Here is a 139,468-nt window from a genome sequence, read left to right on the forward strand (position 1 = left end):
GCGACTGTGTATACATATTTATATGTATAATAATAGTTTGCGCCTGTGTATATATATATATGTATTATAGTGTGCGCCACTGTCCACTATGGGGGACCTTATTACCAATTGGGCCACTATGGGGTTCACTTTTACTTTACTGTCTTACAATTAGAATCGGCCCTTTGAAGCAAGCTATAAGGCTGATGTGGCCCTCTGTGAAAATGAGTTTGACACCCCTGCCCTAGGGAGACGGACCTTACCTCTCAATGACTTTATGACCGTATGGATACAAATGGTGTAAAAGATCTAACATCTGCCCGATGGAGAAGCTTCTCTTAAAAATGGTAAAAGAAATATGGCAAAAAATACCTTAAATTAAGGGCGCATTCAGACAGCTGTGTGCGAGTTAGATCCTATTCTTCTCACACGGACCATCAGTCTGCGTGACAACACCCATGTATGAGTAGCCTGATGGGCTATAATGTGTCCATGTGCGGACTGTGAAACACACGGACAACATATACACCTGTGTGAATGGGTCGTTAAGTAGGAAGCTCTCCCGATGATCAGGGTAAGGGCGGCTTCAGATGACCCAATACGCAGTAAGGCTCACCCAGGGCAATGTATTTCCACATGAACGAGGTCGGATGAGGTACATTTGCACGCGTGTCCACGCATAGTATTGTACTTTTTGCACAAGCAGGGCCTGTTGAAACACGCGCACGCAACACACCCTTTTTGTAGATTTTAAAGGCTATTTAGGTGAGTGATATCCAGATGTGTTCTGTTTTTCGTGGTTTTGCGCAGTGTTTTACGCATCACCTTGCGTATTTGTGCAGCTCCCATAGACTTTTGTATGGGCCTTTGCTGGGCAAAACGCAGAAAGATAGAGCAGGTCCTGCTTTTATTCACGCGGGGTGAAATGCACGCTCCAAACCAGTTCATGAGGACGAATACATTGAAACCAAGGGTTACATTCTCTGCGTTTGTCTGTGAAATACACGGACGTCGCAGCCTGATTATGATCAGGGCAGCAACGTGTCTGGTCATTAAGAGGTTAAGGCTTACAATGTAATATCACATCTTATAATACAGAGAGGATTCCGGCCAATCAAGGCTTACAATACACTGACGGGACAAGTGAGGTCCTGCTCCTAAGAGCTTACAGTCTAAAGGAACCCTCTCACTGCACACCTATAAGCTATACAGGTATACACTAATGTCTGAACCCCTTAATAAATGTGGCAGATGGTGTCCCACGAGGCCCCAGCGGTGATCATAGAAGACGTTCAGATCCTTCTCCATCTGATCCTAGAATATCTCCGGCATGGACATGTGTGACTCTATAGGAGACGGTGGTTGTGTAGCCGGAATACATATCTGACGTTCTTCCTCTATCCGTCCGCCATGTGGATCGTCTTCGTCAGCTTCCTCCATCCTCTTCATGTAGAACTGAGCGGCCCCGGTCGTGTATGGTCTCCTATACAAGAACATCACTGTAATGTCTTAGAATGTTCTCAGGTATTGTTGCCTTTTGACATCATGGAATGTTGCCCACAGCAACCAATCACAGTGCAGCTTACATTTTACCTCAGCAGCATAAAAGCTGCATTGTGATTGATTGCTATGGGCACCACACCATTATAAATGCTGCCTAAAAGAAAATTTGTCTTTGTCGCCCATAGCAACCAATCACAGCACAGCTTCTATTTTACCTCGGCAGCATAGTAACCAATCACAGCACAGCTTTCATTTCTTATACTGCTGAGTTAAAATGAAAGTTGCGCTGGGATTGGTTGCTATGGCAACAGAGACGGATTTTCTTGTAGACAGCTTCCATAGGAGTGTGGTGCCGGCCTACCTTTCCATGGCCGCCCTGTATTATCAGTCACACATATGTATGGAAATATGATTTTGTTTGTTACCTCACTACAGTGATCTTCTCCTCCTTCTGAAATGGCTGATAACAGGGAGCAATAGATAACATTTAAGAGGAGGAGATATTGGAGCACGTGATGAATCACTGGGATGATTGGGCCTCATGTTAGTGATGGGAATAGACGTTCTGCTGACTATGTTGCTGATATGTCCGACCGCACACTTATGGCGGTTTGTGTGAATTAGTAGAAGCCGGGCAAATATTTAGCTCAGCGTTCTGGACGATCGGAAAAAAAAGGGTTTAATTGTTTGTTTAGTAGATTATTTTTGCCGAATTTCAACCACATAAATGCGTTAGATATTGTTTTCCCGTACAGACTCTGACACCCTTTACACCCCCTCAGGCCGGGCTCACACGAGCGGGTCAGATTCTGCATGTGGGAGGCCGACTGCGGATTCCGGTTTTGAGCCCGGCCGGTGACTCTCTGTACGGCACTTTAAAACCTGCAAATCGCTTGCAGGTTTTTGATGCATCTTTTAATTGTATGTAAAGTGTGCAATCATATACAGGAGATACTGAGATACCCAGGTTATACTAGCATGCTCCATATCACTATATACAGGAGATACTGAGATACCCTGGTTATACCAGCATGCTCCATATCACTATATACAGGAGATACTGAGATACCCAGGTTATACCAGCATGGTCCGTATCACTATATACAGGAGATACTGAGATACCCTGGTTATACCAGCATGCTCCATATCACTATGTACAGGAGATACGGAGATACCCAGGTTATACCAGCATGGTCCGTATCACTATATACAGGAGATACTGAGATACCCTGGTTATACCAGCATGCTCCATATCACTATATACAGGAGATACTGAGATACCCAGGTTATACCAGCATGGTCCGTATCACTATATACAGGAGATACTGAGATACCCTGGTTATACCAGCATGCTCCATATCACTATGTACAGGAGATACGGAGATACCCAGGTTATACCAGCATGCTCCTTATCACTACGTACAGGAGATACTGAGATACCCAGGTTATACCAGCATACTCCATATCACTATGTACAGGAGTTACTGAGATACCCAGGTTATACCAGCATGCTCCATATCACTATGTACAGGAGTTTACTGAGATACCCAGGTTATACCAGCATGCTCCATATCACTATGTACAGGAGATACGGAGATACCCAGGTTATACCAGCATGCTCCTTATCACTATATACAGGAGATACTGAGATACCCAGGTTATAGCAGCATACTCCATATCACTATGTACAGGAGTTACTGAGATACCCAGGTTATACCAGCATGTTCCATATCACTATGTACAGGAGTTACTGAGATACCCAGGTTATACCAGCATGCTCCATGTCACTATATACAGAGAGATGTACATGCCCTGTATACAGTGATATTGACCATGCTGGCGTAAGTCCGGTTTCACCTCTGTGCTAGAACCTCACAGATCTGCCTTTAAATACGGGAAGACAAAGTGCTGCATGCAGCGCCTCTACTTCTGTCCAAAAGCCGGACAGCTAGGTGGAAAGCGGATGGACCCCATTATAGTCAATGAGTCCGTCTGATGCTGCTCGGTTCCGTCTAGAGACAAAGCTGTTCGGCTGCGGAAAGTCTTCTTTCATGCTCCCCGAATAGAGCAGAAAAGTAGAATCTCCAATTCCCTGTATATAGTGATATGGAGCATGCTGGTGTAACCTGGATAATCAAATATGTACAGCTGCTAGAAGTCTATATAATTATATATGCACAGCTGGTATAAGTTATACATCACCTGTATATAGTGATATGGAGAATGCCTGTGTAACCTGGATAATTATATATGTACAGCTGGTATGTCTATATAATTATATATGCACAGCTGGTATAAGATATACATCACCCGTATATAGTGATATTACCACATACAGGATGTATAGCTTATACCAGTAGCACATATATAATTATATACAGAACATATACAGGTTATACCAGCATGCTCCATATCACTATATACAGGAGATATACATCGATAGTGATATGGGGCATGCTGGTGTAACCTGGATAATTATATATGTACAGCTGCTAGAAGTCTATATAATTATATATGTACAGCTGGTATAAGGTATACATAACCTGTATATAGTGATATTACTACATACAGGATGTATAGCTTATACCAGTAGCACATACATAATTTTATACAGGGCATATACAGATTACCAGTATGAGGGTTAAAATTCTAAGTGCAACACCAATCGGGCCCACCCCACTTGCCCCGTTGCCGGCTGTAAGAAGAGACACCACACAGAGGTCTGGTATAGTTTCTCACACGGGACATGGCTCTCAGCTGTGCCCACGTCGACGCCGTGCTTTATTACAGATTACATGAGATCTTATACCCTTTGTCCCCTCACCACTAGGGGGTGATGGGCTCATAACCATATATGGGAAGTCCGGATTTGCGGACTGAGACAGTGAAAATCATATAACAGTCATTATCTTGATACTGGCGCCTCTGGCTTACGTACAGAAAATCACGTATTCAATTAACTCCAGTGCAAAGAATCACCCACTCAATTCTAAGAAGTCCGGATTTCGGGCCTAAGACAGTGAAAATTATGTACATTTGAACATCTTGATATCTTGTTCCAGCGCTTCTGGGAAATCGGCCAAGTACATGCGGCCTTGTGTCTGGTTCTTCTTTGCTGAACTTCTAGAACATCTCTCTCAGCCTTCTAAAGCCTTGGAAATATCTGATGTAAGGCGACATATAAGTTTTTTCTCATTTGGAATTGAATAAAACTTGCATATAGGTATAAAACATAAAAAACACATATGGCAATATATATATATACCCTCACACCAGCATGCTCCATATCACTATATACAGGAGATATACATCCATAGTGATATGGGGCATGCTGGTGTAACCTGGATATGTGCTCTATATAATTATATATGTACAGCTGTTATAAGTCTATGTAATTTTATATGTACATTTGGTATAAGTTATACATCACCTGTATATAGTGATATAACAGAATGGTCACTACATACAGGATGTATAGCTTATACCAGTAGTGTATATATAAATATATACAGAACATATGCAGGTTAGGTAGTAGTGTATCTTGACGCTGTAAGGGGTGGCCTTGCAAAGGAGACCAAAGTGCTGATGTCGCCTGGGTCCAAATTAGTATAAGCAATTAACGAGCTCGGAGAAGTCACACTGACCAAGCATAGTGCTATCAAAATGGCTTCTAGTTTATTGAAGCAAAAACATCAAATTAAATAGACCATAGACCACTGCCTAGACAGGAGGGGCTTGTGGTCAGCAAATAACTGTAAGGATACTTTTCTTTTTAATGAGAAAGCAAAAGAAGGAGTTTTGAGACAATACAGTTTGTTCTTGTTCATTAGATAACACACTCAGAGACCTTGAAGTCTTCAGGCACCTGTTTCCCTAACCAAAACACATTTTGTATTTCTTACCATTTATTCGTATTTTGATAGCCTAGCAACTAAATTAACCCTCTACATCTCCCCCATTTTGGACATGGAGTCAAGACAAGTATGACTCCTAGTCCATAAACACGTGATTCATATCGGCGAAAAGAAAGCTTTTTCAGTACATTTAGAAATACATGAAATTATAACCTTAATTGCTCTATAAATGCATAATAAAATCATCACAACTTGTAATATACTTTGTAGAATCCCCATAAACCAACCTCCTAAACCAGAAAACCAATTGGCAGGGTTCAAAGAACTAAATGTGTTACCCCACCAGCTATCTCTGGTTTCTGAGTTTTCATTTGTCCATGCAAACAGTTCTTTTGACGGAACAGGAACAGCCAGGAAAGGAAAACCAGTGGCACCAGGTGTGTGTACAAGTCCAACAGTACTTGGTGGTGTCTAACAAGGTGGTTTTGGGCATTGTCCCTTTGCACCCTCTCACAAGGGCGAAGCATGGAGTGAGGAGTCCAAAAGTCCATCAATAAACAAAATGTCCTTCATTTTCCTTCTCATGGGGGGGCAAAGGTAGGGCGTGAAAGTCCATTAGTCCTAAAACAAACAACAACTCCTTCAACCTTTACCACAGTAGGTGCAATCAGCAGGACTCGATAGGGCCCCTCGAGTCTGGGCTCTAGAGATTTCCGGACAAGCCTCTTTATGACCACCCAATTTCCAGGTAGTAGGGAATGAGATCCCTCTAGGTTGTCTGGGCCTGGAATGGGAGAAAAAGACTAGATTCTGGGTTACCATTAGTTGGTCACACAGGTGCTTTACATATCCGGCTACTATGTCATAGCCCTGCTGCAGGACCTGTGGATGATACAGCCCCAATCTTGGCATAAAGCCAAACAACACTTCTTTTAACTTAAGTGTACCATTTAGTCTTTTAACTTTGCCTAAACTCTGCAGGTGTGAAGTGTGTACCTTTGTTTGAGTCAATCACTTCCGGTGCCCCATATCTGCAGGTTACCTCATTCATCAGCTCCTGTGCGATTACCTGCTTATTTACTTTAGTAACGGGGTAGGTCTCCGACCTGGAAAGACATCAACAACAACAAGCACGTATTCATACTTCCCAACAAGTGGGAGCTGAGTGTAGTCAATTTGCAATCCCTGAAATGGGTAGAGTGGTCTAGGCAAGTGTTATGTGGCAAATTTACTTCTGCCCTGTTGCTTACGGCAAAGATCATGCAAAATTGGACAAATGATGATGCAGCAACTACAGGAAACCCAGGAGCCACCCGTCCTTGTTCAAGCGTCGACATCATTGCTGCTTTGAACGGGGTGCTGGATGAGGCAAGCATCGCCACCATGCTGAAGGAGGTGCTAGAAGGCCTGGAGTACCTGCATAAGAACGGCCAGATCCTCAGGGATGTTAAGGCTGGAAACATCCTCCTGGGTGAAGACGGTTCCGTGCAGATCGCAGATTTCGGCGTCAGTGCGTTTCTAGTCACAGGAGGCAACATTATCAGAAATAAAGTCAGAAAGACCCTTGTGGGCACGCCATGCCGGACTGCACCGGAGGCGACGGAGCAGACCAGAGGACACGACCTCAAGGCGGACTTCTGGACCCCCTGGTAGGTGTGTCTTTCCGTGCATTCGCTGGGCCATCATGGGACACAGGGACCGTGGTGGGCAAGTGCTGTTGACTGTTCGCCATACACCGTCCCATTTCTGCTGCTCCCATATTTAGTCCATTTGTCTTTTTCTTCCTTGCTGGCTTGTAACTGTAAAGTCTTGAGCATATCAAAGTCCAAAGTTTGTATCAAAGTCCAAGGTTTATATCAAAGTCCAAAGTTATTGTTAAATTCTTCTTTTCTTCTTTTCTTCCACGGCTTAAGGGCCGCTGCCTTTGCTGTGTGATCTGTGATGGCGTTGCCTCTTGTTTCTCTGCTGTAGGAATTGGTGTGAGCTTTCCACCTTGTCACCGCTGCACCATTCTTAACAAGCTGTCTGGCCTTCCATGTTAGGCCGTAGTCATGAGCTATGCCAAATGCATACCGGGAGTCAGTGTAAATGTTTGCCGTCTTACCTTCTACCACTCCACACGCCTCAGTTAGGGCCTGTAACTCCGCTTCCTGTCCTGGGACATGCGGAGGCATTCTGCTTTTTTTTTTAGGACATCTTGTTGCGTGACCACTGCATATCCAGCGTGGAGTCGTCAATTACCCTGGTACCATCTACAAAAACAACTCAGAATATGCATTATTAACAAGGGCTTTCAGTTAACATTTATTATGGCCACCTGTTCTGGCAACATGATGGCTTCCATTAGTAAACTTACAGCTTTTCTATTCTTGATGGAGAAAACACAAAAGGCTTAGTGATGCATTGAGGTAACTATTTGGGTCAGGAGTACATAAAAAAAAAGTAAATCATCAACATATTACAAGAGGGTGGTGCCCTCGGGAATTGACCAGGCGTCTAATACCAGCTTCATGCATCTGGTAAACTGGTTTTGGGCTATTCTGTGCCCCTTATGGCAGCACTGTCCAACAGTACTGCTTTCCTCTGAAAATAAATGCAAACAAATACTGACAGTCTGGCTGGCCCTTTAAACTCTTTCCCTTTAACGGGGAACAAAAGGGGTATTGGCTGGGAAGACACATTTCTTAAGGGCTTTAAGTTAACATAAAGAAGAGACAGTGTCTGCAATTGCATCTTCCTGGACATGTGCCAGGGGGTACTGACGGACCAAGGGGCTAAGAGCTTGTTCCTCTGCGTGCGTAAGAGTGAGGACAGGTAGAGGTGTCGCTTGGTCTGCTGCCATCCGACATAAGGTCGGGTGACTTTCAGACCCGGGGTGTATACGAGCCTCACCGGACAGGTGAAGTTTGATACAACCTCCCAAGGGTCCTATCACGTCAGTTCTCAATATGCTTTCAGGACCTTCCAGCATAAGGAAGCGAGTGAGGTATCGTAACCCTTTAAACATTACCTCAAGCGGTTCAGTTTCTGCCAGCTGAATTGGCACTTCTGAAACCCCTTGCACCGATTACCGCTAGACAATCAGGCTGGTATTCTATTTCAAATAGATCATAACCTTGTTGTAAGAAGGAAAAGAAAAAAAGTTTAAAAAAATTTAAAAATTTTAAAAATAGCTGACCTGCAATACCTAGATCACCTATATCTTCTCTCCCCCCCTTTGAACTAGGGTACTTAATTGGAAGGGTAACCGAGTTCAAGGTAGTAGAAGAATGACAAGAGCACATTGTAGCTGGATTTGACGGGCCAGAAATAAGTGCTTGGGTGGCACTTGCGTGTATATGCTCCGGGTGTCATGGGGGGGGTGAGGACCACTAGGGGGGGGGTTGGTTCAATACCAACTCCGAAGATTTATTAACCATTGCCTGTACTGCTGCCACCGCACAAACACATGAGGGAGCTCCTCGAGCCACTGGATTCTGCTTCATGATCCAGGTGGCCGTGGGTGTCCCCTGTGCTTTTGTGTCAACACTGTCACCTGGCCAGAAAATTCAGTACAGAAAAGAATAAAGGATAAAGTGTAAAAGGTTGAGAAATGAGCTTCAGGGGTGAGAGAGAGAAAAGAATGATTTGAAAGACGGTCATAGAGTAGTTACATAAGAGCGGAAACAGAGTGGACCCAGTATGAAACAAGGCCCAGAAGGTGCAGAGTTTGGCAGCAGGTGTAAGTACAGGTATGGCCGTCTGCACGTTTCTTCTATAGAGCATTCTCAGAAACAGTATAATTGTGACTTGTTGGCAAGCTTCCAAATTATCAGCACACAGCGCCTACATCACACATTAACTCTCATCCGTTCATGCAGTCAAGTCTCATTCAAATATTAGTAAGAGTTCACACAGGACGTAACGCGTATGATGCAACTGTCCTCATCTTGCAAAAAAAAAATGCATTCAATTCTGCTCAAGCAAGCAGGGCTACTTGTCCAGTGTTCTCCGCTCTAATCTTTGTCCTTGAGAAGCACGCATTCCTCTATCTCTTTTCTATGACTTTGAATTTTATCTCTCTCTCTCTCTGGAACAGAACTAAGATTTTTTTTTTTTGGGAAAACAGCCAGAATATCCAGGCTCCAAACCACACCAATCATTAGCAGCAACAAGAGAAAACTAATATTTCTCTGCACAGACTATCAAACCCAGACGGCAGAGGAATAGTTAAAGGGGTTGTCCCGCGCCGAAACGGGTTTTTTTTTTCAACCCCCCCCCCCCCCCGTTCGGCGCGAGACAACCCCGATGCAGGGGTGCTTACCTGAATCCCTGCGCTCCAGTGACTTCTTACTTACCGGTTGAAGATGGCCGCCGGGATCTTCTCCCTTGGTGGACCGCAGGGCTTCTGTGCGGTCCATTGCCGATTCCAGCCTCCTGATTGGCTGGAATCGGCACGTGACGGGGCGGAGCTACACGGAGCCGGCATCCTGCACGAGCGGCCCCATTGAGAAACGAAGAAGACCCGGACTGCACAAGCGCGTCTATTTTGGCCATTAGACGCCGAAAATTAGACGGGCTCCATGGAAACGAGGACGCTAGCAACGGAGCAGGTAAGTGAAAAACTTCTTATAACTTCTGTATGGCTCATAATTAATGCACAATGTACATTACAAAGTGCATTAATATGGCCATACAGAAGTGTATAGACCCACTTGCTGCCGTGGGACAACCCCTTTAAACACATAAAAGAAAGGGCAAAGAAGACTAAACGTATAGATTACATAACATGAAGACACACAATATTGGTTATTTGACACATAATTGTCTGCAGACTCTGTATGAACTTGCTTCATGTCATAGGGGGACACAGACTAGAGGATTCCCTTTCTCCTCCATTTTCCCCCTTGCAAAGTGGAAAAGATTTTTCCCGTAACAACTACATTAATGGGAAATTTTAAGCACAAACCTACTTGGGATGGGGGTGCTAAACACAGACTGCAGAACAGATAATCGGGAGAAGGCTATTTGCAGGCGGGATGAGGGGACTTGAATGTTTCTATGCAAAATTCAGAAAAGGCACTCTTCATTGCAGTTCAAGACTGGGGGCACTTTTACCTTACCTATAGCTCGCTTACCTGTAACCAAAAAACATACAAACACAACTTCTTGCTGAAAAACGTGGGTTGGCCACAGCTTTATTAAATAATACCAACATATATATTAACTTTACTGTTTAATTTTAACTTTACTAACTTTTATAACTCTAACCTCCCATGCCTAACTGAACTCTTGTCAAAACTGTAACGGCCCAGAGGACGTTCGTAAGCCCCTATACATGGGCCTGTAAACCTTCCTATTGCGCCGTAGCCCGCATGGGAAGCTCCCGGCCACGCGGCATGCGCCGTACGCCTATGGCGCATACCGCCCCCCCCCCCCCCCCCCCCCCGCCAACCCTCTCCAGTGCCATCTCCACCCCGTCCTGCAGTCCGGACAAAAAGGTGTCCAAACCCACCTCATTGAGGTGCACGCCGTCCATCCTCAGGGCCCCTTTTTCCTTGTCCTCCAGCTCCCAGTGGCGGACTGCCACTCCACCCAGCGATTGCACGAAACGAGACATGCGCAGGTTTATTACCTTCCTTACACGTTCGATGGCGTCCGTGTTCCTGGCCCCTCTCCAAACTCTCCGAGCCACTATGTCCGACCAGACCAAGGTGCAATCATTAAAACAGTCCCGGAAACGAAGCAAATCCTGCTTCATGAGTACCAACAAGTCATTCATCTTAGTGCAGCCTAAGTCGTTCCCCCCGGCATGAACGACCAGTATAACCTTCCGGGGGGTCCACTTGCTAATCCTTAGCACCAATTGTAGCAAACGGGGCCAAAGCAGCCCCCGCACTCCAACCCAATTTACCAGTGCTCCGCTCAGACCCAAGTTCCTGCCCATGGGTCGTGTTGCCGCTCTCTTCTCCGCCCAATATATGAACGAGTGTCCAATGATCCACACATGCCATGGCTCGTGCGCTGCAATAAAGAAATGATATAGCAAAAAACAAAACCCAAAAGTATCCCAAAATTATATAACCAAAATGCCATTGACCGAAGAAAAACCGCAGCTGAACTGCATCTCAATCTACACCTCCTTCAATCACCCGATCTGGTCTAACATACGACTTATAGGCCTGTGATTTCCATCTTCCTAACTTTTTTAAACCGTCTTCTGACATGCCGTGCGCTTCCGCAGTCGTAGCCGCCCCGATCCTGAAAGAGTGGGTTCCAAATTCCATCGGATTTAGTCCCAACTCCCTCAGCGCCGAACGCAACACCGCCGCGAACTGAAAACGGGTAAGCGGTGCCCCCGATGCATGGGCTAAAAAGGTGCCGACCGCCGGGCGCTTTGTGATAAAAAGCCTCAATATGCCCACCGGACACCATCTATCCTGCGAACTGTTAATGGTCAGCCAGTCGCCTCTACCATACAAGTCCGTTTTTGACTTTCTGACGCAAACTTTGACCGTTGACTCCGTGGCAATCACGTCCCTTTGCCCCAAACCACCTGGTTTTGCTTTGCTCGCTGGGACCAGCTCGCCGATGCGCAGCGCTGCGAAAAAAGCGAGCGAAAAAGCTGATCTAAACAGCAATACTTCGAATGCATCCGAGCACACTCTATCCAACGCCTGCAGCAACTTAACTAGCAATTTTTGCGTAATGGGTCGCCGTGTATCCGCGCCTGACTTCTCCTTTTTCCAACCCCGGATAATCTGCTGGAACACAAAATCCTTTGTCACGTCTGCCACCCCGTGTAACTTCAATAGGAAGGCCACACCTGCCAGCTGTTTTTTGGCCACACACACGGACGACCCATTATCCCGCCCTCTCGCCAACAAGTCCAACGTTGCCGCCCTTGCTCTAGCACCTCCTACCACCGTTCCTCCCACCAATCTCAACCACGTTGCCCAAACCGCATTATAGCTTTTCCATGTCGACACAGACACCGATGACTCCACCAGCCTCAGCAGCTCTCCTCGGCCAGGTTCCACAAGGAAGGCGGGCACCGTACCCCTTCGGCATCCGCCCCTGGGTGCCGCTCCCTGAACCGGTCCATCTGTGAACGAGAGAGTGCGTCAGCCGCTCCGTTGTCACAACCCGGGACGTGCTTCGCACGCAAATAAATGTTACTTTGCAAACACCGCAATACCACGTGTCTCAACAACGACAACACCGGCGGGGACGCCGAAGTTTGCTTATTTATGGTTTGCACCACCGCCGCATTGTCGGACCAAAAACAGATCTTCCGGTCCCGTAATTCTGGTTCCCATACCTCGATAGCCACCACCACCGGAAAGAATTCCAGCAACGTAATATTTTGTCCAACCTCTCTTTTTCCATAGCCTAGGCCAGGGTTCCCTGCACCAATGGGTGTTAAAAATTACGCCGAAACCGCCCGATCCCGCCGCATCGGCGAACAAACTGATCGCCGGGCCTTCCACATCCTCCTTGGGGCATACCACCTGCCCGTTGAAGGACTGGAGGAAGACCCTCCATATGTGCAGGTCTGCCTTCATTCCTGCTGTCACCCGTATGAAATGATGCGGCTCGCGAACACCCACCGTCGCCAAAGATAATCTCCTGGAAAAAACCCGCCCCATAGGAATAACCTTGCATGCGAAGTTCAATAAGCCCAAGAGACTCTGCATCTGGCGCAGTGTCGCTTTTTTGCAGTGGGCCACGTCCCCCACCGCTTGGCGCAGCTTTGCCACTTTTTCTGCCGGTAGCCGAAAAACCATGTTTTCCGAATCGATCTCGATGCCTAAGAAGGTCAGGCACGTGACCGGACCCGCCGTCTTTTCTGCCGACAGCAGGACCCCCGCTAAACGCATCAGCCTTTGAAAATTAGACAATAGGAAACCGCAGTCGCCTGATGTCTGTGAACCGACGAACAAAAAATCGTCCAGGTAATGTATCACCGATGCGATGCCCGTTTCATAACGTACCATCCATTCCAAAAATGAACTAAACAATTCAAAAAAATAACATGAAATGGAGCATCCCATCGGCAAACACATGTCCACGAAAAACCTGTCCTCGATCCTACAACCTAGCAAATGAAAACAGTCCGGGTGAACCGGCAGCAGCCGGAACGCCGATTCTATGTCGGTTTTTGCCAACTGGGCAAATCTGCCCGCTGACCTCACTAAGCGTACCGCGCAGTCGAACGACGTGTAAGCCACGGCTGCCTCTGCCTTTGAAATATCGTCATTTACCGATCCCCCGCTTGGGAACGATAAATGATGGATGAGCCGAAACTTGCCGGATTCCTTTTTTGGCACCAGACCCAACGGGGATACCCGTAAGTTTTCGAATGGAGGAACATCAAAGGGCCCGGCCATACGGCCCAGCTGCACTTCCTTCATCACCTTCTCAGTCACTAACTCAATGTCGTCTCTTGCCGACTTTAAGTTAGGGCATAGCGTCGTCATTTGCTGATCATAAAAAGGTATTCTAAAGCCCTCCAAAAATCCAGCTCTAAGGATTTTTGCTTCCTGTTTCCTGTGGTATCTGTCTAACCACGGGTCCAGGAAGCGGCTTCTCACCGGCGTTCGCATGGCCGCCGGCGCCACCCACCGCGGGCGTTGCTCTTTGCTTGCGGAAACAGCGCACTGCCGCGTGCTGGCCCCCGCAAACCGAGCACTCGTGTCTAAACTTGCAGGTAGCGTAAAACCTGCAGTGGCCCTCGTTGTATAACCAACAAGAGCCGTTTGGTCTAGAGGAGGCCGCGGGCTGCTGGGATGTGCTCCCCGCGGCTGCCCCTGGAAAGGACGCCTTAACCGGACGCTGCGCTAAAATTAGTTGTATCCACACATCAGTGGCCTTAGAGGCCCAACTGATGTGACTTTTTCCCGAAATACGACGCCTAAAGTCCTCGTCATAGCGCCACCAGGCCGCACCCCCGTGCAGCCGATAAGCGCTATAGATGGTGTTTAAGTACACCATCATCTCCGGACCTTTTGCAGGCTGGTGCTGGCACGTAACGTGTACCATCACCATATACGCCTGCAACCAGTTACCGAAAGTCTTCGCAATTTTAGGCTTCTTGTCAGATCCGCGCTCTGAACTACGCTCCTTATCGACCATTACGTGGTCCGCCGAAAGCAAGGACCATATATCTATATACAAACCACTCCTAATCTTTTCCAACAATTCATCCGTCAAACCTACCCCCAGTGGGGCGACACCACAATACATTGAATCACCAAACTGCAAACCCGCTGACGGGTCTATTTCCGAACCCGCTGCTGAGCTACCACCGGTACTACCCACAGGCGGGCCTGAACCCCCTGGAGCGCAGGACACTAAAAGCCCTCCTTTTTGTTCCATCCGGCTCAGCAGCAATCGCAACAAACCAACCACATCACTCCTCTCCGCACCCGCTGCGGGATCCATAACACACTTTAACACATTGTAAATTTCGGACTCACCAGCTGGACCGACCTCCGGCGTTGCCAAGGGTGCTGTCCCCGCTATACCGCTCCCGCGGCTCCTGACCGATTCGTATCCGGGCTGATGCACTGCCGTATACAGTGCCCCTCCTCCGCTGTGGGGTTGCGACGTGCCAGGCTGTTCCCGCCTTGAGCGACTGTGTTCGTGGTCGCGCCACCGTCGACGTTCCCGGTCCTCGCGATAGAGGGATAACTGCGGGTCCGACTGCCGAGGCTGTTCCACCAATCGCTGCGGTTCCTCTAGCCCACTGCTGGTACTTGACTCGCGGCCCCTCTCCCTGCCGACGCATGCCAAGCCTGACTGCTGCGCTCGCTCCCGCTCTAACCGTTCCTGCCTCTCCTGCCTGGCTCGCGCCTTCTGCCTCTGCCTTGCCCCCTGTCCCTGCCTCTTGGAGCTCCTACGCGGAGCCTGGGGTTGTGGATAGGTGTAATCAGAGTATTCGGCTGGTGGGGCAGTGTATCGGGGGTTAACATAGCACCGACGGTAGGAAACCGTTGGCTCGTAAGAGTCATGGAATGGCATCTGGCCCGGCTGCTGCTGCCTCACCACGGCCATATTCTGTGAAGGGGTTAATACGTGTCGGGGTGGCTGTTGCTGGATGCGACTACTAGGCCTGCTGGCGGGAATGTGCTGTCGCCTCCTTGCCCCTTTTCCCCTGACTATGTGGCCTTCCTCTTCTGAACTAGCTGGTTCCCCTATGGGCTCCCCTAAGCTGCTCCCCCCCTCCCTACTGCTGCTATACTCACTGCTAAAACTCTCCGGACTATGTGTAGGGGGGTTATATGCATGCCTGCCGGCTGCCTTTTCCTTTCCCTTCCCCTTGCCCCTACCTCCTATGTTCCTGCCTGGGCCAAAGCTGCTGCACACCTCCCGCGCTACCCTCCCCCCCCCCCCACGTGCTGGGCCGCCATCTTGGGAGGACGAGCGGCCTAACCGCGCGCTTCCCTGCCGCTCTTCGCTCAGCCTGAGCTCACCTGCTGCCGCCGCTGTGGTCCTGCGCCCGGATGCGCGCTCGTGGCGATGTCTGGAGCCAGTCCCAGTTGCAGTAACCAGTCCTCCGCCTTCAGTGTCCCCGAGGACTGCCGACCGTAGGGCCTGTGCTGCCGGTCTCTCTGTCGCGCGCCGAGGTACCGGCGCCCCTCCTCCGCCAGGGCTACCGGACCCTCTCGGGCAATCGCCGACTCGGCTGTCCCTCCGTCCTCCCCTCTTCCTTGCTGGGCTCGGGCTGAGCCTTACCGGCGGCTGCTTCCTTCTCCTCGGCCGACCTCGTGGAGCCTCTCCCTGGATGCCGCCATCTTCTCCCGATTCCTGGCGAAGCTCCTCTTGCCCGGTGGTCGTTGCCTGGACCGTGGGTGTCCGGCATGTTGCCAGCAGCTCCTCGAGCCACCGGGTGCCGTCTTTCTTCACCGCCTCCTTGATCATGCCTTGTAAGTCCTCCATACTTTTGTAAATCCACGGGTATCTTTTCCTCTGGGCTGGCGCTGACACGATCCTCTTCTTCCGCTGCACGCTCCTTCTCCCGATAAATCCGCACTCTCTTCGCCTCCCCGGCCTGTACTTCCACCCGATAATCCCGCTCTTTTTCTTTCGCCGGCCGACTTCTTCCACCCGCTAGTCCCGGTCCTCCTTTTCTTTTCCTCCGGCTTCCTCTTCCACCCGATACTCCTGGCTTTCTCCTATTACTTCTGGCCGCCTCTTCTCTCCGCTCCCTCCGTTCTTCTCGCAATCTTTTAAATTTACTCCCGTTGTCCTCTAGCGCTCCTTCTCTCTCGCTGTCTACCACTCTACTGCTTTTCCCGCTCCCCACTCTCGTCTCTTCCTGTCTGTAGCTCCTCCCCTTCCCTCTAACCGCTCACTATTCTCAAATCTCCCTCACCTTCACGCCCCGCCCCCAGTCCCACGCCGCCTCGTTAAACACTTTGCGGCATACAAGGAATTGGTATGCCAGGTAAAAACATACATAGATGGGAGATGAGAAGCCAGCTCATTTCTGCTGCAGAGCTAAGATGACATCTGAGGGGTAACTGAAGGTATTGTTGCAACAGATGCTAAAATGGCCGCTGGGCCATGGCTGGCACTGAAATGGCCACCGAAGGCGTGGCCTAACTGGGCGATGGTGACGGGAGGGTCCAGGAATACTACATACTAGACATGTATCAAGATATACCGACTGGTATTGGCCCCAATAACAACACGGCCATCTAGGGGCAGGACAAAGGGAGAAAAACATCATCCATGACACGGCCGGGGCGGTGCCCTCAGAAGAAGGGCTGCCTTCCTTTGTCTTCAACTCAAAGCATATGAATAATCGCCATCTTGAAACTGCAATTATCTTACTTCAACTTTACATTACTTATTGACTCTACATACTACCAACTGGGTATGCCTAGCCCTATGCTCAATGACTATACCAACAGTTTCACATAACTTCTTGACTTTCTTCACATACTCTTAACCTTTACTATCTCCAAATCTTGCTAGTAGAAGACTCCCAGAATTCTAAAACACCTGCTTTTCTCAACAATTCGCTACATTCTTTCCCTATGGCTAAATTGCTTTGTCTGACCTTTGCTATTTCTCTAGCTGTTCCCATATAGGCATACTCCTTGCCTTGGACGTTAACTGGCGTCTCTGATATCGTATAGGCGTACCTACCGATATCCTCCCCTTCCCTCACTTCTATTATCTCAATAGGGGTAAAATCTTCCAGCAATCCCACAGATTACTTCGGAGGGTAAGAGGAGATCACATTTACTGATATCTTCCCCTTCCCTCTCCCTAATTCCTGCCCCCATCTCAATATGCCCACTATTCTTCACTAAGTAAACAGGACACTATTTTCACACAGTACGTTATAGGAGGACACAAAGTCGTTCCTTGTCCCGGAATAGTATTACAGCGACTTCCAGTAATCACAGAGATTACCTCGGAGGGTTAAGGGGAGACCACACTTGCCTCTCAGGGAACCTTTGGTGATATTAAAACAAAGCCAACAAAAGCAGATAATTGCCAACGTGATACAAACAATCAGTACAGAAACTTCAAGAATTTCCTCAGGCGACATGGCATAAAACAGGGTATGAGTTCTTCCGTCTATTACAGTTTTATGAACACATACGTTAAAATATGGCGGAGTATTCTTATAAATACATGCAGCAACTAACCTTCTGTCAACGATGAGCCCACAAATCACAAAGCCCAGAATCAAAGTGGCAAGACAAGGGCCTACCATTCACCGGTGATTTTTGGATTCTGGGGTCCCGTGATCCTGGTCCCGTAGTGTTGGCAGTTGGCGTCGTCAGATATCGGCTGCAGGTAAAGAATAAATTCCGCCCCCCGTTTGGCGCCAAGTAACTGTAAGGGGTGGCCTTGCAAAGGAGACCAAAGTGCTGATGTCGCCTGGGTCCAAATTAGTATAAGCAATTAACGAGCACGGAGAAGTCACACTGACCAAGCATAGTGCTATCAAAATGGCTTCTAGTTTATTGAAGCAAAAACATCAAATTAAATAGACCATAGACCACTGCCTAGACAGGAGGGGCTTGTGGTCAGCAAATAACTGTAAGGATACATTTCTTTTTAATGAGAAAGCAAAAGAAGGAGTTTTGAGACAATACAGTTTGTTCTTGTTCATTAGATAACATAGTGAGAGACCTTGAAGTCTTCAGGCACCTGTTTCCCTAACCAAAACACATTTTGTATTTCTTACCATTTATTCATATTTTGATAGCCTAGCAATTAAATTAACCCTCTACAACGCCACCAGGAAACTAGGGGTTTGACACACCCCCAGCTCCTGATAGAGTCAAGAAGCAAAGGTCCTGTAATTGGCTAAATTGTATTAGGAAGCGCCGTACTCAGTGAGTGAGGAGTGCTCGGTGTGTGTAATGGGCCGCTCACCTGCTGCGCTGTTATATCAGCTAAGCGGCTGTCCCCCGTCCTCCCAGGTGTCCTACTGCTTCAAGTGTCTGCGGGCCGGCGTCTGTGTCCACCGCTGTGTCCTGCGTTATGGCGACCGGGGGTAAGGAAAGAGATGGGTGAGGGAGCGCCTTCATAGCTGCCGCAGGCTAATCCAGTTCAGGGCGCTGTGGGTTTCCTCATGGCCACCCCGGCTCAGCAGTGTAAGGCGGATCGTGCTGCGGATTGTCCTGCCCTAAATAGCAACACGTCCCCTTCTTCAAAGCGGGTGAAAGAGAAAAAGATGTTGCAGCCACAGCCTCTGCTTACTCGGCTGCCAGGACCTGCAGCACACCCACCTATTGCAGCCAATCAGGTGCGGGGGGGCGTGAAACCCCTTTCAATCTTGACTCCACCAGGACTTCCTGGTGGCATCAAGATACACTAATACCTGCAGGCTATACCAGCATGCTCCATATCACTATATACAGGAGATATACATCCATAGCAATATGGGGCATGCTGATAAAACCCGGATATGTGCTATATTTATATATGTACAGCTGTTATAAGTTATAGCAGCTATACACATAAGATTACATGTGGTACATACCTGGTTGTACCACATGATCAGCAGACAGCGCTGTCATTTTCACTTTCAGTGCATTGCCAGCCAGACAATCACATGACCGGCAGTGCACTGACATAGTGCAGTAATGACCAATCACAACTGCAGTCTCTCAGCTGAAGGGAGGGCCAAGCGACAGGGGAGTCTGCAGCTTATAACTGGCTGCCGGCTCCCCGGTAACAGTCCCTTCCCTCCCTGGGTGCCATCCACAGCAGGGCGCGGCCCTGCATATGGCAGGGGCCCACAGGCCCCCGTTTGCTAAAGGGTTGGGTCGCAATTGTGACCCCTGAGTGTGTTGTGCCACCAGTTTAGCACAGCGGAGGTTCCGTTATGGTCTGGGGATGTTTTACGCGGCATGGTCTCGGTCCGTTGGTTGTAGCCGCAAGAACCATGGATACGGAGATGTACCCGGACATTCTAGACAATAGTGTGCCGCTGACAATGTGGTAATACTCTGGGAATGGTTGGCCATACTTCCAACAAAACGACGCGTCTCATCACAGATCCAACGCTGTTTTACATTGTTTTGAGGATATGGACGCTCCATGATTGGACTGACCTCGATGTTCATATTTCCTGATGCAACGTTCTAGTTCGTTCCAAAGATGTTCATTGTCAGAGGTGAAGCAAAACACTCATGAAGTCAGGTGCAAAAGTTCAGCCTGCCCCCCCCGTGCTGTTCTGCTCTTCATGGCCGCTGGCCACATCTCATCCATCAGTTTTGACTGTATCGCTGGATCTCTTAAGGGACTCATCACACAGATGACGGGTGACGATCAAGTATTTTACAGTCCCATTCATAGGCGTAGCGTCAGGGGGTGCTGGGGTTACCACGGCGACCCGGCCCCTGCGCTCAGGGGGCCCCGTGGCCGCCCTCTGCCAAACCCACATGCACATTCAGTGCATTAATGGCTGGCCGTTCTTTCCCCCGCATGATGCGGTAGCCAGAACGGCCAGCCTGAGAGGAAAAGCAGGGAGGTACTCCCATGGGCCGGCAGGGGAGGAGGGAGGAAGTCACATGGCACGGCAGGGCACAATGATCATGTGATCATGTGCTGCCCCCTGCTTCCTGTTGCACGGAAGCCTCTGAGTTTACCTCTCCTGCTGCTGCTGTCACATGGAGGAGAAGTGGACCGAGCCCTGGGGTAAGTGTATATATGTGTGTGCATCTGTCTGTCTCCCTCCTTTATCTATCTATCTATCTATCTATCTATCTATCGCTCTCATATCTCTCTATCTATCTCATATCTATCTCTCTCATATCTATCTGTCAGAACCTGCAACTCTCGGGGCCGCCGTGCCCGCACCACCGGTCCTGCCACCCGGGCTACAGGAGTGCGGCGGAGGGGAGCCCCGGTTCTTGTGATCTCCCCGGGCCGCTGTAAGACTGGTCGCCGCCGGGTTGCTAGGGAGGCAGCTGGTGCTTCTAGTCACTTGACTACCAGGCTGGCTTCCCTAGTAACGGTCTGTGCTGCAAGACTGGGGGCGTGCCCCCAGCACCTCCATGATTAGCCCTGCTGCTGTCAGGCTCCCCGCCCCAATCAGCTTCTGGGGCGGGAGCACTGACAGCATTTAAATAGGTGTGTTTTCCTGTCAGGCCTTGCCAGTGTTAGTTTGGTTCTCCAGCTGCACCCGCGTTTATCCTGACTACTCTTGTGACCTCGGCTTTTCTGACACCTGCTTTTGGACTTGACTACGTTTTTGCCTGACCCCTCCGTACTGCGTACCCTCTTGTTGCCAACCCGGATTGTCTGACCATTCTACCGTTGTTTTGTCTCAGTGTCTGTTTGTCTTCTCGTGTCCCGCTTCCCTAGTGAGGGTAGGGACCGCCGCCCAGTTGTCGCCCTGGGGGTTAGCCCAGGGGGGCAAGTAGGCAGGGACAGGGGTTGCGGGATATCTCAGGGACCCCCATATCCCGGACACTGTCCTGACAGTAACACTGGCCGAACGAAGGTCAGACCCTTGCATCCGCCCGGCAACTTTGAGCCCCTCGATGGAGGCCGTGGCGGCGTTAGCGGACCAGGTCCAGGTCCTTACGACCCTTGCCCAGGACCTAACAGCCCGCTTGCCGCCACAGGAACAAGTGGCAGCTGCAGGTCCCATGCAGCCCTCGTCCGCTCCAGGAACAATGTCAGAACCTCGAGCCACGCTTCCGGATTGCTTCTCCGGAGAGAGAGATCAGTTTTTTGCATTTAGAGAGAGCTGCAAGCTCTACTTTGATCTCCGCCCCCACTCCTCTGGTACTGAATACCAGAAAGTGGGAATCGTAATTACCCGCCTGAGGGGAGAGCCCCAAAATTGGGCTTTTTCGTTACCGGCTGGCTCTCCCACCCGACTATCCCTTGACGCTTTTTTTTCCGCCTTGGGTCAGATTTATGACGAACCCGACCGGGCCGGCTACGCAGTCTCCAAGCTTCTGGCCCTGCGACAGGGTCGCAAGATGGCGGAGGACTACTGCGCTCTATTCCGCCAACATTGTACAGAATCCGGGTGGAATGATGCCGCCCTAAAAGACCTATTTTTGACCGGTCTGTCTGAGGGTCTTAAGGACCTACTCGTGGCCCACCCGGAGCCTAGAACCCTAGAGCAAGCCATGTCGCTGGCTATTCGAGCCGACCGACGTTTGAGGGCCAGACACGCCGCTCGGACCACCCCACTCCCCACGCCTACTTCTTCGACTGACCCGACCTTTTTACCTCCCACCACCGAGGCCATGGAGCTGGGAGCCATGAACCCCAAGCAACGACGGGAATACCGCCTGAAGAAGAACCTCTGCTTCTACTGTGGGGAGCCGGGTCACCGCATTGCTACCTGCGCTAAGAAGCCACGGCAGGAAAAACTTCCGCTCCTAGGCAGTTGTCGGGGGGACTGTCTAGGAGCCAAGGTACTCCCTGTGTTGTCCAAAATGTTATTGCCGTGCACCCTAGAATTTCATGCTTTCCACCGTACTGGGCAAGCCTTCGTTGATTCTGGGGCTGCGGCTAATTTCGTTAACTTTAATTTCGTTGCTCAACTGTCCGGGGTTTTGTTACGTTTAGAGACTCCGATTTTGGTTTCAGGAGTGGACTCCACTCCATTGCAAGCAGGGGTTGTTAATCTGGTTACCCCTGAAGTAAGGTTTACGATAGGAGCCTTACACGTGGAAACCTGCACCTTTCTAGTGATGAGAGATCTGTCTGTGGACGTCGTCCTAGGTCTCCCCTGGCTCCGGGAGCACAACCCGGTAGTAAATTGGGACACGCTGGAACTGGTAAAGTGGGGTCCCCGCTGTACCAACCACCTTTGTTCGGTGAAGGTGGGAATCTCCACCTGCGAGGGGAGCCCCCTACCAGATTACCTCTCCGAGTTTTCTGACGTGTTCTCCAAACAGTTGTCTGAAGCTCTGCCCCCTCACAGGGAATGGGACTGTAAAATCGACTTGATTCCTGGGGCCAAACTTCCTAAGGGCCGCATCTATAATGTTACGGTTCCAGAGAGAGAGTCCATGAGGGACTATATCCAGGACAGCCTGGCCAAGGGACACATCCGGCCCTCAGAATCCCCGGTGGGTGCCGGGTTTTTCTTCGTTGAGAAAAAGGATGGGGGTCTCCGGCCCTGTATTGACTATAGAGAGCTAAATAAAATCACAGTCCGAAACCAGTATGCTCTTCCACTCATTCCTGACCTCCTCAACCAGGTTGCTGGGGCCCGATGGTTTTCTAAACTTGATCTCAGGGGAGCATACAACCTCATCCGCATTCGGGAGGGGGATGAGTGGAAAACCGCTTTCAATACGCCCCTCGGTCATTTTGAATACCTGGTTATGCCTTTTGGACTGTGTAACGCCCCCGCCATTTTTCAGGGGTACATGAATTCAGTGTTTCAGGATATCATGGGGGTGTTCGTTGTTGTATATCTAGACGACATTCTGGTCTTTTCCTCCGACTTGTCGAGTCACCATACTCATGTTCAGACTGTGCTAGCGCGACTCAGACATAACAAGCTGTTTGCCAAACTCGAGAAATGTGTGTTCGGGGTACAGAAGATATCATTCTTAGGGTATATCATCACGCCATGCGACTTCCAGATGGATCCTGAGAAGGTGAAAGCCATCACGGAGTGGGCCCAGCCAGGTTCATTGAAAGCCCTTCAACGCTTCCTCGGCTTCGCCAACTACTATCGCAAGTTCATTAAAGACTTCTCCGTGGTGGCTAAACCTCTAACGGACCTCACCAGAAAGGGGGCAGATGTGAGGACCTGGTCTTCTGAGGCCATGAGGGCCTTCGATACCCTAAAGGCGGCGTTCTCGTCTGCACCCGTCCTAGTACAACCGGATCTGTCCTGCCCTTTTGTGGTGGAGGTAGATGCCTCTGAGTTTGGTGTGGGAGCGGTACTGTCCCAAGGTCCCTCCACTCTCACTAACCTTAGACCGTGTGCCTATTTTTCGAGAAAGTTCTCTTCCACTGAACGGAACTACGATATAGGCAACCGGGAATTGCTGGCGATTAAGTGGGCTTTCGAAGAGTGGAGGCACTTTTTGGAAGGAGCCCATCACCAGATCACGGTACTCACAGACCATAAAAACCTCACCTATCTAGATTCCGCTAAGAGGTTAAATGCTCGGCAAGCCCGCTGGGCCTTGTTTTTCTCTCGGTTCAATTTTGTTGTTACCTATAGACCCGGTTCTAAGAATGTCAAGGCCGATGCCCTGTCGAGGAGTTTTGGTTCTCCGGAACCTTCCGAGTCTGAGCCTGAGAGCATTCTCTCCCCTGGTGTGGTCCTCGCTGCTGTCTCCTCCGACCTTTCACCTCTCATACACGCCGCTCAACAATCTGCTCCTGAAGCCCTTCCGGAAGGCAAATTATTTGTCCCGTTGTCACTGAGATTGAAAGTGTTAGAGGAGACACATGCTTCAGTCCTAGCTGGACACCCCGGCATCAGGGGTACTCTGGAGTTAGTGGCCAGACTCTATTGGTGGCCGCACATGGCCAAGGATGTACGGGTGTTTGTGTCCGCGTGCCCGGTTTGCGCAAGGGGGAAGAATCTCAGGAGACGTCCTGAGGGTCCTCTTCTTCCCTTGCCCATTCCGTCCAGGCCATGGTCCCATTTGTCCATGGATTTTATTACTGATCTGCCATCCTCGCTGGGGAATACGGTCATTTGGGTAATAGTTGACCGTTTCTCTAAAATGTCTCATTTTGTTCCGCTTGGCAAGTTGCCTAACGCCAAACTTCTGTCTGAAATGTTCATCAAGGAGATTGTTCGGTTACATGGGATCCCCGAGGATATTGTGTCAGATAGAGGGGTTCAGTTCGTCGCTCGCTTCTGGCGAGCCTTCTGTAAAAATCTAAACGTTAATTTGTCCTTTTCCTCCGCTTTCCATCCCGAGAGTAACGGACAAACGGAACGGATGAATCAAGAACTTATCCAGTATCTGCGACTGTTTGTCTCTGATAACCAGTATCAGTGGGCCAACTACTTACCTCTCGCCGAATTTGCTATTAACAACCATGTTAACTCGTCGACCCAACTGTCACCTTTTTTTTGTAACTATGGGTTCCATCCCCGGTTCTCGCTTTCTACTCCTGTTGTCTCGAACAATCCGGCCGCTGACATATCCGCTGAAGAACTGTGCACAGTTTGGGCCCAGGTTCGTAAGAACCTTCTGGGTTCCCAAGAGAAACTGCGTAAATACGCAAATAAAAGACGTACTATCTCTGCACCTTTTGTGGTCGGGGAGCAAGTTTTATTATCGTCCAAGAATCTGAGACTTAAGGTTCCCTCCCTGAAACTTGCTCCTCGGTTCATTGGCCCATTTACTGTTTCTCAGGTTATCAACCCGGTGTCATATAAGTTGGCACTTCCTGACCCCTGGAAGGTCCACAAGGTTTTTCACAAAAACTTGCTTAAGAAGTATGTGACTCCAGTTCTACCCACCCAGAACCCGCCTCCGCCTTCTCTGGTACAGGGGGAACTGGAGTATGAAGTAGAAAGGCTTGTGGATGCCCGACGGGTTAGAGGTGTGCTGCAGTACCTGGTCCACTGGAGAGGATTTGGCCCTGAGGATAGGACGTGGGTCCCTGCCAGGGACGTTCATGCGCCACGCCTAGTCCAGTCATTCCACAGGGCTTTCCCGCTTAAGCCCGCACCGGGCCATGGGGGTCCGGTGTCCCCCCGTAGAAGGGGGGGTACTGTCAGAACCTGCAACTCTCGGGGCCGCCGTGCCCGCACCACCGGTCCTGCCACCCGGGCTACAGGAGTGCGGCGGAGGGGAGCCCCGGTTCTTGTGATCTCCCCGTGCCGCTGTAAGACTGGTCGCCGCCGGGTTGCTAGGGAGGCAGCTGGTGCTTCTAGTCACTTGACTACCAGGCTGGCTTCCCTAGTAACGGTCTGTGCTGCAAGACTGGGGGCGTGCCCCCAGCACCTCCATGATTAGCCCTGCTGCTGTCAGGCTCCCCGCCCCAATCAGCTTCTGGGGCGGGAGCACTGACAGCATTTAAATAGGTGTGTTTTCCTGTCAGGCCTTGCCAGTGTTAGTTTGGTTCTCCAGCTGCACCCGCGTTTATCCTGACTACTCTTGTGACCTCGGCTTTTCTGACACCTGCTTTTGGACTTGACTACGTTTTTGCCTGACCCCTCCGTACTGCGTACCCTCTTGTTGCCAACCCGGATTGTCTGACCATTCTACCGTTGTTTTGTCTCAGTGTCTGTTTGTCTTCTCGTGTCCCGCTTCCCTAGTGAGGGTAGGGACCGCCGCCCAGTTGTCGCCCTGGGGGTTAGCCCAGGGGGGCAAGTAGGCAGGGACAGGGGTTGCGGGATATCTCAGGGACCCCCATATCCCGGACACTGTCCTGACACTATCTCTCTCATATCTATCTATCTCATATCTATCTATCTATCTCATATCTATCTATCTATCTCATATCTATCTCATATCTATCTCTCTCATATCTATCTCTCTCATATCTATCTATCTATCTCATATCTATCTCATATCTATCTATCTATCTCATATCTATCTCATATCTATCTATCTATCTATCTATCTCATATTTATCTATCTATCTCATATCTATCTATCTATCTATTCCATATCTATTTATCTATCTCCTATCTGTCCATCTATCTATCACATATCTATCTATTTATCTATCTATCTCATATCTATCTATCTATCTATCTATCTATCTATCTCATATCTATCTATCTATCTATCTATCTATCTATCTATCTATCTATCTCCTATCTATCTATCTATCTATCTATCTATCCCATATCTATCTATCTATCACATATCTATCTATCTATTTCTCTCCTATCTCATATCTATCTATCTCCTATCTATCTCTCTATCTATCTCTCTATCTATCTCTATCTCTCTCTCTATCTCTCTCTCTATCTCTCTATCCATCCATCCATCTCTATCTCTCTATCCATCCATCCATCTCTATCTATCTCTCTATCTCTCTCTCTCTCTCTCTCTATCTCTCTCTCTCTCTATCTATCTTTCTATCTCTCTCTCTCTCTCTATCTCTCTATCTCTCTCTCTCTCTCTCATATCTATCTATATATCTCTCTCATATCTATCTATCTATCTATCACATATCTCTCTCTCTCTCTCTCTCTGGTATAAGTTATACATCTCCCTAGATTTACTGTATTTATTTGCACCCTTTACACACAATTAAAAAACGCATCAAAACCGCATGCGGTTATTAATAGTGTCTGCGGCTCCCTTAGGGCGCCCACCCACTGGCGTTTTTTTTCACTGCGAAATTCGCATGTTTTTTTTTTCTGGTGGGGGTCTATGGAACTTGTAATGTAAAAATCGCGATCGCGCAAAATCGCGATTTACCGTGATATCGCGATTTTGCGCGATCGCGATTTTAGCTTTGCATGTCCCATAGCCCAAAGACCCCTGCAGAAAAAAAAAAATGCTGCGACTTTCGCAGTAAAAAAACGCTAGTGGGTGGGCGCCCTTAGGGTGACTGCCCACTACAGGTTTTTTTCACGGCGAAATTCGCAGCGTTTTTTTTTTCTGTAGGGGTCTATGGGACTTGTAATGTTAAAATAGCGATCGTGCAAAATCGCAATTTACCGCGAAATCACAATTTTGCACGATCATGATTTTAACATTACAAGTCCCATAGACCCCTGCAGAAGAAAAAACGCTGCGAATTTCACTGTGAAAAAAACCTGTAGTGGGCAGTCACCCTAATACCGTACGCGGTCTTTAAATACTGCATGCAGGTTTTTATGTGCTTTTCTTTATTGTGGTTCAAAAGTGCAACAAACACATGACCCCCCTGAGGCCGCTCTCACACGTGTTCAGAAAACGCAGCTTGAAATCCTGGCATTTTCACCGGAATTTGAAGCAGCCTTTTCGAACACAGGTTACAGCGTGTGACAGCGCTTTTTAATGCACCCCATCATTGTGATGGGTGATGTGTAGGGATGAGCGAGTATACTCGCTAAGGCACTACTCGCTCGAGTAATGTGCCTTAGCCGAGTATCTCCCTGCTCGTCCCTGAAGATTCAGGGGCTGCCGCAGCTGACAGGTGAGTTGCGGCGGGGAGCAGGGCAGAGCGGGTGGGAGAGAGGGAGAGAGAGATCTCCCCTCCGTTCCTCCCCGCTCTCCCCTGCAGCTCCCCGTCCCGCGCCGGCCCCTGAATCTTTCGTGACGAGCGGGGAGATACTCGGCTAAGGCACATTACTCGAGCGAGCAGTGCCTTAGCGAGTATACTCGCTCATCCCTAGTGATGTGATGTGTTAAAAACCACAAACATGCAAAAATAGAACGAACAGCTCTCAAAAATCACAGCGTTAGGGACACCGTGTTCCAGCGCAGGTTTAAGTAAGCTCAATAAAATCTATGGGAGTGTTGTACCGCGGTTAGTATGGCGCTCGGGACACCGCGCTAATAGCGGTAAAAAGCGGTGTGTGTGAGAGTGGCCTGCGGGGCTACAAACAAATTTTCATGTTCAGGAAATGCGTCATGTTTGGAAAGATTACGCCAAGGGACAGATCATGTATGCAGCACGATATGGGTATGGGTACGGGGGAGTGTAGGATGGAGGCCCAAAGGGGGGCCCCGAGCTGAACTTTTGCACCCGGGCCCTTGAGCCTTTAGGTACGCCCCTGAAGTAAGGGCTTTTTTTTACCAGACTTTATTACACTCCAAAATGTGGCCACACTGCATGTGTGATAAGTTCAGGGAAACAAAACCTTGTTCCTTGCAAAGATGCAGCTTAGGACACAGTAGATGACTAAGCTGGTTTATAGTGTATAGAAGATTGAAGTTGATGCATGGAGGACAGAGGCCAGGGACCCATGAGCAGGGGACGCCCACTTATGGTGTGGTCCCAGGGGCTCTGTTTTCCACTGCCTGCTTCTCCAGTGGATGTTCAGACAGATGATGTTAAACCTTTAGTGGCCAAGCCTGTTTGCGCCTTAATGACCAGGCCAAATTTTGAAAATCAGACATGTGTCACTTTAACTCTGTAAAGGTTTTGCATATCCAAGTGATTCTGACATTGTTTTTTCGCCACATGTTGTACTTCATTAAGTTGCTGAATATAGTCTGATATAATTTGTGTATATATATGAAAAGTGCCAATATTGGGAAAAGTTTGAAAAAAAATATCGTTTTTTTTTCACATTTTCAATTGTAATATATCAAATATGTACAAACATACTGTACAAACTTTTGCTAAGATATATTTCCATCTGCTTACTTTATTCTGAATGTACATTTGAAAAACTTATATGTTTTGTTAACCATTTAGGAGACATACAAATTTAACATTACTTTTCAGCATTTTGAGGAACACTTTGTTTTCCTACACCAAGCCAAGATTGCAAAGGCTCATAGAATTATAGATACCTCCACAAATGACCCTATTTTAAAAACTATACCCATTAATGTATTCACTGAGGGGTGTCAGGAGTATTTTGACCCCACAGTTTTTTTTCAGGAATTAATGCAATTTAGAGGGAAAAAAAGTTAAATTTCATATTTTTGCAAATATGTCATTTTAAAGACATTTTTTTCCTATAGTGCACATGAAAATGAGGATTTACACCCCAAAATAGATACCCCTGTTTGTCCTGTGTTCAAAAACATACCCATTGTGGCCCTAATCTACTTACAGGACACATCGCAAGGCCTATAATGGAAGGAGCACCCGCTGGATTTCAGGGTACAACTGAAAAAAATTCCAGGCCCCATTGCCCTCTTATAGAGCCATTGAGCGGCCAAAACGATAAGGAACCCCCTCAAATGACCCTATTTTGAAAACTAGACCCCTTAACGAATTCATCTAGGGGTGTACTGCTGATTTTGACCCCACAGTATTTGAATGAATCTAAGCAAAGCAGAAGGAAAAAATTACGATTTTCATTTTTTTGGCAATTTTGGCAATTTAAAAACAGGTTTTTTTGTACAGTGTACATAGAAATGAAGACTGTCACCCCAAAATGGATACCCCCGTTTGTCCCGTGTTCAGAAACATACCCATTGTAGCCCTAACCTACTTACAGGACACATGGCTAGGCCTATAATGGAGAGAAAATATGTTGGATTGCAGGGCACAACTGAATAAATTCCAGGCCCCATTGCTCACTTGTACGGAATAAAAATTGACTCCCTAAAAATATCCCCCCCCTACCCACAAAGACCCAATGGGTAGAAGCTGTAAACACTCTGGCCAGATATAAGGAGATGAGGGCAGAGGAGGAGGTAACAGTGGAAAGGTTTTACGCAACGTGGCGACCTTGGCTGGACTTCAGATTGTCCCCAGGACTGGGCGAGTGGATCACCCGGTAGGCAAACAGACTCGAGGCTTCCTGCAGCGCCCCCTATGGACGCTGGAGAGCGCAGGCTTCCCCTGGGGGCTGAGGATGGCTGACTAACCTGCGATGGAATTCGACCGCCCTAGAGAAACACAATAGTTGGCTCGTAGATTAAGCAATCAAATGCACAAGACACTGACACATCTCCTTCCCGAAGTACCCACGTCATACCCCCAACCCTATTTCCCTACCTCCTATTGAGCTCGCTAGAGCTATTCCCTCTGTTAATTCGTTTTTTGTTTTTTTTTCTCCTTTCTGCTCTTTCTCTCTTTCTTTATCTTTTCCTATCTCCACCTCCGGAACCCCTACCCCGAGGTGGGGAAGGACTCTGTCTGTTAAAGAAAATCTGGAATGGAGGCGGATAAGCCACAGCCTCCACGATGGTGTGGGTGGGGAGCTGTTAGTGGGTGCTACATGAACATGTTCACGTCACAAAGGTATCATTGCCTGTATTGCACCTTGTTTGATTTATTGTTTGCCTACATACCCCAATAAAAACTTATTGAACTAAAATATCCCCTTCCCCCCACCCCCTCCGTGCCTTTTTCGGCATTCCCCAAATCTTAGATAAAAGTAATAATGTGAACTGCGTGGTATTTCCGAAGACGGGTAATTACGGGGGCCTGGTTGGGATGGGTACATGGGGCAATAAAACCGGGTATCCCCCCTCCTCTCATGCTTTTTGGGGGGTATTTTTTTACCTCAGTGGCAGGGATGGGGTGTAAAAAGTGGCGCTCTGTGAGGTTTCATAAGCTTGATGAGGTGCGGCGGTCTCACACAGAAGGCGCTCAACGAGCTGCTCCTGGAACTGCAGACAGGCGAGCGTTCCCGGGGCTTCTTGTAAATTACGTATTACAGGTAGCGGTCTAAATAACGCCGGGTTCACAGAGACTGATGTAGAATCTACTTGCGGATCCCATCTGTGAGCCCGGCTGTGACCCTGCATACGGCCACGTAATGTATCGGCGCATAACTGCATACTCACACAGGCAATCATGCGCAGTACACTTTTTTTTGTTTGCATTTCCAGCACCGTCACTTAGCGATGACGCGGGTACCCGCAGCCCGTACACAATGTAGTTACGTATGGGCTGCGGGTATATCCACGACCATAGAGCACAATGGGCTCTATGTTGAGGATATCCACAAGAAAATAGAATCTGCTGCGTTGTTTTCTGCGAGTGGATTACGCAATTCCGACCCACTAATGTGAGCGGAATTGTGTAATCCAATGCGATTGATCTGCGTATTACCGCGGATCAGACGCATGCGGAATCTGTAATTCCTATCCGGTTTTGTGAGACTGGCCTAAGGTAGATCGCTACCTTTTTTTCATGTGACTGGGGACCGCTCAATGAGGTCACTGTTCCAGGCTCTTGGCGACCGTTGGTCACCGGGAGCAAGAGGGTTTTAAGTTTCCTGGGCTCCCCGACTTCTGCGCATGTGTCCAGCAGTTTGCCGGCGGTCCCATGTGCAGAATCCGGGAAGGTTCACGAAGGGGGATCGCGTCGGGGTTCAAATACGGAGGATTCCTTTAAAAAGTTTCTTCCCCTCTTACCCATCGCATTGGTGAGGGGAGATGAAACTTCAATTTTTTAAAAAACTTTTATATAATCGCCATTATCCATTGGATAAAGTCGAACACGTGATCAGGAACCACTCACAGCGTCCCCCTGTGAAAGTTTTTAGCCAGGAGCAGGGAGAATTTAAATTATTCTGGCAATCCACGGCTTTTGCGCATGGGTACGCCAGTTTCGCAATGGCGCAGAAGCTGGTATAAGGTCCGCACTTTCATCCTCCCTCACGGGTATGATCTGTGAGGGCAGATGAAACGTAAGCTTTTTAAACTTTTTTTAACTTGTTTAAACTTTTTTTTTAAACTTAAAAAAAAAAAAAAGTTTAAATGATCACTATTATCCATTGAATAACAGTGATCATGTCCCCAGTGACATCTCTCTGCTCCTGGCTACACATGGTAGCCAGGAGCAGAGGGATTTTGAATTTCCCGGGGCCTGAGCCCCTCTGTGCAATTATCGGGCGTTCATGCGCAGAAGGGAACTTTAGGTCCTGAAATATCGGGACATCACGGAGGACCCGAGGTGAGTATTTTCACCTCCCCTCATGGATCCGATCCATGAGGGTAGGTAAAACTTGCACTTTTTTTTCACTTTTTAAAATTTTTTCGTGATCCCCGCTATCCAATGGATATCACGGGCCCAGGGACCGCTCACCGCAGTCCCTGGTAACATCTCCTGGTTCCCGGCTACCTTCAGGAGTCAAGAGCCAGGAGATTTTAAATTTTTGGCGGGGCTCCTGGCCTTCTGCGCATGCGCATGACGCCATCCGTCTGGCGCGCATGCGCAGAAGAGCGGCGGCGGGTCCGGTAGGTCCAGGTCAACGGGGGACAACGCGGAGGATGTGGGTGAATAATTTCAGCTGCCCCCATGGATCCGATCCATGAGGGCAGCTGAATCTTTAACTTTTTTGCACTTCAATGTGATAGCATTCCTGGGGCGGAGATGCTCGCAGCCCAGGATGACAGCTCCATGCTGTCGGCTACCTGCAGGCACCGACAGCATGGAGCTGTCACATCCATAGCCCACGTGGCTTTAATCCCTGCAGGACACATGTTTTTATGTCCTCAGGGAATAAAGCCTACTTGGGCAGGACGTAAAAACAGTATGGGCTGGTCACTAAGGGGTTAAGGAAGGCTTCTACAGATGGAAATAGGGACTTAATTGCTCAGAGTAGGATGTCAATTCATCCGCATTCTTTAGTTTTTTCCTTATGTTTTTGTATATTCTAGTGTCAGCCTTCTCTGAAACTATAATTTTATTCAGACAGGATAGTCAAAGTCAAACAGTAAAAAGATGTGAGATTAGCGCTCCAATAAGGGGTGGAGGAAATGGCAGAATGTGGAGGAAAAGAGGAGTAAGGTAGTGTTAAGGACCGTTACACATGACCGGTCACATTAACCTTTCAAGCCTTGGGTTCCAAATTAGTTCATACCTGGATGCATCAGAGAGGCCAAAAACTATCTGATTCATAGTAATTAGCTCTCACAGATATGTAGAGATGGGCCGCGGCAAGTATATACAGCCCACTCTGCTTAAGGCGCGTACACACACTGAATCTTTATTGACTGAGTATATTTCTTAATACAGGAAAGCAATACGTCATTAGTCACGAGGTTAATCTTATTGGGTTTGAAAAAACATCAAGAATTGTGCTTTGTTGAACAATCAGCGCAGTGAGAATAAATATGTGAAATGTCCTTCAAATGATTATTCTCTCTTGTGAGTTTGGATGATCATAGCGTCTTATCAGCACGAAATGTTCTTTTCCCAAAGCTCAGGACATGGGGGAGGTTTTTCTGATAGCGGCTGTACCAGGCAAATGTTCTCGGATGAATAGAAAGGAAAAAAACAAATCATTAGACAATGCACCAAATACCCTGCTGTAAAGTTATTTTTGCAAATTTATTGTTTCACTACACACAAGCTTATTTACATCTTATAATGCTCCATTTTGTATCTAGCGGCCATTTTGAGACAGATTCTTCCATTTTATGAGCCTGTACTTTCTCAATTCCCCCTAGAAACTGTCTCAAAATAAACAATACTTTATAACTTCTACTGGGCGGGGTAAGGTTTGCTTTCCCTATCTCTAGTTTATGATCTATGCCCTACCTATCATTGTTGGTCAGCTGTCCAAGGGCTAATCCCTTCCCCGACAACTAATCCTAGCTAACTAAACGCGAAGACCTGATGGACACAGAAGGGATCTACAACATACATACTACTCTATTCTAATGGCTGGGAGACTAGAGTGGTCACCCCTGCTTCTGCTGAGACAGATCCATAAGGGGACAAATCGCTCTGTTGTATTATAGGCATATAGCCATTGCCTGGGGTTTCCGCATCAACATATACGGGAGCAACAGGCACCATCTGGTCTGTAAGCTTAGCACAGGAGCGTCTTATGCAGGGCACAATACAGACAGAAAGTAGCAAGAGTATGATAAGAGTAACCAGAATCCCTATACCTATCTGCACCAAGAATTGTTTCCATTGTCCGGTCCATGCAAACCACTCATCCCAGGGGTTAGTTATCCCAGAATTACGCTTCAGCTCTTCTGACAATGTGGCCAATTTCTTTATTGCGATTGTCACTTTACCTGAGGGCCCTGTGTTATCTGGAATATATGTACAGCAAGTTTTCACCAATCATTTTACAAACACCACCTTTCTCGGCTAGCATCATATCCAGAGCCACTCGGTTCCGGAAAGCCATGGTGGCCGTGGGGCCCAACTGATCAGCAAGCCCCTAAAGTGCATCTCTTGTATAGCTCACGAACCTTTGTTGGTTGTAATATATATCAACATTCTTATTAATGGTTACTATTCCAAACAGGGACTCAAATCCGGCCTTAACTTGATCCCTGGCTTTAAACTCATCTGACACCCCCCCTTGGCACTCTGATTGCATCTATATATATATATACACATATGGATCAAACCTGCCACCTGGTTTCAGATTGTGACGCTCGTCTGTAGGACCTGAGAGAGAAACAGAGACCACAGAATGCATTATTAACAATTCCTTGGAGAGACCTATGACAATATTAACAAGAGAATCATTTCCCAAACTTGGCTACTGTGGCATGTATCGTCCGGAAAAAAAAAAAGAAAAACTAATGGAAGACACTCAATTCAAGATTTGCCCGTTTCCCACTACTCCGTGGACGGTAGGGTGTGTGAAAAGCCTGGAATATACCCAAAGCAGACATGATGTATTGCATTATTTCACCTGTGACATTTGTACCTTTGTTTGACTCAATCACTTCCGGTACCCCGTATCTGCAGATTACCTCATTCATGAGCTCCTGTGCGGTTACCTGCTTATTTACTTTGGTAACAGGGTAGGTCTCCAACCTGAAAAGAAATCAACAACAAGCACATATTCATACTTCCCAACAAGTGGGAGCTGAATGTAGCCAATTTGCAATCCCTGAAATGGGTAGAGTGGTCTAGGCAAGCGTTATGTGGCAAATTTACTTCTGCCCTGTTGCTAACGGCAAAGATCATGCAAAATTGGACAAGTGATGATGCAGCAGCTACAGAAAACCAAGGAGCCACCCGTCCTTGTTCAAGCGTCGACATCATTGCTGCTTTGAACGGGGTGCTGGATGAGGCAAGCATCGCCATCATGTTGAAGGAGGTGCTAGAAGGCCTGGAGTACCTGCATAAGAACGGCCAGATCTACAGGGATGTTAAGGCTGGAAACATCCCCCTGGGTGAAGACGGCTCAGTGCAGATCGCAGATTTTGGCGTCAGCGCGTTTCTAGCCACAGGAGGCGACATCACCAGGAATAAAGTCAGAAAGACCTTTGTGGGCACGCCATGTCGGACGGCATCCGGAGGCAACGGAGCAGGCCAGAGGACACGACCTCAAGGCGGACATCTAGACCCCCGGTAGGTGTGTCTTTCCGTGCATTCGCTGGGCCATCATGGGGCACAGGGACCGTGGTGGGCAAGTTCTGTTGACTGTTCGCCATTCACCGTCCCATTTCTGCTGCTCCCCTATTTAGTCCATTTGTCTTTTTCTTCATTGCTGGCTTGTAACTGTAAAGTTTTTAGCATATCAAAGTCCAAGTTCATATCAAAGTAATTCAAAGTCCAAGGTTTATATCAAAGTCCAAAGTTATTGTTAAATTCTTCTTTTCTTCTTTTCTTCCACGGCTTAAGGGCCGCTGCCTTTGCTGTGTGATCTGTGATGGCGTTGCCTCTTGTTTCTCTGCTGTAGGAATTGGTGTGAGCTTTCCACTTTGTCACCGCTGCACCATTCTTAATTGGCTGTCCTGCTGAGGTAACAAGCTATCTGGCCTTCCATGTTAGGCCGTAGTCATGAGCTATGCCAAATGCATACCGGGAGTCAGTGTAAATGTTTGCCGTCTTACCTTCTACCACTCCACACGCCTCAGTGAGAGCCTGTAACTCCGCTTCCTGTCCTGGGACATGCGGAGGCATTCTGCTTTTAGGACATCTTGTTGCGTGACCACTGCATATCCAGCGTGGAGTTGTCAATCACCCTGGTACCATCTACAAAAACAACTCAGAATTTGCATTATTAACAAGGGCTTTCAGTTAACATTTATTATGGCCACCTGTTCTGGCAACATGATGGCTTCCATTAGTAAACTTACAGCTTTTCTATTCTTGATGGAGGAAACACAAATGGCTTAGTGATACATTGAGGTAACTATTTGGGTCAGGAGTACATAAAAAAAAGTAAATCATCAACATATTACAAGAGGGTGGTGCCCTCGGGAATTGGCCAGGCGTCTAATATCAGCTTCATGCATCTGGTGAACTGGTTTTGGGCTATTCTGTGCCCCTTATGGCAGCACTGTCCAACAGTACTGCTTTCCTCTGAAAATAAATGCAAACAAATGCTGACAGTCTGGCTGGCCCTTTAAACTCTTTCCCTTTAACGGAGAACAAAAAGGGGTATTGGCTGGGAAGACACATTCCTTAAGGGCTTTAAGTTAACATAAAGAAGAGACAGTGTCTGCAATTGCATCTTCCTGGACATGTGCCAGGGGGTACTGACGGACCAAGGGGGCTAAGAGCTTGTTCCTCTGCGTACGTAAGAGTGAGGACGGGGAGAGGTGTCGCTTGGTCTGCTGCCATCCGACAGAAGGTCGGGTGACTTTCAGACCCGGGGTGTATACGAGCCTCACCGGACAGGTGAAGTTTGATACAACATCCCAAGGGTCCCATCACGCAATTCTCAATACGCTTTCAGGACCTTCCAGCACATGGAAGCGCGTGAGGTATCGTGACCCTTTAAACATTACCTCAAACGGTTCAGTTTCTGCCAGCTGAATTGGCACTTCTGAACCCCTTGCACCGATTACCGCTAGACAATCAGGCTGGTATTCTATTTCAAATAGATCATTCATAACCTTATTGTAAAAAGGAAAAAGAAAAAATTAAAAATTTAAAAATAGCTGACCTGCAACACCTAGATCACCTATATCTTCTCTCCCCCCCCCCTTTGAACTAGGGTACTTAATTGGGAGAGTAACCGAGTTTAAGGTAGTAGCAACATTGAGAAGAATGACAAGAGCACATTGTAGCTGGATTTGACGGGCCAGAAATAAGTGCTTGGGTTGCACTTGCGTGTATACGCTCCGGATGTCATGGGGGGGTGAGGACCACTAGGGGGAGTTAGTTCAATACCAACTCCGAAGATTTGTTAACCATTGCCTGTACTGCTGCCACCGCACAAACACACGAGGGAGCTGCTTCAGAGGTGAGAGAGAAAAGAATAATTGAAAGACAGTCATAGAGTGGTTGCATAAGTAGGGAAACCGAGTGCATTCATGGTCGGCAGTATGAAACAAGGCCCAGAAAGGTGCGGGGTTTGGCAACGCATATAGGTACAGGTATGGCCGGGACAGCAGCCTTTTGTTCCTATGTCAGATGTCCAGTTCCTTGGCCTAAACAGTGACCCAGGAGAACAACCTTAGTTTTGCAGAACTGGAGTTTGTCTTTAGAGGTTTTACAGACATTTTCTGCAAGAAAAATTAACAGTGAAATTGTGGCCTGTTGGCAGGCTTCCAGATCATCAGCACGCAGCACCTACATCACACAGCGCCGACAGCACACAGCGCCTACATGTGGTAGGTGGCTGACTGACCCTTCAGCGTCTTTTCTGGACTGGAAAAAGAGGGGTGTTTGTTGGAGCAGTTAGTTTACAAAACTCTTCTGAACCGGCACCTGAGGTCTCAACCCGTACTGATCCATCTGGTGAGAATTTGATGGATGCAGATAAGGCCTGTAAGATATCAGTGCCAATAATAGAGACATGAATATTCTACAAACATCTATCCACATTGAAAATTTACAGTCTGCATATGCAGAAGGGGGGGAAGAAAAACTTGTATCCCCAGTCAATATCTGCATCACACATCTTACATTCATCATAGTCTGAACACGGGTCATTAACTCTCATCCATCCATGCGGTCAAGTCTGTCTCTCTCTCATTCAAATGTTAGTAAGAGTTCACACAGGACGTAACGCGTATGATGCAACTGTCCTCATCTTGCAAACAAATGCATTCAATCACTCCCACCTCTCCTGTCTGTAATACCAGAGAAGTATACCACATTCCACAGCACTAATATTTCCCATAAAAGGAACACACATTTAGCAATTATGCACACGTCCGACCAGTCACAGAACTGACATTTACACAAAGAACAGCAAAAACAGTAAGATTCACTTATCACATATTGACCCTCTCCTTCGTTCTGTAAGCTTTCCTACTGCCGTCTGCGATCCTAGCACCTATAGTGACCTTTCTTCTCAGCAGTATCTGACTTATGAGGAATGGACAACACGTACAGCAATGACACAATGTTATGACATTAAAACATACAGGACAAACAGCACGGTGGTTAATTGTCACATAATTGTCTACAGATTCTGCATGAACTCGCTTCATGTCATAGGGGGACACAGACTAGAGGATTCCCTTTCTCCTCCATTTTTCCCCCTTGCAAAGTGGAAAAGATTTTTCCAGCAACAACTACATTCATGGGAAATTTTAAGCACAGACCTACTTGGGATGGGGGTGCTAAACACAGACTGCAGAACAGATAATCGGGAGGAGGCTGTTTGCAGGTGGGATGAGGGGACTTGAACGTTTCTATGCAAAATTCAGAAAAGGCACTCGTCATTGCAGTTCAAAGAATTGGTATGCTGGGTAAAAACATACATAGATGGGAGGTCAGAGGCCAGCTCATTTCTGCTGCGGAGCTAAGAGGACATCTGAGCGGCAGCTGAAGGTATTATTACAACAGATGCTAAAATGGCCGCAGGGCTATGGCTGGCACTGAAATGGCCACCGAAGGCGTGGCCTGACTGGGCGATGGTGACGGGAGGGTCCAGGAATACTACATACTAGACACGTATCAAGATATATCGACTGGTATTGGCCCCAATAACAACACGGTCATCTAGGGGCAGGACAAGGGGAGAAAAACATCATGGTGAAGGACTGCCTTCCTTTGTCTTCAACTCAAGGCATATGAATAATCGCCATCTTGAATCTGCATTTTTCAACTCCTCTCTATATACTACCAACTGGACAGGATCCAAAAGACCATCATCTACAGTCTTCTTCTTAACAATTTAAACATCGTATATCACAACGGCCTAATTATAAGTATATATAACTGCCTGAGACCCTGGTATGCCTGTAGCCTTATGCTCAATGACACATTGGGAAGTATATCTCTAAGTGCCTGAGCCTTTTGCTCAGTGACTATACCAACAGTTTCACATAACTTCTTGACTTTCTTCACATACTCCTTCCCTCCTCTACATGACACCAAGTGGACAGGATCAAACAGACTACTGTCAGGTACCTTAATTTAAACATGTTCCGAAACTAAACTCTGAGCCGTCTCTCAACCGGGAGTCCGAAGCCGTATGCTCAATCACGTGATCGTACTTGTCACGTCCGATGCCGTCTGCTCAATCACTCCCTGAGAAGTATGCTCAATAAACTAAACCTCGAAGCCGTCTCTCAACCGGGATCTGCAGTCCCTGAGAAGTATGCTCGATAAACTAAACCCTCGAAGCCGTCTCTCAACCGGGATCTGCAGTCCCTGAGAAGTATGCTCGATAATACAATTTATAACGTCCTAAAAGATTCTGTCCCCTGGTGTCATAGACCACCCAAGACCTGAGGTAAACTTCTTTACCGATGACAACTATGATGTCAAACATCAAACATCCGACTGACCTAGGAGTCTGTCAATCAACTGAGCCAAAACAGACCAACGGCAGACATCATATGATAAATATGACACTTACCGGGCTGTGTGTGAGGTTGATCAGTCCTCTGGTTTGGCACAGTGGATATATGTCCTCCCAGTCCGATGTCGTCGTCCGATGAGTGACACAAGAGTCAAGGGTAAATCCTGCCGACTACGCCAACTGTTAAGGACCGTTACACATGACCGGTCACATTAACCTTTCAAGCCTTGGGTTCCAAATCAGTTCATACCTGGATGCATCAGAGAGGCCAAAAACTATCTGATTCATAGTAATTAGCTCTCACAGATATGTAGAGATGGGCCGCGGCAAGTATATACAGCCCACTCTGCTTAAGGCGCGTACACACACTGAATCTTTATTGACTGAGTATATTTCTTAATACAGGAAAGCAATACGTCATTAGTCACGAGGTTAATCTTATTGGGTTTGAAAAAACATCAAGAATTGTGCTTTGTTGAACAATCAGCGCAGTGAGAATAAATATGTGAAATGTCCTTCAAATGATTATTCTCTCTTGTGAGTTTGGATGATCATAGCGTCTTATCAGCACGAAATGTTCTTTTCCCAAAGCTCAGGACATGGGGGAGGTTTTTCTGATAGCGGCTGTACCAGGCAAATGTTCTCGGATGAATAGAAAGGAAAAAAACAAATCATTAGACAATGCACCAAATACCCTGCTGTAAAGTTATTTTTGCAAATTTATTGTTTCACTACACACAAGCTTATTTACATCTTATAATGCTCCATTTTGTATCTAGCGGCCATTTTGAGACAGATTCTTCCATTTTATGAGCCTGTACTTTCTCAGTAGAACTCACCCCAGACGTAACCGGACCCTAAGAAGAGGTCACGGTTCGTCTAATGATCCTGGATAGCAGATAAGGTCAAATGTTGCTTCAAATTACTGGTCCGTAGGACATCCCAAGGACAAGGAGAGCATCACAAGGTGGCTCTAGGCAAAAAATTACCAGAGGCAGCAAACAGCAATATAAACACAAGGAAAAAACCTTGGTGCTCCAGTATATTTGAGCAGATAGATAATATAATAGGTGGAAGGCTGACTTACTTCGTAGGGGTGTCAAGTGATGTTGACACCCCTAAAATCCTGGTCGGCGTGTAGAGAGTAAATTCTTGGGTTCTCAGAAGGCAATGTTTATTGGAACATGTATACAACGTGTTTCGGCTATGCAATAGCCTTTATCAAGCATAAAATAACAAGTACAATAAGCATATTTATATATATATGACAATAAGAAAGAGAGTACCTTAAGGTGTGGGATCTGCATCTGTGTCAGAGCAAGCAGGGTTGTAAAGGTCCACCCCTTCCGGGTTACAGATTCAATCATGTGGAATGGGTCAGGAGAGGGAGGGGGAGGGGGGGGGGGGGGAAGAAGGAAGGAGGACATTTGGTTTACAAAATTTATTATTATTTAGGTACTCTCTTTCTTATTGTCATATATATAAATATGCTTATTGTACTTGTTATTTTATGCTTGATAAAGGCTATTGCATAGCCGAAACGCGTTGTGTACATGTTCCAATAAACATTGCCTTCTGAGAACCCAAGAATTTACTCTCTACACGCCGACCAGGATTTTAGGGGTGTCAACATCACTGACACCCCTACGAAGTAAGTCAGCATTCCACCTATTATCTATCTGCCCAAATATACTGGAGCACCAAGGTTTTTTCCTTGTGTTTATATCAAAGTCAAACAGTGTAATTTCCTGAATGCCATTTCAGACTGGGTGGCTGGTAATAGTTTTGTCTCCCAGTATATTACACAACACGCCTCCACTCTGTTGCTTGTGTTGCGCCCCCTTGTGTTAGAAATGCTAACTGCAACCAAAAAAAGGTATTTTCGCTCAGATTTTGCTCCATACAATGTGCTTATTTTTGTGCCTCCTGGCATCCTTTTTCAACGTTGTACTACTTTGAACCCGACTACTCCTTTTTCAATTGAGTATCCCCGTTCAAAAGGGAGGAGGGCATAGGTGATCTAGGTGTTGTAGATCAGGTATTGCTTCTTTAGAAAAAAAATTGCTACAAGATTCTGATCTATGTAAAATAGAACATCAACATGATTATTTAGTGCTGATGCAGCAAGAAACTTCCAGTATGCAAATAGTTACTGGAACTCCCTGCTGACAATGTATATTTTGAGCTTTTTCTGCAGATGGTACCAGGGTGAGGAATGACAACTCTACATCGGATATGCAGTGGTCACACAAGAAGATGTCATAGAAGCAGAAGCTCTGCCTCCACATGTCTCGGCACAAGAAGCGGAACTGAAGGGCCTCACTGAGGTGTGTAGAGTGGCGAAAGGTAAGACGGCAACCATTTACACTGATTCCCGATATGCATTTGGCATAGCTCATGATTACGGCCCAATATGGAAGGCCAGACAGTTTCTTACCTCAGCAGGACAACCAATTAAGAATGGTGCAGCGGTGCAGAGTCTCATGGAGGCCCTACTTCTACCTGACAAAGTGGAAAGCTCACACCAATTCCTACAATGGAGAAGCAAGAGGCAATGCCCTCGCAGAAAGCACAGAAAAGAGAGCGGCCCTCAAGCTGTGGAAGAAGAAAAAAAAGATACTGACAGCACGAGTCAGAGGCAAAAACTTGGACATTGACAAAATGTGGACATTGATATGCTAAGGACTCTACAGTTACAAGCCAGCAAGGAAAGAAAGGATAAATGGACTAGAAATGGGAGCAGCAGAAACAGGACAGCGTATGGCGAACAGTCAATAGCACTTGCCCACCACGGTTCCTGTATCCCATGATGGCCCAGTTAACGCACGGAAAGACGCACCTAGTAAAAGCAGCAATGACGTCGACGCTTGAACGAGGACGGGTGACGCCTGGGTTCTCTGTGGCTGCTGCATCATTTGTCCAGTTTGCATGATCTATGCCATAGGCGAGTCAGGACAGAAGGCAAAGTTGCCCAAAAGACACTTGCCTAGACCACTCTACCCATTTCAGGGATTGCAAATTGACTACATTCAGCTCCAACCTGTTGGGAAGTATGAATATGTGCTTGTTGTTGTTGATGTCTTTTCAGGTTGGAGGCCTACCCTGTTACCAAGGCAAACAAGTAGGCAACTGTAAAGAAGCTCATAAACGAGGTAATCTGCAAATATGGGGTACCAGAAGTGATTGAGTCAGACAGAGGTACAAACTTCGCAGGTGAAATAATGCAACACATCATGTCTGCTTTGGGTGTATCCCAGGCCTTTTACTCACCCTAGCACCGATAGAGTAGTGGAAAGGTGGAGAGACTTAATGGCACGCTAAAAAGCAAGATGCTTAAAATGACGCTGGAAATAGGGCTACCCTGGACAGACTGTCTCCCAGTAGCCCTATTCAGTGTTAGATATACATCCAGGTGGGATCATGCATTATCTCCCTACGAGATTCTGTTTGGGTCTGCCCCATGGCTAGGTTGCTACTATCCCCAGTAGTTACAATTACAATCTGATGTGTTGACTAAGTATGTGATTTCCCTTGCCAAAGCACTAACCAAAGTCTATGCACAGATGTTCTCTTCCAGACCTAGAGGCAGACACCGGGACACATATCTTGCAGCCTGGGGATTGGGTGTATGTCAAGATGTCCCTCAGGAAGCACCCTCTTGAGCCTCAATTTGATGGTCCCTACCAGGTGCTTCTGACTACTGCCACAGCTGTGAAACTAGCCGGAAGACCCACTTGAATCCACACTTCACACTGTAAGAAAGCCTCAGATCCAGGAGACCAGGCTTAGTTATGCTGTGGACATTGCTTTGGTTGGGGCTAGTTAGAGAGAGAGAAGAGTGGCAACTGGAATCCTTGGTCGGAGGAATATGAGGGTACTGTTACCTTCTGGTATAACTCATCCAACACTCAAGTAGCCACATATTCCTTCGACTATTGTACTGTGGTCCCGTGTCTAGGAGCAAAACATGATGACCATAGCCGACCCTGCCTTCGAGGACACCATGACAGTAGAGATTGACTACTCTGACCAGAATCTCTGGTTGGAGTGTATGAGAGCGACAAGTCTAACTGTTTCGTGTGCTGTAGTGCCCTTGCACTTGGGGATGGTCCCCCTAAATCTCCGTGTAGATGCTGAAGAGTGTTTTCTTAGTCTTTTCACTAACACTTCCACTAATTACACTACTTGTGAGAAGTGGAAAAAGTAGTACTCTATAACCACTTAAGTGCCTCGCCCCGGGGAGAGCATTACTGTCTACTCTGGAAACTACACCTGCTATGCAAACAGGCAAGGTGAAGGGAGATTTTTGGGGGAACTCACCAATGGGTATTGCTCCTCCTACAGTATACTAGGAGGGGAACGGACATAGAACCAGGTCCAGTCCTTAGGAGACGTTTACTGGCTTTGTGGGGACATGAGGTTGAGGAACCAACTGGAAGGTAATTGGACAGGGGAGTGTGCCTTAGCAAAAGCCCTTATGCCCCTCCACATCCTGTCAGACAACATCGAGAATAATGAGGTTAGTCCCAATAGTTACCATAGAGCGAGAAGAGAGGCTCCTGTCTGTAGTTTTGATCTGCACGTGTACATTGACGCCATAGGACAGCCAAGGGGGGTACCTGACGAGTTTAAAGCTAGAGACCAAGATAAAGCTGGATTCGAGTCCATTTTTCCAATCATTACGGTAAATAAAAATGTTGACTGGATTAATTATAATCAGCAGCAGTTTATAAATTATAGCCAACCAATTAGGACCTATCTCGACTATGACTTTTCAAAATAGAATGGCCTTAGATATGATTTTAGCTGAAAAGAGGGGTGTTTGTAAGAGGATAGGGCAAACTTGTTGCACCTACATCCCAGACAACACGTGACCCACAGGTAAAGACACAGTTGAAATTAAGGAGCTGACCACACTATCGTAAGAACTAAAAAGAAATTCAGGGATAACTGATCCTTGGGGTCAGTTATCCCTGATAGGCGTCGCTGTTGTATATGTACTGATTATATTTTCCATTCTAATCTGTTGTATTAACTCCTGTGTCAGGAAGACCTGTGAAACTGCTGCTGAAAAAGCCGCTCCCACAGTGAGTTTGCTGGATGCATCCCCAGAAGGAGTGGACAAGTCCTACACCCCCTTGAAGACCCTAATCCCAACCTACAATGTGCTCCAGTTATAGGGCTGGATCACCCTCCTTGTGATTACGAGTCGGTGACTACGGGGGACCCAGGCTAGCTGTGGTCCAGTCGCAAGGGCTGTGATGAACCCGTAGTTGGCTTAGAGAGCGTGCCTTGGTTTGCTCTAAGGGCCTGCCTAGATTTGGGTTACCGAGGAGGGTCAACCGGAGAGGACTGTGAAAATTACCAGGGAAAGTTGGAGAATAGACATTTCAAGGGGGGATTGTAGTAGAAAAGATGATTAATTAGCGTAAAATCTCTATTGATTTGTATAAACTAGATGTATTACACAGCTGTAGTGAGTTGACTCTCTAGTGCTATAACAGTAGTCCAATGTAATGTTCCAGTGCAGCCTCACTATGGTTAAATTACATTGCTATACAGTAAGACTAAAGGTATACCTATCTTGGGTGTTTCCCCAGCCCTCCCCCCTCTCAACTTCTGAGACAAAGAAGCTGGTCTTTGCCTGACCACATGTTGAGGAGACAAAGGATGGTTTGTACACTGGGCCTGAGAGGGGCGTGGGGAAGGGAGGGGATTCTATATGGCTCAACGAATGAATATATATATATATATATATATATATATATATATATGTGTGTGTGTGTGTGTGTGTGTGTGTATGTATATATATTTATTTTATTCTTTTTACTTTTGTCATATGATATACGCCCATAAAGGGCAGGTATTATGTGTTTTAATAAAAGAAGCCCTGGGATTATTTTCCAGGCAGAACTATGTAAGCTTCATACTGGACACGTGTCTCAGTCTGAGTTCTTATACGCGCGTATATCAGAGTTTTGCAATTAGGAAGCTACAGAAAACCCCAGAACCTGCTGGAGAAATTGGTGTCCAGATCAACATAGCGCTCATTGAGAGCTATAGTAGGCTGGAAAATATAAGAGAACTAGTTCTATAACTCTGCTGAAGAGGATGGCACTCAGGACAGAACATATGTATGCTCTGGTGGTCCTGGTGCCAGCTCACCCTCTACTAGCGTAGTGTCACTTATCTCTTCATCCCCTTTGCACAGGGGCACTATCACTGCTGAAGCTTACGCCCAACTCCACATTGTTGGAAGAACTATTCCTTATATATGACTTGTCATGAAGTTCAGGAACTGGTGTTTTATATCTGTGTTCTCATGCTGATATAACCATAACTGTCTTCACAATCATTAAAGGAGCATTCCCATCTCAGCTTATCATGGCCAAGATAAAAATACCCCTCTGTATGCTGCAGCTAAGTGGATGATAGTACGGAATCAGTCAAATAGTCGTTACTACTGTGTCTGTAATTCCCACAAAAGAAAATGGGAGTTATGGAAATGGTGTAGTACAATAAATTACACTGTTTACATAACTCAGGAGGTGCGATAACAGCATACCTCCCAAATGTCCCAATTCTGGAGGGATAGGCCTTATTTTTGACCTAATTCCCCCCTGTTCCTCTTTAGCCTTTTAATGTCCCTCTTTTTGACCTTGGAAATAGATTTGCAGTAATAAACTTATTTAATAAATAAGTAATAAACCATATTCTCTATACACATCTATCTGTATGGTTCCTAATTGTATCCAAGCCCCTAATTTGCATATTATTCTATCATATTCTACATTTTGGATTGTTAAAATTTCTACATTCCAATAATTTTTATCCTGCAGCTATTAGGTTCTATTGAACCTAATAGCTTTCTGCCCTCCGTTGCTCACGCTGCGGAATTCCACTGCAGAGTTTTGCAGCGTGAAAGAAATCTCGGCATGTTCTAATTGCCGCGGAAAAACCCGCGACCGACTTCTATTGCAGCTACACTGTGTATGCGCGCCAGCTTGCCTGGGACTCACGTGGTGGATCCGGAGAGGTAAGTAGGGGGTTTTTGAGGGCCACTGTGTGGGACTCCGCTACAATATTTCGCTGGCGGAGTCCGACGCGGCCGTGGGCTTGAGGTCTTAATAGACATGTTGCAGATTTAGAATCCACTGACTGCTCTATTTTGACACGTTTTTGCACTTTTTAACGCACCTCATTACCCATCACAATGATGGAGTGCATTAACCCCTTAGTGACGAAGCCTGTTTGCGCCTTAGTGACAGAGCCGAATTTTGGAAATCTGTGTAACTCAACATACAATAACTCCGTAAAGGTTTTGCATATTCCAGCGATTCTGACATTGTTTTTTCGCCACATATTGTACTTCATTTAGGTTGTAAAAATAAACCGATAGAATTTGTGTATATTTATTAAAAGTACCAATATTGGAAGAATTTTGAAAAAAATGTCATTTTTTCCCAATTTCAACTGTAATATCTCAAATATGTGAAAACATACTGTACAAATTTTTGATAGGATATATATTTCCATCTGCTTACTTTATTCTGAATGCACATTTGAAAAACTTTCGTGTTTTTTTTAACCATTTAGATTACGTACACATTTAATATTACTTTTCAGCATTTTGAGGAACACTTTGTTTTCTTACAGCAAGCCAAGTTTGCAAAGACTTATAGCTGTCAGAATGATAGATACCGCCCAAAATTTTAAAAACTTCACCCCTTAATGTATTGACTGATGGGTGTCATTAGTATTTTGACTCCACATTTTTTTTTCAGGAATTAATTCACTTTAGAGGAGAAAACATAAAATTTCATATTTTTGCAAATGTGTCATTTTTAGAGATGAGCGAACGTGTTCGGCTCTGCCCCTTTTCGCCCGAACACCGAACTTTGCGAGCAATTCCGTGCTCGGGCGAAAAAAGTTCGGGGGTCACCGTGGCAGCGCGGGGGGGTGCGGCGGGGAGTGGGGGGGAGAGGGAGAGAGAGAGGGCTCCCCCCTGTTCCCCGCTGCTGCCGCCCGCGCCGCCGCGGCTCTCCCCGCCCCCCGAATCTTTACGCGCGGACACTGAAGTCCTCGGTAAAGCCGGTGTCCGGGTGCGTAAGTGTTCGTTAAGAACACGTTCGCTCATCTCTAGTCATTTTAAAGACATATTTTTTCCTATAGTGCACATGAAAATGAGGATTTACACACCAAAATGGATATCCCTGTTTCTCCTGTGTTTAGATACATACCCATTGTGGCCCTAATCTTATGTCTGGATGTACAACGGGGCCCAAAATGAAAGGAGTAGTCGGAGTCTTTCAGAACAGAAATTTTGCTTGAAGGTGATTTAGACCCCATTGCCCACTTGTAAAGCCCTTGGGTAGCCAAAACCACAGAAAACCCACACAAATGACCCAATTTTGAAAACTAGACCTATAACGAATTTATCTAGGGGTGTACTGCATATTTTGACCCCACAGTTTTTCAATAAATTCAAGCAAAGCAAAAGGGAAAAATTGTGATTTTCATTTTTTGGGCAATTCTGTCATTTTTAAAACTGCTTTTTTTGTACAGCACACATATGAAGGAAGACTTGCACCCCAAAATGGATACCCCTGTTTGTCCCGTGTTCCGAGACATACCCATTGTGGCCCTAATCTTATGTCTGGATGCACAACGGGCCCCAAAATGTAATTTTGCTTGAAGGCCTTTGATGCCCCATAGCACACTTGTAGAGCTCTTGAGCGTCCAAAACCATAGAGAACCCCGACAAGAGACACCATTTTGAAAACTAGACCCCTTAATGAATTTATCTATGGGTGTACTGACCATTTTGACCACACCGTTTTTGAATGAATTCAAGCAAAGCAAAAGGAAAAAATTGTGAATTTTATTTTTTTGGCAATTCTGTCATTTTAAAAACAGCTTTTTTGTACAGCACTCACATAAATGAGGACTTGCACCCCTAAATGGATACCCCTGTTTGTCTCGTGTACAGAGACATACCCATTGTGGCCCTAATCTTATGTCTGAATGCACAACGGGGGACAAAATGTAAGGAGTAGTTGGTGGCTTTCAGAACAGAAATTTAGCATGAAGGTGATTTAGACCCCATTGTAGAGCCCTTGAGCGGCTAAAACGACAGAGAACCTGAACAGATGATCCCATTTTGAAAACTAGACCCCTTAACGAATTCCTCTAGCGGTGAACTGTGTATTTTTACCCTACAATTTTTAAATAAATCTAAATCAAAGCAGTAGGAAAAAATTACAATTTTCATTTTTTGGGCAGTTGTATTAAATTAAATACTTTACAGCACACATACAAATGAAGACTTTCACCCCAAAATGGATACCCCTTTTTGTCCCATGTTTAGAAACATATCCATTGTGCCTCTAATTTGCTTACAGGACACATGGCTAGGCCTATAATGGAAGGAGCACCCATGGATTTCAGGGTACAACGGAATAAATCCCAGGCCCCATCGCCCACTTATAGAGCCATTGAGCGGCCAAAACGATAAGGAACCCCCTCAAATGACCCCATTTGGAAAACTAGACCCCTTAACGAATTCATCTGGGGGTGTGCTGGAGATTTTAACCCCACAGTATTTGAATGAATCAAAGCAAAGCAGAAGGAAATAATTATGTTTTTATTTTTTTGGCAATTTTGTCAATTTAAAAACAGTTTTTTTGTACAGTGTACATAGGAATGAAGACGTTCACCCCAAAATGGATACCTCCGTTTTCCCGTGTTTAGAAACATACCCATTGTAGTCCTAATCTACTTACAGTACACATGGCTAGGCCTATAATGCAGGGAACACCCGTTGGATTGCAGGGCACAACTGAATACATTCCAGGCCCCATTGCTCACTTGTACGGAATAAAAATTGACACCTTAAAAAAATTCCCCGCCCCCCTCCACCATTTTTGGCATTCCCCAAATCTAAAATAAAAGTAATAATGTGAACTCTGTGGTATTTCCGAAGACGGGTAATTACGGAGGCTGGTTGGGATGGGCACATGGGGCAATAAAACAGGGTATCCCCCTCCTCTCATGCTTTTTGTAAGGGTATTTCTTGATCGGCAGGAATGGGGTGTAAAAAGTGGCGCTCTGTGAGTCTTCATAAGCTTGCTGACTTGCCGCAGTCTCAAACAGAAGGCGCTCAACAAGATGCTCCTGGAACTGCAGGAAGGCAAGCGTTCCCGGAGCTTCTTGTAAATTACGTATTACAGGCCGCGGTCTGAATAACGTCGGGCTCACACGGCCGGATGTGGAATCCACTTGTGCAGGCCCGCAGCGGATCCCAGCTGTGAGCCCGGCCGTGGTGCTGTGTATGGCCATGTAATGTACTGGGCATAACTGCTGACTTACACGGGGGGGGTCATGCGCAGTACACCTTTTTTTGTTTGTATTTCCCGCACTGTCGCTTAGCGATGAAATGGGTACCCGCAGCCTGTACACAATGTAGTTGCGTATGGGCTGCGGGTCTATCCGCGACCATGGAGCACAATCGACTCTATGTCACGGATATCCGCGATAAAATAGAACATGCTGCGTTCTGTTTTCTGCGAGTGGATTACGCAATTACAACCCGCTAATGTGAGCGGAATTCTGTAATCCAATGTGATTGATCTGCGGATCAGACGCATGCAGAATTTGCAATTTCTATTCGGTCATGTGATACCGTCCTGAGATAGATCACTACCTTTTTATCACGTGACTGGAGACCGCAAAACGAGGTCAATGCTCCAAGCTCTCGGCGACCGTTGATCGCCGTAAGCAAGGAGATTTTAAATTTCCTGAGCTCCCCGACTCCTGCACATGTGCCCGGTGTTTTGCCGACGGTCGCATGTGCAGAATCCGGGAAAGTTCACGGAGGAAGATCGCGTTGGGGTTCAAATACGGAGGCTTCCGGTAAAAAGTTTCATCTCCTTTCACCGATCGTATCCGCGAGGGTAGATGAAGCTTCAATTTTTTTTAACTCTCATAATCCATTGGATAATGGCGAACACGTGACCAGGAACCGCTAACCGTGGCTCCCCGTGAAATCTTTTTAAATTACCCTGGCAATCCACAGCTTTTGCGCATGCGTCTGCCATTTTGGCAACGGGCGTGTGCACAGAAGCTGGGGTAAGGTCCGCGGATAAATCCGGGGGTATTAGGTACGTCATTTCATCATCTCTCACGGATATGATCCATGGGGGAAGATGAAATGTAAGCTTTTTAAACTTTTTGTTTACTTTTTAAAACTTTTTTAAACCTTTTTTTTTACTTTAAATGAACACTGTTATCCATTGAATAACAGCGATCATGTCCCCGTGGACCTCTCTCTGCTCCTGGCTACCCATGGTAGCCAGGAGCAGAGGGATTTAAAGGGGTTGTCCCGAGGCAGCAAGTGGGTCTGTACACTTCTGCATGGCCATAATAATGCACTTTGTAATGTACATTGTGCATTAATTATGAGCCATGCAGAAGTTATAAAAAGTTTTATACTTACCTGTTCCGTTGCTGGCGTCCTCGTCTCCATGGTGCCGACTAATTTTCGCCCTCCGATGGCCAAATTAGCCGCGCTTGCGCAGTCCGGGTCTTCTGCAGTCTTCTATGGGGCTCCGTGTAGCTCCGTGTAGCTCCGCCCCGTCACGTGCCGATTCCAGCCAATCAGGAGGCTGGAATCGGCAGTGGACCGCACAGAAGAGCTGCGGTCCACGGAGGAAGAGGCCATCTTCAGCGGTGAGTAGAGAAGTCACCGGAGCGCGGGGATTCAGGTAAGCGCTCCGGTGAGCTTTCTTTACCTCCCTGCATCGGGGTTGTCTCGCGCCGAACGGGGGGGGGGGTTGAAAAAAAAAAAAACCCGTTTCGGCGCGGGACAACCCCTTTAAATTTCCGGGGGCTCGAGCCCCTCTGTGCACGCGCCCGATGATTGACATCGTGCGCGCATGCGCAGAAGGGGACTTCGGGTCTCGGGAGACCAGGACATCGCGGAGGACCCGAGGTGAGTATTTTCACCTCCCCTCATAGATCGGATCCATGAGGGGAGGTGAAACTGGCACTTTTTAAACTTTTTTTTTACTTTTTCGCGATCACCGCTATCCAATGGCCGATCACGGGTGACTTCTCCTGGTTCCCGGCTACCTTCAGGAGCCGGGAGCCAGGAGATTTTAAATTTGCCGGGGCTCCCGGCCTTCTGCGCATGCGCGTGACGTCGTACGTCCGGTGCGCATGCGCAGAAGAACGGCGACGGATCCCAGAGGACCAGTGCACCACGGGACACATCCGACAAGGTGGGTGAGTAATCTCAGCTGCCCTGATGGATCCGATCCATCAGGGCAGTTTAATATCTAACTTTTTAAAAACTTTTTTTGACTTTTATTGCGATCGGCGCACCGCCAGCATGGAGCTGTCATGTCCTCAGCTAAGAGGGCATTAATCCAAAGGATGTATGTTTTTACGTACTCTAGGATTAAAGCCCACTTAGTAAAGACGTAAAATGGCAATGGGGCCGTCACTAAGGGGTTAAAAGTGATGTGAACGCTGTGACATGCGTTCGAAAACCAAAGTAAAAATCACGGCAAAGCCATGCAATCAAAATTGCGGCATTTTACAGACTACGCGTGTGAGAGGCCTTAGGCCTATTCATCTCTATGTTAGTTATGAAAACACTGTAAGATAGTCAGCTTGGCTGCCTTACGTAATTGTGACTATCCCCACATAGCACGTACAACCGGGATGGGGCTGGGGGAAATGGGATTTCGAGATAGGTGCAGAAGTGGTGCCTCGGTTTATCAAATTTTTATGGCATATCCTGTAGATATGCATGAAAAGACACATGGGAATACTTCTTAAAGGAAGGGGTCCCTCCACACCTTACCGTTTGCCAAGAATTTAGAAGCGCTGCTGCTCACAGAAAACCAATGTAACACTAACCAACTAGAAATTCTATGAGTAAGAGTGAGGGTATGATAGTGGCCTGCACCCCTAAATAATGTAAACCCATTAGGTAACAAGGGATCATGTTGCCAAATGTGTCAGTGTCTATTGGCATCTTCCTCACTGTCCCCCATTACTGAGGAGCTGTTGGTTCTGTGGGGGGCCTCAACGGAGACCAGTGCGGATGTTGCCTGAGCCCAAATTCAAAGGAAAGTTTATAACGAGTACTCGAGGAGAACCATAAGAATCCACGATATACACAGCATGTGAATCAGAATGAGTTCTGTTTTATTTGGAGAAACACACAGCTTATATAGGCCGTTTCCCGCGCAGAGTGCAACTTTGAAGAATTACTTAATCAGGTGACTGAAACAGAATATTAGCACATTGGGAAACCAACATATCTTAGAAAGGAAACACATCTGCTGTGGTTCGGGTGCATCCGACCACAAACTGTTAGTAAGCCCGCCACAAACGGTCAGTAAGCCCGCCACAAACTGTCAGAAAGGAAACTTATTACTACTTAGTTCGTTATCTGGTGCAAGGCCCTGACTGAAATAAGGAACTTCTAAGTTCCGCTCCTTATGTTATGTTACTTCAGAAACAAAATTAAATTAAATTAACCCTTATCAATCCCCCATTTGGACATCAGAGCCACCATTATCTCCTGGTTCTGTCACCCGTTGGATCCGGCTCCAGCCGGATCCCCAAGTAGGAATGGGGCACTCTATGTCCATCTAGGGTATCAAGACATTTAAATGGGTGCAGAAAATCGGCTTTCAGTACAATTAGCTACGCATGAAATTATTACCTTTATTGCAATATATATACATAAGATTATCACTACCACTTGTAATATACTTTGTAGAACTCCCATGAACCAACCTTCTAACCCCGAGAACCAATTGGAAGGGTTAAGAAAGCTAAACCACCCCTGATCTTCATCTTGTTTTATGCTGGCAGCTATTTTCAATATACCTTTTGACATATGATTCTATATCCAAGTTCTACTAGCAACTTCCGGAATGTTTTACATATTTTTCATTTCCATAATACATAACATATACAACCAAATAACTGATGTCTCATTTATTACACTGTTGCCTATATTTTCATTTGCTATCAACATAAAACCAATCCTGTCAAATCTGGGCTTGAAAAACAAAAAAAATTAAAAAAAAAAAAAAACCGTTAGATGTTGAATACAAATGTCTCTTTCTGTAAAATTGTTTCTTCTTCTCTTGATCTTCTTTAGATCCTTAACCTATAGGATCTCCGATGCAGGGAAGCAGGGAAGGATTATTATGCCCTCACTGCTTTCCCTGGTTAGTCAAAGAACAGACCCTAAGTAGGAATCTGTCCCCGCCCATTTGATTGGTATCAAACAATCTTCTCCATATCCAGAAGTATCCACAGCTGACTATAGAGCCCCTTTATTCCAATGTTGCAGATGCCCTCTCTACACCACTTTGTTGCCCAAGGTCTTTAGGGAGGAGCTGTGAGGCTTAGCCCTCCTTTGACGTCATCAGCTGGCGGTCAGCATTCTGCAGAACATCTGAGGTTCACTCTGATGACAGTGTAGCAGTAGTCAGGCACACGTGTCAGTTCTTCAGGCTCAGTTGGATAGTCTCAGCGTATGGACAGATGCAGCATGCACTTAGAGAAGATGAAATTTCAAATCACAATTGCAAAAGTCCAAATGTCCTGGTGGAAATGACTCAGTTCATAAATTTACTCAGTCCCAAATGAACTTGATGCAGAATAAATCAGTCTATGGCAAATCAAACAGAAACAAAATCACAATCTGGGGTCTTGTGTGCTTTTCTTCACCCCTTCATAAAAATAGATGAAATAAAAATCTGTAGGTCAAACTTATCAATAAAACAATCTCTGCCCAGAGGGACCGGAGTAATTGTCTGTTGTAGCAAATGAATATTTCTAATATTCCTAATCTCTCTACATTTCAGCACAAATACCTTCTATATACAGTATACATAAAACTCAAGAATTCTTAGTCATTCAAACAAATGACATAATTTCAAATATTGCAAGTCAAATCAATCAAGTAACAATACAATAACCTTAGATTTATCATCAGCAACAGCGCAGTTATTAGTTTATCATATATGTTATTAAATACTGCAAACCAAAATAATCAAAATTTTATAACACAATATTCCTAGATTTGTCATGATCCTCTTAATTAGTAGTTATGTGTTTACCATATCCCATTCCTAGATTTGTAATAACACGTTTCCGTAATTAAGATTGTCATGCAATATACATTCACATAAATTTTTCCACAAAACAGAACCCAAAGAGATATTCTATTAGTCCAACTCATGTAAATAAATTTGTACATAGTAATATCCCAGCACACAGTCACAATTATGTGTATCTCACACTCACACTTATTAGGGTCCCAATCAACTCCCGCCTTGGCCACTACAGTATGAACTTTTTTCTTATTTACTCTATCATTTCCCTTGCTCTCCGGTGACTGCCACTGCGTGTGTGCTTTAACCTTTATTATGGCCACCTGTTCTGACAACATGATGGCCTGCATTAATCTACTTACTGATACACCATTCTTAATGGGCTTGCCTTGTGCCGTGAGAAAGCTCCTGGACCGCCAGATGGGTCCATAATCGTGTGCAGTACCAAAGGCGTACCTGGAATCAGTGTAGATGTTAGCAGTGGTACCTTTTTCAATCATACAGGCCTCAGTTAGAGCACGGAGCTCAGCCTCCTGCGCTGACATGTATGGCGGCAGTGGTTTTTGTACAAGCATCTCATTCAGTGTGACTACTTCAAAACCTGTTACAAACCTTCCTTCGTCATTCAGGTATCTAGATCCATCCACAAACATTTCAAGGTGGGGGTTTAGGAGGGCTTTGTCAGTGACATGTGCGAACCCAGCTGTCTCCTGCTCCATGAGCGCTGCACAATCATGCTGGTGTTCTGCGTCAAAGGCCTCCTCTTCATCAGTCAGAGAATTTGCAAAAAGCTGGTCCCCTGTACTTACTCCCCCATTTGAATCAGTGTCACCTAATGGTAATAAGGTGGCCGGATTCAAAGTGGTGCAACGTTGAAATGAGACATTGAATGAAGAGTGTACTGCAAGTTCCATTTTGATCTGTCTAGCAAGGGACAGATGTCTACGGCTTACCTGTGTCAGGATACCATGTATGTCATGTGGGGTGTAGATCACCATGGTGTGATCTAAGACAACGTCAGAACTTTTGTCCAGTAGCGCCTGAACTGCTAGAACCGCTCGGACGCATGATGGACACCCTCTAGCCACCGCGTCAAGATAGGCACTGTAGTATGCTACAGGTCGCTTTTTGTCAGCATGCATTTGTGTCAGTACAGCGGTGGCGTGTCCCGCCATCTCAGTGATGTACATTTGGAAAGGTTTGTCATAGTCTGGCAGCCCCAGTGCGGGTGCACTGGTTATCTATACCTTCAGCTGATGGAAGGCTGACTCGGCCTGCGGGGTCAGGGCAAAATGGCCGTGAACCCAAACAGTCGTACAGAGGCTGCATGGTCATGGAGGCAGAGCGTATTCATGGCCAAAAGTATGAGACCGGTCCCAAGAAGGTACGCAACTGGGCATGGGAGGTGGGAAGTTGCATGTCACTTACCACCTTCGTGTGCTCCGTCGTCAGGTGTTTGGTACCTGGACCTAGGCAGTGGCCCAGGTACACTACGTGAGATTTTCAGAACTGAAGTTTGTCTTTGCTAGCTTTGCAGCCATTCTACTCTGATGGAGGAAACACAAAGGCTTAGTGATGCATTGAGGTAACTATTTGGGTCAGGAGTACATAAAAGTAAATCATCAATATATTACAAGAGGGCGGTGCCCTCGGGAATTGGCCAGGCGTTTAATACCAGCTTCATGCATCTGGTGAACTGGTTTTGGGCTATTCTGAGCCCCTTGTGGCAGCACTGTCCAACAGTACTGCTTTCCTCTGAAAGTAAATGCAAACAAATACTGACAGTCTGTCGGGGTCCGTCTGACTGGTAGCCCAAAGGCTCGAAGGAACGACACTAAGAACTTGTTCCTCTGCGTGCGTAAGAGTGACGACAGGGAGAGGTGTCGCTAGGTCTGCTGCCATCCGACAGAAAGTCGGGTGACTTTCAGACCCGGGGTGTATACGAGCCTCACCGGACGGGTGAAGTTCGATACAGCATCCCAAGGGTCCCATCACGTCGGTTCCCAATATGCTTTCAGGACTTTCCAGCACAAGGAAGCGCACGAGGCATCACGACCCTTTAGCGTCTTTTCTTTACTGGAAAAAAAAAGAGGGGTGTTTGCTGGAGAATGTATCTCACGCAAATCCCCCATCGGAACCAAGTCTCCCACTTGTTCCCCAATCAGCATTTTTCTTGTGGGAAACTAAAGGGATACTGTTTGACCCAGGGGTGCGTATCCTGGCTTCAGATTTACCATCATAGGGGGTATATTCAATTTCCCTATGTCTGTCTTGCAGGTGGCTTACTATTTGTCAGGACCTGCGGAAAGCTGAGTTTCTGCAGTAGCTATCAAGACAAATACATGAGCCGGAACTACCAAGAGAGCAGTTAGTTTACAAACCTCTTCTGAACTGTCACCTGAAGTCTCAACCCGTACCGATCCATCTGGTGAGAATTTGATGGATGCAGATAAGGCTTGTAAGATATCAGTACAAATAACAGTCATATAAATTACAACAAGGCAGAATAATCTACAAACATCTATCCACATTGGAATATGATATTCTTTAAGCAAATTCATTATCAATCTGATCCTGCCTGCAATGTCTCATCAAATTTGAGAAAAGAAAAAAACTTTTCCTAACTGCCCAAGCTCCTCACCCCCTCCTTTGTAGACAAAAGAGGGATGAAACATTACATACTTTTACATCATCTAGCTCCACCCCTTCGATGCTGGTCGTTTGCATGTTTCTCCTACAGAACATTCTCTCAGAGACAGTACAGTACTAACAGCATTTAGCAGTGATACAGACGTCCAACCAATCACAGAACTGACATTTACCCAGAAAGCAAATATATACCTTAAAATCCCTATGTTCTCTATTTTTAAGACCGTATAATTCACGTAATTCATTACAAGTTTCTTATTTCAGCAACGTCTGTCTTCCTTTCTATGACCCTGAATTTTATCTCTCTATGAAACAGAACAATAGTTAAGATATTAATAAGCAGCCAGAACATTCAGACTTTAAACAGCATTAATCATTAGTAATGACAAGAGGTATATTTCTCTGAGGATACGAATAGTTAAACACATAGAAAAGAAAACATGCTAAGAGCTTCTAACAGCGCAACATTTTCCGCATTTTTAACCCTTGTATTCTTAAAAAGCCCCCACAGATGTGAGTGGGGTATAACTTTCTTACACTTTGTTGTAGAAGACTAAGACATACAACAAAGATTAGATTACATAACATCAAGACATACAAGACAAACAATAATGGTTATTTGTCACATAATTGTCCACAGATTCTGCATGAACTTACTTCATGTCACAGGAGGACATAGACTATAAAATTCTGACAGACTGATAACCCATTACTACCGTATCTACACTTGCCTCAATCCATCTGTTTAGCATACTTTTATCCAACCTTTTGTCTATCTCTGAATCTTTCCCAAACTTCTGGTCTAAGACTCCCTTCTCCCAAAATTCTAAACACCTGCTTTTCTCAACAACTTACTACATTCTCTCCCCACGGCTAACTTAAACCTTGTGCCTATTATTCCAGGAAATTCTCATCCCCTGATCAAAATTACTACATAGGCAACTGGGAATTACTAGCTATCAAGTGGCCGTTTGAGGAATGGAGGCATTTTCTGGAAGGGGCACGCCATTAGATCACAGTACGCACAAACCATAGAAAATTCATTTATTTAGACTCCACTAAGAGGTTGAATTCTCGACAAACCCGCTGGGCTTTGTTCTTTTCACGATTCAACTTTTTAGTGACGTACAGACCAGGCTCGAAAAATGTTATTGCGGATGCTTTGTCTAGGAGTTTTGGTACCCAGGAACCTTCTGAGTCTGAGCCTATTCTCTCCCCCGGGGTGGTTCTCACTGCTGTTTCCTCCGACCTTACGCCTCGTATACACACTGCTCAGCAATTGGCCCCTGAAGCCCTTCCAGAAGGCAAACGTTTGTTCCATTGTCCTTGAGGTTGAAATTGTTAGAGGAGTCGCATGCTTCAGTCCTAGCTGGTCACCCCGGTATCTGGGGTACTCAGGAACTACTTTCCAGAATTTATTGGTGGCCTCATATGGCCAGGGATGTCCGGTCATTTGTGACGGCATGTCCGGTTTGCGCAAGGGGGAAGAGTCTCAGGAGACGTCCTGATGGCCCTCTTCTCCCCTTGCTCATTCCATCCAGGCCGTGGTCCCATTTGTCCATGGATTTTATAACCAATTTGCCTCCCTCACTTGGGAACACAGTCATTTGGGTAATAGTTAATAGTTTCACCAAGATGTCACATTTCATTCCTCTGTGCAAGCTACCAAATGCCAAATTGTTATCAGAAATGTTTATCAAGGAGGTTGTTCGGCTTCATGGGATTCCAGAGGATATTGTCTCAAAGAGAGGGGTACAGTTTGTCACCCGCGAGCTTTCTGCACTTAAACCTTGTGCACTAGTTCCTGTCAGCGCCCCCATTACGGCGCAGGTAATGCACTAGTTCCTGTCAGCGCCCCCATTACGACGCAGGTAATGCACTAGTTCCTGCCAGCGCCCCCATTACGGCGCAGGTAATGCCCTAGTTCCTGTCAGCTCCCCCATTACGACGCAGGTAATGCACTAGTTCCTGTCAGTGCCCCCCATTACAGCGCAGGTAATGCACTAGTTCCTGTCAGCGCCCCCCATTACGGCGCAGGTAATGCACTAGTTCCTGTCAGCGTCCCCATTACGGCGCAGGTAATGCACTAGTTCCTGTCAGCACCCCAATTACAGCGCAGGTAATGCACTAGTTCCTGTCAGCACCCCCATTACGGCACAGGTAGTGCACTAGTTCCTGTCAGCGCCCCCATTACGGCGCAGGTAATGCACTAGTTCCTGTCAGCGCCCCCATTACATCGCAGGTAATGCACTAGTTCCAGTCAGCGCCCCCATTAAGGCACAGGTAATGCACTAGTTCCTGTCAGCGCCCCCATTACGGCAAAGGTAGTGCACTAGTTCCTGTCAGCGCCCCCATTACGGCGCAGGTAGTGCACTAGTTCCGGTCAGTGCCCCCATTACGGCACAGGTAGTGCACTAGTTCCTGTCAGCGCCCCCATTACGGCGCAGGCAGTGCACTAGTTCATGTCAGCACCCCCATTACGGCGCAGGTAGTGCACTAGTTCCTGTCAGTGCCCCCATTACGTTGCAGGTAATGCACTGGTTCCTGTCAGTGCCCCCATTACGTTGCAGGTAATGCACTGGTTCCTGTCAGTGCCCCCATTACGGCGCAGGTAATGCACTGGTTCCTGTCAGTGCCCCCATTACGGCGCAGGTAATGCACTGGTTCCTGTCAGTGCCCCCATTACGGTGCAGGTAATGCACTAGTTCCTGTCAGCGCCCCCATTACGGCGCAGGTAATGCACTAGTTCCTGTCAGCGCCCCCATTACGGCACAGGTAGTGCACTAGTTCCTGTCAGCGCCCCTATTAAGGCGCAGGTAATGCACTAGTTCTTGTCAGCGCCCCCATTAAGGCGCAGGTAATGCACTAGTTCCTGTCAGCGCCCCCATTACGGCGCAGGTAATGCACTAGTTCCTGTCAGCGCCCCCATTACGGCGCAGGTAATGCACTAGTTCCTGTCAGCGCCCCCATTACGGCGCAGGTAATGCACTAGTTCCTGTCAGCGCCCCCATTACGGCGCAGGTAATGCACTAGTTCCTGTCAGCGCCCCCATTACAGCGCAGGTAATGCACTAGTTCCTGTCAGTGCCCCCATTACAGCGCAGGTAATGCACTAGTTCCTGTCAGCGCCCCCATTACGGCGCAGGTAATGCACTAGTTCCTGTCAGCGCCCCCATTACGGCGCAGGTAATGCCCTAGTTCCTGTCAGCGCCCCCATTACGACGCAGGTAATGCACTAGTTCCTGTCAGCGCCCCTATTAAGGTGCAGGTAATGCACTAGTTCCTGTCAGCGCCCCCATTACGACGCAGGTAATGCACTAGTTCCTGTCAGCGCCCCCATTACGGCGCAGGTAATGCACTAGTTCCTGTCAGCGCCTCCATTACGGCGCAGGTAATGCACTAGTTCCTGTCAGCGCCCCCATTACAGCGCAGGTAATGCACTAGTTCCTGTCAGCGCCCCCATTACAGCGCAGGTAATGCACTAGTTCCTGTCAGCGCCCCCATTACAGCGCAGGTAATGCACTAGTTCCTGTCAGCGCCCCCATTACAGCGCAGGTAGTGCCACAGTTTCTGTCAGCGCCCCCATTACGGCGCAGGTAGTGCAGCAGTTCCTGTCAGCGCCCCCATTACGGCGCAGGTAGTGCCGCAGTTCCTGTCAGCGCCCCCATTACGGCACCTTGTATCGGTAAACCTTTTCATGTAGGTTTCTATAGGGCATTTAAAGGGGCCTCAGGGAGAACAGACAGTTACCAACATAACAAAAGTACTGAAATGCGGCTTTTTAAAAACACTGTGATGAAGAAGGGTGAGCGGCCGCTAATGTGTGCGGTAAGTTCCGGCGGGTGGTCGCCGCGCTCTGTTCCTCCCGTCTCCGCCAGGCGGGGCGCCGGCTCACCTGTGTGACGTCCTCAGGGAGCTCCACCAGGAAGTATGGAGGTGATTTCTTCATGGTCTCCGAGCGCCGTCAGGGGCTACCTGGAGGGTGAGTGTGTGGGGCGCGGCTGTACCACTACACGCTGTGCAGCCATGGCCGTGCTTACAGCGGTATACATCGGCGGAGCTGGCTGGGGATGCGCCGTCCATTGGGAGTGACGGGGCAGAGTGGAATGTGATCCCAGCTCATGAGTAACACTGTATCCACAGGTCTGTGCCCCTCCGTCCAGCATTACCCCCTCCAAGCCTGGGGCATCACAGGGCAGGATCTGCTGGACCTGTCCCCTCAGCATCTGGACGCCCTGGGAGTGCGGAGTATCGGGCACCAGGAGGTGTTTCTGGAAGCTGTGGAGCAGCTGTGTGCCCTGGTAAGGATGTGCGCTATGTGCAGGGGTGCAGTGCTACCTGGAAGTGCCAGGCGCAAGCTGCGCTGTGCCATAATGCCCCAGTACCGAGACCACGTCCGGCTGTGTATGGCCCTGCGCTCACCGAACGGACATGCACAGTGTGACTTTTAGTAAAACTCCTTGCCTGTTTGGAGCAGGGCTGTGTATGAAAACGGCGCCCATACGCATGTATTACATATGGACAGCATATCATATGCAGCCCATACAGATGTACAGGGCTGACGCTGTGTACCTACGCAGAGAAACAGAGTATGCTGCTATTTATTTCTCATGTGTATCCATACGCAGTGTCTACACGTAAGGCCGCCTGCAGACAAGCGGGTCGGATCCGGCGGCAAGAATTCTCGCCGCGGGACCCGACCCGAGAGCCTGCAGGGTCGAGCGTGTACTCACCCGCGCCCGGCGGCCCCGGCTCTTTCATGTGTCGGCTGCCGGGCAGCCGGCGCATGCGCAGACCGGAGCCGGCGGCCGGGCGAGTGAAGTTTCTGTGCGGGGCTCGCAGAGCCCCGCACAAAAATAGGCCATGCCGCGGTTTGTTTGCTGCGCGAGATTTCGCGCGGCCAAACCGCGGCCATCTGCATAGGAGTGCGTATTGTAATGCACTCCTATGCAGGCTTTTAGTGGCGGAAATCCCGCGGGAAATACCGCAGCGGGATTTCCGCCCGTGTGCAGGCGGCCTTAGTCTGCATGTATTAATGATAGTCCATTGACTCCATTCACTGCATATAATGCACCCATGCAACGCATGTGTAATACGCTGTGAAAACATGGTCGTGGATATGAATGTGACTAGTTTCTTTTTTGATTTATTTCCCCGTTCTCTTAATGTATTGCGTATGTATAGGGTTTAATACGTAACATGCTGCAGTCTTTTGCACACATGTATTATATGCAATGTATATACAGAAATAGATCAATGAAAATCAGCATACTTTTATTGATTCTATTCACCGCATATTACAGTGAAATTACGCTCGTGCGAATGAGCATTTATACTGCATGAAGTTTTTATAAATGTCCCTCTAAAAACAAGTACAGTAGGTAATTCATCAAATTTTTTTTCCCTAGTTTTAGTACTACTTTTTTCATTTTTCCTAGTTTTAGTACTTCTTTTTACAAACATTTTGTATTTGTTTTTTTTTGTTCTCCTCCTATTCACACGTCTGTATATCGGCCGGGTTTTCACGCCAGGCCAATATACGCTTTCCCTTTCTGCAGGGGAAGGAGACTAGAAGAGCCAGGAGCAGTGCTCTGAGCTCCCGCCCCTCACCACTGTTTGGAATGGGAGGGGTGGGGGCAAAGCTAAGTTCCGCCCCCTCCCATTGCAAATAGTGGTGCAGGGTGGAGAGGGGGCAGGAACTCAGTGCACTGCTCCCAGCCCAATTCCTCCCCCTGCAAAAAGGGGCACCATATATCGGCCGGGCGTGAAAACCCGGATGATATACGGACGTCTGAATAAGCCCTAAAAGGGTGTCAGTAGGTTGCAACCCTGCAAAACTGTGGGCAGCACTATATAGGGGTCCTAACGACCTGTCTAAATATACCTCTGTGTAAGGATCTAGCATCAGGATGAACCAGAAGAACTTTTTAATCCAGCGTGCGCCACTTACGCGTGTGTGCACTGGGGAGTCACTAATAGTTAAGTGCTCTCATAACTCCAGTAAAGTGCTCCACAACTCTTCCCCTCCACAGGATGGCTGTAGCGGTCGTCTTGATGAATACTACAGCGGAGGGGTTGTGGAGCAGCTTACACAGAGCCAGACGACCGTCCATTGTGCACGCGCGAACAGTGCTTTATTGAGCAAATGTTTTCTTTCTGGGTCATCCTAATACTAGACCCATACACAGAGCTATGATCACACAGGTTGGCAGGTCTCCCATAGAGTGGTTTGTAGGGTCAAGATTTTTTATCTGAAGACAGCAAATGCCATAAAATAAAAGGTGTACTCATTGGTTCGATTCCCACTCGGCCCCCCACCCGCCTGCCAGGAGGACCAGAGTGGTGGGGGATTGAATAGTTCATTATACTTTATTTTCTATTTTAGAAAAATTTGCTACCTTTAAAAAAGAATTCTCAGACAATCCCTTTAACCCCTTCATGACATGGCCTATTTTGGGCTTAAGGACGCAACAATTTTTGTCGGATTTTCTTCTCCGTTTATCAAAAGCCATAACTTTTTGATTTTTTCGTCGACGCAGCTGTATAAGGGCTTGATTTTTGCGCGGCGAGCTGTAGTTTTTATCGGCGTCAATTTGGGGTACATTAACTATATTGTAAAACTTTTATTATTTTTTTTATGATAGCAGGGAGAGAAAATGCATCAATTCTGCCATAGATTTTTTTTTTTTTTTTTTACAGCGTTGATCATGCAGCATAAATGAGACAATCCATTTTTTCTGCGGACCGGTGCGGTTACAACAATACCAAAATTCTTACTTTTTTTTTTTTCACTTTTCTGCAATAAAACCCCTTTTTTCGAAATCTTTTTTTTTTTTTTTTTTTTTTTTTCTAAATCACTGCATTCAAAGTCCTGTAACTTTTTTATTTTTTGATGTACGGAGCTCTGTGAGGGCTTATTTTTTGCGAGACGAGCTGTAGTTTTTACTGGTACCATTTCAGGGCACATAAGGCTTTTTTGATCACTTTTATTGCATTTTTAGTGAGGCAAAATGCTAAAAATTTGCATTTTGCCTCAGTTTTTTTAGCGTTTTTTTTTGCGTTTTTTTCCGTGCACAGTCAAAAGCATGTGCAACTTATTGTATGCGTCGTTACGGACGCAACAATACCAAGTATGTGGGGTTTTATTTTTTTTAACCTTTTTTTTATGCTAATCTAAGAAAAAGCATAAAAATTTTTTTTACTTTTTTTACATTTTTTTAAAATTCATTTTCTTAATCTTTGTTTTTTTTACACTGTTTGTGTCCCCCTGGGGGACTTTGACCACTGCCCTGATGATCGCTGTCATAAGGCATGGCAGAGCTACTGCTCTGCCATGCCTTATCGCTTATACAGCGATCATAGGCATAGGCAATACAGGACGCCAGTGTCCTGTTACCATGGCGACAGGCCGGGCTCTCGCGATAACATCTCAAGAGCCAGCCGGAGACACAGAGGGAGTCCGCTCCCTCTGTGAACTCTTTCCCTGCCGCGATCTACTTAGATCGCGGCAGGGAATGGGTTAACAGCGGGGGGCGCATCTCCGATGCCCCCCTGCTGTTGCAGCGGGACGCCGGCTGTAACTGACAGCCGGCTTCCGCTGCGGGATAGCTCGGGATCATATGTGATCCCGCGCTATCTCCAGGACGTAAGTTTACGTCCTGTTGCGGGAAGTACCAGGCTGCCAGGACGTAAACTTACGTCCTACAGCGGGAAGGGCTTAATATCCTTTTCTTGTCATCTTGTCTTCATGTGACCTTTTTATTTCTCTTTTTAGCACTATGAAATACACAGTGAAACCCTGAGGTCTCTCACCGATAAACTGTATCGAGTTTCCCAAACATTATGCTCACACATCCTTACCCTCAGGAAGACCTCCTCAGTTCCCCGTTCCTTGGCTCTGTCTCCTACTCAGAAACAGCTGGCTTGCATCATAGATATTGTGTCTGCAGCACGAGTCCTCTTCTCCTGGCTTAACAGGTATTTACTCAATGAACTCCTTGAACTGGGGTATTCCCACCAATCCTGAGAAGGAAGGGGCCACAACATGGGTTTAGTTTCCTTCACAGCTTTTTCATGGTTACCTGCTGTGTAGGGAACTGGACCCCAACTGATTAGGCTTCTTCTCAGAGATTCTCATTTCGTATTTCACCTTTTGAAATGCAAAAGGTGAAATTTGTGGTACATCCTCAGCATTTCCACAATTGAATTTGTAACAAAAATGGCATCATTTGGTGTGGTTTTTTTTGTTTGTTTGTTTTTTTTTCTTTGCTACCACTGCTTTTTAGTACATATGCTCTACCCTTATTGTAAGCGTGGGTTCGTTAGAATGATGATTTACCCAATATTTCCTCATGTAAATAGGGCAGCAATTGGCCTCTAAACAAGTAAATGCTCATTGGTCAGTTGATTGTATGTTTTGTGCAGCCAGAAAAATCACCATTCCCTGCAGTACCTCCTTGCTTTGTGAAAGGGGGATGTGCTACCGACAGTAATAAGAGTGCATGGGAAACGAGAGAGTATATGTTCTGAATTGTGTAATTCAGTATAAAACCCAAGTAAACGAGCGCTGATTGGCACTTATCAAACGCCTGATATTGGCCCGTGTAGGACTATGTCCCCATCTGTGTCTGCATGAGCATACGGACGAAATAGCCCAGCATACTATGCTGTTTCACTTCTGCCTGCATGCCAGAAGCCGGACAGACCCTATTACTGTCAGTAAAGTTTGTTTGGAGCTGTCTGGCATATGCTGGATCTGGAACTTCAGCTCAAATATGGAGCGAAACAATGGAAAAGAGTGACGGTGGTGCGAATACATATAATTTGTGTATAATTGTATTGTATAACTTGAAACAGGTACCTGTTCACAAGGCTGAACGATTACTCTGCTAGCCGAGATGTTATTGCCCTGTGTGTTGAGCTGGCAGAACTCCTGCATAAGGTATGTACAGTGAATGTATTCAGTATAGTTGAACTCTTTGTCAATGGTTTGAGCACCTAATAAACAGACACACTTGGATAACTTTTTTATAATGGCAGCCCAAGGAATGGCAGATTCATCAGTGTGACCCTGGCAGGAGCCCATTATTTTCTTTAACCATGGTATTTATAGTATACAACCTATGTTACATTGGTTTTAGTTTCACATTTAAATATAGTTTATCTTCTTAATTTTTCTTTAACTTGACCCATTTTATCTAATGCAGACTTTCTACCAAGTCTTGATACAGATATTTTTCAGTGATGAAGGTCTAATAAATTAAAGGGGTTGTCCAGGGAGGCTAAATACTTACACTGACTCGTGGTGTTGGAACCTTCACTTACAGCTTGCTTCCAACATTGGGTCTTGGCCCACACGGAGACAGAATTAACCTCTTGAGAGGCACACCCGGAAATTTTCCGGAACGAGCTCCACTGCCCATAGCGATATAGCCGCTGTTCCACCCCCTATGTAATGACTGGCGCTTGTAATTGCAGGCGGGGTCTCAGTGAAATCAATGGGAATTACATCGGCCGCTACACAGGGGTTGGAGTAGCGGCTTCCACTCCAACCCTACTGTATCCCGGCACTGACAGCAGGCGCTGCCTGTCATTAGAAAAATAAAATCTATACTTGCCTATTCCTCCCCAGGCAACATTCTTACCAGATCCTGTCCTCACTGATCTTTTCCTGGCTCCTCCAGTCCCCCAGGTCACATCACTTCTAGCTGTCTGGATCCTCTTCTTCCTTTGACGTAACATACATTGCCAGCATTCTGCTTCCTGCAGGTCAATGTACACTACCTCATTAGTGACATAGCGTTCATTGCCTATCAGGGAATCCAAAATCCTATGCTGAGCTATTGCCGCGACCACGCATGTGCGATGTCTCGCCGCGAGTGCTCATATACTATTGCCGCAAGACACTAGTGACGCAGAGTACACTGACCCACCCGCAGGAAGCGGAATGCGGGCAGCGTACGTTACGTCACAGAAATAAAAGGATCCTGGGGACTGGAAGAGCCAGGAGACAATGAATGAATGAGCTTCTTTGAATGGGTTCATTCACATGAGTGTTTGGGGTTTTTTTTTGTTTTTTTCAACTTGGTCTGATAGTCAGGAGTTTGAAAAGTCACTGTGTGTGCTATTTTTGTGTGCGTTTGCATTAGAATTGGGCAATTTTAGTGTTCATTATATGCCCTAAGTGCAAGAATCACTACAGTTGAATACCCTCATTAAAATCTAAGTTTTATTGAACCAAAATAAAATATTAAGGCCGCCTTCACATGGGCGATAAAAATCGCATGATTTTCATGTGAGTAAAGAAGCAGAATTATGAAACCAGTGATTTTTCAATGGTTTCCTTCACTTTAGCAATGATTTCACTGATACAATGTTGCGAGGAAAAGAAAATCGTGGCATGCCCTATCTCTCTGCGATGTGCGTGTTTTTTTGGGGTTTTTTTTATAGTCCATGTTTCCTTATGGAGCCTTTTTATTGCATCGCACGAAACTTGTGATTTTCATGCAATGCCTTTTCAACATTAGAAAGTTCTATTGACTTCGCAATGAAAAAATTGCACAATTTTATAGCAAAATTTTATTGTGGGCGGCAGTGATGCAATATTATTCTCAACAAAATGCATCTCTGACACTCAAAAATCGCGAGAGCAAAGACTGCAAAATCGCAATCGCCTGTGTGAAACTAGCCTAAGGGGCATAGAAATTAAAAATACAAATACCTTCCTAGCAAACCAGGGGTGCTAAGCTACCTATAGTATATAACTTTCAATCCTGCTGCAATCTGCTATATTTTCTGCTTTATAGAGCTCTCCTAAATAGCTAGTAGCTATATACCGGCGTTCAGGTCCCTCGTGCTGCTGCAGGCTTACGTGTCCTCCGGCATGCTGGCAGAGCAGTTCTTCCTGGTAGCGGGACTTGAATACCCCGCCTCCTGGTAGCAGGACTTGAATACCCCGCCTCCAGCAAGCTAATGCTCTGATTGGTTAATCGAGCACCACATCAGCCAATGAAAGCCGGCACTTGATTAACCAATCACAGCAATTTAATGATGGCTGTGATTGGTTATTCAAGCGCCTGCTTTCATTGGCTGACGCAACACTCGATTAACAGCTGACATGAGAGGCCATGGGGGGAGAAGGGAGAGCGGCTGCCAGAGTAACAGGAGCTGGGAGGGGAGATTATGGTGCAGCAGTAAATGTAGCAGTCAATCGGCAGCGTTGAGCGTTGCCTAGAACTTTACAAGGAGAGACTAGAGGCGATTGAAATTGCCCAAGGAAATACTAGAAGCAATGGGATGAAACTGAAAGGGAGGAGACACAAATTGGGTATTAGAAAAAAAATTTCGACAGTAAGGGTGAACACTGGTAATACGATATCCTTGCGATGCGAGAGTGAATGAAAATGCATGATAATGAAACGCTCAGCCAATTAGAGGCAGCACTCAGCTGTCATTCAATTGGTCTATTTTCACCACCTAAATGATGCACAATATGTGGCGAAAAAACAATGTCCGAATCACTTGGATATGCAAAACCTTTACAGAGTTAGTCTATGTTAAAGTGACAGATTTTCAAAATTTGGCCTGGTTACTAAGGGTTTAACATACCCTTTGTTAATTGGATGCAGCATTATAATTGGTTGTAATCGGCAACACTTTTTTTTTTTTTGCTTTCTAGCTCTCATGAAAAGTCTTGTATGACAAATCAAGTCAGCAGAATGGTTAACCACTGTTCTAGTTTTGTCATGCTAAGCCTGGTGACACTTTCATTTCACTATTGAAAGTAGTCATGTTTATTAGTGACTCTGAAGCAGGTTTTTCCAAGTCCAACAAAAACATCTGTACCTGAGGTGTAAGTGGCAACAATAGGCCCTTTGTAATGAATGCAGTTTCTTGTTAGGTGCGGTAACTATTCATTTGGTTAGTGGTCAATCATGATGTAATATCAATTATGCAACAGATTAAGTATAGTTTTTTTTCAGTGCATTTTTATGCTTTCCAGTATATCTAGCAAGAGCTTTCAGCAGTGATTTCTGTCAGATTTAGTCCCAATGCACACAGGCGTATTTGCATTGCAAAATCCAGAGCAAGCGTCCACCTCTGGATTGCGCAGCAAATACTGCCCATAACCTGCTATTGAAAATCGCTTTTCTATGTCCACGAGTGGAAATGAATTGCGATTTTCTTATTTTTTTTGTTCCCCCGTTCGCGGGGGGAGAATTGCAGCATGTTCTATTGCAGCACCGATTCTGCGCGGACAGCTTTCCTTGAAGTCAATGAAAGCTGTCTGATCTGCGGCCCGTCCACAGCTGAAACTGTGGACGGGCTGCGGAATCAGGTTCATCTCCAAGCGACGGTGCGGCATAATCTATACAGGTATGCAGGAGTCACCGGCCAGGCACAGGGTCGGATTCTGCTGCAGGATCCCACATGTGAAACATGACCCAGCCACGTGCATTCGGCCCTAGGATTTGCTTCTCATACCCAGAGATGATGTGTTCCTGCATTGCATGTGTCCTCTATGCTGAGAGTGTTATGCGAGGCCAGTTTATTTTTATAACTGTGTCCAATTTCACAAAACAACATCGGCAAAAATAATTTGGAGCTTAAGCAGGTGGCTGGAAATAGAAGTGACGGCTGTATTTCCTGTGCTTTTCATTCAGATGAGACAAAGCACCTGTAGGAAAGGCTTGTCCTCCATTGGGTATTGTGGGTCGATCAGGTCAGTCAGACTGTGCTAGTGAAGTTTTGCTCATCATTGTATCTCCTGTTATACACACATGCCCGTAATGCGGGTTTAGTCCTAAAACTGAGACTTCATGTTTGATTTTAAACACAATGAAATTCTAAAAAACTGGCACCTATTTTAGCAATTCCAAAAATGTGATTTTTGAACCGTCACTTAAAATTTTCTATAATTTGATGTCCTTTTGACTCCAGTTGACAGGAAATGCTCTGAATTACATGAACTTTTTAAGATTTTAACATGTTTATTTCAGGACTGGTCAGATCCACTAATTGAGAACAGAATTCTAGCAATTGTAAGTTTGACCTCCATACTGCTATATAGCGTTGTAGGTACTTCTATTTGTTGATGATGGACATTAGATATGACTTACTTTCCTTTTGAACTCTGTAGCTTCCAGAAGTTTGCTGTATGAGGTGATGCTTTATTTTTGCACATGATATTTTTACTGTTGCATAATGTAATGTAATCACAAACTGTGCTGTCCATTTCAGAGTAATGTTTATCAATGATCTCATATTCTGCTTTGTAAACTAGCTAGTATCTCTACCCCCCCCCCCCCTTGTACTTGTTCTTTACCCTTTACCTTACCTGCTGCTTGTCCTTCATCTCATGACCCCTTATCTGTAAAATTTTTGCACTGCTTCAGTAAAAATCCTCATCCCATCTTCTGTCCTGCCGTTTTGTTTTATATCCTCATTGATGATAGCACATTTACTTATCTTTACAGTGTGAAAATATCTGTGGAATATGTAGGAGTATTCTGAACTGCAGCCCAGAGAGCCTCCTAAGTCAGACCGCAACGCTTGACTTAGTACAGATTTATCCAGAGTCTTCAGGCAGTTTGGTGAGAGGAGACCTTTATAACTTAATGTGTTAAATGCAGCATAGAATTATACTTTACTTTACTTCTACTTTGTAAATGTTTTATATATCTGTATCTTTTTTAGCCTGCCGTCTACTGATGTTATAGGCCTTGGACACTGGAGTACAATTATGCATATTGCCTTCATGGTGCTGCTGTTTCAGTAATCTAGAATGTTTGTTTGTTTCTTTCCCTTCTACATGTTACATTCATTGTAGCTATATAGAGATTGTGCTTCTACTTTGCAAATGTTCTGGTTCTAGGTCTCTGACAGCTGTTCTGTACTCTGCATACCCCAGGACCTAAGTCATGTACCCCTGCTCACAAGCTTTGTACTTAATGGTCACTAGATTAGCTAGTCACCATTCTCTAGGACAGCTAAATTAGACCTTGGCACACATTTTTAAACACTACTAAGTTTTGTTAAGTTTCAATAAATGGAAAGATTATTAGCAGTTCAAAGACCTGACTAAACGCTTGGATAAAGAAGTTTAAAATGGGGAAGTGTAAATGGTATAATTTGTAATAACATAGTAATGTAATATTTGCATCAGACAATTGCGTATCTGCCAATATAACCCAGCATTGTTACAAACTCTCTGTGGCCCTATTGGGTCATACTAGGTTTATCCTCTTTAAAAACTTCTTTATATAGATGATGCAAGTGTAATTTTTAGTTGCCTGTTATACTTTTTGAAGGCTTTGTCCCCCTGCTCATACATTTTGTTTTTTTGTCAAAAAGTATTTAAAATCAAGCCCTGCTACCATGATGTCTTCATTCTCTTCTCATTCTGTTTCTGCAGCTCTTGTGCAGATCAGTGCTTCTCCATGGCAACATGCATCACAAAAACAAACCCTTCGTGGTTTGATACTGCAGCCATACCCCCTTCCATCTGTTCACAAGTTTATCGTATTTTGGGAGGTTTAGGAAAAAGTTGAGTATGACTGTTGAGTCGGGCTATGCATGGTTGTTATTACCATGGAGATCAATAGGTTTGCATGGGACTTGTAGAAACCAAATAAGAATGTTTTACTCAGCTAGGTACTGTACTTCAACAAGCTTGTGCTTAAGTGATTGGAAATGTGATAACTAGAAAAACTGCTAAAAATTCAGTTTTCTGCTGAAAAAGTACTCTTACATGATGGCCATGTGAAATGTGTCTCTATCTGGTTAAACCCCCAGGGGTGCACAGAAACCCAGCGGACTGCTGGAGGGGTATAGGTTTTCCAAAAATAGTGCACAAGATTCCGAAACCCCTTTAAAAACATAACTTTTATTCTTCAATCAATAAAAAACGTTTCAATGGTGTATGTACCAAAGCACCAATCTTTTTTTGGGCTATGCAGCAGCACCGTACAGTAGCATACCCGCCCAGTACACAGCAGATCACTGTGGTCCCAGGTGGTAGAATCTTACAGGTCTGCTCTTGATGAGTGTAAAACTGAGTGTAACTCCTTTAAAATATTTAATGTTTATTTCTTAGGGTATTGAATTTAAGTCCACGTCTTGTGGACAGCATTTCATTCGCCGGATAACACCTGAGGTCAGTATGTCCAACTCTCCTGTATCCTCTGTGTGTATGTAAAAATCTGTATGTATGTACGTATACAAGAATGGGCTGTATGACGCAAAATGAGAATCGGAGCAATACATATATTTGCTATATATATACTGTAAAGAACATGTTGAGTACATACATGTACGCCTCTGATTTTTATTTTGTGTCATACAGCCCATTGTTATATGGATTTATGTGTAGAATTCTACAGTTTGCCGAGCTTGTCTGTATAGAGTTTGCTCTTTTGACTTGCATTCTGGGAAGTGTAGTGTAAGCGCTATACTGCAATTTGATGTAGTAAAAACTAATATTCGTAGAAATGAGTTCAGCAGGGAGCATTGCGTTTAAAAAAGCTCACCCGGCTAAATGGTTAGGAGTGAGACTGATTGTGTTGGCTTCTAGTCGTAACAAAAGAATTATGAACTTTTCTTACTCTTCAACTAATTCAAGATAAGTACAAAATGGCAAGTATGATGTATTTCATGGACTTGGGATAATGGGTTTTCTTGGATCCTGCACTGCTTTTTTTTTTTACTCTCCCTTTATTCACTGTACTTTTTTTCTCCTTTTTCCCTTTACTCTCATTTGACCACTTGAAATCCTCCAAATAATCTCCCTTTGGTACTCAGTCTCCAGCACAACGCTGTGGCCAAATCTTTCCAGGAGACGAGATTATTAAAGTAAATGACCAGGTGGTGGTAAGTACTAAATGCTCCATCTTGCCAAATATTTTACAAATGCATGGTGCAAAACTGTACCTTTAGACTGGGCGGTTATTGCTTGATTTATTGTTGGAAACGGCTAATTCGGGCGATGGTCGGCCTGTGAAACAAGCAGCCACTGACAGGGCACTCGGCGTCAAATTGCTTATTTGTTAGAGTTGCTTGGGTTTTAGCGTCCCTAAAACCAAGTGAGTGTTGGACCATGTAAACAGGAGTTGCTCAATCTTTGACCGCCTGCTTGCTGTGAATAGAGATGGGGCAGGCCTTAACAATCTCTGGCCGCTCTGCCTCCATTCACAAAACAACTATCGCTCTTGTGTAATCGTTACTAGGACAGCTGTCAACGCTAATGCAACTGACAGTCGTCCAGTGTGAAGGGACCTTAATAGAGATGAGCGAGCATACTCTGTAAGGCGATTTACTTGAGAGAGCATCGCTTTTTTTGAGTAACTACTGGCTCGTCCCTGAAAATTCGGGGGGCCGTGGGGGTGAGCGGGGAGTTGTAGAGGGGATCGGGAGAGAGATCTCTCTCATTCTCCCCCACCCCCGTGGCCTTTCCAAATTTTCAGGGACGAGCCAGTAGTTACTCAAAGAAGGCGATGCTCTCTCAAGTAAATCGCCTTACCGAGTATGCTCGCTCATCTCTAGACCTTAATTTAAAGGGGTTGTCTCGCAGCAGCAAGTGGGGTTATACACTTCTGTATGGCCATATTAATGCACTTTGTAATATACATCGTGCATTAAATATGAGCCATACAGAAGTTATTCACTTACCTGCTCCGCTGCTAGCGTCCCCGTCTCCATGGCTCCGTCTAATTTCGCTGGCTTCTGGCGTTTTTAGACGCGCTTGCGCTGTGCGGTCTTCTTCCTGGTGAATGGAGCCGCTCGTGCCGGAGAGCTGGTCACCGCGTCGGCATCGTAGCTCCGCCTCCGTCACATGGTGCCGATCAGCCAATGAGGTGGCTGTATCGGCAATGGAACGCGGAAGACAGAAGAAGAAACTCCACGGTGCACCATGGGAAGACCCGCGGTGCACCGTGGGAGAAGACCAGCGGCGCCATCTTTAAAAGAAGAAATGAAGAAGCTGCAGAACGCTGATGCAGGTAAGTGCAATGTGCTTTTTAAAAACTAACACATGCTTTCTTTTTCACAGGGCAGAATGCAGGGGTCCATTTAAAAAAAAAATCGCTTTCGCCGCGAGACAACCCCTTTAAGGACCAAACTGAAATGAAATTCACAATATAAATAAGAGAGATTTTTTTAAATTAACTTACAACGTAGAGTCCAGGATCAGAGAGGAGGCTGTACATTACTTGTGGCTAAACATTATTTATCATTTCATAATAAACTGGTACACTTTGTTGTTTTCCTGCAATATTCTTGTGCATTTTAAAAATGATTTCTGGTTTGTATAGCATAAGGCCGGTCTCACACATGAGAGCCAGATTCCGCATTCGGGAGCCAGAAGCAGAATCTGGCTCTGACCCAAGCCGGCAATTTTGTGTACCTTCACGTTTCTGTATTGTGCCTGACCGCAGATGCTTGCTCTCTGGGATGCGCAGTACAGATTTTAAAAAATATATATTTTTTGAAATGTCTGTTTCTCCTGCATCATTGCTAAACAATGACGCGCGTAGCTGCGGCATGTCTGCAATATCAATACGGTTTGTATGGTTTCCATTGACTTCAAATGGAACATGCTGCAATTTTAAATCCACTTGTGAAAATCGCAGTCGCTATCCACTCATCTGAGAGGATATGTGAATGTTCTATTTTTTTCAGTGTGTGGAATACCGTGGATCGTACGTGCTGGTGACTATCGCGGATTCCGCAATTGAAATCTGGTCGTGTGAGACTAGCCAAACAGTTGGAGGACTGCTTTATTATGAAATTTAACTATGTACTTTGTTGCCCAGGTTGGTTGGACACAGAAGAACCTGGTGCTGAAACTACAGGAAAGATCAAACTGTGTGGAACTTGTTTTAAAGAAAGTAACTATCCCCCAGTCTAATTTGCCTGCATCTCCAATCAAAAGGAAAGCTCATGCAACAGTCGCGTTATCCTTGCGCAGCGCTTCAGACTTGCCTCTTATGACTGATATACCTTCCTCTCCAAATGAATATTGTGGTGCATCCTTACGAACAGACAAAATCCTACGGCCAGCATACAGTGTACCTTCCCTACCAAAAACCCATCCACTTGTTTTAGAACCAGAGATTAAAATTTCTCCATCACTGGAACAATTACAAAGCCCTCCTGGAGGAAGTCAACAGCAGTCTAGTGAGTTTTTCTCACAGATCCATAATACCTGGCCTGGTTCTGGCACGACATCTCATTGCAAACCTCCTGCCTCTCTTATTTTTCATTCAGCATCTATTCATCCAAATTCTGAACTAAGCCTCCAAAATACCATGTCTTCAACCATATATGCCAAAACACTTACTCCTATCTCCCAAATTGCTCCAGAGTTGAATCCTCAAGACTCAAAGGTTGGTAAATGGTTTTTTTCTTATGTATGCTATATTTTGTTCTAGTGATGGGTTTTGAAAAAAAAGTTGTATTTTATGACTTGAGTGTTGTTCATAATGACGTTTTAGCCATGTGTTGAGCATGTGTTAATACAACAAATGCTTTAAAAAACATATTGCTTGACATACTGATAGACTATACTTGGTCAGATGCACCCTGAAAGTGCATAGTGTACTCTTTTGTTCTCAGATGCCTAGGAAAAAAAGTTTAACTACAAAGCTGTATATAAAAGACCTTACTGTAAAAGCGTTTATGTAAAAATGGACAGAAATGTATGACTATAGGTTTAACATTACAAGCAGAAACACGTGATAACAGCACTCATATACATTTAATATCAGAAAAATATGGGGGGGGGGTCACGACATAAGTGGAGGCAGCCATTACTCCACAAATGCAAATACAAAAAAAAGTTAGCATGTCTCTGATAGGTTAAATGTATAAGTGCATGTAAAACATGGCTGTGACTAGATAAATTTAACATTAACACTAAAGTACAGGTATAACAAATGAGGGTATACTCCTTCAAATCAAAGTTGTTTTAGTCTCTGCTGTTAAGAATTCTTCTTCAAATGAATTTTTCAAAACTAATGTACGCCTTAGAAACTACTCTTCTATTGCTCATACACACGTTATGAAAATAAATAAAGCTACCACTCATTCCATATTGCAGGGCAGACGACCCGAATTTCCCCGTGCACATGAGGCCTTAGGGGTCTCGTTGGCATAGTAGGTTTGTCTTTTGAATTGTGCTGTACTATTTCGGCTATCAAGAGGCAGAAGAAATAAGTGTAATCAGAACTTTAGAAAAATCTAAAGTGTCAAATGGTTCTAAACAAGGAATGGCCCTAGCAGCTCCGGAGTATCGGCAAGTGTTTCCCATTGTTTTCAGATGAGGCCAGTTTTAGACAAAGTATGGCCCTGGGCAAAATTAAAAGTGGGACCCCAGAGGTTAAAATAATAATTACTTCTCCCGAAAACTGCAGGTTACACATGCCCACGGAAGTGCACTGAGCATGTCTCTGGAGGATGATGTGAGCTTTGAGGCTGAGGTTTGTGTCCTATCTGGGCTCAGCTGCATTATGTCCGGATGCTGCCCAGGGTCAGAACATTATGTGAACTGCAGCTGCTGTTCTGGCCGGATGCTGTACCGTCAGGGCTCCCACACACTTGTGTGTTTTTTTTTTTAACACGAATGTCAATGGGACTTTCTAATTTTTAAAAAGCATTGCACGTTGGTGCGTTGTGATTTTTGTGCGATGGGTTTTTAACGGTAGAAAGTCCCACTGACATTTGCGTAAAAAAAAATGCAGCGTTAACGCAGTGTTAAAAACAAAACACAAACGCAAGCCTGTGGGAGCCCTAAAGGACCCAGTACAGAACCTTCTCTTACATTACTAGGTCTCTTAAAAGACGTTTTCAGGGCATATGGAATGGTGCAAAATACAAGAAAAATAAGTAATAATCAGCTCTTAACCCCTTAGTGACAAAGCCTGTTTGCTCTTTAATGGCCAGGCCAAATTTTGGAAATCTGATGTGCAACTTTAACAAAGAATAACTCCGTTAAGGTTTTGCATATCCAAGTGATTCTGACATTGTTTTTTCGTCACACATTGCAGTTCATTTAGGTGGTAAAAATAGACCAACAAAATTGGTGTATATTCATTAAAAGCACCAAAATTGGGAAAAGTTTGAAGAAAATTGTTGGGTTTTTTTTCACATTTTCAACTGCAATATGTGCAGATATGCTGTACAAATTTTTGATTAGGTATACTTTTTCCATCTGTTTATTTTATTCTTAAAGCACATATTTTGTTTACCTACACCAAGCCTTAGAGGTGTCAGAATGATACCCCCACAAAAGACCCCAATTTAAAAAATATACCCCTAAGGGCTCCTTTCCACTGGCGAGGTAATCGCACGTTTTCAGTGCGATGCTAGAGTGCGAGCTCTCGCAGGAAAGTCCCACACATGTTGTTCTATGACAACCTTTCCACTAGCGATGTTTAAGGGCAAGCTGCGATGCGAGGATTAAAAATCGCAGCAGGAGGATTGTTTCAGCGGTTTGCATTTTTCTGTCGCCCATACAGTGCAGTGGCAAAACAGATTCCCGCATCGCAACGCAAAAGCTTGCAATTTTGTTGCGTTGCGATTTTAACATTGCGATTTTCTCACAGCGATTATTGCCAGTGGAAAGGATTCCTAAGGGCTTCTGCACACTTGCGTTTTTCTTGTGCGTTTTTTTCACTCGATTGTCAATTGGATTTTCTAATGTTAAAAACACATTGCAAGTTTGTGCTTTGCAATTTTTGTGCGATGCGTTTTTTTAACATTAGAAAGATCCATTGACAATCGCTTGAAAAAAACACAAGTGTGTGAGCGCCCCTAAGGGCCCCTTTCCACTGGCGAGGTAATCGCACGTTTTCAGTGTGATGCGAGAGTGCGAGCTCTCGCAGGAAAGTCCCACACATGCTGTTCTATGACAGCCTTTCCGCTAGCGATGTTTAAGGGCAAGCTGCGACGCGAGAATTAAAAATCGCAGCAGGAGGATTGTTTCAGCGTTTCGCATTTTTCTGTCTCCCATACAGTGCAATGGCAAAACAGATTCTTGCATCGCAACGCAAAAGCTTGCGATTTTGCAGCGTTGCAATGCGATTTTAACATTGCGATTTTCTCGCACCGATATTGCTATCGTCAGTGGAAAGGAGCCCTAAGTGTATTTACTGAGGGGTTTCAGGAGTATTTTGACCCCACAGTTTCTTTTCAGGAGTTAATGCAATTTTTAAAGGAGAAAAAAATAAAAATTCATAGTTTTGCAAATATGTCATTTTAACCCCAATCTGGTTACTGGACACATAACTAGGCCTATAATGGAGGGGACACCCTTTGGCTTTCAGGGCACAACTGAATAAATTCCATGTCCCACTGCTCACTTTTGCTGAAAAAAAATTGACTTTGTAAAAATATATCCCTCCTCCCCCCATGCTTGCTGCAAACCCAACACTGTTTGGGGGGTATTTGTTGACCTCAGTGGCAGGATGGGGTGTAAAAAGTAGCACTTTGTGGGGCTTCATGAGCTGGCTGAGGTCTGGCGGTCTCAAACAGAAGGCGCGTGAAATGGTTTCACGCGACCGTATGTGGAATCTGCTGTCGGAGACCCCTAGTGGATCCCAGCTCTGAGACTAGTCGTGGCCCTGTATACAGCCACATAATGTACTGCACATAACTACGTACTCATACAGGTGGTCATGCACAGTACACCTCTTTTTGTTTGTATTTCCCAAGCCGTCGCTTAGCGAGGATACGGGTACCCACAGCCTGTACACAGTACAGTTGCGAATGGGCTGCTGGTATATCTGCGACCATGGAGCACAGTGGGCTCTATGTTGCAGATATTCGCTGTAAAATAAACCCTACTACGTTCCGTTTTCTGCGACTAGATTACGTAATCCCAACCCGATAATGTGAACAGAATTGTGTAATCCAATGCATTTGATTGATTGATCTGCATATTACCACTGATCAAACGCATACGGAATCCGCAATTCCTATCCGGTCGTGTGAGACCAGACTAAGGTAGAGTGCTACCTTTTTTCACGTGGCTGAGAACCGCTCAACGAGGCCACCGGTCACTGCTCCTGGCTTTCGGATACTTTTGGTAGTCGGGAGCAAGGAGATTTTAAGTTTCCCGTGCCTTGTGCACAGGTCCGTGGAGAATGATCGTGTCGGGGTTCAAATGTGGAGGTCTCCAGTAAGAAGTTTCATCTCTTCTCACCATTCGTTTTTTTTTGTTTTTTTTTTAACTTTTACATGATCGCCATTATCCATTGGATAACGGTGATCACGTGACCAGAAACTACATACCGCGGCACCCCGCGACATCTCTAGGATCTTGGCTACCTTTGGTAGCCAGGAGCAGGGAGATTTTATATTTACCAGACAATTCTTGACTTTTGCGAATGAGTCCGCCATTTTGCTGATGGGCGCATGTGCCGAAGCTGGGAAAGGTCCAGGGATAAAGATTCCATTGGGAGATAAATCTGGGGACCTTACGTATGTAACTTCATCTGCCCTCAGTTACAATTCATAAGGGAAGATGAAACTTTTTAACTTCCTAAACTTTTTTTTTTTTTTTTACACTTTTTAACTTTACATGATCGCCATTATCCAGTGGATAACTGTGATCACGTGACCTGGAAACGCATACAGCGGCCATGGTAACATCTCCTTGCAATCCGCTATCTTAGACAGCTAGGTGCAGGAAGATTTTAAATTTGCTGGGCTCTCCGGCCTTCTGCACATGCATGTCACATTGATAAAACTAACTTTTTCACTTTTCCATGATCGCTGTTATCCATTGGATAACGGCGATCACAGGACTGGTCATCGCGGTCCCCAGTGATATTTCCTGCCTCCCAGCTACCTTCAGTACCTGCATGCGCAGAAGACCGGCTTCAGGTCCTGTAGGACCAGATTGCTGTGGGACATCGCGGAGGATGGGGGTGAGCATTTTCAGCTGCCCTCTTGGATCCAATCCTGAATGTTTAACCTTTTTTTTACCTTTTTGTTTACTTTCATGTGATCTCTGCTATCCATTGGATAGCTGTGATGGCGTGACTGAGGAGGGCTCCCCACGGCCCCCATGACAGCTCCAGGTTGTTGGCTACCTTCGGCAGCTGACAGCATAGAGCTGTCACGTCCACAGCCCGCCTGGCTTTAATCCCTAGAGTGAGCATGTTTTTACGGCCCTGGGGATTAAAGCAGGACGTAGAAAGTCTATGGGGTAGTCACTAAGGGGTAAAGGAAGTCTGTCAGCTGGAAAATGCTGTCCAAACTGCAGCCATCATGTTATAGAGCTGGAGGAGCTGAGCAGACATACATATTTTTTATTCAGTATAACTTGTATTTTTTTTTTCCATTTTTCTCATTCTGAGTTGACCGATCCAATGGGCGGTCTTATAGGTCATTGACAGCTATCTATATATGACAGGGGTGGCTGTCAATCACTGTTAGGACCGCCCATTGTTTAACTCACAATGAAAAAAGGCTTACATTAATATAATAAAGCTATACTGAATAAAACTTTGTATCAATCTGCTCAGCTCCTCCTGCTTTACAACATGATGCCTGCAGTTTGGACAGCATGGTCAAGCTGACAGGTTTCATTTAAATGGCCCCCAGCACAGCTACCCCAGTACCCGCTGCCCCAATGCCATTGGTGGCAGCAGAGGTCAAGTGCTGTTCATTGGTTGCAGCAATCACATGAACAATCAGTGATCACATACCGATCATATCATTATCACCATTGAAGTCTATAATGGCTGCAGCAGTTACGTGAAGAATGAACGGCATGGGACCCTGCATTATATTCTTGGACCAGGACAGCTGGATTGGGGGTGGGACATTGGAGGTGATTATGAGTTATTTTTTTATTTTACACCCTTCCCTGCCCACAAGATTTTTTTTTCTTTCTTTTAAGGAAAGTCTGTTATCTATTGATGCAGCACTTGTTAACATCTTATAAGATCAGGTGCATAACGCATTAGACATACATTTTGCTTTTGCCCTCATATATATAAAAATATAACGTGGCACCCTCTGACAGTGGCTCAGCTCTATCATATCTTTAAATAATGCAGTCACCATATACTAGTCAGATACCAGTTCTATGCAGTGATAGTGATTACATTGTAGTTACCTGCAGGGATCACAAGTGACCTCTCCCCTGATTGGTGGTTGCTTTCCTTTTTTTCCCCTCTACCTGGGCCCAGATTACTTTGATGATGACTTTAGATTTCAACTTTTCTCTGCACGCTACCCTCTTCTGCTCTTACTTTCAATGCCCCTCTGAGTGCCTCACACAATGGTAGTATCCCACAAAAAGTAATGATTCCCATACAGTTCTCACATGTATAATAGTGCCCTCCTCTGTGCCCTCGATTAATAATAATCCCCCCTTCTTGCCCCAACATAATCTTTTTGGCCTCTATATTGTAATAATATCTCCTTTATGACCCTGAAAGATACTGTAATAGCCCCACACAAAGCAAATGAGTGACCCATCTGCACCCCTACAAATTGTGCCCCTCAAATTTTTACCCCCTTCAGATGAGCCCTTTACCCTACAGTCCACTATCTCTGGCCCCACTTACAATGCTGCAGGACGAGGAGTATGTGAAAGCATGCTGCCATACTGCGTCAGTGGTTCAGTTTACCTGATAGTAATGAAGGACATGTACAGAGCCATCACATTTCAACAGATGGGCAGCTGAAGTAAGGGGCCATTTTGGGGGTGGGCAATTGCTCAGTTTTCACCCTCCCAGTAATGCCAGCTTTGATCACGGGGACACTCTGCGTGTTCAATTGAAACAAGTGCATGGCTCAAATATCAGATCTTTCTTCATCTTCACAAACCGACATGTGAGAAGCATATGATCAGGACAGTATTTCAATATCTGTAAACAAGGAGTTTTCCAGCTCCCCTTAAGCAGGCTGCTATCATGTGTCAAGAGTAGGTGAATCATCATTTTATCAGTGTATCCAGGATTATATTTCTTTCTTTTTTTTTTTTTTTTAAATCTTCATCTTCCTTTCTAATGCTTTTGGAAAAATCTCATTACTGCACAAGTACTTAATCCACTATAACTAAAGTGTAAAAGCTGCTACTGAAAGTGATCACTTGGAAACTTGGTAGTGTCAAGCAGTTTACATCTGTGGTCCCACGCTGTCAGATTCGACTTTGGGGATATTACATTTATTATGATTTGTATTTTCATTTTCTCTTCACCTTTTTTTTTTAAATTTCTTTCAGGACATCTCTCGTCCAAGGAGTGGTTCGGACTCGAGCTCAAAATCCAGAATCAGGTAGGAGAACTATTTCCTTAAATGAGCTGCATATGGACAGATTTAGGCCTCTGACACATTTTGCTATGCGCCCGAGAGGCTCAGGCGTAGCTCGAATTGGACACCAGTGTAAATATACATGTATGTATGATATATAATTTATTAAAAATAAAAATTATATATAATAATCTGGGGGATTATCACCCATCTAGTATTGATGGCTTTCCTTCAGACAGTTGGCAGCACTCAGAAAACCCACACATCCAGGCCACTGGTGAAAATCAAGTCCATTTATTTTAAACATTAGACAGGTATCATTACAGGCTTCATGCTTTTGTTACCATCATAGCATACATGTTATGCACAATAAATTATTATTCCGATCAAGAAGTCCTCTCAGGGGCATCTTTACTTGTCAAGATCTTTGCCCACTAGAGCCACAAGCATATGTCCATTCCAAGAGTTTTCTCAGGGCAGCAGGTCTCTATTTGCCCCTCTCTGGGATCTGACATGCCCTCATCCCAGAGAGGGAAGTCTCCTCCAGTATTGAGGAGAATTTAGGAGCTCTGAGTGTGGCAGGAATCTTAAGCATTTCTTCCCTGCCACACTCTCACTGGTGTTCTCTCATCAGTTTAGCAGAATTACTGCTTTGGAGCCCTCTGATGGTCATTCTGCTAACTGCACTGTCACAAGATATTAAACATACACATATAGTGCGTGTAATAAATATAACATAGAATAACCTACTGTGATAGGTTTATAGCTTCCCACCAGGCCAGCAGAGAAAGACACTTTACAGGAAGTAACCAGTTTCGTTATTCTAGTCTGAGACACCCACAAACACCTGGTGTCGTGCCCTCCCTTCTATGTGGACTGCAGTCTCCGTTCTGAAACATGTAATTTCTTTGTGATGTAACCACTTGGGTAGAGAGAAATGTATAAGGTCTGTGTATCTTCTATGAGATATAACTATTTACTGTCCGATTTCTGCCTTGAACCAACCAATTGTGTGCCCTGTCTCGTTGTGCCTCATCTTGAAATAAATGCTGTTTGCTTAATAGGACTTGTTCGGTGTGTCTTGATCAATTATTTCCAACATGGAGCATTGTCAATACTTTTTGAGCTAACCTGTTATGGGCACAACAGTATGTGACCTAACTTAGTTGAAAATATTTCAGAATTGTGCTGTACCAGAGCCAGAAAATCCAAACAATGTACTTTTATTTTAACTCTTTCCTGTATTTCTAGCCATGGAAATTCCCTTTTTTAGATCATATTTGTGATTTTCCTTTTACCTTTTTTCTGTTTTTTTCAATTTTATTTTTTTAAATTTTTTTTGTAGCTTTTTAGCTGTCCCCTTATCTCCGAAAGTACTGAGGTCCTCAGTATCTGAGAGCAGCCTCATAAATCCAGCAAATGCTACGGTCCCTCATAACATCGAATTCCAAGGGCAAGAAGGTGAGAAGTAATTTTTAGAATGCCTATAATTTGTCTCCTAGTGCAATGCATTACTTATTAACGGTACATTGCGTAAGCAGTGTTTAAATGAGCGACTGCAATACAAAAGTATGCCAGAGAAGGAATGTCTGATCTCACGTCTTGTGAGGAGTGATGTTGTGATATGCTCTGCAAAGTAAACGTCTATACTCTTGCTATATTGACTGAAAATTTGTTGTTTACCTTCATATGCTGCATAAACAATGGACGATGAGCTCATCGTTCAGTTTAAATAATGGCCGTTCAGTAGTGAACGGCCGCTGTGTTATGTCAATAAAGAGGAGCAGGGGAGCGAGAGGAGAGAAATCTCCTGCAGCCCCCCCATGAGCGAGCCAGCACTACTAGCTCCCGTATGATGACAGCACGGGAGCGCGGACACACAGGTACGAGTGTCGGACATCGTTTGGCCACATTTGTCCTGTGTAAATAGACCCTTACAGTGAAAGATAACACCTATGTATAGCTAGCACATGATCGTGCATTCATAATAGGTGACTATCACAACTCGCCTCTTTTCCCTCCCTGCACGATGACCCCTTCAGCAGTTTTCTGATTCTTATAGGTTAGGGCTTGTTTTACTTGTTTTATCTGCATTAGTTGCCATTTTTATTACTTTTGGTTGACATTTCTTGGGGCCTCAGAACCAATTGCAAGTTTTCCATACAGTTATACAGTATTTTTAACATACAATGGTCATCCCAGAACAAGTTAATATCTTCTATTGAGCAACCACTGCATAGCAGGGCATATACAGAATTCTATAGTATGACTGTGCATATTGCAGTGCATCTACCACTATAGTAAACACTTAGCAATTCGCAGAGTGACAGAGGGAGCCCCCTCCCTCTGTCTAACCAACAAGGTGTTGTGGTCTCTATTGATCACTATGATACGCCATCACTTTATCATTTGAACTCTAGGAATCCCACAGGTCCTGAGACTAAAGGGGGCAATATGACATCACTTTATGCGCTATGATAAATTATATATAAAAGTGGGGGATGATCATTGAAACCAACTTTTTTTTTTTCTTCAAGATTCATTCAAGAAGTTAGAGATAACCGCAAGCTTTAAAAGTCACCAAGTTGATGAGAAGCTGCAAAAATCACTTATCAGTGGACGGCCAAGCAATGATAAAAGGGTATCAAGCTGTGCTAAATTATTGTATGGTGTATTAACTAGCATCATATATTTGTGTACTATGTATTGCCTAACTAGGTTTGGATATAACTGGCTGTTTTATTGTGAACAATTTTCCTACTAAAGGCCCTTTTCCAGGGGCCGGCAGTCGTTTCAGAGACTGCACAAGCGCTGCATTTGTACAGATAATAAACTTTGGACTGTATCTTGTTTAAAAAAAAAAAAAGCTCGTGCCCCCTTGTTGGCTACTGCACACTATGAAACATTCGGTTTTATTGGATGATCATGTTACACACAACAGAGTTAAAGGGAGACTCTGAGAAGGAGGGGCATGACAGAGCCTACCTGTACACATACACAGGTCTTGTAGGGGGGAGCTATTTTGCCTATTAAATAGCTTATATTTTACAAAGCCCTTACTCAGGCATATTTCGTGTTAAGCGTGTAATATGGATTGCTGAAACTACATTGATTTTGTATTTGGGTATTCAAATCTGTGTTTTAAGCGCGCGTGAAATAAAACACAGCATGTCCTATTTTACAGACCAAAATAGCCCATTAAAGTCAATGGCATTGTGTAAATATGCAGTCTATACACATGATACATGCATATTTGTTGTATATTTATGCATGAAATTAGTGAAGCTTTCTTGTGTTTTAGGTTTTTTTTTGCCTGTGTGAAAAACGCAATAAATACAGGGAATAGGCAAGGGAATACACACCGTTTTGGGCCGTGAAATGTGTATTTCACGGATCAGAACTGAATACACCTGTGTGAGTGAGCCCTACATGTTATATAGACATGCTACCTGTTTCATGTCTTATGAAGGAGCAGATGATTGATAATACTATTTAGCTCACCCAGGATATTATTTAGAAATGTGAGCATGGGATCATAACAGCTTGTGCCCACCACTTCTAGAATTGGCTGTGTGATATTGATCCCACAGAGGGGGAAAAATGGTTTAAGAAAAAAAATAAAAACCCATTACATTTGTGGTGGTCAGTACACTTGAGTGCTGCTTTTGGAAATCCATCTGAGATACGCATGCTTTTAATTTTCTTTCGCAATTGACTATTGAATTATATGCTTCTCTTATATCCGTATGCCTTTATATTCATTGTAGGCTCTAGGAGGAGTTCCACAAAGGCAGAAAGGTAATTATGTTTTGAGTGGCAGTTTATAATATATTTGAAATTCTTAAGTTAAAGCGGTCATGGTACTGTATATATTAGCATTTTGAGTAAAAAAAGTGGGATTTATAATCTTGTAGTGTTGCTAAATTTTCAACATTCACTCAAATTTTTGGATAGGACACTCAAAATGATCACATATCACCATCTCTGAAGCGGCTTAGTTGTAGTAAGCTTGCCTTGCAAAATACTATTTATTTTTTCCCCAGGACTTCAATATTCATAGCATATACTCAGGGTAGGTCATCAATATCAGATTGGTGAGGGTCCACCAATCGGAACCCCAACCGATCAGCTGATTGAAGGGCACCTCTGCCTCCTTGCATGCCTTTGATGTCACATGTCCAATAAGGCAGTTCAGGCTTATTCAAGTATACCAGGCACAGCTGGTATGGAATGTATGGGGATGTGCTTGGAATGCAGTAAAACTGCGGCACTTGCCAGAGTGCCACTTCCACTTCAAGCAGCTGACTGGCTAGGTTCCAGAGTGTCGGACCCCACTGGTCATAGAGAGAGTAAAGGGCAGCAAACTTCAGGTGCTAAAATAGAACTTACATCCCCATGGATGTATCTTTTATTCCTTCAAAGTCATTAAAATAGCGATGTTTCGACTGTCTAACAGCAGTCTTTGTCAAGCTCGTGGAACTACATTTCTCGGGCCCCACTGGTCAGATATTGCTGGCCTATCTGGAAGATTGGTCATAAATATTGGGGTCCTGGACCGCACCTTTACCTTGTAAGTTTTTCTTTTTATTTTTTATGATTTTATTTTAATTAAAATTGTGTTTCTTGAAACTTAGGTGAGGTAACCAAGCTAAGTCGTAGACGGGTGTCCTGCAAGGACTTGGGTAGCCCTGATTGTGATGGATGGCTGTGGAAGAGAAAAGAAAACGTTAGCTTCATATCCCAAAAGTGGAAGCGTTGCTGGTGTGTACTTAAGAAAGATCGGTTGTACTGGTACAGCTCACCTCAGGTATACATGTTGTAACTTTTCTGAATACATTGTAAGGATGGAATTCTGTTAAGGCTCATTTACACAGGACGAGTGTCGGGCAAATGATATCTGACACTCGCCCCTGTGTCTCCGCGCTCCTGTGCTCCTGCACAGGAGCTAGCAGAGCTGGCTGTGTTATGTGAATGGAGGGGGGCGGGGGAGCGAGAGGAGAGAAATCTCCTGCACTGCCCCGCCCCCCTGCTGGTTGCTCCATGACCCAGCCAGCTGTGCTAGCTCCAGTGTAGGAGCACAGGAGCGCAGAGACACAGGGGCGAGTGTCAGATATCGTTTGCCCTACACCCATCTTGTGTAAATGCGCCTTTACTAGTCAGTGAAAGGTGTTGCCCATTCTGAGAACAGTGTTTCTTGATTAGGAGCCTTGACCCACACCCTTTGTGTAGTTCACTAATTACATACAATAGCAGCTGGTCACCTAGTATCAAATTACTGTTTGCAATGATTTGTGTAAAATGCAAAGGAAGAAGAAACATGGAACTCGCTTGACATTATATGCTGTGCTAAAACCACAAAACTTGACCACCCAGAACTACCTGCTTTAGGGCTGATGCCCTCGAACGGATTTGTACCGCGGTTCCCACGGCGTAAATCCGCTGTGGAATAACGCCGCTATTAGGTTCTAATAGCTTAATACCAACATGTGTTATTTTACCGTGGATTTACGCAAGCTGTAAAAAAACACGGCATGTTCTATTTCCCGTGGATTTTTTCTGCAGGAGGTCTCAATCAATATAGCCTTGATGGAGACCGCGTAAAAACGCATGATATTCCGCGATCATTTGCGGCTCGTTTACAATCCCGGCACTCCCGCGGATGAAAACCGTGGGCATATTCTGCTCCATTCGTGGGCATGAGCCCTTAGGGTGGTTTTAAATATAGCATCTTTTAGAAAAAATCGGTGCTTTTTTTTTTTTTTTTTGTGTGTGTGGTTTTTTTTTTCACATGGTTTTAAGTAAGAAAAAAAGATGTTAGCTGTGATGCAAAAAGGAAAAGTAAAAGTATATTTTTGTGCAGTTTCTCCTTATTTTAAGGGGGATTATAGAGTGTTTATTTTCAAAACACAGCCTACTATAGGTTGTTGTGTTTTTGGTTTGTTTTTTATTCTTTTCAGATTTTTTTCCATAGACTTCTATGTAGTAAATAAAAAAAAAAAAGAAAAATGCAGGTTAAAAAAAAATTACTAAGGGTGGGTTCACACGAGCGTGTGTTTGTGGGTACATACGTGCGCACCTAGGTACAAGCATAAACACCCGTGAACACAGCTGCGTGCTTGTTGTCAATGGAGCCGCTGCTGCTGCTGGCGGCTCTATTGAAAAGAATGCTCTGCCGGCACCCCTGCATTCTTTTTCAGGGAAGGGCTTTACATATAAGCCCTTCCCTGAAAAAGAAACATTTTAGTGCAAAAAAACCCAAAACTTACCTCTCCGCCGCTGCCGTGACCCCCGCATGCGGCAGATGTTTCCTTCACCTCCGCTAGTTAAAAGAATTCCCTGCTGCTACATCTGTGGCAGATGCAGCAAAGGAATTCTTCAATTCTCAACTGCAGCGGTCACACATGACAGCTGCGTAGAGAATCCTGCTGCCAGCATCCCTTTGAATGGCTTTTCAGGGAACGCCTTCATAAGCCGCGACTTCTGGCGCTGTCCTCGTCTCTGTAGTACTGAGCTAATGGCAGCTGGGGATTTGAAATCCCCGCCTGCTGGTAGCTCTGATTGTGATTGGCTGAGCAGGTGAAGGAAACATCTGCCGCATGCGGGACGTCACTGTATGCACGCACAAAAACATGCTCGTGTGAACCCACCCTAAAACCGCATGAAATGTGTGGCATTGTGTGTGATGGAAGCTTTTAAGGGATAAATATGCACAAAAATATATACACTAGCTGATATACCCGGCCTTGCCTGAGTTAATTTGATACAGGTGTTTACGTGTTTGCATGGAAAATTTTATGAAACTAGATTACTTTAGAGTAACCGAGGAATGAAATGTGTATACACATAAAGAAGCGTTAGATTCTCCTCAGGCTGCATGTACTGATGTCCCTCTGCAGAATGTGCCTGGTCTCCCACTCTCCTCATTTAGGACCTAAAGAATGCATGCACCTTCTTAAAGAAAATTTTAAGCTGGGACAAGTGAGTGGACGGGGTTTTCTTATAATGACAAAACCCTTTAAGAATTAAAACAACTCATGAATTTCTCTGTACGTGATCATAGGGGCAGCCAGCTTTCTTAAAGGCCCTTTTACATGCAATGATTAGCGCTCAAAATTAGTTCAAACGACCGAAAGTGAGCGGTAGTCATTACTTGTAAATGCGGGCAGTGGTACACTATTCGTTCACTTATTTGCCACTGGTTTTTAGCCTGCATAAAATTCCATCAAGAAGTTCAAAATTTGTTCCATTTGAATGCAAATAGTTCAGTCTTTCGAGCGACTGGCCGACTTGAGGGGACTAAACAATGTACTCGCTGTGTTTTCTCACTCGTGTTATTGGGGGACACAGCAAAGATCTTGGGATATAGCTACTGCCACTAGGAGGCAACCCTAAGCAAAAAAGTGTTAGCTCCCCCCCCACTGACTATATTCCCTCCTGCTGACACCAGGCTAATTAGTTTTCAGCTTGGTGTCATAGGAGGACGCTCTCGCCCGTAAGGGATAAATGTTTTACTTGGATGGGCCGGGGCTTGCGGGGAGGCAGGCTCATCCCATTAATCCAACCGAGGAGGGCAAACGGTTCAGGAGTTGTTCCGGCTGTTGTCTGCCCGGCCTCCTCCTCCCTTCCTCCCCTCCTTCCCTCTGCTGTCAAACGCTCCCTGGCACATTCGTCCGAGAGGATCTTTTCTCTCTAGGACCCCTCTACTGCCCGAGTTTGTCAACGCTACTTTTAATGGCATAGCGGTCGAGGCCACGGTTTTAATGACACAAGGTTTTGCGGACCCGATCATCCGAACGATGATTAAGACTAGAAAGCCATCCTCATCGAGAGTGTATCATTGCGTTTGGAGAGGGTTCGTCCTTTGGTGTGAATGGAGGGGGTTCCGCCCTATGTGTGTTTCTTTGGCCCGCCCCTGTCTTTTCTTCAGTTTTGCTCCCCGGTGCCACCTTGGGATTTGAATCTGGTCTTGGACGTTAGCAGAAGTACCATGGCGGTTATTGTCCTGAAAGGTAGCCGTCCTGGTGGCTATTACTTCTCAGAGATTGCGGCACTGTTGCCGAAGCCACCCTTTTCAGTGTTTCACCAGAATAAGGCTGTATTGCGTCCAGTTCCTTCCTTTCTCTCGAAGGTGGTGTCGGCTTTCCATATCAATGAGGACATTGTGCTGCTGTCGTTTTGTCAACCGGCAGTCCACCCAAGGGGATGGGCTCTGCACACTTTAGACCTAGTGCGAGCACTGAAGATTTATTTGGAACAGACTTCGTCATTACGAAGATCTGATTCTTTATTCTTGATACCGGAAGGTCCGAGACGTGGTCTTGCGGCCTCCAAAGTTACCAACTCACGCTGGATTCGCTCGGCTGTGGTTGAGGCCTAGCAGGTTAAGGGTAAGAAACCACCATTTCGGTTGACGGCACACTCTGCAAGGGTGGTGGGGGCGTCATGGGCGGTCTGCTATGGTGCCTCCGCTTCGCAAGTGTGTAAAGCGGCTACTTGGTCGTTCCTACACATTTTCTCTAAGTTCTACCAAATTCACACATTTGCATCAGCTGACGCTTCACTAGGTCAGAAGGTTTTACAGACTGCTGTAAACTGCCTGCATGTGTTTATGGTTTTCCTTTTTCCTCCCTCGGGGACTGCTTTGGAACGTCCCATGGTCTTTGCTGTGTCCTCCAAATACACGAGCGAGAAAAGAGGATTTTTTTACTCACCGTAAAATCTTTCTCGTCTCATCATTGGGGGACACAGCACTCGCCCCTTTTTATATGATTTTTTATTTATTTTTGTCCTGACCAGGACCCTGGTTCTGCGAGTTGCACATGGTGCTGTGTTTTCGTTACAGTTATAACCTTTGTGTCACTCCTGGCATACAAACTGATTAGCCTGGTGTCGGCATGAGAGGGATATAGCCAGTGTGCGGTGCTAACACTTTTTTGCTTAGTCTCGTCTCCTAGTGGCAGTAGCTATATCCGACAGTCTTCGCTGTGTTACCCAATGACGTGACGAGAAAGAGATTTTAGGGTGAATAAAAAATCCTCTTTTCCTTGCATACATAATGAGCACATTGTTTACTCATATCCAGAGAAGACAATGGAATCCTGCCAGCCAGATAATCCTAGCATAAACACTCGGGTACCTGAGCAAACAACTCGTACTGAGTTTACTTTAGCTAATGAAGCAATGGAGCTGATTAAAGGTCATTATCTGTACGTGTAATTTTATGCAAAAATGTTGTCACTTCAGTCTTGTGGCAGCGCTCCATTCATCTCAATGCTGCAGACAGCTAGCCGAAAGCTATGCTCGACTGGTTTCGTTGAAACGAATGGAGCGGCAGGGCACGTGTGCGACCAGTGGACTCTTCGCTTCAGCACTAGGAAATAAGCTATCCTGGAATAAGGGATTCTGCAGTAAGACATACTGTGGACACAATTTCCCCTCAGGATCAGTGGGGGTCCCAGCGGATGGACCCAATAGTTTTTCATACATCCTTTTTCCTTATGTTGTAGGATGAGAAGGCTTTGGGACTTCTAAATGTTTCTTCGTATAGTTTGGAAAGTCCTTGGGAGATGAAACCCAAAAAAAAGTAGTAAGTAGTCAAACTATTTAATTAATGTACGCATGATTGATTAAATAACAGTGTGTAATCTAGAAGGTTTTATATTTTTGTTTCCTGCAGTGAATTTCAACTCACCCATCCAACATACAAGCCATTTGTGTTTGCTGCAGACAATCTGACTGACATGGAAAAGTAAGTTTCTCAACCATTTTCTTCCAAACTCCAACCTTTAGGCCCCCTTCACACAAGCGTATGTGTATTTCCATGTGCATAGCGTTTTTGAGGAACGAACAATGCTATTTTGCATGAGCATCAGCAAGTCATGTTCATTTGTGCGGAATTATGCAGCGTATCGTACATCTCCTAGCGTATTAAGCACGCAGTTACGAACTCCCAATTTGATTTCTATGGGAATCTTTTTGTGTACAGATGCGCAGGAAAATGGAGCACGCTGTGTTTTTTTAGGGGGGAAGGTGGGTTGGCAGGACCAAAATTTGTAGAAAGTAATTACGGGTAAACGAACCCGTTGAAATCAATCAATTCTATTCTCTACATATTGCACAAGTGAATATGTCTGTGTGAATAATTTTTCAGCCGACTTCTAAGGGTCCTTTTTACACGGGGCGCTTATCGCCTAACAGTTGTCCCAGCGATAATCACTCAGTGAATAGAGATTGCTTTCACTCACCCATTTTCATTCACAGTAAAGAGGCAGTCGTTCATAGATATACACATCTTTACACCTTTTTAAAAGAAATAAACCTTATTTTTAAACATTTTTTTACATAGCCACATTCTGAAGTTTATGCTTTATTTATGGTATGAGCCGTAGTTCCTATTGGTGCCTTTTCTGAGTACATAAGACTTCTTGATCAGTAGCAGACAATGGCTAATAGGCAATCTGTCAGTGAAGAAAATTACTTAGTGATGTCTCTGGAATTCATTGCACTACATTAGTGCAGTGTAAACAATCACTTCTTCAGGTGCCCTTACAGAATGATCCTGAAATTGCCTTTTTCAAATAAGCAGAATTGCCATGTTTATCCTACACAGTTCACAAACAAGAGAAAAAAAATGCCAGAATTGCTGTTTTTGATTATACTGCCTCCCCAAAAAATGCAATAAAAAGCTATCATAAAATTGTATGTATTCCAAAACGACCAATGATGATGTCCGCTCAATTACGGAAATATCAAATTTATATTGTCTGCAGCAGTCACAAGTCCTGGTCAACAGCAACCAGGAAGTACACAGTGGCTGCAAAGTAATTGTAGATAGTGGGAAACCGCCTTTAAGGTTATTTACTGTTGATTTTTAAATTCCTTAAAGGCATTACTTTAGGATAGGTCATCAATATCTGATTGATAAGTCACTCGTGCCTACCCTTGCCGATCAGCTGCGTGAAGGGGCTTCTGACGTTGCATTCATTGATCATATAGCCTTTCTGCAACTTAGTCCCATTTAAGTGAGTGGGATTGAGCTAGAATATCTGGCACCACATAATGCTTTTTGCCTGGTATACGATAAATAGGCACCCAAGCTCTGCAGTCATTTCAAACAGCTGATGGTGTCAGGAATTGGGCCCTCTCCAATCTGTAACAGATGACCTATCCTAAGAATAAGGTTTTAAATCTAAAAGTCCCTGCAAACCCCTTTTAAGGTATGTTCACACAGGAGTGAAATGCTGCAGAATTTCCACAGCAAATTCCGTAGCATTTCTGCATCCAAAACAGTCAAAATCTGGTGAGCACAGCCCTGCTGGTCCAGTGATGGCACTTCTACATCACTTGACAAGCGCCGCTCACTAGAGGCCGCCTAATACTGGGTGTAATGCTGTGGTGATAGCGTGAAGAACTGAGAGGTCAGGGGGGCGCTGTAGCTTCCAAAATCAGCTGTGGATACTCAGCTGTTTTTTTTAGTCAAAATCTGTATCGATTTTGCAGATTTTGACTTTCATTTGTGGAAATGCAGCAGATTTTACTGCGGAAATTCTGCAGCATTTCTGCGATGTGTGAACTTACCCTAAATCACATTAAATCTTCTTTCTTTGCAGTTACGTCTTAGGCCCCTCTCACACAAGCACTTTTTACCGCGATTAATGCAGCTTTTAAAAACGCAGCATTAATCGCGGTATAACGTGCCCATTGAAATTAATGGGGCCTCACAGACATGCGTTTGATCACGGCACTTTCCAGTGCCACAATTTTCAAGCGCTGCCTGCTCTATCTTTGGCCGTTTAGCGCACCTCATCACCAACCACAATGATGGGGTGCGCTGAAACACGCTGTCGGCTGCAGGGAGCTGCGGCCAAAAGTAAATTTGTGGCAAAGTCCCAAAGCGCTTTGCCGTGTTCATGTGCCATAGGACCCTTACTCATTTACCTTTTTGACTTTGTCTCATTCTGCAGGTGGGTAACGGTTTTCTTAAAAACACTACAGAGATATAAAACTCCACCAAATTCCAGCTATTCACAAGAGGAAGGTATTTATGTCCATATTAATTATAGAAGGCCTACAATGGAAGCTATTTTTGATCATTGCACTCTTCCACTACTAATTGTCAAACTTGCCTAGACGTTTTTTCCCCCCTCTTTGGTCACTACCCTACAATCCCTTTTGTTTCATGTCAGACACCATTGTGATTTTTAGTTTTTCATTCCGGTTTCTCCTTTTCTGTGCTATGTGGCCAGTTCCACACACAGGTTGAACTAGTACCCCATCTGCTGACTCTGCTCTTCTCACGTTATTCTACTGAATTAACAAACAGAGGTGTATAGAAAGGGTGGCTGCTCAGTGATATGCTTCTGTATAAGGCTGGCTGTCCACGGGCAGATAAATCGCATGCGGAGCTCGCATGACACGCTTTCCATAGGATAACTATGGAAAGTGCAGCCTACTGCACACGAGCGGAAAATGATAATGATTTTCCGCTCGCGTGATTAAAATCGCGGCATACCGCGATTCTCCGTGGTGAGCTTATCATTAATAAAGGCTCATCGCGAAGACCTTTTAATGGCCCCCCTCCTCCCGCACGGTGGAGTATCGCTTGCGACACTGTAGCAAAAAATATTTAAAGTTGAAAAATGTGTAAATTGAGGCAATAACTATGGAAAACTAGTAAATGGTCTCTGAACTCGCCAAAATAAGAAATCAAACAACAACAAAAAAGCAGATAACGAATGCAGATAAATAAAATGGAGCTGCCCTCGTCTGGTTCCGCAGGGGACATTTAGTGCTGTAATTTGCTATTAGACTGCTAATCACTACATACAGTACAGTAATACAAGTGTTTTACTAGTGAACTGCTCAAGCTTATTGGCTGGATTGCCCAGCCAGTCACACATCGCAGATCAAGACTGTCTAGCATTCTATGTTGAATGTGGTTTCATGTTATAATGGCGCAGGAAATACCATTGCATGTTGAAAATATTGTTTCTCGTCTGTATTATTGGGGGACACGGCAAGACCTTGCCACTAGGAGGCGACACTAAGCATAAAAGTGTTAACTCCCCCCCCACTAGCTATAGCCATCCTGCAGACCTAAGCTAGCTCAGTTTTTAGCTTAGTGTCTGTAGGAGGCAGACGTCTTCAATCAAGGTCCTTCGGGACTGCAAGAATGTGGGCACACGGCAGGCAGGACTCTCCCTGTTCTCCACGAGGAGGGTGGACTGCAAGTGTCTGACCTCCTCCTAGAAGAAAAGGAGGCACATCAACTCTGCTCGATCCTGACCCACCAGCCATAGGGTCCCCAACCCAGAGCACTCCCATCCTCTCTAAAGGACGGTGAGCATCTCCCAGCTTCAGGAATGGCAGAATAGGTAAGTTAATAAGTGAGTATTCTCCACTTGCTGCCCTGCCCCCGTAACAGGAGCCTGCTCCTTTGTCACTGGCTTGCCATTGTGTTTTTTTGCGCCATGCGGCGTGGGTATTTTGCCGCTATGCAGCCTGTATAAATTTTTTGTTTTGTTTTTACCTGCTCTGCTGCCATAGGTGGCTTCTTATTTGCTTTGTATTGCTGCCATTGCGGTGGTCGTTCGTATTTGCTGCCTTTGCGGCAGGCCGCTTGTATTGGCCGCTGCAGCAGCCGCCAGTTTGGGGAGGCCGCCATGGCATGGCCACTAGCTGACGTTTTTTCTTACCGCTGCGCGACTGCTGTTTAGCCATTACTGTGGGCGCCGGTTTTTCGAGCCTTCCAGTCCCTGTTCACGCTGCACTGCCTTGGCTTCTTAATGGGCCTCCCAATGGGGACCTCTGCGGGCCTACGTGGCTGTAAATCTAGGAGGGGGAGGGGGGGGGTGTTTTAAATAAAAACTCAACAAAATAAAAATATCTAGGCATCGGTTTTGGGCCTACTATAGGCTGAGCAGGTGTGGCTGGGCGGTAGCCGGTGCACGGGGGAGGAGGTGTCTTCGCAGCCATGTTGTTTCTGCCGCTGTGCGGCCTGGATTGCCGCATGGTGGCAGGTTTATTTTGCCCGTCGACTGCCATGCTTATATTACTGGCATGTTTCAATGACCGCGGGCCTACATGTTTCCTCCGCCACCCCACAGGGTTTTTTTGTATTGCCACGGTCTGGCGTGTTTTTTTTATGCTGCTGACACTGGGCAAGTTTAATTTGCCTTTACTGTGCGCCCTGTTTATTTAGCGACATGTATGTGTAGCCACCGCACGCTCCGGGATATCTGCCACTGCGCGCCAGATGCATTTTGCCACCCATGAATATGTTTGCCATGCGGCTTTGGCTGCGTGGTTTTTCTGTACAATGCCGCTGTGCGTTCTATGTTGGCGCCCTGCAGTTTGCCACCATGCAGCGTTTTTCGCTGTCAATGGCGGTGACTGGGAGGCAGTCTTTGTGTGATGATGCAGCCTGTGTGTTATGGGATGGGCACTGCTCTGGGGTAGGTAGTGCTGGTTAAGCCCCAGCTTTGGGTCTCAACTATGGCTGGCTGCACAGCTCGTTCACACCCCCCCACCCCAAACGCTGTGGCTAGGCACCATAGTCTCGTCTCCTCCTTGCCCAATCGACCTCAGCGGGATTCTGGGCTTGCTGAGACCTGTGGTACTTTCCATACTGGAAAAAGTATTCTCTCAGGAATTCTCTGGACTTATCACTCCTCATATATGCTCCACGCCGGGTAGAGCCTTGCCTAGCAGATAGCTCTGCTGTTGCCCCTCCTGCAGTTCCCTGCAGGCAGCCCAGCACAGTGTCCGAGTCAGAGGACATGGACAGAGGCCGACCAGAGCCACGTACTATGTGTGCTCTCACTACAGTATGAGATTTACATCCAGCCAGAGAATATCTCATCTTACGGACAATAGTGTTCGAACTAATTGTCAGCGTTACTGGGCTTGCTCAGACCTGTGGCACCTTCCATATTGAAAGAATACTTGCACAGGGATACTCTGTACTCATCACTCCTCATGTCTGCTCCGCACTGGGTTGAGCCTTGCCTAGTGGCTAGCTCCCCTGTTGTTGCCCCTCCTGCAGTCCCCTGAAACCAGCTTCAGCGCAGTGTCAGAGTCCAGGATGACACGCAGACAGGGGCCGGCCAGAGCTACATACTATGTGCACCTCTTGCTACAGTACAAGATTTACACCCAGACAGAGAATATCTCGTCACATGAAGAACATTGTACAGCCTGTTGGTCAGCAGTACTCCAGGCTTGCTGACGCCTGTGGCACCTTCCATACTGGGAAAGAGTACTCACACGGGTTCTCTGGACTCCTCACTCCTCATGTCTGCTCAAGACTGGATTGAGCTTTGCATTGTGGCTAGCTCCCCTGTTGCCCCTCCTGCATTTCCCTGCAAGCAGCCTTACTGCAGTGTCCAGGATGGCATGCGGACAACTGATGGCCAGAGGTTTTAAACTCTTAGCATTACTCTGGCGTTGCTGAGACCTGTGGTACCTTCCATTTGGACAGCGTACTATGCACAGGCATTCTCCGGAATCACCGCTCCCCATGTCCGCTCCGGACCGGATTGAGCCTTGCCTGGCGGTAGCTCCCCTGTTGCCCCTCCTGCAATTACCTGCAGGTAGCCTTCACGCAGTGTCCAAGTCCAGGATGACCCGCGCACAGGGGCGACCAGAGCCACATACTATGTGCGCTCTCGCTACTGTACGAGACTTGCATTCAGCTAGGGATTATCTTGCCTTATGGGCCAGTATTGTTCAAACTGATTGTCAGCATCACTCCATGCTTACTGAGGCCTGTGGTGCTTTCCATATGGAAAGAGTAGTGTACACAGGAATCTGTTAGACACCTCGCTCCTCATCTCACTCTGGAGCTGGTGAGCCTTACCTGACAACTTGCTCTCCTATGGTGGCCCACCTGCAGTTCCTTGCGTGATTTGCATCCGGCAGAGAATATCTCATCTTACGCACGGTCTGTTTCTGTTTACGTATAGGATGAGTCCGGGGTACCAACTCTGACAGGCAGTTTGGGGGCTGTGGATCTGTCTGCTGGTACCTCACCGGTCAGCTCTATGGCATGCCGAACCACTATGGGTCTGATCCCTCTCAAGGTGGCCTTGGTACCACAAGGTGTCTAGTGTTTCTAGAAGAATGGACTGCTAGTTAAGTCAGCCGTGCGGATGTGGGTAGATCCGATCGTCTGTGAGGGATGCATGATATCTGTTGAGACAGAATCCTCTGCTGACTCTAATTTGGCAGCGTATCGGAACACAAGTCCTCCACTATTGTGGATGGCCGGACGGTTGCTGTAAGGAGTACTCTGTAAGTCTCCAGCTATGCTTCTTGAGCATTCTCTACGAATCCTTCCTACGCGGGTGCACTACGTCTGGGTCAGACCCAACTTTGGAGCCTGTACAACATCTACTTCACTAATCCGAACAGTTGGGATGTCTTGCATTCTCTCGTATCTGTTAGCGACAGACAACTCGTTCTGTAGCTGACGCACCACCCTTCAGGATAATGAAGTTGCGGCAGCAGAGCATTTGCTGGGAGTCCTCAGCAACTACACCAAGACAAGTTCATTTCTTTTCCTTCGTAGGACAGATTGTATAGGGAAGTTCACAGCGCAACTTTTCTTTCAAAATGTGTTTATTGATTATTTTTTTTAGACAAAATATAAACCGTACAGATAGTCGAATAAACAATGGATGAAACTCGCCAATCGGAGTAGCAGACCAATGATCTGTCTCACTTCAAGTCTTATGGCATATCGCAATAGTGTACCAATCTGTGGAAAGGTTATGGTAGATATTAGGTATATAGTATTGGCACTTCTCATCCTAGGGTGAGAACCTTAAACATTAGACCTGCTACATTCTAGGGAACTAGATATAGTGGTATAGTTTCAAGTAGCGAGGTAAGCTATCTTAATCAATTGCGAGCGATGCGACCCGCGGGCCGACAGCACAACTTTTCATATAAGTCGGACTCTTCGCTTGGCCGGCTCAGACATACATGGACTCTGCCCCTAAGGTTATCCTCCCTGGATGCAAATGCCATTTTTCAAGACTCAGCAGAAGAAGCGTTTAAATGAGATGGATCCAGAAGCACGCTGCAATCATCCTGCGCTGTCACCTCCTGCATTATTGCTTGCAGGAGACTGTGAAGCAGTATATACTTATACTGTTTTCAATTCTTTAGCGCTCTTCCTTCTCGACTCCAGGAGCCAGCGAGAGTTCCGTACTGCTGTAGTCTTGCCGTAATGAAAAACTTTCTTGTGCCTCATGTGAATCAGGCGGTTGCAATGAGATCTTTGTATGGGGCTAACCCTAGTAGACTACTCAATGAGTCACCATTTTCAAGGCTGGACTTCTTAGGAAACCCATAGGCTTCAAGGTGGATGCTATGGGCATTGTCACCGGCTCACAGGGCTGACAGGGAATCAGCTGGATATGACTTCTTCAAGGCAGTCAAACTGGGGAACAGACGACCTCTCCACATAAGGTTCCTAGTAATGGTCAGCAGAGGGTTCCATCCGGACAAGGTTGTGGAACACAACGAGTCTTCTCTTCTTTGGCGTCTGCAATCGATTTGATTCCTTCTTCACGGCGGGACGGTAAAGGCGGTGTTTACAGGCTAGATTTCTGGGAAGCTGCCGTCCCACTTGGGCGACTGCTAGAAGGCCCCCAGCTCTGAAGTTTTTCAGCACTGATGATACCACACCTTTTTTTCAAGGTACTTTTTCATACTACAGTGTGTTACAGCCGAATTTTTTTCACGCCCAGCTTACATTGGCCACTGTCTGCCTTTTGGACAGAAGGCTCTATTGGGCGGGAGTTTTTCTTAGGTCGATAACGACTGACTGCTGATGACAAAATGACCAGTTGCATATTCCCTCGCTGCCGGTGGTATTGGAATTCACTTCTATGATGATTTCGGTTGGCAATTTTCTCGGTAGCAGCTCTTTCTGACTCCGCAAAATTACCTTTCTCAAGTGGCATTCTTCAGTCATGCTGGCTCTCTGCCAGTTCGCCTGACAACCCAAGTTATGTTCTAGGTGGGCTCCTTGCATTGCCTCCGCTCTGCGGCAATACAGGGTTACCGTACCAGGGACCTCATATCTTCAGGCTGTTACGGTACATATTACTCAGCCATTGATTACCTCGTCCGAGGCTCCTTGTCAGGGTCTCTCTCCCCCTGGAGTATTGCCCTAGAACATCCCAAGGTCTTGCTGTGGCCCCAATAATACAGACGAGAAAACAAGATTTTTGGTATAACTTACCGTAAAATCTTTCTCGTCCTTTTCATTGGGGGACACAGCACCCACTCAGCGTGTTATTAGGACTGTAACATATACTCCTCTTGTTTGGAATGTTTTCAGTGCAGTCGGACATCGTGGTAGAATGAGTTAGTTTCTTAAGTATTGTAATTTTATTAACTATTGTTGTCGTATCCTACCTACTTGGGTGCTCCTACTGCTTGCTTACAAACTGAGCTAGCTTATGCCTGCAGGACAGGTATAGCTAGTGGTTGGAGTTAACACTTTTTATGCTTAGTGTCGCCTCCTAGTGGCAGAAACTATACCCAAGGTCTTGCTGTGTCCCCCAATGAACAGGACGAAGTTATACCAAAAAGCTTGTTATTCTAAAGGAGGACTCTTAATTTACATCATACAGGAATTTCTAATACATTTATGAGTTAAAATGTTTTATCCTCACTAACCCAAGAACAAAGTGAGTTAAGGAAACCTAATTTAGATTGCTGCTATGCAATGGCCCCAGTGTGGTGAGATATCTAGGGATAAAAGCAGTAAGAGAACAGGTATGAGGATGTAGTCACAGGGTGCAGTGAAATTTTTCTCAACTCTCCCTCCATATCAGCACCACTGGAGGCTGACTTTACACCCTAGACAAAGAGGTGAAAGGGAACCTGTCACCAGCCATGAGCACCATAATCTAAGTTATAGTGCTCATAGCGCAGAAGCCCAGAGGTGTTTTTTGTTTTTTTATTTGCCAATCTCCTGGTGCCTGCGATGTCAGCCCGAAAGTCAGTTTGCGAATTGTGTCATCTGACTCAAAACTGCAGGCTGTGTGAACACTCCCATAGAGATCAATGGAAGCGATCACACAGCTAGCAGCATGGAGTCCAATGGCATAGTCTGCGGTTTGAATGTATGCTCTGTGCAACAATGTTCGGGACTGACACAGCGGGCATCGGAAGGAGGGTAAGCATAAAAAAATACCTCCCCGGGCACCTGGGAACCTGTGTTTTTGAGCACCATAACGCTTTATTTTTTTTAATTAACATAGCTATCTGAGGCTTTTTTGCGGAATAAGTTGTATTTTTTAATGGTACCGTATAATGTATTGAAAAACTTTAAAAAGTTTCTAAGTAGAGTGCAATTGAAGTGGACCTTTTGCATCTCAGGGCAATAAATGAAGCCCTTTCTACTTTTCACTAAAACACAAAGATCACTGAATTGGTTTGGATGCTTTGGCACAGCTGGAAATTTCATCTTGCGTATACTCTTCCTCCAATCTCTCCTCTACCAAGTATCCATCAGCATATTAGAATAGAAAAGATTAGTGATCTTAATTGCTTTTCGAGGGCTCGAGGGGATTGTTTTGTCTACTGAACATCCTGAATGGCAGACCCATACTATACTACCCCACTATATCATCTGGAATCTCAGCAGGGTTTCTGGGTAACCTATCCTACAGTCTAGAGGACTATCTGAAACAGTCATTGATGCTATACTGCACAGCAGGAAGAGCATAAGTGTGTAATACCATCTACAACAAAGTCTGAAGAATCTTCATGTCATGGTGTGCGGCTCCCCTCATCCTCTTAAACCTCTAATGATTTTAGATTTTTTTTTTAGAGGCAGGACTAGTAAGAGGGCTGAGACCTAACATATTAAGTCTAGATATTAGCATTAAGGTCCTACTTCAGTTGTGATCTAGCAGATCACCAGTGGGTGAAGAGATTCTCAAAGGCTGCAAATAGTCTCTCAAAAGATATCTAATACTGTACCTTTTTGGAATCTCAGTGCAGTCCTAAGGGGCATAAATAATGGCTCCCTCTGAACCCCATATGGAGTTGAATATAAAGACTGTCCTGGAAAAAAAGGTTCCTGGTCACCATCACAACAGACGAAAAGTAAGGAGCGATTCAAGTGCTCTCTATTAAAGAACTACACCTAACAGTTCTTGATGACAGACTTCTCCTTTCAGATCACAAGCTACAGTTCTCCTTCTACCAGAATCCAACAAATTCAAAGTAAAGCATTCCAAACATTGGATGTCCACAGAAGTGTTAAGATACCTGCAGACCTGCAGAATTTTTTTGGACCGTTTTCCATGGCATTGCCAACCATGCAACCTTCCATGGTGATGACTGTCTGCAGAGGACGTTATCACAGTCCTCGGTCTACCTGCACCTTACGCAAGCTATACACATTTTGTCATGTCAAACTTATTGTTCACACTCTGGAATGTTATCAGGGATAGTCCATCATTTTCATACTCTGGGGTTATACAATGTCTACTTTCCGCAAAGGAGGAGTGTTTTATCTCTGTGACTGCTCTCCCTCCAGTCCTTAGTACAGAGGGCAAGACAGTAGAGACAGTGACCTGGGACTAAGTAATGAAAATGGGGTGGATGCGGTGGAAGGGGTTAATATAGTTAGAACTGGCAGGGATCAAACACGCACTGTCATGCACATAATGGCCTCTGCCAGAAATTGTGTCTCTATGCTCACATAAAGAGTAAGCATAAAATTTGAATAGCTTATGTTGCATCTGAGATCCACAACATCCATACATATAATTTTGGGTTACCATGTATGTCAAGCATACATTAAAATCAAGGACAATCTTTGCCAGAGAAGCTAAAAATCTCTCAACCGGAGCCATATCTGTCACCTGGGCAGACAGAAGAAATGCTTCAATAGAACAGATCTGCAGAGCTGCCATGTGGTTGTCCAATGTAAATCTTGTGCCATGTATGCAGTCCTTTAAAAAGCTGTTCAAGGGTGGATACTGTTGTATGAAATGTGAGTGTGTTGCACTCTTTGAAGCCCAGATCCTGGATCTAAATGCACAACTTGCAACACAGATCCATTGGCAACATGGAAAGGAGTTTGCTGCTCACTGAGCAGGCACTTGCTGGGGTAGATGTGGGGATGGATGGTAGTATAGGAGTGCAGGATGATCAGGCAGCTAGCTGGGTGACAGAAGGGGTAGAGGAAGGCAATCCAAGAAGGCTAGTCCTGAACTGGCATACCCCAACAAGTTTGCAAAGTTGGCAGATGAAGGGAATACCATTACAGGATTGACACTGCAGCAGCACTGGCCTCTGACCACCAGAGGCATGTCTGCTCCAGTAAGAAAAGGCAATAGGAGCACAGAGCAGACTAGATGGTCCTGGTAGTGGGACAGACAAGGCAAGCCATCACAAGGACCGTGATTGTCAAACGCTGTTGTGTCTTCCTGGCGCTTAAGTTCGACACAATACCAAACGTAGCCGAGAGCCTGAAGGTTTCACAGAGGGGCGCAGTATGCAGTCCCTGGTCACGTGATCGCTGCAATCTAATGGATAACGGCGATCACGTAAAGGGGAAAAAAAAGGATCCGATTTATGAGGGAAGGTAAAATTACTTGCCTAAGGCCTCTGGTAATGTCCCCTGACGGGATTTTTATCCGCGGACCTTTCCCCAACTTCGGCAGACGCACCTGTCACCAAAATGCTGACGTAAGTGCAAAAGCTAGGGAGGAAAATTTAACGGCTCCTTGCTCCTGGCTACTAAAGGTAGCCAAGAGCCTGAAGCAGTGACCGAGGTGCCGTGGTGAGCGGTCCCTGGTCACGTGATTGCTGTTATCCAATGGATAATGGCGATCATGTAAAAGTTAAACTGTTGAAATTTAATGCTCCTTTCGGTTTGGACCGTGTTGTGCACACGAACATAAGATTAGGGCCACAATGGGTATGTTTCTGAACACGGGACAAACGGGCATCCATTTTGGAGTGAAATTCTTCATTCATATGTGTGCTGTACAAAAAAGTCTGTTTTTAAAATAACATAATTGCCAAAAAAATTTAAATCATAAATTTTTTTTTGTCCTTTTGCTTTGCTTAGTCATTCAAAAACTGTGGGGTAAAAATACGCAGGACACCACTAATTCATTAAGGGGCCTAGTTTTCAAAATGGCGTCATTTATGGGGGTTCTACATGTGTGCAATGGGACCTAAAACACCTTCAAGCAAAATATCTATTCTGAAAGCCACCGGCTGCTTCTTTCGGTTTGGGCCCCGTTGTGCATACAGACATATTAGGACCACAACGAGTGTTTCTGAACGCAGGATAAACAGGGGAATCGATTTTGGGGTGTAAATCTTTATTTTCATGTACACTGTAGAAAACAAAACTCTTTTTAAAATGAAATCTTTGCAAAAATTTGAAATTTCAATTTTTTTTTTCTCCTGTAAATTTGCATTGCATTAACTCCTGAAAAGAAATTTTGGGGTCAAAATATTCATGACACCCCTCAGTGAATATATTAGGGGTGTAGTTTTTAAAATGGGGTCATTTGTGGGGGTATCTATCATTCTGACACCTATGAGCCTTTGCAATCTTGGCTTGGCGTAGGAAAACAAAATGTTCCTCGAAATGTTAAATTTGTACGTCTCCTAAATGGTAAAAAAAAGCTAAAGTTTTTCAAATGTGCATCCAGAATAAAGTAAACAGATGACAATATATATCTTATCAAAAATTTGTACAGTATGTTTGCCCATATTGGCAATATTGCAATTAAAATGTGAAAAAAATGTCAATTTTTTTTCAAAATTTTCACAATTTTGGTGCTTTTAATAAGTATACAGAAATTCGATTGGTCTATTTTTACCACCAAAATGAAGTGCAATATGTGGCGAAAAAAACATTGCAAGAATTACGGGGATATGCAAAACCTTTACAGAGTTAGTCTATGTTAAAGTAACACATGGAGACAAATTTTGGAAATCTGACATCACTAAAGTGCAAACAGGCTTCATCACTAAGGGGTTAAGCTTCCATGAAATACACTGAGGGGTGAAGGAAGGGGCTATTTAACCTTTCTATTTCTTTGCAAACAACATAGACTTGAGCAGCCAGCAAATATGAATTTCATAAAGGTTTTAAAAATGAGAGCTCTTATGTTATTATAGATAAAGTAAAAGAGTGCCTTCATTTACATTCTATAGTGAACTAACTGCTATAATTTAATTAGACTGTTACAGTGAAACTGAAGCTGAAGATGATGATCAAGTCAAGTCACATGATATAGTAAGACTTCGTCCCCTTATTATTTTATGCCTTTTATGTTTTCATACTTTTTATAATTCCTTCTGTTGACAATGCATTATTAGTAAACTATCCTATTCCCAACCATGTTTAGGTAAAGAAGCCCTTGATGCAGTCTCCTTCTAGGAATGTGTCTGGCTTAAAGGCAGCAGCTGTTCCTCAGGAGGAAGCACAATGTGGACACTCCCTAAAGTCTAGTAACATCCTTCAGTTGAAACAGTCGCCTATTCGTAATACATCTGAAGCAATGCCAGCAGTTACTTGTGAAGAAGAGGCAGAAAGTGGACGTTTGCCAAAATCCAGTAAAGTCCCACTATTTTTATATTTTTTATATTGTGGTACATACATGTTGAAGCTTCTCATGTGCCAGTACTAAGGTTCAATTTTGCAGTAGTCATTGCATAGTGTCCATTTGATGGCTCTGATGTTTATTAAAAAAACGTGCATCATACATGGGTGAACATGCCTGCTTTTGCAGACAGCTGAGAACTACTAGAATAAAAGATAGTTAATGGAAATGTGACATCAGAGAATTACCTATTGTATAAATTACGTCTTCTGTTAGGCCTCATGCACATAGGCAAACACGGATTCCGCTGCTGAATCCTGCAGTGGAATCCATGCGTGCCCTCAGACATTGGCATTAAAAGACAGGTTCTTGCCTCTCCGGATCCAGCGCGGGTCTCCTCTGCCGCGGCCGGATCTCCCTTCTTCAGCACGGCGGATGCGCGGTTCCTTTTTTTAAAAAATCTCCTGCTTTCCCCCCGTATCCGCAGCACGTCTGAAGTGACAGCTGTGGGTGTGCTGCAGCAGGAACGGCTTCCATTGAATCTGTCCCTGCGGAATCTGCAGAAAAATAGAGAATGCTGCGATTTTATTTCTGCACGTAGCGGCCGCAAATAAAATCCGCTGGTCTACGTGGAGAGAGGAATCTCGACACACATTAATGGGCACATAGACATCCAAGGGCGATCTGCTGCTCAAAGGGCTTTTTTAAAAAAAAAATTATTTGTGGTCTACCATATAATGTAATCCTAAGTGGAGTAAAATGGGGGGGGGGGGGGTTTAAAATTTCCCCTACTTCTGCGATGCACAAACTGCAAAAAAAATTATAAGCTAGCTTTATTCCATCTGTCAGTACAATTACTTTGATACCAGACTTAGGCCCCCTGTCCACGGGCGTTGCGGTTTCCCGAGCCGCTGCCTGGGAGCAGGATCCGCCACCAAATCTCCGCCGGTCAGCCCTATCTTTTAAACACAAAGTTGTCTTGAAGAAGCACTCGCCTGAAAATACATTTTTCTGTCCCTGATCGTTGTGTTATGTGCTCCTAATCCCATAATACATCAGCACAGCATTATATGAGCTGCTACAGACTGTACGATCTTTGCTAGCTGGGAGTACAGTATAAATATCATTAACCTCTACATTCACCTAAATAAGCTAAACACCATAACTGTACAGTCAGAGGGAATGAACTATCTTTATCATAACTGTGTGACAAGAGCCTCTAGTCATCAGCAGTAAAGTGATTGGAGATATTGTCTTCCCTGAGAACAGCAGGTGTGGCACAGTCCATTTCAGCCTCCTGCACAGTGGTAAGAGCAATATCGGACCGTGATTCACAGCCCAATACCGCCCTCACAATCCTTCTAAAAACCCCTGATAGCGAGACTGGAAACAGCCTCACATCACCGTGGGGGTTCCCTTCATCCCTGCCGTGGATGCTGCAGCAAGGAATCGCAATGTTCTCCTACTGTTTTTAATGCCTCCGGCCCCATTGAAAATCTGTGGAAACCCCTGGATACAACAGCCACACATCCCTGCGGGACTGCAGGAATCCCCCACTGCAACTGTCACGGTCGTGGCAGGAGATAGTGATGTTTTCCCACTGGTTTCAATGGTGCTGGCCCCGTTGAAAGCAATGGATGATATAACAAAAAGAAAGGTTGCATTTTTTTTTCACGCAGCATCACAGGAGTGAAAACCTCAGAAATGAGAATCGCCCAATTTTCTCCCCAGTGTGAAGAAGCCCTTAATTTTATTACACAGGAAGTTCTAGTGATTGAGCTCTGGTGTCTCCGATCAGAGAACAGAAAGTTAAACAAGATAATTCTAGCTGACATATATACTGTGGGGCTAGTTGGATAATGAATTGAAGAAAAAAAATTAATGAGTGCCTTTAACCCCTTCTTGCTTCAGGACGTACATTTACATCCTGGAGCGTCAGGGTATGTATGAAGAGAGGTTGCCCCGTACGCCCCCATCCCCCCCCCCCCCCCCCCCAATGCCCTCGCGGTGAGATCGGGCGAGGCATATTAACATCTTCATCAGCACTTCAGCTCTATTCCAAGTAACCTGATTGGTTCTGATTCACAATTCCAGCAACCTGATTGGTTATTTGGGTTGTCTGTGCAGGTATCAAGGCAGCCGGGAGCCTTCTGAAAGGAGACTACCTATCAAGCCATCCCCGTGGGGTGGCTTGATAAGCTGCCTGTCAAATTGCAGTATGACGTCATGCTGTAGCATAACGTCATACTGCAGGAGCGATCAAAGCATCGCATATTGTAGTCCCCCAGAGGGACTTAAAAGTAAAGTAAAAAAAAATCAATGAATTTTTTTAAATTGTCTAAAAAAAAAAAAAGTAGTAAAAGTTTAAATCACCCCCCTTTTGTCATATCTATAATTAAAAAATCTAAATCATAAAATAAAAATACATATTTGGTATTGCTGCATCCGTAAAAGTCCAATCTATCAAAGTAGTGCATTATTTTCTCCGCATATTAAACGTCGTCTGAAAACAAAAATTTCTATATTTTTTCTATAGCTATATGACCTTGCAGATCTATATTATCTATGTAAGCCTTTTACGTAGTTTCTGACATATGTGACCGGACTTTACACTATTTCCTATAGTTGATGATGATCTTCACATCATGATGACTTGCCTAAAACAAGGAGGCGTTTCTCTTATTGGTAAGAAGACTGCCATGACACGGGATGAATATAGGAAATCCTTTATACGTCGCAACAAAAATCCCAACATAAACAGAAAAGCACATGCTTTACGTGTTCTCCAGAGCACACTGAAGGTGAGTGTGGAATGCACATAAACTATGAAAAGCTAGGGTAACACACTACAGAAGTTTCCTTCGTACCTTTTTCTTCTACTGGGATCCAACGTTAACTGAGACTGTAAAACATGCCAAAAGAACTGAAAAAAACTGCTGAGTAACAACATGATCAGAATATTTTATAGGGAGAAGTATTAGGCCTCATGTCCACTGGGTAAATGGAATTGCGGAATCCGCAGCGGATTTTGCCCATAGGGAATGATTGCCATCCGCGGGTCCATTAAATTGATTTTTGCACCCGTGGATGGCATTTTAAAAGAATTGCGTTTTTCATGCGCGGGAGAAAAAACGCGGCATGCTCCATTTGCCGCGGAATCTGCGCGGATCGGCAACATTGCTATCACTTTGATAGCAATGTGTGCGGATATCTGCATGCAAAAAAATGCCATTTAAAGCAAATTTGCGCGGATTGTATTTTTTGAGTGGACATGAGGCCTTAATTGAAAGTCACCGTGCAAAGTGAGAATATATGATTATTCACAGGTTATTGTAGCTGGCACAAGTATTCATACAGGTTTGTAATTGAAAGGAATATTGCAAGTTTCTTCAAGCAAAGAACAGGGCACCAGTTTTGTTTCACCACTATAGAAACAGATTTTTCATTTTTTTACATTTACGTTTTTGCATTGACATAGATGTATAAGGCAGATCTCACACTAATGGGTTTTAATCCAGCTCTATCCTTGGCGTCGTCCGCACGTACTTTTTTCAATTCCTGTATTGCGGATGGTCACAGCGAGCCACCGTCTGACATGCACAGTACAGAATAATCTTTCTTTTTCCCGCGTCGTCGCTAGGCAGTGATGTGGGTACTGACGACCTCTCCTCAATGTTAATTCCGGATGGACCGCAGGTCTGACTGCTTCCATTGACTTAAATGGATGCTGTCCATGCAGAATCCGCACAAGAATAGAACATGCTGCGATTTTATTTTCGCAAGCGGAAATCGCAATCGCAAATTTGAGTGGACATGCGAATGTTCTATTCTTGTAATGGATGCAGGATACTGTGGATTGTCCGCGCAGGTGACTATCACAGATTCTGTTTGGCCTAAGGGCTTGTTTTTTCTGTGATGAGTTGTATTTTTCTTTTATTGGTACTATTTAACATACCGTATAATGTATGGAAAAACCTTTTACAAATTTTTACATGGAAAGGAATGAAAACATTTAAAAAAGAGGGTGTGGGAAGGGGTCACACCTTCCTGCTGACTGTGTAGACGTGTGGTCAGCTTGACCTCGGCATCTATTAACAATTAAATGCCACGATCAGAGCTAACTCCGATTGCAGCAGTTACCAGCAGCAGTCCAAAGTCTGCTCTATAACCCGTTCATGATCACAAGACAGTGTTATGATGGTCCTGAAGTGATTAAAGGAGCACTATTCAGACAATGTCTGCTTGTTTAATAGCCTGTGTGTGCGCCTCTTCAATCTTATATACTATCTTATATACAATCGTAATATACTTTCATTTAAAAAATCTTTTCACCACAATCTTTTTGCTATTGATGACTGACAGGTCATCTGTAGATGATCATTGTGGACCTGCTGTGCAGATCCATGCCAAACAGCTGATTCCTAGTGTAGCTGTCGCTAAGCTCAGTGGAAGGCGCAGAAAATGCTGACTGTAGTGCAGCAGCCCAAGTTAATACTGAAGTGCAGTTCCCATTGAATTCCCCTGCTGATCATCTATTGATTACGTGTGAGTCCTCAATAGCAAAAGTTGAAAATGTTTGCACTAAAGTGTTCATCTGAGATCAAGAGTTGATCTAAGATCAAGTAGAAAAATGTTGCACCAACACGGTTTAGCCCGTGATCTTCGTTCAAATCTAGGTTCAATTTGGTCCCCCGATTTTGGCAGATAAAACTAGTTGAATTTAATTTAGAAGCTGAAATCTAAGCTGGTGGACTAAGCCTAATTAGGCTTTTCTTGGGTGCTGTGAAATTACACCCACGTTTGCTGCAGGTAGTGGCCATGTTTTTACTATCGTTATGTATGCTTGGAAGATCACCTGACTACATTCACCAGTTACCATGCACAATAAATATTTTCTATGTTCAGCTCTTGATTGCAGATCAAATGAACTTGGTTTTGCACATTTGAGATAAAAAAGAAATGGGTCAACCTTTTCGTTCCTTAAACCTTGTTCAACAGCTGATTGTAGTTTAACTAATTCACAAGCAACAGCATTGTTGGTGCAACCAGCCCTTAGTTGTGAGAAAAAAGAGCCTCTTTAGGGTACATGCACTTGGACGGTTTTTCTGTCCATTTCTCGGACTGAAATAATCAGTCTGAAATTCAGGCCGAAATAGCATCTATTCATTCAAATGTTCGAATGGGTTTATTCACATAGGGTTCTTTTTGTACCTGGATGAATAGTCAGAGTAAAAACAATTACCGCATATCCTATTGGGCATGTAACCATTTTTGTCTGAGGCTCACACATGTGCAGTACACCACACATTGGATAGCACACTGATAGGATGTCAGTGCGCTGTCCAATCATAGTTTAGAAAAATCGAGCACAACTTTTTCAGCACCTGTGTACATGTAATCTAAAGGTGGTAAAGTGTAAATGTTGGAGCAGGTCTTCAGTCTTGGTAAGAGACAACATGGTGGAAGGATCTGGATTCTATACCAGCCTGAGCAAAGAAAGGTAGCCTGAAGAATGCTGATATTCCAGGTGCTGACTTTGAAAATTGAGCAATAGAACAGTATAGTCTCCTAAGTCAGAGCTGGAAAAATAATTAAAATTCCGAAGCTCCCTAAACTACTGTCGTATACGAAGGATAGCAGTCACATGGCATGTACTGTAGACGACCCCATTCACTAAGTCATGCTATGAATTTTGAACTCTGTGACATGCACTACCTTCTGCTTTGTTTTTTTTCTCCCACTATTTGTTGTGGCAGTGTCGCAGATTTTCACCGTAAAATTCATACATTGCAGCTCAAATATAGGAAAATGAGAGCGCTTTGGTAAAAATGATTAATCCAGAGAAAACAGAATAACTTTCTATAGATACATAATCCATTGGCAGGTGGAGAGCCGCTAACCCCTAAATCAACCACCAGATACTCTAAAATGAGCAACCCAGGAAATGAGCTGACACAACCCCAGTGAGAAAAAAAAATGAGGAAAAAAGACAATAAAGGGGTCAGCGCTTCTTTAAAGATTCTAATCTGAATATAACTATATAGCTGTAGAAAGAAAGGCACTTAGAAAGGGGCCCCAGTATAAGAGACCCCTAAAACATGGCATGTTGATCAATGTAGGTGGTAACTAGAGATGAGCGAGCGTACTCGGAAAAGCACTACTCGCTCGAGTAATTTGCTTTATCCGAGTATCGCTGTGCTCGTCCCTGAAGATTCGGGTGCCGCTGCGGCTGACCGGTGAGTCGCAGGGGAGAGAGGGAGAGAAAGATCTTACCTCCGTTCCTCCCCGCTCTCCCCTGCAGCTCCCCGCTCCGTGCCGGCACCCGAATCTTCAGGGACGAGCACAGCGATACTCGGATAAAGCAAATTACTCGAGCGAGTAGTGCTTTTCCGAGTACGCTCGCTCATCTCTAGTGGTAACCCATAGTGAGCGTTTCCAGCAGGGTCCACACCAGGCAAAGATGAGGAGAATTCCTTTTCTTTATCAATCTGAGATGACACACAAACTCTTATTTACATGCATGTGGCTTAACTCTCCTCATGGCAGATGTACTCCCATGGCCAATGCTATACCAGCCACCAACTTTAATAGATTAGCATACAGATTTATTTGTACAGCTCTGTCCATCTCCTTAATGCTGGGTTTCTAACTTGGGGGAAATAGGAGTAGAAGCCAATTTTCCTTATTTTAGGGGGGGGGGGGGAATTTCCAACTGCAAATCAGAATAAGTCCCTGGATTATCAACCCTACTGAAGTAAGCGAGATACTATAATATGTAATGTTATTAAATTCAAGAAGATCAGCACATCACCCAGCAAGGATATTTTAAGAGGCATTGTCCTTGGTGTGAGCACCCCTTTTGAATCCTGAATTCCTAAATAAATTTGTAATATAATTAGTAATGTGTTTCCCATAGGCAAAGCTTTCAGAGTTGCAATCACTGAACCAGGTCCTGGAAAATTCAGACTTGAACTCTGCTGCATTTCAGAAATGGAAGTCTGAGCATGAACATCTTTATGGCAATCTTGAAAAGAGTCCTCCAGTACAAGAAGCAGTTGCTGGTAACCAATATCAAGAAATTAAAAGTAATCAAGACAGCAGAGAGAGTGACGAAAGTGACTAACTTATATATGACAGCGACTAAAACCAAATACTATTTGCCTGTATTACTTTTGTGATTTTAATTGTTATGGTACTTACAAGTTCATTGTTAGTGGCATCATTGTATAAATGTTCATCTCAGAGTGCCACAGATGCATACCAAATCCATTTTGTCTATTACAGCAATCCACCAGAGTCTTGCTTTGAAGATGCAATAAACCAGTCTGGTCATTTGTGCACAAGTCTCAATGAATCAATGTATCAGATCCTAATGTGATGGTCTCATCAGTCTGATCTTGTTATTGACTTTTATGAAAGAATAGTGCATGGGTATAGCTATAGTTTATAACGATAGTTGTTGATTAAAAAAACAAAACAAAAAAATAACAGGTTTTCTGCACATTTCCTGAGCTACAGTTAAGACTGTGAAAGGTTTTTAAAAAAATCTCTGAACATGTACTTTTGGATATTTGAAATATATTCATGTTTTATATGCATTTTGGGCTCCTTTAATCAATAATGCCTACAAAAACTTGTGCGATTGCCCAATAAATCTACAATGCATGTTTTTTAAACATTTATACCCTCCCGGTTTTTGTGACCCCCCCCCCCCCCCCCCCCCCTACCCAATTGACTTTAAAGAGAGAGACCGCATGATTTTAATTTAAAAAGAAAAAACAATACAGTGGATGACACAGAAATTGCATCACCACATATTTTGTTACTTTCATGCAGAAATTGAAAATCAACGAAGCCGAAGAGATATGAAAATAGCTATATGTAGGGATGGTATTAGTGTATCTTGACGCCACCGGAAGTGTGGATGGTGACAAGATACTAGGTGCTTGACGGGGACGGGGGGGTTAACTATCCCTGTTCGTGATAGGTTCTTATTTCTCTCACAGTAGGTCCTGAATCCACAGCGATCTGGTCAAGTAAGTATAGCGCGCTTCATCAGCGGCCTCCCGGCAGCAGCTTCGGTGGAAGTGTGGTCACAGCTTCAGGGTGCTGTGTGGTCTTCTCCGTGTCACTGTTCGCGGCAGCACTAGCATGACTGTGGCCAGCGCTGCATCGGCGACTCCTTCCCTCTAGCGTCGCTTTCTCCCTGTCACTGCTACAGCACTTATTACTGTCCCCGGAGACATCTGCGGCGCCCTCCCTGATAAAGCGCTGCACTTACTTTGCCCTTCTATTACCGGGGTCCCTGTGCCTGTCCCTGGCAGCTGCAGTGTAGAATTTTTTTCCTCCGCTCCCTTGTAGTCGAGGCCAAGGAGGAAGCGGAGAGCCGTTGCTGCAAATGTTTCACCGCTGAACAGCGCCGGTAAGGGCGAATGAAATGCGCTTGCGTCCTGCACAGTAAGTCCCCCAACAGCAATAAGCAGTGTGTTCTCCCTCATAGCAGTGCCGTGACTTTTGCCTTGGCTACAGCCTTAGGGATGTTTTGGGAAAAGGCTACACTAATTCCTAGCCATACAGCCATACAGCACAAAGCACTACACACTGTTCAGCTAGGACCTTTCTGAAGTCACCAATCAGAAGCTGGGGGTGTGACAGGGGCGTGCCTGAATCCAAGCCCTGTCAAACCCCTAGCTTCCTGGTGGCGTCAAGATACACTAATACCTGTAGGAATTATGCACACAAATCAATATTTTTTTAAATATATTCTACAATTCTATATTGAAATTGCACAACAGCCTCTGCATCCAGCTTCTATCTGCCTATGGCAAATTGTTTACAAAATTCCATCCTGCAATGATTTTTATATTAAAGCCATTTTGTAACAGGTTACATATTCTGTGAAGAATAGACAGTGATACAGTAGCTGGTTTTCAGTATTTTGTAGGCCCCCTATAGCCTTTATGATTGCTGACAATATTGCATTGACAGAATGTACTCTTTATTTAATTTGTGGTGCAGAAATGAAGACACTTCTTTAGAGTGAGGCTACCAACACATGGATGAGTGCATTATCAGTCTGAGGAAAATAAGCCCTGTCCTGAAAATAAGCCCTAGCTGCTGAAGAAAAAGCACAAAAAAAAACCCACATCACCTAAGAAGCGCTGTCAGTTCCGCCGTGTTTTCTCCCTGGTCCCTGGCAGTTGTCTTCAGGCATCTCTTCTGGTGAGGGATTGTAAAATCCACACCTCCAGTAAATGCTGCCTCAGATTGGCTGAGCAACACAGCACTCAGACAATCACAGCTATTCATTGAATGATTGTAATTGATTCATCAAGTGCTGCTTCTGATTGGCTGAGCCGTGACCCTGAGCCAATCAGAGGCAGTGCTTCCTGGAGGCGGGGATTTTCCAATCCCCAAAGGATTTTTCAAGTCCCAAAATCATGACGGCTGCCAAAAAAGAAGTACACATAAAGGTCAGCAACAAGGAAATCAAAGTGGTTAATACCTTCATATTCCTTGAGTCCCATTGATCACAGAGGCAGCTCCACAGGTGAATTTGGTTAAACACAATCAAGAAGGACACTGGAATGGACATCACGCAATTTAAAGCAGCCGTAGAGAATAGAGATGCTTGAATAAGACTGCCCAACAGAGTATCCAAGAGTCTGACACGACTGAAGAGATAGAAGTGGAATAAGATCTGTGATACCAGAGGCTTAACAAAAAAAATACACAATTTAGATGAAGTACTCTTCTGCCGTGCGAAGCAGTCACGTTCCCATTGGATCCATGCGATTTAACCCTTTCCACTTGAATGGCTGACCTGTTCTGACAGCATGAGCTTCCTCTATAGCGCCGATGTCGGAACAGTTCCGCAACTGCAGTGCAGGAGTGAATCTGCACCCGCTCGTCAGACACATCGGCTGCAGATGCACTCCTGCACTGGTCCTCCTCTGGGACCCCCGAGGAGAAGGCATGGTTTTTAACCCCTTCTACCTTCTCCTTTACACATTACATAGCGCTCAATTAGCGCTTTGTAATGCAGTGATAATGCGGAAGTAACACTGCCGCATTCCAGCTGGCGATCATATGACTGCCGGGAGCCTCCTGACCTCAGCTGGCACTCACAGCCTAGATCAGGAGGGTGAAGAGAGAATGTGGAAGTATTATTTCCACATTCCTCCGCCGATCATGTGACTGCCGACACCCTCCTGATCTCAGCTGTCAAAGATCAGGAGGGTGAAGGGAGAATGCTGAATGGACATTCCAATAAATTGGAGCTTGGGGGAAATAAATGGATTGGAAAGGGTTAAAAGTTGCTGGAAAAAATGTGGCATGGTCTTTTGGCTTATTTCGGGCAGGCCATTTTTATTTTCTGTGTTGCACTCTTTCTTGGATGACCTGTAACCACACCACTGAAATTTAGACCTCTATGAACAGTTTCCATACCCGCATTCTCTCCAGATGCCTGATCCCACAGGTTAAAGGTTGAATATCTGTTTTTGAGGCCATACATTCCCGATAGCGATCTTATGATGCCATGAATTTCTTGGGTTGTCAAATTCCTTCCTTCCAGCCAGTGCTTCTTGTTTATGCTATAACCGATAATTGATTGCAATTCATCTGGTTAATTATCTGACATGTTGATTACCCCTTATTACTCACAGCACCACTCTTCTTCCTTGGAGTTAATTACTTTGGCATGATCCAAACTAAAAGAAACTATATTTATTGCCCACTGCAACCAATCACAGTGCAGCTTTCATTTTACCCCATGCGTTTAAAAGAGAAGCTGTCTTTGTTGCCAATAGCAACCTATCAGAGCACAGCTTTCATCTCTTAGACAGTATTGATAAACGAGGTCCAATCTTTTTCAAGGTGATGTAGTTTTTTATGGTTCACTGTTGTACTACAATTGGATTTTCCAAAGATGTATTACTAGGAACATCCTATAACTGCTGCTATAAGTAGTGTAAAATGATTAATGATGATCATGATAAGACTGCAGTTTTTAACTGGGGTAGTGTGTGCAACAGAACCACCATGTCTGAGCTTATTCAAGAAGTCTAAACATAAAGTCCAGAATGAAAAATACATTTTCAAGGCTTTAGTCTTCTATTTTGGAAGTCAGTAAAGCAGCCTCTGTATTTTGGATGGGTAGCGTCCTTACTAAGGGGTTAAACAACAAATTTGTGAAGAACATAAAAACAGACCAATCATAATACAATAGAATCCTCTTCCTATCAATGCTTGAGTAAGGGCTTATTCAGACGACCGTATATCAGCCGCCCTCTCTGCAGGGGAAGGAGGCTGGAAGTGCCAGGAACAGTGCTCTGAGCTCCTGCCCCCTCTCCGCCCCCTCTGCACTATTTGCAATGAGGGGAGGTGGGATGGGGGCGGAGCTATTTCCCAGAACTTAGCCCCGCCCTGACCTACCTCCTCTCATTGCAAAAAGTGCAGAGGGGGCGGGAGCTCAGAGCACTGCAGAGAGAGGCGCCGTATATCGGCCGGCGTGAATACCCGGCCCATATACGGTCGTCTGAAGCCGCCCTAAGTTCAATATGATTGTAGCATGCATGGCGCTTGATGTCTGTGACCAAAGTGTACATCCATCCTATTGTAATGAGTATATAACATCTGTGTTCTTGAATAAATACATTGCAGTTTTAAACTGTTAATATACATGAATAAAAAATGTAAAACAGTTCATCTAAAGTGATTGTTTTTTTTATCTATCAGGATCCCAGAACCAGAAAATGTATCATTCTGGTAAGAATATAAAAAAATTTCAATCCCTGTTTCATGCTGATATGGAAGAAGGATTGAAATCCAATTGATTCACTCTGTAAAAAAAAAAAAAAAAATTCAAGCTCTTAACAGGACTTCTACATCTCAGGTAGATATGCAAATGATTAGACTTGTGGTGTGATTGGATGAACAGTCTTGGCAGCTGATTCCCCTAAAGTTCTACCCTTGGCCTATAAAAACACTCTCAGAGACTACTTGTGTGTAATATATCTCTTTTATACTTGCGTAGAGCTTGTTGACTACTAGACATTCCTATATAACGCAATCAAAGAGATTTCGCCCACTTAAAGAGTTTGAGAGGCGGCACTTTTGGAATGTGAGAAGCTGGATGGTCATATCAATAAATTGGCTGTTCCAACCAGACTGTTAGGAGGTGTTGGGACCAGGGGATTTGTGAGGACACACACATAAGGCAACTGGGCTCAGGCTGCCATCAACAGACCAACATTACAGGCCCCTGTATTTGTCAGAACCATTTCCAGGTGCTTGGATGGAGGGCATTTGGTCTTACGGAGCCCATTTCATGTGCCGCCTTTTGACAGCCACCTATCGTTGCTTGCAGTGGTGATATAAACAACAAAACTGGACTGCTACAGAGTGAAACTGGGTTGTTTTCTGCAACAAATACAGGTTTAGTTTGGGCACTGGCGACAGAGACTCTGGCTCTAGACCTAGAGGTGAGCGCCTCAATCCTGCCTTTGCTGTTGACCAGCACACTGTCCCCAATGCTGATGTGATGGTCTGGGGGTCCATCACATATGGCAATTATCCCTAGTAGTAGCACGAGGGACAGCTGGGTAATATCTTCAGGACATCCTGCAGCCACACGTGTTGCCTCCCATGGCAGGGCTTCCAAGAGGCATTTTCCAGCAGGATAATGCTCGGCTGCAAACCGGTCACAGGAATACCTCCACAGCATTGCCACATGGCTGTGCCCTGCACACTAGCCGCTAATTCTCTAACTTCCCAGTGTCATTCAAACTTGAAATTTGGCACAACCATTTTTAGGTTGTAAATGGGAAAAGTAAAGGGGTCATAACTTGATTATTCAATTCTAAGCGCAAAAGTAAGTGCCCCCCCATGTAATGTAACTAGCAACACACATCTGTACTGCACAAACTTAGTTTGGCAGACCATTCTTCAGATTGTAAATAGGATAAGTAAAGGGGTCGCAACTTGATTATTCAATTCTAAGTGCGAATAGTGACCCCCTATGTTATGTTGTTAGTCATTCACAACCCTAAAGGCGAGCTCTCTCCATGTTTTTTGGTTTTGCAATGCTTCTTTCAGTTGTGTGATATCCATGCCAGTATCCGCTTTGACAGTATCAAGCCATCGTGTTCTTTGGCAGCCAGGTCTTCTTTTTGCCACTGATCTTTCCAAGCATTATAGATTTTTCTAGCGACTTTGCTCGCATTACATGGCCAAAGTATGTGAACCTGAGCCCGGCCATCTTGTCCTCCGTGAGCTGGAGTCTGGTCATCTTGCCCTCCAGTGATATATCGGGTCTTATACGATTCAGGACTTTTCTGTTTGTTACACTTGCTATCCAGAGTATTCACAACAGCTTTTGCCAGCACCACAGCTCGCATGCATCAATCCATACATAGCTATGAGGAAAATGATGGTTTGCACTATCCTGCATTTAATCATTAGGTCGATATCCCTACTTTTCCAGATTTTGTCCATATTTAGCATTGCGCTTCGCCCCAATGCTATCCTATGTTTTATCTCTGGCATGGATTCTCCATCCTGATCAATTTTCAAACTGAGGAAGATGAAGTCTCACACGCATTCTACGGCCTCATTGACCTTTTTGATTTAAATTTAGCCAGTTTTTGCAGTTATGTTACGTAACTTACCTATTTCTCTTACCTTCACGGTGGTGTACAAACTTGAAATTTTGCACCACCATTCTTTAGGTCCCATATAGGAAAAGTAAAGGGGTCACAACTTAATAATTCAATTCTAAGAATGAAAGTAAGTGACACCCTCCCCCCCCCCCCCCCCCCCATGTATTGTAACTAGAGATAAGCGAGCATACTCGCTAAGGACAAATACTTGAGCGAGTATTGTTCTTTTCGAGTTCCTGCCTGGTCGTGAGAAAAGATTCAGTGCCAGTGGGGGGTAACGGGGGGGGGGGGAGGGGAGATCTCTCTCTCTTCACCCCCCCTCGGCAACACACGAGCTCGAGTATTTGTCCTTAGCGAGTATGCTCGCTCATTTCTAATTGTAACTATTAACACACATCTGTACCTCACTAACTTAACTATTCTTTCTGTCCTAAAAGGGAAAAGTAAAGGGGTCACAACATCAATATTTAATTCTGAGTGAAAAACTGCAATAATTCTTGATGCATGGGAGAGTTCTTTTCTCAGAAACCATAAAGCCTTATTTGTATACTGAGGAGAATCTATCTTACGTCTATGTCTATATACTAAGTAGACTGTAACGCTCCTCTATGTGTATATACTGAGCAGAATCTACCTCACATCTGTGTATATACTGAGGAGAATATAACTGACCTCTGTGTGTATATACTGAAAGGCTGTAAAGTACATAAGGTAGTGGCCATGGACTGCAGGGATGGAGCATGCCTTTGAGGCTAAGAAGAGGCTGCAACCTCCAGTCCGGAGGTAAATTTTAATTAAAAGGGGCATTAGATTTAAGGGTAAAAGTGAGGAGAGTAGATTGGGGGCACATTTTGCAGAGGGACTTCGGTACATGCAGTCTGAGGAGAATCTAATGATCCTCTGTGTGTATACATATTTTATTCCTCGGTTCCTCTGAAGTAGCCACGACTTCATAAAAGTTTCCAGGTAAACAACTGTACTACATTAACTCAGCCAAAGCCTGGTATATCAGCTAGCAGAAAATATGTGGGACCAGCCTCCAAGTTTGCATATTCTAAAGGCTCAGTTACAGCAAATGTTAACCAGTAAGCTGCAGGATACCACATGGAACCTGTATCACATCTTGCAGCCAAGCTAGAGCCAGCCTGAAAGGGTACTAGAGCCTCCTTTAACCCCTTGAGTGGCACGCCCGGAAATTTTCCGGGACGAGTTCCACTGCTCATAGTGACATAGCCCAGAAGATTTCCGGGCTATGTATCACTATGGGAGCTGCAGAGCACAATGCCACAAGCTGTGACAGTGTGCTCTGCCTGCACAGTCCCACAAAGAACAAAGCAAGGGCTTTGAAAAACCAGCAGAAGATATTGCCGGCATATCGGCAATCTCCTGCTTTGTTTACAGGTTGCCATAGAGACCATCGGCTTGTCAGAAGCAAGCCGATGGTCTCTGTGACAGGGAGAGCTTGGTGCTTGGCTGTCAGAGGACAGCTAGGTACCAGCTCTTAAAGCAGAGATCAGAGAAAATCTCCGATCTCTGCTGTGTTAACCCTTTACATGCTGCAGTCTATGTGACTGCAGCATGTAAAGGGCTGTCACTGCAGCATGTAAAGGGCTGTCACCATCGGACCCCCAAAATGTGATCAGGGGGTCCTGATGGGTCCCTGTGGAAGTCCCCTAAAGAGACTTAAAAAAAAAAAAAAGTTAAAAAATTATAAAAAAAAAATTGTAAAAACACTTGTCTCCCTTTACTTTGTAAAAAATCAAAACTACAATCACACATGTGGTATCCATGCATCGTAATGACCCAGAGAAGGAAGTTAATACATTATTTAACCCCTAAATGACATGGCCCCTTTTTTTCTTTTTTCCCCATTTCTTTTTTTCCTCCCTCCTGTTTAAAAAATCACAACTTGTCCCGCAAAAAACAAGCCCTTATATGGCCATGTCAATGGAAAAATGAAAACGTTATGGCTCTTGAGACGCAATTGCAAAATTAGTTGAAAATCAATGATTAGACCATTTTAAAAAACCTGCCCTGGTGGGCACGACAGGGTGGTAGGAAACCCGCTACTCAAGGGGTTAAAGTGTTTAGTTTTCCGCGATAAATTATCTTTTTTCTCTGATATTGTAATCACTATTACATTAACCGCTGTTTAGTTTCCTTTTTTTTTTTCATTTTTGCTAAAAAAAAAATTGTACAAAAATGGCAAGCAGTACAGTGTCAAGCAGACCTACAGACTGCTTTGTTCCAGCAGTTCTAGCAAAACTGAAACTGCATCGGAGGCGGAAATAAATTTGTGCAATGACGACTCTGCTTCTACCTCTAGCTCCATGGAGGTTGTAACAGCTGTAGAGTCATCAGGCCTGAGTACTGCAATGCCTCCTGCAATGTGGGGTTTCAGTGATTTATTTTCCTCTCAAACACCATAATTTGTAGCGACTCCGGCTGTAAATGTGGATGTTGCAAATTTTGCCCCCATTGATTTTTTTTAATTTGATCATCAATGGCCCTGTATTGGAATTAATTGTCCAGCAGACAAACATCTATGCTGGTCAGTTTATTGCAGATTATCCCACTTCTGTGTGTTCCAGACAATGGATGCCTACAATTGTCCCAGAAATGAAAAAATTTGGGGAATAATTTTATAAATGTGTTTAGTTAAAAAATCCTTCATCCACTTGTACTGTCAGAGGCACTGATTGTGCCAAGGGCGTGTAGCGGTGTTGGGCAGTCACCCGACGACTGTTCTCCCAGTTACGTCACTGCTGCAGGGATTGGCATCCTTGGCCCTGCATATTGGGCCTTGTAGTCTCAGGCAGACCTAATAAGATAACATCCTCCAGGCTTGTCCGGGCATCTATCAACTGCGGCCCAAGCTCCCTGAGCTCCCTTCACCATGGTGTATTATACCTATTCGCCTATACCTATACCTACTCGGGGCAGCTTGGGACAGGCTACAGAGAACTTGTTCACAAAGACATTCCACCAAAGGTAGAAGTCAGCAATAAAAACATAGCCCCTTGCTGCATCACACGTCACCGTTGTACCAAAGCTGCGCATTTGATGATGCTCCTCCCTGGTGTAGGCCTCCAATTTGTACTGCTACTCCTTGTCCACCTGAGACTGACTTGGAGCAGTGTCCCGCACTACTGCCTCCTCCTCCCACATGGGAAGCTCTCTGGGATTATTAGACAAACAAGTTCGTATAGGGCTCTGACAGAAATTCTGGCCTAACTGGGAATAACTGTCCCTGAACAGCTGTCACATTGGAAGCCTGATTCCCCTTGCTGACCCTGTTTGTGACACCAAACGTGGAACAGAGCTCTTACCCTCAGGATCAGGATCGGATGAGAAGTATAGTAATTCTTAGGGTTCAGGGGGCCTACCTGGGTCAAGTGATGCTGCATCCTCTTCGTGGTACCTGGCATTCACTTCATCTCCCCAGGTCGTCAATGTTTTTTCAGCAACCGTTTTGCCCTCCACTATGGCACTGTACACTCTCTATACTACATACAGATAGGAACCATACAGCATGTTAGCCATTTTATATGTCCACATAATAAGCCGGCTAGTTTATCTATAAACACATACTGTAGGCTGGTGGAGAAGGGCAAGGTCGGCCAGTATCCACAAGCTACCTTATTAAGGATGAGGTCACACAATGAGGTCAATTCATGCTACTATTCGGTTTTACCTCAAAGCAGCAAGGTTTTCAAATTAATTGTTAATGGTCATATGAATAATGGCAGTTTTTGGCCACGCTGTGATCATTGAGCTTTAGAAGATATTTGATAAATGCTACCTCTGGATTTTCAAATATCAGGTGAATGGGAGTCCAATAATTCCTACTTATCGCATTCTCCATGGATTTCAGTGGAGAAAGGGGTACATGTGAACACAGCCACCTTTCCATTGACCTATATGGAGCATACAATTGCTGAAAATTTGCAAACTGCAAAAACCACAATGTTTGTGCGTAGCTGTATAGTGGGCCCCCAGAATGAATTTCAGTGGTGGGCCCTGGGCACACCAGTCAAACAATGATCATGTTTTCATATATCAAATGCAAATCAACTCCAGACTCTTTATCTACTTAATGTGTCATGAATAATGGTGTAGTGGATCAGGAAACTGCTTATCAGTCAACTATTCAATTACTTTTGAGCCTATGAAAATGGAGAAACTATGTAAAAAATAACTTCTAAACAGTGAGGCCTCGTGTCCACGGGCAGGTCAATTGCGGACAGGCCGCAGATTAGATGGCTTCTATTGAATTCAATGGAAGCCGTCCGTGCAGGAACCGCACTTAAATGGAGCATGCTACAATTTGGGCCTTGATGCAATATTTTGTTGCTAAAACCACTGAATTCAAACTGAAAACTTGTACTTCAATCACATGTTGGTGGCTTTATTTCAAATCCAGTTTGGTGGTGTAGAGCTGCTAAATTATGGCAATTGTGTAATTGCCCTCATACTCCTGGACCTGACTGTATATGCCTGTGAAAAACAGATGTATACTATTATGCATCCATAACCTTCTATTGTGGAAAGGTCAAAACAAAAAGTGTGTCCTTTTGGGATATGTTGGCCTTTTTCTTAGGAGTGTAGTGTAGGCTGCTATACTTTCCATAAACCCTAGAAAAATGTCTACTTTATAATCCAAGCTATAGGCAGACAAATCCAAATATATGCATCCACAGTGGTCCCTCAGGTTATATTAACCACAGGTGCAATATTTTCGACTTATAATAGACTTTCTTTGGCCATCATAAATTACGGCATTGTACTTACAATGCCACAGGCAGGGCAAATTTTTATCTCCCCTGTATTGTAAGCGCTGCGGAATATGTTGGAGCTATATAAATAAAGATTATTATATTAATCTGCAGCGCATGTGATTAGCTGAAAAATCAATCCTTTGAGCATGGACATTTCACTGATCAAATGCCTTGAATTGGCCTCAATGAATAATCATCTATTTACATTTAGGGCAAGTAGTGACAGTGGGTGTTTTATTGCAGAAGTGCATACACTGGTGGACTGTCTAGCAGCACCTCTCAAGGGTGCAGTGCTGTGCAAAATGTACTGTACTACTAGCTACTTGTACTAGCACAAGGTCCTTCTCTTGGACTCCTGGTGATGGTAGCTCCATTTTATTGCTACTGCTCTTTCTGATTTTTTAATACAATAAAATGCCTCGTCATGCTTTATTTATATTTATTTTGTGCTTATTTTCTCCAGTCTTTGTTTTATGCTTGTTTGCCATCATTTTAGGGGCTTCAGAACCAATTATTGATTTTTCATAAGGTTATTGTCTGAAATTCCAATATTTTCAATGGTCGACATAGAACAAATGTATATTGCACTCATTTTTTTATAGTAATAAAGGGAAAACAAACTCTCCTGGATTGGTAAATTGAATATTCTATCCAGCTTTATAGTTTGACTGTTCGTTGCAATATGAATATGAGCCTAGCCTACTGTGAGGGTATATATATATTGCCATATGTGTTTTTTATGCTTTTATACCTATATGCAAGTTTTATTCAATTCCAAATGAGAAAAAAACTTAAATGTCACCTTACATCAGATATCCCAAGGCTGAGAGAGATGTTCTAAGAAATTAAGAGAAGATACCGAACCAGACGCAAGGACGCATGTACTTGGCTGTTTTCCCAGAAGCCCATATCAAGATGTTCAAATGTACATGACTGTTATATGATTTTCACTGTCTCAGTCCGCAAATCCGGACTGCCCATATATGGTTATGAGCCCATCACCCCCTAGTGGTGAGGGGGGCAGAATGTATAAGATCTCATGTAATCTGTAATAAAGTGCGCAGTTTTTTCTCCCGTGTGAGGAGCTAGACCAGACTCCTGTGTGTGGTGTCTCTTCTTACGGCCGGCAACGGGGCAAGTGGGGTGGGCCGGATTGGTGTTGCACTTAGAATTTTAACCCTCATAAATGGCGCAACCAACTGGGGCGGTAAAATCGGAGCTTACAGCGCAATTCACCCGGATCCACGCTACTGAGAAACTGTCCTGCTGCAAACCGAGCCTGATCAACTCACTTAGAACTCCAGGTAAGACAAACATATATTTATGTTGTGTTTTACGCTGAGAGTCTTGCAGCAGGACTGACTATCTGTGGTTTGTGACCGGACGGGTTGGGTTAAGAGTTCTACACGGTAACTCGTGTGTTCTCCGGGTTTGCCGTCATGGACCACTGACCGTGATATGCGCACCAATGGCTCACCCAGAAACTAGTCTGTAGTTTATTTGTACTTTGAAGTCCGTAGCGTTTTAGCGATAGTGGAGATTGTTTGTTGTATCTGCAGAATTTTTTTTCTCTTACTTTTCATTTGATCTCACAAGAGAAGGGACCCTCAGTTTAGTTTAGTTAGTTGTTAATGGTTTAGCAGAGAGGGATGCATTTTGTGAGATGTCTCATAGAAAGAAGGGACTCTCGGTCGGTTTGCCTTATATATGGGGCTAGCGATTTGATTTCAGAGAGATGCATTTTTATGCGGCTGGTTCCATAAGGAGAAGGGACCCTCGGTTGTCTGCCGGTATATAAGGGGCTGACAATTTGAAAATTAAGAGGGATGCATTCTATGGAGCGTGTTATTTTTTGTTGTTTTTGTTGTAATATGCGTAAGACCTTATTAAAGAAGATAGAGCCCCTCAAGGGCTGCCGCCGTGTGGATGAATCTGTAAAATGTAAGAAAACTCTAATGAAAATGTGTGACACCGACCCGCATGGCAAATTACAAAATGGTGTCTGGGAGGAGGTCTTTAGGACCGAGAGGTGCCTTGGAAGACCAAGGTTTGCTAGGAGCAGAGAGAGAGACAGTCAGAGAAAGTTACGTATGTACACATTATTTGTTTAAGAAAGTATCCGTAAGTGAAATGTTGAAAAGTACAGTAAGTGATCAAGAGGGCGTCAGGAGAGTGTCTATTGAAGGTTATATTGGCAGTTAGGTAGGGGAGAGAAGTACAATGCACGTGATTTGTTGGCAAAGAAAGGAAGAAAATGTGTATAATACAAGATAGATAATAGATAATATGTATAATCCATACTAGGTGGATATATGTGTGTATATATATATATACTGTATGTGCAAATAGTTAACAGCTTGCTTGTAGGGGAGAAGAGTTTTGTTGACAAGTAGCTGCAAAGTCTGTGTAGCCTTCCAAGGTCAGGAAGATAACAGCGAGAGAGAAAATGTAATAACCTTGGTTAATATCGTTGCTTGCTTGCAATGAATTGAAATGAATTTAATTAGTTATACTGTCTTAGTAGGCAGGGAAATATAGTAATTTCTAATGTATATTCTTACTTATACAGGGGTTGAAAATGAATGTTGCAAGGTCCCAGGATATGTGTTAATTATGATTTTAAAATGCAGGCAATAGTTTGAGCTCAAAATTATTTCAGTATGTGTTTCATAGTCGCGGAGAGATAAGAGGTTTGTTTTAAAAAAGGGTGGGGGCTTTCAGAATTCACTCCAAATTCAGGGTCACAGATTCTAAAACACTTCAGCGTTTAATACAGCATATAATAGCTTCAGTAGATAAGAAATATAGAATATTTCAGTCACTCAGCAAACTTTTTCACATAATTTGTCAAAGATAGCGCTCATTCACAATCTCATCTCAATAGAATTATGTACTTTATAAAATTAAAAGCACTCACCTCAATGTTTTTCAACTGATGTATGTATGTTTGCCAAACTTTTTTTGTCCGTGCATCTGTATGGACTGGTACACCTTTAAAGGGGGGTGACGGAGCAGACTTGAGAGAATGGATGGATGAGAGTTAGTGACCCGTGTTCAAGCTGTGGTGGAATGTGTGATGTGGAAATTGACTGGGGGTAAAAGTCCTACCCCATGCATGGGACTTTGCTTGGTTGAGATGTGGACGTGTGGACGGTTAAGCTGAAATTAAGTTGAGAAGACGGACGCAATGTGCCAATATCGAAGGGGTGGAGCTATATGATGTAATAGTACGTAATAATGTTTCATCCCTCCTCTTGCACGAGGGAGGGGGTGAGGATTTTGAGCAGCTAGTTTTTTTTTTCCTGTTTTGTTTTTTTTCTCCTGTCTGAAATTTTGATAAGACTGCAGGCAGGATCAGACTAATAATGAATTCACTTAAAGGGATATCACATTTCAAATATTAGTAGAGGTTTTGTAGATTATTCTTCCCCGGTGTAACTCATGTTTCTGTTATAGGTGCTAACATTTTACAGGCCTTATCTGCATCCATCAAATCTTTTTACAATGTTATAATAACTTAAACCCGGCTACTATTCTTCCAATTGCGTACCCTGGTTTAAAGGGGGGGAGGAGAAGGCATAGGTGATCTAGGTATTGCAAGTCAGCCATTTTAGGTATTGCAAATCAGCCATTTTTAAATTTTTTTGCAAGTCATTTTTAAATTTTTTAAATTTTTTTTGCAACAAGGTTCTAATCTTTTTGAAATAGAATACCAGCCTGATTGTCTAGCAGTGATGCAACAAGAAAATTTAAGTTTTAAAAAGTTACTGAAAGCCCTTGTTAATAATGCATATTTTGAGTTGTTTTTTATAGATGGTACCCAGGGTGATGGACGACTCCACACTGGATATACGGTGGTTACACAACAAGATGTCCTAAAAAGCAGAATGTCTCCGCATGTCGCAGTACAAGAAGCGGAATTAAAAGCACTCACGGAGGCGTGTGGAGTGGCCACAGGTAAGACGGCAAACATTTACACTGACTCCCGGTATGCATTTGGCATAGCTCATGATTACGGCCCAACATGGAAGGCCAGACAGTTTTTTACCTCAGCAGGACAGCCAATTAAGAATGTTGCAGCGGTGCAGTCTCATGGAGACCCTACTTCTACCTGACAAGGTGGAAAGCTCACACCAATTCCTACACCGGAGAAGCAAGAGGCAACGCCATCACAGACCACACAGCAAAAGCAACGGCCCTCAAGCCATGGAAGACAGAAGAAAAGAAGAATTTGACTAAACTTGGACTTTGATAAAAATCTTGGACTTTGATAAAAATCTTGGACTTTGATAAAAATCTTGGACTTTGATAAAAATCTTGGACTTTGATATGAACTTGGACTTTGATTATAGCTTTGAACTTTGACTAAAACTACAAATGGACTAAAAAGGGACGGCGTATGGTGAACAGTCAACAGCACTTGCCCACCATAGTCCCTGTGCCCCATGATGGCCCAGCTGACGCACGGAAAGACACACCTCTCGAAGCAGTAATGATGTCGACGCTTGAACAAGGACGGGTGGCTCCTTGGTTTTCTGTAGCTGCTGCATCATTTGTCCAATTTTGCATGATCTTTGCCGTAAGCAACAGGGCAGAAGTAAATTTGCCACATCACACTTGCCTAGACCACTCTACCCATTTCAGGGATTGCAAATTGGCTACACTCAGTTCCCACTTGTTGGGAAGCAGGAATACGTGCTTGTTGTTGATTTCTTTTCAGGTTGGAGACCTACCCTGTTACCAAAGTAAATAAGCAGGTAATCGCACAGAAGCTCATGAATGAGGTAATCCGCAGATATGGGGCACCGGAAGTGATTGAGTCAAACAAAGGTACACACTTCACAGGTGAAATAATGCAACACATCATGTCTGTTTTGGGTATATTCTAGGCTTTTCACACACCCTACCATCCGCGGAGTAGTGGGAAAGTAGATACAAAAGGCAATGAAGAAAATGGTAAAATTTTGAATTGAGTGTCTTTCATTAGTTTTTTTTTCCTTAGGAGGATACATGCCACAGTATCAGAGTTTGGGGAATGATTTTCTTGTTAATTTTGTCATAGGTCCCTCCAAGGAATTGTTAGTAATGCATTCTGTAGTCTCTGCTTTTCTCCCAGGTCCTACAGATGAGTGTCACAATCTGAAACCAGGTGACAGGGTCTATGTGAAAAAGTTTGAGCGAGAAACCCGGTTTGAATGTCCTTACCAGATGTTGTTCACCACCCCAACTGCGGTCAAGCTCGAAGGAAAGCCCACTGGGATCCACACTTCGCACTGAAAAAACTAATGATCCTGCATATCCTTTACATGCTATAATGTGGTACAATTCCTCTAACACACACCTTTGACTACTGTACACTAGCCCCCTGTTTCAGAACAAATTAATACAATCAAATGTGCAATATGAATCCTACACTGAGGGTGAGAATCCAACACCGCATCGTGCTAAGAGAGAAGTTGACGTTCAAGGTGGTAACTTTGACCCACATGTATACATAGATGCAATAGGAGTGCCAAGGGGGGTGCCAGATGAATTTAATTCTAGAGATCAGGTTAAAGCAGGTTTTGAGTCCTTATTTGCTATTGTCACTGTTAATAATAATGTAGATTAGATGAATTATATCTTTTACAATCAGCAGAGGTTTGTAAACTACACCAGAGATGCTTTACAAGGTTTAGCGGACCAGTTAGGGCCCACTGCATCCATGGCGTTCCAAAATAGAGTGGCCCTGGATATGATTTTAGCAGAAAGAGGTTGGGTATGTAATTTTCTGTATGTGTATTATCCCTTTGATCAAAGAGTATGAGTAAGGGACTGGATAATGTGACCAAAATTTCCCTTGTTTGAAAAAAATGAAGAGCCAGTTCCGATAATGCCAACCAGATACGTTACCAGAAGAATGGAGAGATGGACTAGTACTGGGCCTTGATGCAATATTTTGTTGCTAAAACCACTGAATTCAAACTGAAAACTTGTACTTCAATCACATGTTGGTGGCTTTATTTCAAATCCAGTTTGGTGGTGTAGAGATGCTAAATTATGGCAATTGTGTAATTGCCCTCATACTCCTGGACCTGACTGTATATGCCTGTGAAAAACAGATGTATACTATTATGCATCCATAACCTTCTATTGTGGAAAGGTCAAAACAAAAAGTGTGTCCTTTTGGGATATGTTGGCCTTTTTCTTAGGAGTGTAGTGTAGGCTGCTATACTTTCCATAAACCCTAGAAAAATGTCTACTTTATAATCCAAGCTATAGGCAGACAAATCCAAATATATGCATCCACAGTGGTCCCTCAGGTTATATTAACCACAGGTGCAATATTTTCGACTTATAATAGACTTTCTTTGGCCATCATAAATTACGGCATTGTACTTACAATGCCACAGGCAGGGCAAATTTTTATCTCCCCTGTATTGTAAGCGCTGCGGAATATGTTGGAGCTATATAAATAAAGATTATTATATTAATCTGCAGCGCATGTGATTAGCTGAAAAATCAATCCTTTGAGCATGGACATTTCACTGATCAAATGCCTTGAATTGGCCTCAATGAATAATCATCTATTTACATTTAGGGCAAGTAGTGACAGTGGGTGTTTTATTGCAGAAGTGCATACACTGGTGGACTGTCTAGCAGCACCTCTCAAGGGTGCAGTGCTGTGCAAAATGTACTGTACTACTAGCTACTTGTACTAGCACAAGGTCCTTCTCTTGGACTCCTGGTGATGGTAGCTCCATTTTATTGCTACTGCTCTTTCTGATTTTTTAATACAATAAAATGCCTCGTCATGCTTTAATTATTTTTATTTTGTGCTTATTTTCTCCAGTCTTTGTTTTATGCTTGTTTGCCATCATTTTAGGGGCTTCAGAACCAATTATTGATTTTTCATAAGGTTATTGTCTGAAATTCCAATATTTTCAATGGTCGACATAGAACAAATGTATATTGCACTCATTTTTTTATAGTAATAAAGGGAAAACAAACTCTCCTGGATTGGTAAATTGAATATTCTATCCAGCTTTATAGTTTGACTGTTCGTTGCAATATGAATATGAGCCTAGCCTACTGTGAGGGTATATATATATTGCCATATGTGTTTTTTATGCTTTTATACCTATATGCAAGTTTTATTCAATTCCAAATGAGAAAAAAACTTAAATGTCACCTTACATCAGATATCCCAAGGCTGAGAGAGATGTTCTAAGAAATTAAGAGAAGATACCGAACCAGACGCAAGGACGCATGTACTTGGCTGTTTTCCCAGAAGCCCATATCAAGATGTTCAAATGTACATGACTGTTATATGATTTTCACTGTCTCAGTCCGCAAATCCGGACTGCCCATATATGGTTATGAGCCCATCACCCCCTAGTGGTGAGGGGGGCAGAATGTATAAGATCTCATGTAATCTGTAATAAAGTGCGCAGTTTTTTCTCCCGTGTGAGGAGCTAGACCAGACTCCTGTGTGTGGTGTCTCTTCTTACGGCCGGCAACGGGGCAAGTGGGGTGGGCCGGATTGGTGTTGCACTTAGAATTTTAACCCTCATAAATGGCGCAACCAACTGGGGCGGTAAAATCGGAGCTTACAGCGCAATTCACCCGGATCCACGCTACTGAGAAACTGTCCTGCTGCAAACCGAGCCTGATCAACTCACTTAGAACTCCAGGTAAGACAAACATATATTTATGTTGTGTTTTACGCTGAGAGTCTTGCAGCAGGACTGACTATCTGTGGTTTGTGACCGGACGGGTTGGGTTAAGAGTTCTACACGGTAACTCGTGTGGGCTCCGGGTTTGCCGTCATGGACCACTGACCGTGATATGCGCACCAATGGCTCACCCAGAAACTAGTCTGTAGTTTATTTGTACTTTGAAGTCCGTAGCGTTTTAGCGATAGTGGAGATTGTTTGTTGTATCTGCAGAATTTTTTTTCTCTTACTTTTCATTTGATCTCACAAGAGAAGGGACCCTCAGTTTAGTTTAGTTAGTTGTTAATGGTTTAGCAGAGAGGGATGCATTTTGTGAGATGTCTCATAGAAAGAAGGGACTCTCGGTCGGTTTGCCTTATATATGGGGCTAGCGATTTGATTTCAGAGAGATGCATTTTTATGCGGCTGGTTCCATAAGGAGAAGGGACCCTCGGTTGTCTGCCGGTATATAAGGGGCTGACAATTTGAAAATTAAGAGGGATGCATTCTATGGAGCGTGTTATTTTTTGTTGTTTTTGTTGTAATATGCGTAAGACCTTATTAAAGAAGATAGAGCCCCTCAAGGGCTGCCGCCGTGTGGATGAATCTGTAAAATGTAAGAAAACTCTAATGAAAATGTGTGACACCGACCCGCATGGCAAATTACAAAATGGTGTCTGGGAGGAGGTCTTTAGGACCGAGAGGTGCCTTGGAAGACCAAGGTTTGCTAGGAGCAGAGAGAGAGACAGTCAGAGAAAGTTACGTATGTACACATTATTTGTTTAAGAAAGTATCCGTAAGTGAAATGTTGAAAAGTACAGTAAGTGATCAAGAGGGCGTCAGGAGAGTGTCTATTGAAGGTTATATTGGCAGTTAGGTAGGGGAGAGAAGTACAATGCACGTGATTTGTTGGCAAAGAAAGGAAGAAAATGTGTATAATACAAGATAGATAATAGATAATATGTATAATCCATACTAGGTGGATATATGTGTGTATATATATATACTGTATGTGCAAATAGTTAACAGCTTGCTTGTAGGGGAGAAGAGTTTTGTTGACAAGTAGCTGCAAAGTCTGTGTAGCCTTCCAAGGTCAGGAAGATAACAGCGAGAGAGAAAATGTAATAACCTTGGTTAATATCGTTGCTTGCTTGCAATGAATTGAAATGAATTTAATTAGTTATACTGTCTTAGTAGGCAGGGAAATATAGTAATTTCTAATGTATATTCTTACTTATACAGGGGTTGAAAATGAATGTTGCAAGGTCCCAGGATATGTGTTAATTATGATTTTAAAATGCAGGCAATAGTTTGAGCTCAAAATTATTTCAGTATGTGTTTCATAGTCGCGGAGAGATAAGAGGTTTGTTTTAAAAAAGGGTGGGGGCTTTCAGAATTCACTCCAAATTCAGGGTCACAGATTCTAAAACACTTCAGCGTTTAATACAGCATATAATAGCTTCAGTAGATAAGAAATATAGAATATTTCAGTCACTCAGCAAACTTTTTCACATAATTTGTCAAAGATAGCGCTCATTCACAATCTCATCTCAATAGAATCATGTACTTTATAACATTATAGCACTCACCTCAATGTTTTTCAACTGATGTATGTATGTTTGCCAAACTTTTTTTGTCCGTGCATCTGTATGGACTGGTACACCTTTAAAGGGGGGTGACGGAGCAGACTTGAGAGAATGGATGGATGAGAGTTAGTGACCCGTGTTCAAGCTGTGGTGGAATGTGTGATGTGGAAATTGACTGGGGGTAAAAGTCCTACCCCATGCATGGGACTTTGCTTGGTTGAGATGTGGACGTGTGGACGGTTAAGCTGAAATTAAGTTGAGAAGACGGACGCAATGTGCCAATATCGAAGGGGTGGAGCTATATGATGTAATAGTACGTAATAATGTTTCATCCCTCCTCTTGCACGAGGGAGGGGGTGAGGATTTTGAGCAGCTAGTTTTTTTTTTCCTGTTTTGTTTTTTTTCTCCTGTCTGAAATTTTGATAAGACTGCAGGCAGGATCAGACTAATAATGAATTCACTTAAAGGGATATCACATTTCAAATATTAGTAGAGGTTTTGTAGATTATTCTTCCCCGGTGTAACTCATGTTTCTGTTATAGGTGCTAACATTTTACAGGCCTTATCTGCATCCATCAAATCTTTTTACAATGTTATAATAACTTAAACCCGGCTACTATTCTTCCAATTGCGTACCCTGGTTTAAAGGGGGGGAGGAGAAGGCATAGGTGATCTAGGTATTGCAAGTCAGCCATTTTAGGTATTGCAAATCAGCCATTTTTAAATTTTTTTGCAAGTCATTTTTAAATTTTTTAAATTTTTTTTGCAACAAGGTTCTAATCTTTTTGAAATAGAATACCAGCCTGATTGTCTAGCAGTGATGCAACAAGAAAATTTAAGTTTTAAAAAGTTACTGAAAGCCCTTGTTAATAATGCATATTTTGAGTTGTTTTTTATAGATGGTACGCAGGGTGATGGACGACTCCACACTGGATATACGGTGGTTACACAACAAGATGTCCTAAAAAGCAGAATGTCTCCGCATGTCGCAGTACAAGAAGCGGAATTAAAAGCACTCACGGAGGCGTGTGGAGTGGCCACAGGTAAGACGGCAAACATTTACACTGACTCCCGGTATGCATTTGGCATAGCTCATGATTACGGCCCAACATGGAAGGCCAGACAGTTTTTTACCTCAGCAGGACAGCCAATTAAGAATGTTGCAGCGGTGCAGTCTCATGGAGACCCTACTTCTACCTGACAAGGTGGAAAGCTCACACCAATTCCTACACCGGAGAAGCAAGAGGCAACGCCATCACAGACCACACAGCAAAAGCAGCGGCCCTCAAGCCGTGGAAGACAGAAGAAAAGAAGAATTTGACTAAACTTGGACTTTGATAAAAATCTTGGACTTTGATAAAAATCTTGGACTTTGATAAAAATCTTGGACTTTGATATGAACTTGGACTTTGATTATAGCTTTGAACTTTGACTAAAACTACAAATGGACTAAAAAGGGACGGCGTATGGTGAACAGTCAACAGCACTTGCCCACCATAGTCCCTGTGCCCCATGATGGCCCAGCTGACGCACGGAAAGACACACCTCTCGAAGCAGTAATGATGTCGACGCTTGAACAAGGACGGGTGGCTCCTTGGTTTTCTGTAGCTGCTGCATCATTTGTCCAATTTTGCATGATCTTTGCCGTAAGCAACAGGGCAGAAGTAAATTTGCCACATCACACTTGCCTAGACCACTCTACCCATTTCAGGGATTGCAAATTGGCTACACTCAGTTCCCACTTGTTGGGAAGCAGGAATACGTGCTTGTTGTTGATTTCTTTTCAGGTTGGAGACCTACCCTGTTACCAAAGTAAATAAGCAGGTAATCGCACAGAAGCTCATGAATGAGGTAATCCGCAGATATGGGGCACCGGAAGTGATTGAGTCAAACAAAGGTACACACTTCACAGGTGAAATAATGCAACACATCATGTCTGTTTTGGGTATATTCTAGGCTTTTCACACACCCTACCATCCGCGGAGTAGTGGGAAAGTAGATACAAAAGGCAATGAAGAAAATGGTAAAATTTTGAATTGAGTGTCTTTCATTAGTTTTTTTTTCCTTAGGAGGATACATGCCACAGTATCAGAGTTTGGGGAATAATTTTCTTGTTAATTTTGTCATAGGTCCCTCCAAGGAATTGTTAGTAATGCATTCTGTAGTCTCTGCTTTTCTCCCAGGTCCTACAGATGAGTGTCACAATCTGAAACCAGGTGACAGGGTCTATGTGAAAAAGTTTGAGCGAGAAACCCGGTTTGAATGTCCTTACCAGATGTTGTTCACCACCCCAACTGCGGTCAAGCTCGAAGGAAAGCCCACTGGGATCCACACTTCGCACTGAAAAAACTAATGATCCTGCATATCCTTTATATGCTATAATGTGGTACAATTCCTCTAACACACACCTTTGACTACTGTACACTAGCCCCCTGTTTCAGAACAAATTAATACAATCAAATGTGCAATATGAATCCTACACTGAGGGTGAGAATCCAACACCGCATCGTGCTAAGAGAGAAGTTGACGTTCAAGGTGGTAACTTTGACCCACATGTATACATAGATGCAATAGGAGTGCCAAGGGGGGTGCCAGATGAATTTAATTCTAGAGATCAGGTTAAAGCAGGTTTTGAGTCCTTATTTGCTATTGTCACTGTTAATAATAATGTAGATTAGATGAATTATATCTTTTACAATCAGCAGAGGTTTGTAAACTACACCAGAGATGCTTTACAAGGTTTAGCGGACCAGTTAGGGCCCACTGCATCCATGGCGTTCCAAAATAGAGTGGCCCTGGATATGATTTTAGCAGAAAGAGGTTGGGTATGTAATTTTCTGTATGTGTATTATCCCTTTGATCAAAGAGTATGAGTAAGGGACTGGATAATGTGACCAAAATTTCCCTTGTTTGAAAAAAATGAAGAGCCAGTTCCGATAATGCCAACCAGATACGTTACCAGAAGAATGGAGAGATGGACTAGTACTGGGCCTTGATGCAATATTTTGTTGCTAAAACCACTGAATTCAAACTGAAAACTTGTACTTCAATCACATGTTGGTGGCTTTATTTCAAATCCAGTTTGGTGGTGTAGAGATGCTAAATTATGGCAATTGTGTAATTGCCCTCATACTCCTGGACCTGACTGTATATGCCTGTGAAAAACAGATGTATACTATTATGCATCCATAACCTTCTATTGTGGAAAGGTCAAAACAAAAAGTGTGTCCTTTTGGGATATGTTGGCCTTTTTCTTAGGAGTGTAGTGTAGGCTGCTATACTTTCCATAAACCCTAGAAAAATGTCTACTTTATAATCCAAGCTATAGGCAGACAAATCCAAATATATGCATCCACAGTGGTCCCTCAGGTTATATTAACCACAGGTGCAATATTTTCGACTTATAATAGACTTTCTTTGGCCATCATAAATTACGGCATTGTACTTACAATGCCACAGGCAGGGCAAATTTTTATCTCCCCTGTATTGTAAGCGCTGCGGAATATGTTGGAGCTATATAAATAAAGATTATTATATTAATCTGCAGCGCATGTGATTAGCTGAAAAATCAATCCTTTGAGCATGGACATTTCACTGATCAAATGCCTTGAATTGGCCTCAATGAATAATCATCTATTTACATTTAGGGCAAGTAGTGACAGTGGGTGTTTTATTGCAGAAGTGCATACACTGGTGGACTGTCTAGCAGCACCTCTCAAGGGTGCAGTGCTGTGCAAAATGTACTGTACTACTAGCTACTTGTACTAGCACAAGGTCCTTCTCTTGGACTCCTGGTGATGGTAGCTCCATTTTATTGCTAGTGCTCTTTCTGATTTTTTAATACAATAAAATGCCTCGTCATGCTTTATTTATATTTATTTTGTGCTTATTTTCTCCAGTCTTTGTTTTATGCTTGTTTGCCATCATTTTAGGGGCTTCAGAACCAATTATTGATTTTTCATAAGGTTATTGTCTGAAATTCCAATATTTTCAATGGTCGACATAGAACAAATGTATATTGCACTCATTTTTTTATAGTAATAAAGGGAAAACAAACTCTCCTGGATTGGTAAATTGAATATTCTATCCAGCTTTATAGTTTGACTGTTCGTTGCAATATGAATATGAGCCTAGCCTACTGTGAGGGTATATATATATTGCCATATGTGTTTTTTATGCTTTTATACCTATATGCAAGTTTTATTCAATTCCAAATGAGAAAAAAACTTAAATGTCACCTTACATCAGATATCCCAAGGCTGAGAGAGATGTTCTAAGAAATTAAGAGAAGATACCGAACCAGACGCAAGGACGCATGTACTTGGCTGTTTTCCCAGAAGCCCATATCAAGATGTTCAAATGTACATGACTGTTATATGATTTTCACTGTCTCAGTCCGCAAATCCGGACTGCCCATATATGGTTATGAGCCCATCACCCCCTAGTGGTGAGGGGGGCAGAATGTATAAGATCTCATGTAATCTGTAATAAAGTGCGCAGTTTTTTCTCCCGTGTGAGGAGCTAGACCAGACTCCTGTGTGTGGTGTCTCTTCTTACGGCCGGCAACGGGGCAAGTGGGGTGGGCCGGATTGGTGTTGCACTTAGAATTTTAACCCTCATACTACAACCAAGTAATTGGCATATATATACATGTACAGTCAAACCTCTAGTTTCGTTGGTAATCCATCTGAAAGCAATCAGCCAAACTTGAAACCAATTAAACTCAAGGCAATTATTTCCATAGGAATCAATGTAAATCCAATTAATTTCTTCAAGATATTAAGAAAGCACACCAAACCACATTTAATAGAAAATAAATATGGTTTTAATACCAAAAACAATAACAATAATAAATGAATATAAAAGACTACTGTAAAGAATAAATTAACATTTTACATGTTATTGAACATGTAACTGTGTTTTATCTGTGCTGTTACATAGGACTGCAGGTCACATCTACTACATCATCTGTCCTCAGCGTTATCACTGTGTTCTCTGTGCTGTTACATAGGAGTGCAGGTGGCATCTGCTGTACTACAGGACATCATCTGTCCTCAGCGTTATCACTGTGTTCTCTGTGCTGTTACATAGGACTGCAGGTG

The 139,468-nt window shown here is 44.6% G+C and overlaps 2 protein-coding genes across 2 annotated transcripts; one reads left to right on the forward strand and one right to left on the reverse strand.

The window, feature by feature from the left end:
* Window positions 1–55,043: 55,043 nt before the first annotated feature.
* Window positions 55,044–61,858, reverse strand: LOC136571890 (uncharacterized). Its single transcript, XM_066572510.1, has 2 exons — window positions 61,686–61,858; window positions 55,044–56,689 (listed from the first exon to the last, which is right to left on the reverse strand). Exon 2 carries the CDS (start codon window positions 56,330–56,332, stop codon window positions 55,145–55,147), a length of 1,188 nt encoding a protein of 395 aa, XP_066428607.1. The 5' UTR covers window positions 56,333–56,689; window positions 61,686–61,858; the 3' UTR covers window positions 55,044–55,144.
* CNKSR1 (connector enhancer of kinase suppressor of Ras 1) lies at window positions 61,667–118,340 on the forward strand. The gene is made up of 21 exons (XM_066572498.1): window positions 61,667–61,772; window positions 61,934–62,091; window positions 65,565–65,767; window positions 66,647–66,731; window positions 70,789–70,830; window positions 71,266–71,382; window positions 72,885–72,944; window positions 73,589–73,657; window positions 75,598–76,170; window positions 83,022–83,074; window positions 84,396–84,511; window positions 85,588–85,691; window positions 86,818–86,848; window positions 87,685–87,857; window positions 92,557–92,636; window positions 92,727–92,798; window positions 95,014–95,087; window positions 106,285–106,340; window positions 106,453–106,660; window positions 109,273–109,448; window positions 113,564–118,340. The coding sequence occupies exons 1-21, from the start codon at window positions 61,721–61,723 to the stop codon at window positions 113,768–113,770; spliced, it is 2,709 nt and encodes a 902-aa protein (XP_066428595.1). The 5' UTR covers window positions 61,667–61,720; the 3' UTR covers window positions 113,771–118,340.
* The last annotated feature ends 21,128 nt before the right edge of the window (window positions 118,341–139,468 follow it).

Source organism: Eleutherodactylus coqui, chromosome 1, assembly GCF_035609145.1.
Source record: "Eleutherodactylus coqui strain aEleCoq1 chromosome 1, aEleCoq1.hap1, whole genome shotgun sequence".
In the NCBI taxonomy this organism is placed as follows: Eukaryota; Metazoa; Chordata; class Amphibia; order Anura; family Eleutherodactylidae; genus Eleutherodactylus; species Eleutherodactylus coqui.

What these genes read in the sequence shown, in the direction of transcription:
- LOC136571890 (XM_066572510.1), bottom strand. Translation starts at nt 56,332, where the DNA reads ATGTACATCACTGAGATGGCGGGACACGCCACCGCTGTACTGACACAA.
- CNKSR1 (XM_066572498.1), top strand. Translation starts at nt 61,721, where the DNA reads ATGGAGGTGATTTCTTCATGGTCTCCGAGCGCCGTCAGGGGCTACCTG. An exon ending in CGTCAGGGGCTACCTGGAGG is followed by an intron (nt 61,773 to 61,933) that starts GTGAGTGTGTGG and finishes CTGTATCCACAG; the next exon opens with GTCTGTGCCCCTCCGTCCAG. An exon ending in TGAATCCTCAAGACTCAAAG is followed by an intron (nt 76,171 to 83,021) that starts GTTGGTAAATGG and finishes AATTTCTTTCAG; the next exon opens with GACATCTCTCGTCCAAGGAG.